Consider the following 104,892-nt stretch of genomic DNA (forward strand, 5'->3'; position numbering starts at 1 on the left):
GAACATTTCTAGAATAAATTCTTTGGGGGCAGTGCCACTCCTAGGAGCATAAGCCCCATTGAAAGTCAATAGGACTTGTGCTCATAAATCACTTGGAAACGTCTGAAAATCCCAGCCCTTGATTCTAGTCCTAGATCCACCACAGCATTGTATGACACATTGAACAACTCACTTCAGCTAAATTACAGCTCCTAGCCAGCCTAACTGAGCAGGAGCTGAGGGAAGGAAACTTTTCTGAGCACAGAGCAGCTTCAAAGCTATTTTTCACAACCTACTTCAGGTTAACAATTATGGGCCCTTCCCACCACCCACAAAAAGGGAAAGGAAGAAGAAAGGACATCTATGCACATGATCATCTGATCTGGACTTGAACAACCCCATCACATGCAAAATAGGGGCCTTTTGCATAACCAAATTCTATGTGTGTGCATGCACAAATTGCCACACGCAAACAAACCCCTTTTCCGCAGCAGAACGGCACTGATTCTGCTGCCAGCAGTCTCCATTCAGACTGGATTTTGGCTTTACTCATCAGTAAAATGGACTTATTTGCCTCTCTGCTAGAGGTGAAAATTGACAAGTTTTTAAAGCATATGGAGATATGCATAAAGATATTAGTAAACATATAAAATGTCATGCCTGTGTTTTCTTGAGACCTATTCTCATACTTTTAACAATTTCTCCATAATGTGTCTATACCAGTCTCCATGTGCAGGGCACCTGCTGGCTCAGACCATCCTTGTAGGAGCAAGAAAAGATTCCTGTCCTAGTGAATACTTCAGCACTTTAAATAAATTACCATAAATTGCAAATGCCCAGGAACAGCACTGTGTAATTTCTAACAGTTGCCTCACTGGGGTCTGTGAAGACTAGAGCTCTATATAATATTCTTATCTAAATCACTCCCTCCTACCTCCCATAAGACATGCCCTACCATCCCTGGCCTGGAAACAGAAATTGATACCCCAACTCAGATCAATGGTCCACCTCATCCACTATTTTGTCTCCCACGGTGGTCAGCTGCAAGTGTTTTAGAGGAAGGTATAAAGTCCCAATAATGGACAATTATGCAATAAAGCCAGCCAAAATGTCTTTCTAATCCAGGCTGTTTATTGACAAAGATTAATACTTCTTACCCTTCAATCCTCTTTAAAAGCATTTTGCTGCTGTTTTTGGATCACTGCCTTAGTTTGACTTATTTGTTCTTAATTTCGCCTATCAAACTGCCAAGCTGATACTGGGATAAGACAAGGGAGAAGATGGCGTGTGGTGATGCTTGGCCACTGCTGCCAAGTCTTGGTGTTATTTTGAAGCTATTTCGGTCCAATTATCTCATTGTCTCCTCTCTAGTACAGAGCTGCAAGATTCCATGGTTGAGGTGTTAGCAGTCCAAGTATATGCTATAGGACACTTTACCAAGTAGTACCAATGGAAATGAGATTGAGAAAGGAGGGGGTGGATTGTTAACCCAGAGCACAATAGCAGGCTAACCTTAGTCAAAAGTATATTCTCCATTTTAAACAAGGGCAATTGGCCAAAATATCCCAGTTCCACACACTATGCTTTATTTTGGAATATTACCATAAATTATCCTATCAAGTGAACTACATCTTGCTGCATTTACTGTGTCATTAGGTGGGTTAACTGTACACACAATGTACACAACAGTTCAGGGCTCCCATGCTCTGCCAGTACATGGCTCAGATGAGAGTGTTATTACAGAAATGGTAGATGTTTAGCAGCAGTTTAGAAACCGCTGGTGGTGGCAGGGTCCCTTCCCTCACTCCACCATTCCTTCTCCAAAAAGCAAAATCCATGCAAAATTGGTATTTGGCTCTTCAGCTACTACAAACCAGGCACTCTGCACCGAGGTCTCAGAACTGCTCATGGGAGAAGCAGCACAAACTAACCTGATTCCAAAAAAGAATCAAACCCACTTTTAAAATGATGTTCTGATGTAAACTATATCTGAGCCAAAGGCAGAAGGTCTAAGGACTTGTTTAGGAATGGTTTTGGATTAATTCAAAAATATATAGCTGATGCCTAACATACAACCCTCAGAGCCTGTCAGAGTTCCCTCCCCACTCTGAACTCTAGGGTACAGATGTGGGGACCCGCATGAAAGACCCCCTAAGCTTATTTCTAGCAGCTTAGGTTAAAAACTCCAAGGCACAAATTTTCCCTTGTACCTTGGATTAGGTAACACTGCCACAACCAAGTGAGTAGACAAAACTCAAGGAAAAGACCAGTTGGAGTTCCTACTTTCCCCTAATATTTCCCCCAAGCCCTACACCCCCTTTCCTGGGGAGGCTTGAGAATAAACAAGATGAACACAAATCACTAAAAAACAAACAAACAATCAGATTTAAAAAAAAAAACACACACACACAAAAACACAGAACTTTATTAGAAAGAAAAGTAAAAAGCAGCCCCTCTGTAAAATTAGAATGGAAGATAATCTCACAGAGCAGTCAGATTCAAAACACAGAGGATTTCCCTCTGGGCAAAACTTTAAAGTTACAAAAAGAAAACCAGGAATACATCTCCCTCTCAGCACAGAGAAAAAAATCACAAGCCAAAATAAAAGTAAACTAACGCATTCCCTTGCTCGTACTTACTAATCCTAATGGAGTTGGATTGCTTGCTTTCTTGATCTGTCTCTGGCAAGCACGCAGAACAAAGAAAAGACAAAACAAAGCTTTCCCCCACCACCACCCTGATTTGAAAGTATCTTGTCCCCTTATTGGTCCTTTTGGTCAGGTGCCAGCTAGGTTACCTGAGCTTCTTAACCCTTTACAGGGAAAAGGATTTTGTGCCTCTGGCCAGGATGGATTTTATAGTACTGTATACCGGAAGGTTGTTACCCTTCCCTTTATATTTATGACAGAGTCCATATTTATTTTAAAATATTTCCTTAATAGGTGATGCTCAACAGCTTAGGACCCCAATTACTGGACTATTTGGAATAAAATTATCAGTGGCCAGAAAGGTGCTATTGTCTCACTGTATTAAAAAACAAAACAAAATAAAAACACCCACTACACACACAAAAAACCCTGAAGACCTTAAAGCCTAAACACACACTTGATGTAAGGAAGAGCCAGCCTAAACACTGAGGGAGGATGGGGGGTGCAGGGAAAGACAGGGGATAACATAAGATTGTCTGCCAGTAGCTTTGAATAATCAATTAGCTGTTATGATAAACATAAAAAAAAACAAGTGACATGGAGCTGTTGACCAGATTCCATAGATGAGGTGAGTTTAAAAAGCATTCTCTTTGTTACATATGGAGAAGACCTCTTGCCCCAAGATTATGACGTCAGAATGACTTGCCCAAGATCAGACACCATGAAGTCACTGGAAGGAAGTGTCATGAATCTAAGTTCCCAGGCTTCTGCTCTAAGCCCTAGATCACATGTTCATCTAGCTTCCCAAAATAACCAATTTCCCCAACTTTCCTGCCAACTTTTGCTAGCTTCCCATTTTTGTAAGAGTCTGGTCACAAAAAAATATGAAGAGAGAATCTTATCTAAGCAGGAGTCAGCTGAGCAGCTTTAGCTGCGCCGAGCCATCTTTTCCTTGCATTTTCAGAACTGTTGGCTCAGCCCCCTGGGATTAAACAGTCACCCGAATCAGAGGTTCCATTTTATTTGTAATCAGCATGATTTTGAGGTAATCACACATTCAATTTCAGCACATTATTTAGGAAATAGCATTTATATTTAAAAAGCTTATGTAAACCTTTTATAAAATGAGTCATGTCCCACAGAAACTAAATATGAGGTATATACATATTCCCCCTCAGCTCCGCCCCACCCTGTGATCTGGTATTTAATAAGCTTCTGATTTATCAAAAGCTTTTAGTTTTGGACATTTTATATAACAAAACTGACAGACTGGGAAACAGTAAAAACAAGACAAATCGCAACATTTTATTGTAGGGCAACCAACACTGTGAAACGAAAGCAATGTGAATGCTCAGCATGCTTTTATACATAGCTTAATACTCCATAGCAATGTTTATAACATTTCAGAAACCAAACATTCAAGAAAGGACACTCTTGAATAAGAGTCTCTCAGAGCAAAAATACAATTAACCTCACTCCAGTTTGAGTCATCAGGTACATTTGCTGCAATGTTTTTTTTTTGTCTGCTCCTTTGGTTTTTGTAACTCTGGGTTGTGAAAAGTGGCCTCTTGACATGGCTCAACTTTTTACTCATGCGGAGGACCAAAATCCAAAACTCTCCACTGTATTTGAGGTCCTCTGTTAGGTGAAGGACTAGATAAAAAAAAAAAAAAAAAAAAAAGGATTCCTCCCACTACTAATCAGAAAATGACTGGCTTTCTGTAGTATCTTGACCTTGAGTGACAGCAGCCAATTTTTTAAACTCAAATTCTGCGCGCAGAACCTGGATGGAGCCACTGGGCAAGCAAGAAGGAATAGCTGACTTGAAGATAAGGCAGACCCATTCTCCTATTCAGGCCCATTCCCAGGACTCCAGTCTGATCACAAGCCATACCTGTAGTGAGAGAAGTCCACAATAACGTGCTACAGTACCGAGCTGCACTTTTGCCTGGTCTCTTCCAGTTCTGTGCTCTGAGAAAATGCAGTGCCTAATTGCTTGAGAAAAGGGTGTAAGAGGGGTCAGTGACCTGTACTGGCTGTACAGCAAAGATTAAGGAACTAATCCTCTTCCCCTCTGATGCATATGCATGTTTAAAGTTTCTCTATGATCCTAGCTAATAATGCTTCATCATCTAGGTGTTTAACATTAACAGGTGGGAATGATCCTTACACATCAGGTGGAACATTACACTGCTAATGAGCACTTATTTACACTGGACACTACTAACATGAAGGAATGGACTAAAAGAAAAGTTTAGATTGGTTAGCAGAAAAAAGAAAAAAGATACTTACTATAAAGATATGGCGCAATAATTACTACTTTAGGTAAATAGTTTTTATTTTAGATAAGGTGCTCGAGACAAGATTATACAATTTCATGGAAAGAGAAATGAGGGGTCTTAAGAGGTCTGACTAGTTAACGAAGAGGTATTAACCAATAAGTACTATCCAACCGTAGCGATGAAACCTATGACTGAATTACCCAGCAGTGCAAAACAGGTGCTTCAGAATTCTAAGGCAGAAGAGAACGCAAAGTGGAATTATTAAAAAAAAAAAAGTCTCTTTAGAAAGCTGAGGCATTGAAATCCTATAATGCCACTGGCAGTGGCTACCTTTCCAAGCTGTCCTGAGAGGTGGATCAGGGGAACAGAACTCACATACCTTAATTATGTATGACACACATTTGAGAAACTTTGCACTCTTGAAGTTTTCTAATCAAACTGGTTATACTCTTTAAAAGGCATTTCAGTGCAACAGTGCCTCTATTTCTTATCACCTCCTATTGCCTTAACTGATTTTTGTAATATTAATCTCTCTGCAATTCTTCAGACATGAATAGAACAATCATGTTTACGTCTCTGAACAGCTGACAGAGCTTCTGCTGTTATATATGTCCTGATATTGTGCAATGGATAAAAGAGGGCTCTGTCATAGAATTGTAAGCACCTTAGTTCTACATCAGCTAGTTCTTTTTATAATTAAAACTATAAGATCAACTGTCCTCAGTGTTTTGACTTCTCCCTCCCTGAAGCAGTAAGAAAAGTATTTTCATGACAACCTTAATAGAAAACTCAGTTTCCAATTTCTGAAGAAAAACTACAAACTATATAAACAGATTTCTTAAACAATCACGGACGGTAAAAATCCATGCACTATTTTTGTAGTAAAATCTTCACAAGTGTGGGGAGGTTTTGTTTGTTTTTTTAATTACTGAAGAAAAATCTTTTTCAAAGCTGTTACAGGATGCCTTTCTACAAACATTTTCTCATGTTTTAATCATAGTTTAGCTCCACAGTAGAGTTTGTAAACAAAATGTTGACCATGAAGTTTGTAAACAAAATGTTGCCCATATGCAGTACAGGCCAAATATGCATTTCCCTTTATTATGGTATTTAAAGATCATGATTTAAGTGTTTCTGTTTACTACAGTATGTCATTTATTTAATAAAAATTCAGTTTTTTTTTAAGAATGTAGTTATTTTACTTTTTAAAAAAGCAGATCAGTGGAGTTTATTTTAGATCTTAGTATACAAACCAAAGCACATGAAAGGTATAAAAATGTTAGTGTGTGCTATGTATCAAATATCTAGCCACTTATTTTAATGCTCTCCTCTGTAAATTAAAAAAAGCAAGGACCAGAATGGAAACAAACTTAGTTATTGTACACAGACAAACTAATACAGAGTAGAAACACTAGTTCTAAAACTTCACAATTTGACAGCATCATTTATTCTCTCCAAAATCAGTTGGGCTTCAAGTAGAAGTTAACACACCATAAGAATAAACCAACATTCTACAGTGGAAGCTTTACAAATGAATTAAAGAAAAATACCACCGGCAAAAATGGCTTAGTATAGCACTTTTATAATATAATAATTTTTTATTAATTTCAACTGGTTCGATAGGATTTTTGCTGTTCTGCTACCAAAGGTCTTTTTTTTTTAAAAAAACTGTTCTGTGAACTGCATGGCCACACTATAACCAGACAAAAGACAAGGTAGTAGCAGACCAGCTGCTTTCTATTTGGATACTTTTTTTTTTTTAAATAATGCTAATTCCCAATGCTGTTCTTCCTGTTGCAGAGGGAAATGGCTTATTTGGCACAGTATGGATAAAAATATTAAAAATTGAAACAAAAATTTACAAAGTTCCAGTTATAAGTTAGTAGTTACCAGGTAGAGAGCAGGAAAAGTAAATGTCATGTGAAAAATTTAAAAAAAAAACTGAGTATAAATTTTTGAACAGTCAATACAAGTGGACCTTATATCGCCAACAAAATACACAAATTAATGATTAGATTGCTAGAAGTCTTACCCCAGGTCTTATTGTGCTTTAACTTACATGCCCTGTGAGTAAATCCTGACTAAAAAGGCACGGAGGCCTTAATCAACACTTTTCACATTGTATAATTTTTCTTTTTCAATCAAATCTCAAGTTGCCAGTGCAGATATTTAAAGATCTGTGAAGTCCTGTAAACTCTGGCTGCATTCCCACAGTCTGTATCAACTGCTCATTGCAGACAGCACTTTCTCCTCACTTTTATACAGCAGTTCTTCAAACTGTAGTATCACCAAAGTCCTTGTTCCAGCGAATATATGCATCCAGGGTTTGAGGGCTCAAACTGCGCTTTATCTTCTTCAAAGATTCGGTGAAATCGGACAATCTGATATTCCTCATCTAGACAAAAAACAAAAGACATTTTAAGATCATGAATGTCTTTGTGTGTCATGTGCTTACTCAATAAGTGAAGACTTTGGGCTTGACTTTCAGAGCAATACAATATAAATGGTGCTAACATTTGGGTTTGTGTAGCCAAGAAAGTTAGATTACAAGGAGAAACACAGGTAATATACTATACAAAAATCTGACAATTCTAGATCACAAGAGACTTAAAATAAAGTGAAATGTTATTACTTTCTATTCCACTAGGTGGTGCTAGCCAATGCATGTGAGGGGCCTGCGTCCAATCAGACTAGTATGACCTTGTTCATGGTGTTGTCTTTTCACAGGTAACAAGATTAAAATGTCATATCATTCAGTGGGGTTTTGTGGTGTAATGCCCCTAGTCCACAGATGACATCCCCTTACATCCTAATATAATTTTGGAGAGTAACTTCAGAACATTGCTGTAAGGCAGAGGTGGGCAAACTATGGCCCGCGGGCCACATCCAGCCCGCGGGCCTGTCCTGTCTGGCCCCCGAGCTCCTGGCCTGGGAGGCTAGCCCCTGGCCCCTCCCCCACAGCCTCAACTCACTCACACTGCTGCCAGCACAATACTCTGGGCAGCGGGGCAGTGAGCTCCTGGGGCAGCGCAGCTGCAGAGCCCGGCCTGACCCGGTGCTCTGTGCTGCGTGGTGGCGGTGGCGTGGCCCGGCTCCAGCCGGGTGGCACGGTTGTAGTGCTGCCAGCCACCGGTGCTCCAGGCAGCGTGGTAAGGGGGCATGGAGCAGGGGAGGTTGGATAGAGGGCAGGGGAATTCAGGGTGGTGCTCAGGGGGTGGGGGCAGTCAGGAAGGAGGGGGGTTGGATGGGGTGGCAGGGGGCAGTCAGGGCACATCAGGAATGAGAGGAGGGATTGGATGGGACAGGGGTCCCAGAGGGGCCATCAGGGAACTGGAGGGGGGGGGGGGGGTTGGATGGGGCAGGAGTCCCGGAGGGGTGGGGTGAGGGGGAGGCAGATAGGAGGTGGGGGCCACAACCCCCTCCATACAATTTACGAAACCCGATGTGGCCCTCAGGCCAAAAAAAGTTTGTCCGCCCCTACTCTAAGGAATCAAAAGAACAGTCAGGCTATACAAAAATTATGTGCTAAGAACTGGGAGGCAGAGGTTTATTAAAGGAAGGGTAAAATAATGAAGGCAAAATTTCCAGATTGCCAAGCAAACAAAACAGTTTCTACATCTTTCACAGCTTGGGAGACTGAGACAGCTGTCCAAGTCTGTGAGACTAGTGACTAAGTCTTTGTTCTAAACTGCCCTGCAGTTTGGATTACACAAATTAAAAGGCTCCTAGTTGGTGATTTTTTTTTTTAAGAAACGAGGAGTGCGGTGGCACCTTAAAGACTAACAGATTTATTTGGGCATAAGATTTCTAGTCTTTAAGGTGCCACCGGACTCCTCGTTGTTTCTTAAAAAAAAAACCCCACCATCTGCACATGCTCCACCCAGAAAGAAAAAAAGTCATGTTATAGCAGCTTACCTCACTGGCAGACATATTCTTTACCTGTTCTGGTTTTAGTTCTGTTAAAAAAAAAAAAAAAATAAAAATAATAATAATAATAATAATAATAATAATAAGAGTAATGAGTTTCACAAGAAAAGCCATCAAAACATTTTATGTTCAATTCTAATCTGAAAAGTGATTAAAAATGGTACCTTGCAACTCAACATGCCTGCTCCTTGTATATTCTCAGTGAGATCTGCTTGCTTTAAGTGACTACAATGTGTATTGATTTTCACTCCTCTTAGCCTTGCACAGCAAACACAGCTGAGAGTGTGAAACGATTCCATTTCTCTTTGTGCATCAGAATTATTTTTTTAAGTTCAGGTCAGTTAAATGAGTTTGCATAAGTTTAAAAGCAATGATTCTACAGGGGTCTTCAAATAATGACCCCATTGACAACAGATTGCACAGTAGAGTATAACTGAGGGCATTCATTTGCCCTGCAGAAGTTTTACTTCCAGTAGGGTATGAGAAGAGTTGTAGTTTGTAGGGCTGGCATTTAAAAGGAACATTTTTTTCCCCCACTTCACATTTTAGATGGAAGCCAGAAAGGAGGAGGAGAGGGGAAAAGACATCAAACCCCATACTGCAGTTTTTATGGGCTCTTCTCAGAGAAGTACATTCTAAATAGGAAGAGTTTACATTGCAGACAAAAGGTACAGACATTTTGGTGCATCAATCAGTTGCAAGTGTAAGCACATAATGTTTCCAACTTACTGGAGGAATATAACTTATGATGGTTCTTATGAGACAGCCACTTTTAATACAATACTGTTCCCCCATTTTCATGCAGTGTAGTTGCTACCTGCGATTTCAAAGTCCAATCACACTGACTCATGACAGCCCATTAAAAGTAGCTACTGAAGGCAAAGTGGAGAGAAAGGAAAGTTACTTACCAGCAACTGGAGTTCAGAATATTTACAGATTCACACTCTAGAATTTGTGCACTGTGCCTCAAATCCATTAACCACTTCAAAACAGCTTACTATTGGGGGACTTGTGGCACCTCAACTCATGTCAAGTCAGATTACAGAATGACTATATCCTTCAGTTGCCCTCAGATCTTCTTTGCCTGCCTGAAGGACTCCAAAGTGGAGAGGAGGGTGGGAGAGTTTGACAGAGGCAATGTATTTGGAAACTCCAGTTACTGTTAAGTAGTAATCTCTTCTTCATAAAATTGTCTCTGCTGATCCCCCATGTAGAAGATTAGTTAACAGTACCAATACCTAGAAGGACTGAGTAGTTGAACAGTGACTGAAGGACTGCCTTTCTGACACAAGCATCCAATTTGGCTCCCACATTGAAAGTGAGTGAGCAGTGCTAAATAAAAGTGTTGTTTTAACTAAAAATTTCAAAGAGGAATGTCAAAGGCAGGACACTGAGGCAGCCACAACCCTACTTGATTGGGCTCATGTAATGTTCCATCATTCAACCTCAAATGGTCCTAACAGCTGAATGCCAGTTTTTCATACATTCAGGTAATCCCTGAAATCAAGACTAATTCCCCCATGGCATTTCTTCCTGAAGACAACCACCAACCAATATGATCTGAACAGCTTTTTTCCCCACAACCAATTTATGAAGCAGGTGAAGAATGTTCTCTAATACAGACAGCTGTAAGGGATATGGTCTAGTTAAGACAGAACTGACACTAACTTGGGAAGCACATCATTCCATGAGTTGAGGCATAACAAATTGAAATGTTTCTGTCACCTGTTAATATCAAATGGTTCCTTTTCATGACATTTTGAAATGCACCAAAAAGCAATGCTAGACAGTCTCCACCTTGCCATGCACAGCAACACAAGACTCAGGATGTCATGGATCTATTCTGATTAATTTTGAAGATTTGAGAGAGAGATGGACAAATGATTTGTAAGACAGAACAACAGTATCTTTAATTTCCTGAAGAGGTTAAAAAAAGGGGGGGAGGTACTACAGAAAAAGTCACATCACTTACCTCGAATAGGGCCCAGTGCTGCATCCTTTGCTAATGCAGTTAAGTCACTTCCTGAGTATCCATCTGTCATTCTTTGTAAAGGGGGAGAGGGGAGGGATAGAAAAACTATCAATGATCTGCATCTTTATACATGCAAAGCGGGAAATAGTACTTCTCTAAGATTAAATGACAAACTGCACAGCATAATTAGTAAATTATATAAATATGTTACTTCAAACATTTCTCAACTGAAAAAACACTATCCATTAAAGTTCAATATCAGTATTAAATGTAAGTAGCATTTTGGCAATCAAAGTCTAGCAACTGGGATCTATTGCTGAATGCCATTTTAACACACACACACACACACACACACACACACAAGTTTTTCTTTAAACAATCCGCTATATTGTCAGCACTTTCTACTCTCAAATACTTGCTAAGAACTGTTCAGATACAGCTGTTGTGACTTCTTCATATCACAATGACTAAATAAATACTTTATGCAGTGCTTCCAGCCCATGACCAGTTTCTTTGGTGATTCAGTCTACAGTAGAACCTCAGGAGTTACAAACACCAGAGTTACAAACTCACTGGTCAACCACACACCTCTTTTGGAACTGGAAGTACACAATCAGGCAGCAGCAGGCAAACACACAAAAAACAAAACAAGACATCCAAATACAGTAGTGTGTTAAATGTAAATTACTAAAATAATTAAGGGGAAGTTTAAAAAGATTTGACAAGGCAACTAAATAATTTAAATGAAACAAGCACAGAAACTAAGATTGTTAAAAGCAGCATTTTTCTTCTGCATAGTAAAGTTTCAAAGCTGTATTAAGTCAATGTTCAGTTGTAAAACTTTTGAAACAACCACCATAACATTTTGTTCAGAGTTACAAACATTTCAGAGTTATGAACCACCTCCATTCCTGAGGTGTTCATAAATGAGGTTCTACTGTACTTTGGGGACTGCTGCAGGAATCTCACCAAGACTAAACTTGAAAAACAATGAGGAGGACTGAAAGGAATCTTTGCATTTTTTAGAAAAAATGCAGAATTCCTATTTTGTGGCATGTTGTTGGTACACTTCACACATTGCAAGAAGTTTTCCCTTAAAACTTACAAACTTTTGTTTATACTGCAGCCAGATAATGAGTGAAAGTGTGTATATTATGGAAAAATCATAATTTTCCAACAAAGTTGCCAAATACTATCTGCCTATCTTGTTGTTTTATACCGCTGCCCATTATGGTAGTGTCTGAATGCCTTCTAGTAGACTTCATGGCATGTCTGAAATTCTTCCTTTTGAGGAGGGTTTTTGCTTTTTTGTTATTTATTTATTAATTTCCTTTTTTAGTTGGTAGGGGTGTCATGTAGAAAGAGGTGTCAGCATTGAATGCTTCATTCTTAGGGTGATGAAGCTTTTTCTGAGAGGAAGGTTTTGCAGCATTTTCTAAAAACAATCATACTCTGGGGTCGCCTGATCTCCTCTGGAAGTTTGTTCCACAGCTGGATCCTTTACACCAATAATGCTTTATCCCAAGCACTTACAGGCTTTGTAATCTTTTAATTGTGCCAGAGAAGTGCAGCTGTCACTGTCGTTTATAGATTGAAATTTGGTCTATAATATAGCTCGACACTGATCCATTAACTGCTTTGAAAATGAGGACCAAAGCTTTAAACTGGTATCACAAGCTAACTACGAAACAGTGGAGGGACTTCAGCTGAGGCTTCACATGCTCTAAGCAGCCCAAGCCACAAAGAAGGTGGGTAGTCCTATTCTGGACCAGCTGGAGCCTGTGGATTGTCTTCACAGTCAGCTTCATAATGAGTTACCATAATCCAGCCTGGAGGTGATAAATGCATGGATTACTGTGGGCTGGTCCTTTTCTGGGAGGAAGAAACATTTTCCCTAATAAGCTGGAGATGAAAAAAAAAAAAAAAAGATAGCAATGCCACCTAGGCATCCAAGCTTACAAACTTGAGGCTTTGCACCACTGAGATGAATGGGGGGTCATAGGCCTTCAAAGCACGATGGAGACAATGTTTAGAATAACTCTTCAAAAGCTTTTTCCCTTTTTGACCAGCATCATTCTGGTCTTGCCTGAGTTCAGCTTGAGCCAATTGCTCTTCATTCAAAAGAATATTTCTTGTCAGCGTTCTGACATCTTAGTAATGGAGATGAAAAGGAGATATACAGAGGAGTGTAATCTGAATACTGTTGGCAGCTGCGGCCATGGCAACTCAATCTCTCCCAGTGGTCTTACATAGATGCTGGAGAGAAGGAGGGAGAATATGGATACCTCTGTGACCCTGCACATGAGGGCCTTTGGAGAGGATAAGCAATTACCTAATCACCACTCCAAGTTCTGCTGGAGAGGAACAACTGAGCCACTGTAGTGCTGAGCCATCTATTCCTATTATGTATCACATGTCTAAGGCCTGGTCTACACTAGGCGTTTATGTCGAAGTTAGCGCCGTTACATCGAATTAACCCTGCACCCGTCCACACCGCGAAGGTATTTAGTTCGACATAGAGGTCTCTTTAATTCGACTTCTGTACTCCTCCCCGACGAGGGGAGTAGCGCTAAATTCGACATGGCCATGTCGAATTAGGCTAGGTGTGGATGGAAATCGACGCTAATAGCTCCGGGAGCTATCCCACAGTGCACCACTCTGTTGACGCTCTGGACAGCAGTACGAGCTCGGATGCTCTGAACTGCCACACAGGAAAAGCCCCGGGAAAATTTGAATTTGAATTCCTTTTCCTGTCTGGCCAGTTTGAATCTCATTTCCTGTCTGGACATCGTGGCGAGCTCAGCAGCACTGGCAACGATGCAGAGCTCTCCAGCAGTGATGGCCGTGCAATCTCAGAATAGAAAGAGGGCCCCAGCATGGACTGATCGGGAAGTCTTGGATCTCATCGCTGTGTGGGGCGATGAGTCCGTGCTTTCCGAGCTGCGATCCAAAAGACGGAATGCAAAGATCTACGAGAAGATCTCTAAAGACATGGCAGAGAGAGGATACAGCCGGGATGTAACGCAGTGCCGCGTGAAAATCAAGGAGCTGAGACAAGGCTACCAGAAGACCAAAGAGGCAAACGGACGCTCCGGATCCCATCCCCAGACATCCCGTTTCTACGAGGCACTGCATTCCATCCTCGGTGCGGCCGCCACCACTACCCCACCAGTGACCGTGGACTCTGAGGATGGGATAGTGTCCACGGCTGGATCCTCGGACATGTTAGCGGACGGGGAAGATGAGGAAGGAGATGAGGAGGACGAGGCAGTCGACAGCGCTCACAACGCTGATTTCCCCGACAGCCAGGATCTCTTCATCACCCTTACAGAGATCCCCTACCAACCCTCCCCAGCCGTTAGCCCGGACACAGAATCTGGGGAAGGATCAGCCAGTAAGTGTTGTAAAAATCTAAACATTTATTTGTAACAGAACAGGAATATTAACAATTTAAAAAATGGGTTTCTCATGATTAGTTTGATTAGCTTAACGGTTCAGTCATGGGCAGTGCAACTATTGGAAAAAAATCTAGCAATGTCCGGTTTTGCATGATTGTCCTGCCCAAGCCGCTCTACTGGTTAGTCACTGCTACAGCAGCTACAGTAAAATGCGGTCTATATGTCCGGGGATGGAGCAGAAATCCTCCTGTGACATCTCGAGGAAGCTCTCCTGGAGGTAATTGGAAATCCGCTGCATTAGGTTCTTGGGGAGAGCGGCCTTATTGGGTCCTCCGTAGTAGGACACGTTGCCACGCCACGAGACTATCAAGTACTCTGGAATCATTGCTCTGCACAGCATGGCGGCATACGGCCCTGGTCTTTGCAGGCTTTCCCGGAGCATTCTCTCTTTCTCGCTGTCAGAGATCCTCATGAGGGTGATGTCGCTCATGATGACCTGCTTTGAATGAGGTAGGGGAATGTTAGTGTTGGGACTGCTTTGCCGTTCCTTTACAGAACTGTAACCGCTGGTTTGCAGCCACGCGGTGGAGGCGGGAGAGGGGCAGCCGAAAGGGATCGTTCCCGGGGACAGCCGCGAGGGTGTGGGACAGCCGCAGACTTCCTGCTTGCCGAATTGCTGGCAGCAGGGACCGACATTGATTTCAATGTGAAATGAGGCCATTGCTAATATTAAAGTTTTAAGCTGCCACAAGTCTACGGCTTACCATGTCTGCCTGCAACAGAAATTCCGTTCTCCTGAGAGGCTTCTCAAATGTGCTGTAGAAGACCCCAGGCACTGAATGCGAAGGCCGAGAATTCGACCTTGTGCTGAGTGCGCATGTGATAGGTGCTGTGCATGGTCTTGTTAACAGAGAAAGACTATGTTCTTTGTTCACAACTACATTTATCTTTCTGAGGAATTCACTCCCTTTTTCCCATTCCCACAGCCCCATCTGCGACTGTCTCACAACCTAGCCTGTCATCACACTCCCAGAGGCTAGCGCGGATTAGGCATAAGAAGAAGAGGACACGGGAGGACATGTTCTCGGAGCTTATAGCCTGCTCCAGAGCCCAGGCAGCACAGCAGACTCAGTGGCGGGAAAACTTGACCCGAATGCACCAAGCCAACATGGATTGGGAGGAGAGGTGGCGTCAGGAAGACCGGCAGGCGACTCAAACCCTGCTTGGACTAATGAGGGAGCAAACGGACACGCTCCGGCGCCTTGTGGATGTTCTGCAGGAACGGAGGCAGGAGGACAGAGCCCCGCTGCAGTCCATCTCTAACCGCCCTCCCCCGCCACCAAGTCCCATACTCCCCTCACCCAAAGTGCACAGAAGGAGAGGCGGCAGAGTCCCTGCTAACTCTCACTCCACCCCTGCAGAGAGCTCGAGCAGCAGAAGGCTCTCATTCCCCAAAATTTGACAAGTTCTTTCCTTCCCGCCTGACACAAGCCCCCGTCCAAGTTTCACTTTCCCAGTTCCATGTTTGGTTGATAATAAAAAATAAGTTTCTGTTAACTACTGTTTCCATCATGTTCTTTTGGAGGAGGGGGGGATAGGGGGTTGGTAATTCGACAGGACAGTCACCTTTGGCAGGGTATATAGTCGGGGGCAGGCACAGCAGCAGGGCACATACATAGTGCAGTGATGCAGTGACTAGTTACCCTGGTTAGTCTGGGAGGTTGTTTTCATGTTATGTGGTGGGGGGTGGGTTGCTCTGTGACTTTGTGGCAGGGGAGGGCAGTTACAGATCTTAAGCGGCGGTCCTTAGGCAGGATCACAGAGCCACACAGCAGGGGATCTGTAACCGTCCTCCCCCTGCCACAAAGTCACATAGACCCCCCATACACACAGTCCCTATCAGGAGGGGTGACAGGCTCCGTTGAAACAACCATCCCACCGCAGCGGAGCCTGTCAATCCTTGAGTTTAGAAGCTGCATTCGCGCCACTACAGTACACCCGCTCCGCACCACAGTCTGCGTCCCAGTTTTAAAAAATTCCCGCGAATACAGTATTAAAGAAAACGGTGTGCTTTAACAAAGTAGAACTATTTTTATTTTGAAACGTGTGTTGGAAGTGGGGTGAAGGGGGTATGTAACTGGATAGGATAGTCAACATTAACTGGGCAAAGAAACGGGGGCAGGTTTAGCTTCTCAATACACAAACTTTAAAGTCACAGGTTACCCTGCTCACTCAGGAACTTTGCTTTCAAAGCCTTCCGGATGCACAGCGCTTCCCGCTGGTCTCTTCTAATCGCCCGGCTGTCTGGCTGTGAGTAATCAGCAGCCAGGCTATTTTCCTCAACCTCCCACCCCGCCATAAAGGTCTCCCCCTTGCTCTCACAGAGATTGTGGAGCACACAGCAAGCTGCAATAACAATGGGGATATTGGTTTCGCTGAGATCACAGCGAGTCAGTAAGCTTCTCCATCTCCCCTTGAGACGGCCAAAAGCACACTCCACCACCATTCTGCACTTGCTCAGCCGGTAGTTGAAGAGTTCTTTTTCAGTGTCCAGGGCGCCAGTATAGGGCTTCATGAGCCAGGGCATTAGCGGGTAGGCTGGGTCCCCGAGGATGACTATAGGCATCTCCACATCCCCAAGACTTATTTTGTGGTCCGGGAAGTAAATACCTTGCTGCAGCCGTCTAAACAGACCAGAGTTCCTGAAAACACGAGCGTCATGAACCTTGCCCGGCCATCCCACGTAGATGTTGGTAAAACGTCCCCTGTGGTCCACCAGTGCTTGCAGCACCATGGAAAAGTAGCCCTTTCTGTTAATGTACTGGCTGGCCTGGTGTTCCGGTGCCAGGATAGGGATGTGAGTTCCATCTATGGCCCCACCGCAGTTTGGGAATCCCATCGCTGCGAAGCCATCTATGATCGCCTCCACGTTTCCCAGGGTGACTACCTTTGGCAGCAGTACATCAACGATTGCCTTGGCTACTTGCATCACAACAACCCCCACGGTAGATTTGCCCACCCCAAACTGGTTCGCGACTGACCGGTAGCTGTCTGGCGTTGCAAGCTTCCACAGGGCTATGGCCACTCGCTTCTGGACAGTCAGGGCTGCTCGCATCCGGGTGTCATTGCGCTTCAGGGCAGGGGACAGCAACTCACAAAGTTCCAGGAAAGTTCCCTTCCGCATGCGAAAGTTTCGCAGCCACTGGGATTCATCCCAGACCTGCAGCACTATGCGGTCCCACCACTCAGTGCTTGTTTCCCGTGCCCAGAATCTCCTTTCGACGGCATCAACATGACCCATTGCCACCATGATGTTCTCGGCGCTGGGTCCCCTGCTTTCTGAGAGGTCTGTGCTACTCTCAGACTTCAGGCCATCACCGCGTTGACGTAGCCTCCTCGCCTGACTTTTCTGCATCTGCCTCAGGGAAAGGTGTATGATAAGTTGCGAGGCGTTGAGAGCGGCCACAACTGCAGTGATGGTTGCAGCAGGCTCCATGCTCGCAGTGCTGTGGCGTCCGCGCTGTCACTGACTAGAAAAGTGCGCGAACTGATTTCCCGCCGGCGCTTTCAGGGAGGGAGGGCGGGAGTGATGGACGGATGACGACAGTTACCCAAAAGCACCCTGGACACCTTTTTTTTTTTACCCAGAAGGCATTTGCGGCTCCACCCAGAATTCCAATGGGCAGCGGGGACTCCGGGAACTGTGGGATAGCTGCCCACAGTGCACAGCTTCCAATGTCGACGCTTTCCCCGTTAGTGTGGACTCACAAAGTCGAATTACTGTCCTTAGTGTGGACACACACGTTCGACTTTGCAATATCGATTCCAAAAATTCGATTTAAGTAAAATCGAACTACTCTCGTAGTGTAGACAAGGCCTAAATACTTTAGAAGTGAACTGCAAAGCAAGAGAAATCATGTCCTTTACTGCTCATTTAAGAAATATAAAGATGGCACAACAAAGTTTTTTTCCTCTCCTAAGAAGGTTGAAGTCAACATCCCCGTCAATCTCCAGTCAGGGCTGGAAGAGCTGTACTTCAGGCTTTAGCCTCATTCTCCAATTTAACCATTCAGGTGCTTCAAAAGATTTGCTTAAGTCATCAAAGAGAGGGAAACCAGAACTGGTATTTCCAATGTGAAAAACAAGCAGAAAAACACCACCAATATTATAGACTGAAAAGGAGCAATAAAAAATAGCAAAAAAATTTTTACTGTACCCCTCCCCCCACTTTCAAAAGCAGCCATTAGAAATTGTCAAGAGGCACACAAGTGGCCCATTAAAGGAGCTAGTTCATCCAATTTTCTGGAGGCCCTGCACCCAATTACATTTCTGTTTGTGGGAGAAAGAGGGTTTAGTAGAATTATTAAGGAATAAAGAGTAGGACAAATCCCAGTCTCTTGCCAACCAAGGAAATGTGGCATGTCAGTCAAGTGAACAAAGTCTATAGTAGGGAAGGGGTAGCACAAAGAATTTTTCAAAAGTTGTGCTTAGTGATGTTTGTATGTTTGCGCATAGAATCTACAGTCACAGCACTTAACTTGCAACCCCATTTTTTACTTCAATTAGATATTTGTGCATCTGACATGGCTGAAGAGTTTTCTGCAAGTGTGAATTAAGATGACAATAAATGCAACTTCATTGTGCTGCAAATTTATGTGCTGTTGCAGATACAAAATGGCTGATGCATACTAGCCCCGCTGAACATGTGTGCATGCACCCCTCATACACACACACAAAAATAAAAGACTCAAACGAAGTTACACTATTTAAATTCTTGATGCCTTGTACCTCACTCAGTTTTCCTCCTCCATGATCTATCAAGTAGATTCTTTAGTATCTCAGAAGTGTGACAGGAGAGAGGGTCTTTTCACAATGGAAAGCTCAAGTAACTTTTAGGTATTTTTCAATGCAAATTTAAAATCATCAAACCGCAAAAATATTGGAAAGGCCCTACACTTACAGAATCCTTGCTATTCCATGCTTAAAATTTCAGTATTGCCAACCCCAAAAATGCACAAGTCAGGAAAAAGCAAAACAAAAACCAATGAGATTTGTTTTCAACCTGAAATGCACACAAAATGTAGAGCAGGTGCTCTCTTTAGTCAGCTGGGAAAGATGGGGCTTGCCTAGAGGTTGGGTGGGAAGGAGCTTGCCTTCGTTTCCTGTCTCCCTGCCCCAGGCACAGTGCTGATCAGCATGTTTCAATAGCGGATCTAGGTAGCGAGAAAACAGTGTGAACAGTACTCTCGTACACAGACTGACCGGGGGGGGGGGGGGGGGGGGGAAGAAATGGTCTTTTTCATCTCTTCCAAAATGTGTGCAATTCATTCTCAATACGTTACACCTAGAAAGGGACATAAGAGGTTCTATAAATATATTGTGAACAAAAGAAAGATGAAGGAAAGTGTAGGTCCTCTATTTGGCAGGGAAGAAGAGCTAATAATGGACAAGGTTCAAAAAAGCTGAGGTGTTAAACACCAATTTTGCATCAGTCTTCACTAAAAAGGTAAATTGTGACCAGTTGTTTAATATCAGTTAATGTTACCAAAGGGGAAGAAACACAGGCCAAAATAAGGAGGTAACAGATTACAGAATATTTAGATAAGTTAGATGTACTGAAATCAGCAAGACCTGATGAAATTCACCTTACTTAAGGAACTAGTTTAACCAGTCTTGGAACTAACTGCTATTATCTCTGAGAACTCCTGGAGGATGGGTGGAGAAGGGCAAATGCAGTACTTATTTTCAAAAAGGGGAACGAAGATGATACAGGGAACTATCGACTAATCAGCCCAACTTGAATACCCAGAAAGATACTGGAACAAATTATATTTTTAAGTACCTAGAGGATACTAGGGTTTATAAACAGGCTTGGAAGGATTAGATTTTTATTGGTAAATGTTGGTGGGGTCCCATTGGGGGGGGGTCTGTTCTGGGTCCTTACTATTTAATATTTTCATCAATGACTTGGATAATGAGTGAAAAATATGCTTATAAAATTTGCAGATGATAGCAAGAGGGAAGGGGTTGCATGCAATTTGGAGGACAGGATTAGAATTCAAAATGACTGATAAATTGGAGAGTTGGTCTGAAATCAACAAGATAAAATTCAGTAGAGACAAGTGGAAAGTACTTCATTTAGGAAGGAAAATTAAATGCACAACTACAAAATGGGAAAAGACTGGCTAAGTGATAGTACTGCTGAAAAGGATCTCAGGGTTATAATGGAACAAATTGAATACAAGACAACAATGTGATGAAGTTGTGGAAAAGACTCATAATTCTGAAGTGTATTAACAGGAGCATTGAATACATAATACATGGGAGGTAATTGTCCTGCTCTACTCAGCACTGGTGAGGCCTCATCTGGAATACTGTGTCCAGTGATGCCACATTTTAAGAAAGAAAAGTGGATAAATTGGAGGGAGTGTCCAGAGGAATGCAACAAAAATGATCAAAGGTTTAGAAAACCCAACCTATGAGGCAAGGTTAAAAAACTGGCATGTACAGGCTTGAGAAAAGACTGAGGGGAGGAACAGAACAATCAGCAGAAATGTTAGAGCTATTATAAAGAGGATGGTGATCAACTGTTCTCCACATTCAAAAGTAGAACAAGAAATAATCTGCATAATATGTGGCAAGGGAGATTTACGTTAGATATTAGGAAAAATCTTTCTAAATATAAGGATAGCTAAGCATGGGAATAGGCTCCCAAGGGAAGTTGTGAAATCCTCATCATTGGAGGTTTTTAATAACAGGTTAGACAAACATGTCAGGGATGGTCTAGGTCTAGCTATACTTGGTCTTGCCTCAGCGCAGAGGAATGGACTAGATGATCATCTCTTGATGTCCCTTCCAGCCCTACATTTCTATGATTTTAAGTACAGGCAAGGTTACAATTTCAATATTCCTGATAACTAGCATTAGTTCTAAATGTAACTGACAGCAGTTGATATGACTGTTGTGGACCAGCAATATTGTTAGCAGAACTATCAAAGTACTTACCTGGCTAGTTGTGCCAGCTCTTTTTGGGTCAATGGACTTCCTTGCTTGCTTAAAAGATTTTTTAGTAAAATCAATCTTGTCTGAAAAGAAGCATTTATCAGTTGTAAGTTCACGTACAAAAAACTTATTTATTAGAAGATATAAAACAAAAATATATGGAATGTTTTTGTGAATTCAGAAGCCTATATGTATGACATTTGCAGTACTTTTGACTATGGTGGACATGTCAATACTTTCTTTTAAGGGGTCATATAGATTTAGTGATCATGAAATTGAGGGCCCCATTGGTTCCAGCCAGGCACTGTACAATCATGTCAACTAAACTACAGTCTTGATCAGAGACACTTCTGCTCCTGCTAAGATAGCGAACAGTGCTAATAGTTTTTTGTTTTAGTGTTGAAGAACTTCTAAAATTAGGCCACACAATTTTTTAATCCTTTGCATGAAATAATTTCATGTCAAACCAAACACACCTGCCGTTGCAGTATTCTAGGCATATCAAAACATGTCCTTGTCTGCTTAATCAGCACACTGCCTATACAACAGCAAGCTGCCCAGAAGGAGGGAGCGGCTACTAGCAGATTTGATTCTAGTAAGTACATCAGAATATAATAACTTAAATATTCACCTGAGTGGTATAAACTTACCATACTGGCTAAAGTGATTTAGTGGACAGTGGTAAGTCACAAAATTCAGTAATTTGCAATAAGTCTACCAATCATTAGGGCACATTAACAAGGTTCTACAATATATTTTCTTGTTTTTCCTATATAACAGGTTTTTAAGAACTCTCAGAAAGAAATGCACACATAAGCCACACACTTACCTCTTCATTTGGTAAAGATACATACACCCGTTTGGTGAATCGTCTGGGGGAGGGGGGAGGAAAAAAAAAAGTAGTAACATTTTAATATTTCAGAAGAACTAGTTAGTAAAAGCTGACATTTGATAAAAGTACACATTTTATGCCCATGCCATCAACACTAATTTTTTTTGCTACCTATGGTAATTAACTAAAGAAAACAGATAGGGAATAGCAAATTTGAAATCCTTGCCCTTGACTGAGGCAGTCCAGGATGTAGCTAGATAAGAAGCAAAAAGAAGGTCTGGCATCAGAGAAGGTATACAATTTAACTTGATATAGTTAGAATATTATTTTAGTGCCATGATTGTTTCTTTTATCTCCTCACAAGGGTAGATGCATTAAAGCAAGACCTACTTGGGTCTTGTGGCAGCTGTTCCCATGAGGATGGCACTTGGAGAATAAGGGGAGTTTTTGAGACACCTTCCACGATGTTTAATATGCAGATAGTTGTACTTGAGATTTGTAGGTTTTGCATTATGTTCTTTTTCTAAATAATGGAAACTTTACATACCCTGAACCCCACCACATTATTTAATACTCTATTTATCTAGAAGCTTATTCTGATACAGGAAGGTGCAGTTTGCACTATTCAGATTGAATTTTGCCCCCTGTATTTTACCACCAGCGAGAAATCTCTCCTTCAGTATGGTATATGCATATTCTCACTTGTGGGAGACTAACAAGAAGTACAACTGTTTAGGAAGGTGGGCTGAGGGCCAAATTGAGTGTGGGTGATACATAAGGTCTGAATGAAACTCCAGGTAGTAGCCCTGCAGAGTTTAAAGGTACAAACATTATGAGCATGCCATTGATGCTACCTTAGCCCTAATGAAACTCTTATGGGAGGAAAGAATGACTTGCTTGTAGCTCTTAACATGTTCATGGATAACAACTCCCTACAAGGATTCCAATGACTCTGCATAGTCAGATACTTCAGATCAAACCCTCCAACCCAAGCTGGTAATGTCTAGCCCTACAACCATCAGTGTCAGAATGAATAGAACATCCTTTTTAACATATTCTCATATTGTCCACTATTGCAGAATCTTTAGAGTCTTTGAAAATGTTGAGGAGTGTAATTCATGTTCAGAGTAATTTGTAGGGAGCCAGTGAAGTCAAATCTGTATTCCTCAGTCTAGCATAAGAGGTGTACGTGGGAGATGCCATGTTACAAAGCAGAGGTTCTCAAACTATTTATTTTGGTCCACAGACCACGAGTGATCTGCGAGCTCCATCCAGGTGGTCCGTGGATAGTTCCCTCTAAAGGTGCACGCCTGGGCAGCTGCACACAAGAGAATGAAGGGCCACCCACCTAATTAGTGGAGCAGTGCAGGCGTAGCTCCACTAATTAGGTGCCTGGACCCTGAAGAAGAGGCACGTGTAAGGTGAGGTGGTGGGTTTGGGGGGAGGGGGGAATGGGGGGTAGATGGAAGGGGGCAGTGGGGTGAGAAGAGGGGGTGGGAGGAATTTAGTTTGTGCAGGGATGCAGCGGCCAGAGAAGGAGGCGACTTTCCCCAGCTCCAGGGCTGTGGTGCGACACAGCCCTCCTTCCCAGCCTCAGTTTTGTGGCCTGGGAGAGACACCCAGTTCCTTCCCAGCCCCACCTTGGGGGAAGAGAGGGCACATCCATCGCATTAGAAAGTTAAGACTACTGATATTTTAATATGAGTTCTGTGCTTTTATTTGTGTTTTATCCAAAACCCTCTACAGTAGTTAGCTAATGGTACAAACAACATTTGGAAAGATCATTAAGTGGTCTACTGAGACCCTCAGCAATTTTCAAGTGGTCCGTGAAAAGAAAAGTTTGAGAACCACTGTAAAGGATTCTTAAGAATCTGAAACAAGGCCTCCAAGGTCCTATTGCTATTGAGAATACCATGCCTCCAATGTTCAAAAGAGAAATTCAGTGCTGCTTTTATGTAGAAGTGTCTATAAGAGAGACTTTCCCCTCAGTTTACCCTTAGACCCAAAGAATGGAACAGATGAGTGACATGAAAGGATCTGAGAGAGTACCTGTTTAAGACCATTCCAAGCTGATGGCACTAAAGGCACAAATAACTCAAAAGGGAATGCTAAGGCTCTTCTTTAAAATAAACATTGAGTATTTTGTTAATATTTACCACCCAACAACTCTAGCAAATTTCAGTCCAATACAATTTGAAGAGTGCAAGATACTTAACTGTGAAACTTGTATTTTATAATAGGAACTAATTTAAGCAGGGCTATCCCTAGCCATTTTGGTGCCCTATGCAGCCCCCCTGCGGGGGAGGAGGGGCTGTCCCCAGGCCCCAGCCTTGGGGGACGGGGGAGGGGAACCGCCCCCCAGCACTCACCAGCGGCGAGGCTGGGAGCCAGGGGAGTGGAGCAAGCTGGGGCCGGGTCACTCTACTTACTGTGCAGTGAGTGCAGCAGTCCTCGGGGCGAGAGGGAGACAGGGCGGGGGGGGGGGGGCGCAAAGCAGGGAGGGGGGGGCTTTGGGGAAGGATTGGGGCGGGGCTGGAGCAGAGGCAGGGCCATGGGGAAGAGGCGGAGCAGTGGCTGGAGTAGCACGCAGCTGCGCAGGGCACCAGGAAATATGGTGCCCCAAATTTCCTGGTGCCTTACGCAGCTGCGTACTTTGCATATGGGTAGGGACAGCCCTGAATTTAAGTGCAACTGGCCTTGAATACATCTTAAAAGGGGCATCATTTAGGTACCTGAGAACAGCATCATCCAGCTCCTGTGGCCTGTTAGTTGCCCCCATTACAAGTATTCTGTCCTCTCCAGAAGACTGTACCTATAATGTTGTAAAGCAAGAGTAATGCAAATTGAAAACTAAGAAACAATGCAATCAACTGTAAAAAGACCAAAGTGCACTGACTGGATGTTGATACTAAATGCTCGTTTTTGAGGGTATTGACTTTATGTTATCCACATTATTTTCTGCCTAGTTTGTGGTTTTAAAAAAAAAAAAAAAGTATATTTAAACTCCATCTCAATTTTCTATATCAGCATCTGGTGTCCAAAATAAGTGCCATGACTAGCAATTAGAACTTACGGTCTTGGAGAATTTTGATATTGTGAGTGCTCAAAATGAAAAAGTAAACCGGCTTACTTTACTATCTTTACTGTTTCAAACAAAGTCAAATTTTAATGCCACTAGGGCAGCAAAACTACACTGAAACCTATAGAGAGGAAAATTCAAATGTAGGTCTAAAACAACTCAGGGACTTCTATTATAGATCAATCTACTCTAGTCTCCTGACTGACAGTGGCCAGTGCCAAATATTTCAAAGGAAGATGCAAGAAAATTTAAGTAGATAATTATGCAATAGCCTTCCTCCTGCCCAAGAAATGAATTCCTTTCCTCATAGCGTCTCTGCGGTTACTCCCACCACTTACCCATCTTTTCTTCCCCAACCATGAAATACTACAGTCCACCCACAGGTCCTCCCCAGGTCTCTATCACCATCCTCCCTGCTCAGAGACTGAACTCTCCAATTCTTTGCTGGGCAAAAGGTAGAAGATGTTTGCTAAGAAATATTTTTATTGCTGTTCAAGGAAATAAAGGAGAGGATTTTTAATTGGTGGAGCTTAACCCCATTAGGGTATCATTAGCAGCTTTCATTGGCACCCATCATTGTATTAACTAATTTAAGTAACAACCAACAATACTGTAATACTGATACTTACCCCATCAAATTCTATTAAAAATTCTGTTTTTAGACGCCTACTAGCATCATGTTCACCTTCTCTTCTTTCGCATAAAAGGCTATCAACTTCATCTAAAAAGAAAAAAAAGAGTCTTAGTTTTAAAGTTTCAGCCAGTGAAATTGCTAAATATTAAGATTTTAATTCAACTATTATTTTGCTAGTGTGGGGTTCCAATACAAGAGGTCTTATCTTTACTCTTCAGGAGGCAGACAAACTTTGCCAAAGTTTAAAAAATGTCTGTATAGGTGTTAAAAGTGCAAGGCCCGGTGGCATTAGTAAAGGATCACCGATTTGACATCTGACAGGACAGGAATTTTGTATGCATTCTGTCATCTGTGGGTAATAAACCCCAAGTTCCCAAAGAGGATGAGAAAATAAATGCAAAACAATTTTCATAACTCTGTACTGCAGGTCACATATAAAAATGCACTAAAATAGAATCTTTGCACGCAAGGTTATCATAGGACAATTTTTTTTTGTTAGTTAAGCTTTTCCTAGATTACTGGATACTAGGGCTCAAGTGAAACATGCTCCCCAAATGAAATACCAATTAAGGAGTAAGTAATCACTGATACAGAGAGATCCCCTTATCTTGTTATGTCTTGCATTATTACTGAGACAAGTGAGCCTCAAATAGAGAGCACTTTAGTTTAAAAAGATTTTATTTTGCAAAATTATTAGAGAGAGAGAGTTCTTACTAGCCAAACATTAAGTTCTTACCTATAAAAATTATAGACGGCTGAAGTTCTCTGGCTACTGCAAAAAGAGCACGCACCAGTTTCTCTCCCTCACCTACCTAAACAGGTCAAGCATTTTTCAAAACAAATATTACAAAAAAAAGGTCAATAAGTGACTGTTCACAAACACAAGCTTTGCACGACCCATTCCCATACCACAGAAAAGCAAACCACTAATTCAGCAGTAAGTGGTGAAGCACCCTGCCTTTCCCCCTCCTCCAGAAAAATATGAAAACTTCTTTAATATTTCCAGCCAGAACCATTAGTGGAGTGTAAGGAGTTAGGTGCCTAAATCACAATGAAATTCAAAGCAAGTTAGGCTCTTAAAGAAATCACAGCCTTTATACTTAAATAAAAATATTTCCAAGGGAGTGCAAGAGTTTGCTCAATAATGAAGTGTCAGTTTTTGAAACTGTTATTTTGTATTTGTTAGTATCAAATACACTTTTCAGTACAATGCATTATCTAGTGTGCAGACACGTGGAGGGTTTTGGCTTAACAAGGTTAGTGGACTAAGGCAGCACCCACCCATGGCACAGGATGTCCCCCTCATCATAAATATCAATGTATTATCCCTACAAGTCTGTCAGATAGTCAAGATCCTAATGTATTAGCATTAAGAAACCAAAACCATTAGCAACTATTACTTACGTATTTTGAAGTTAGGCTTGCAGCACTTATGTTAAAGAAGGTTGCATTTGATTCTGCAGCAACTGCTTTGGCCTGAAAAACAGTAAATCCCTTCTTAATGGTAGGCAAGTTGAAGAGCTCCAATGCATTTTAGGATTTAGAATAAAACTTAACAAGACAATAAATATATTGTATGAAGAAAAATAGAATATGATGTAACAAAAAAACGGTTACTCACCTTTGTAACTGTTCTTAGAGATGTGTTGCTCATATCCATTCCAATTAGATGTGCGCGCGCCGCGTGCACAATCGTCGGAGAATTTTTACCCTAGTAACACCCAGTGGGTTGGCTGTGGAGCTCCCTGGAGTGGCGCCTTCATGGCGTTGGATACATACCCCAGCCAACCCAGTGCTCCCTCAGTTCCTTCTTGCTGGTTACTCTGACAGTGGGGAAGGAGGGTGGGTTTGGAAGGGATACGAGCAACACATCTCAAAGAACAACAGTTACAAAAGTGAGTAACCATTTTTCTTTGAGTGCTTGCTCATATTGATTCCAATTAGGTGACTCCCAAGCCTTACCTAGGCGGTGGGGTCGGAGTGAGACATCGCTGAGTGCAGAACCGCTGAGCCAAATGCTGCATCGTCTCTAAACTGCTGAACTAACGCGTAGTGAGTGGCAAAAGGTATGAACGGATGACCAAACTGCCGCTCTACAGATCTCATGGATTGAAACCTGTACCAGGAAAGCTGTCAAGGAGGCTTGAGCCCTCGTGGAGTGGGCGGTGAGGCGTGGCGTCGGGACACTGGCCAAGTCGTAGCAAGCACGAATACAGGACGTGATCCAAGAGGATACGTTGTGAGGAGACCAGTAGGCCTTTCATCTGGTCAGCCACTCCAACGAAAAGTTGAGTCGTCTTCCTAAACAGCTTCGTATGCTCAATATAGAATGCAAGGGCCCTGCGAACATCCAGAGTGCGCATATGTTGATCTTGCCACGTAGCGTGCAGCTTAGGATGGAAGACCGGGAGGAAGATATCCTGGTTCACATGAAAAGCTGATACCACCTTGGGGAGAAAGGCAGGGTGGGGGCGAAGCTGCACCTTGTCTTTATGGAAGACTATATTCGGAGGCTCCGATGTGAGGTCTCTGATTTCAGAAACATGCCTCACTGAAGTGATGGCTACAAGGAAAGTTGTCTTCCAAGATAGGCAAAGGAATGAGCAGGTAGCCATTGGCTCGAACGGGAGCTCCGTGAGCCTGGAGAGGACCTGGTTCAAGTCCCATGCTGGAACCGGTTGACACAGTTGTGGGTATAGGCGATCTAAGCCCTTTAGGAATCTAATGGCCATCGGGTTAGAGAAGACTGAAGAAGCATGTTCTCCTGGATGGAATGCCGAGATATCTGTCAGGGTGCATCCTGACAGATGATATCGCCAGGCCCTGCTGCTTTAGGCATAGGAGATAGTCTAGTATAAGTGGTATCGACGCCTGCAAGGGGGGCATGACAAGCTGCTCACACCAACAGGAGAAGCGCTTCCATTTGGCTAAGTAGGTGGCCCGTGTGGAGGGTTTCCTGCTGCCTAACAGAACCTGCTGCACGGATTGTGAGCAGAGTAACTCCACTCAAGTTAGCCATGCAGCATCCACGCAGTAAGGTGGAGCGATTGCAAGTCGGGGTGACAGAGTCATCTGTGGTCCTGGGAGATCAGGTCCGGCCACATTGGGAGCTTGATCGGAGGCTCTACCGACAACTCTAGGAGCGTGGTGTACCAGTGCTGCCTTGGCCATGCTGGAGCGACCAGAATCACGCGTGCCTTGTCCCTGCGCAGCTTGAGCAGGACCCTGTGGACCAGCGGGAATGGAGGGAAGGCGTAGAACAGCTGGTCTTTCCACGGCAGTAGGAAAGTGTCTGATAGGGAACCCTGAAAGTGCCCTTGGAGAGAACAGAACACTTGGCACTTCTGATTGATGCGCGAGGCGAATAGGTCGATCTGGGGAAACCCTCACCTCCGGAAGATGGAGTGGATGATATCTGGACTAATCGACCACTCGTGAGTTTGGAATGACCTGCTGAGGTGGTTTGCCAGAGTGTTCTGGATTCCTGGGAGAAACGACGCCATCAGATGTATCGAGTGGACTATGCAAAACTCCCACAGGCGAATGGCCTCCTGGCATTGGGGGGGGAGGGGGGGGAACGACTGGGCTCTCCCTTGCTTGTTGATGTAGAACATGGCCGTGGTGTTGTCTGTGAGGACTGCCACACAACGGCCATGTAGGAGACCGCCTGACACGCTAGGCGTACTGCCATCAGTTTTCAAACATTGATGTGCAGAGTTAGTTCGGATGCGGTCCAAAGGCCCTGCGTCTGGTGTTTCCTGAGGTGGGCGCCCCAACCCAGAGATGATGCGTCTGTGACAAGGTATAAGGAAGGTTGTGGGGAGTGAAATGGTACCCCTTCACACACCGACGTGTGGTTCAGCCACCAGCTGAGGGAGGTCAAGACCGATTCCGGAACAGTGACCACCATGTTCAGGTTGTCCTGACCTGGACGATACGCTGTTGATACCCAGGCCTGAAGCGGGCAGAGCCGAAGTCTGGCATGCATGGTTATGTAAGTGCACGACACCATGTGCCCCAGAAGGCCGAGGCATGTCCTCATCGTGGAAGTTGGGAAGCTTTGGAGGCTGCGGATGATGTTTGCCATAGCCTGAAAACGAGTGTCCGGCAGGAGAGCGCAGGCGAGTCTGGAATCTAAGACTGCCCTCATAAACTTTATTCTCTGGGTTGGTTCCAGAGTTGACTTTTCGCTGTTGAGTAGGATGCCCAGCTTGTGGAACGTGCCTAGGGTGAGCCGGACATGGGATTCCACTTCTTCCCTGGTGTGGCCCCGAATGAGCCAGTTGTCTAGATACGGAAACACCTGGATCCATTGTCGGCGAAGGTAGGCTGCCACGACGGCCATACATTTGGTGAACACTCTTGGAGCCATGGACAGCCCGAAGGGAAGGACAGCAAATTGGTAATGTTCGTGGTTCACCACAAAGTGAAGGAAGCGCCTGTGCGGAGGGTAAATCGTTATGTGAAAATACGCATCCTTCATGTCGAGGGCGGCGTACCAGTCTCCAGGATCCAGGGAAGGGATAATGGTCCCCAATGAGACCATGCGGAACTTCAACTTTACCATTAATTTGTTGAGTCCGCGCAGATCTAATATGGGTCGAAGTCCCCCTTTTGCCTTGGGGATTAGGAAATAGTGGGAGTAAAACCTCCTGCCCCTTAGCTCCGAAGGAACCTCCTTGATCGCTCCCATGGACAGGAGTGTAAAGACCTCCTGTATAAGGAGTTGCTCGCGAGAGGGGTCCCTGAAGAGGGACGGGGAGGGAGGGCGGAGAGAAAATTGGAGAGAATATCCCCTTTCCACCGTGCGAAGAACCCATTGGTCTGAAGTTATAAGGAACTACGCATGGTGGAAATGGGAGAGACGATCTCGAAATGGAGGGAAAGGATCCTGGGTGGTGACTAGTACGTCGTCCTCGGGCACACTTTCAAAAATTTTGCCTAGGCCCGGACGATGGGTTTAGGAGGGTCTTGATTCTGACCGGGTTGGTGGCCGGTGGATCTCTTTCTACCACCTCGTCCACATCTTCTGTAAAAGTCCTGCCTTGGACGAGGGGGAGGGTAGAACCTTTGAGGCTGTGGTCTAAAGGGCTTGCGCTGGGTAACCGGGACATGCATCCCCAGGGAGCACGATGGTCCTGGAGTCTTTTAGGCTCTGTAACCTAGAGTCCATTTTATCTGAGAACAGGCCCTGCCCATCAAATGGTAGATCCTGCACGGTCTGTTGCAGTTCTGGCGGTAAGCCAGACACCTGAAGCCAGGAGATGCGTCGCATAGCTATGCCTGACGCCTGGGTCCTAGCCGCAGGGTCCGCTACATCAAGAGAGGCCTGTAAGGAGGTTCTAGCCACTTTTTTGCCTTCTTCCACTAAAGCTCCAAACTCATCCCTGGGCTCTCGTGGAATCAACTCCTTAAATTTACCCATGGAGTTCCACAAGTTATAATCATAATGGCTCAAGAGTACCTGTTGGTTTGTGGCTCTGAGCTGAAGGCCCCCCCGCTGAGTAAATTTTTCATCCAAACAAATCGAAGTGCTTGGCGTCTTTAGATTTGGGCACTGCTGCCTGTTGACCATGCCGTTCCCTTGTGTTCACTGAGGACACCACCAGTGAACACAGCTAAGGGTGAGTATACAGGTAGTCATACTCCTTAGAGGGAACAAAGTATTTCCTCTCCACCCCTTTGGCCATAGGTGGGATAGAGGCAGGGGTTTGCCATATTGTCTTGGCGTTGGCCTGAATGGTGCGGATGATGGGCAACGCTACCCAGGATGGGGCGTCAGCTGAAAGGATGCTCACCACCGGGTCCTCCAACTCCACTATCTCCTCTGCTTGGAGGTCCATATTACATGCCACCCTACGTAAACGGTCTTGGTGAGCACATAGGTCTATCGGGGGGAGGGAGAAACCCGAGGTTGTTGTCCCTGCCACTGCCTCATCTGGAGAAGATGAGGAAGATGCTACAAGGGCTAATGGATCCTGTGGTGGATCCAATTGCGAGGGGTCCTGATGTCCAGAATCAGTTGTACCCGGGTCTGGGGCCTGCGTTGGGGTGGGTGCAGATGCCTCCATACCCCTCCGTGGGGGCGGGGGCAGCACAACTGATGGTAGCCCATTCAGAGCCCCGAGTACTGGAGGCCAAGCGGGAGGAACCCCTTGGGCTTGGTGGCATGTCCATAGGGTCCAGGAAGACCACTGTGCAGGCTCCCGGTCAGGGTCTTCGGCCTTGTCCTGCTAGTGACCCAGGCTGTCCGCTGCTTGGCCCGGTGCGGGATAGGCTGAGTGGGAGGTGCCGTACGACTGGGAAGTGTGTGAGGTGGAGCGCAAGGGCCAGGGCGGTGAGGAGCATGCCTGCGTTGACTCTGCTGGGAACGGTGCCGACCCACAGGAGAGCGGTACCGGGATCGAGAACAGTGCCGAAGGTCATGCCAGTACCAAGATCCCGACCTGGATTGAGATGAAGACCACCTGCAGGAGCTTATAATATATATTACACACACTCACTTATATAACAGTGCTAAATTATAGTCTTAAAAAATCTGAAACATCAGAAAATTCAGAAGTAAAGGTTCCACATTTGTTAGCTCAGCCATGTTGCATATGCAGGAAATGTAATAGTATACAGTTTATGTCGGACAAGAATACCCACCAAATACATTTCCCAGTCTCATTCACTGCATATCATTCAGCCCCTGCACTGAATGAGGTAGGTCATTCAGTACACAAATGCTCACTTTCTTCAGTGAAAGGAATTTCTTAGAAAGAAATTAGTAACTTGTAAACAGAAGCCATCTACTAAATAAAAATACAGAACTGTTACTAAATAGCACTGGATCACAACAGTACAATTTAGGAAGTCCCTGTGGAGGATGTCTCAATTTCACAGACAAGAAACAATTCCTGAAAATAGCTTATATGTAGAGTTCCACCAAAAAAGGCATAGTAATTTTCTCACCAACATAGTCTTCCCATTTCCTGGTGGGCCAAACAGCAATAATCCACGTGGAGGAGCTCTAAGTCCTGTAAATAACTGAGAGAGATACTGCATTAGAGTAAATGCCTTTGCAGGGTTACAAATATTGCAACTAAGCATGAGATTCTATTAAAAAATAATCAGTAGTTTTCTAGAATATAGCATTTTAGTTCCTTAAATACCAGAGTTCCCTATGGGTGGGTGACTTGGGCAACCACCCAGGGCGCTGTGGTCGGGGGGGGGGGGGGGGGGGGGGGAAGAGGGGCAACACCATGGTCACCCCTCCAACACACACACACACACACACACACAGCGCGCCAAGGCCCCTTTAACTCCTGAGTGCTAGACCTGGAACCAGGGAGGGGTAGGCCAGGGCTGGGGGCATCCTGGATGGGTGCTCCTGCCATGCACTGGACTCCAGCTGCTAGTCCTGGCCAGGATGGGGAGGGACGGGACTCTCTCTTCCCCTGCACAGGCTGCTTGTGAGGCCAGGCCACACCCACCTCAGGGAATCTCCCCTGACTGCAGGAAGCTCTGCGGCTGCTGGCTGGGAACCCAGCTCTGAAGGCAGTGCTGCTATCAGCAAGCAGTTCAGAAGTAAGGGTGGCAGTACCGGGACCCCCTAAAATAGCCTTGCAACCCTTTCCCGCCCCCCCCCCACCCTACATTTCCCTTCTAAAGTCAACAAAACATAGCACTAGACATCAGAAATCATAATGTTCAAAAACCAGTAGGAGAACACTTCAACCTCTCTGGCCACTCAGTAACAGATTTAAAGGTAGCAATTTTGCAACAGAAAAGCTTCAGAAACAGACTCCAACGAGAAACTGTTGAACTTGAATTAATATGCAAACTAGATACTATCAATTTAGGCTTAAATAGAGACTGGGAATGGCTGAGCCATTACACACACTGAATCTATTTCCCCATGTTAAGTATCCTCACATCTTCTTGTCAAACTGTCTTAAATGGGCTATCTTGATTATCACCACAAAAGTTTTTTTTCCTCCTGCTGATAGTAGCTCATCTTAATTAGCCTCTTAGAGTTGGTAGGGGAACTCCCACCTTTTCATGTTCTCTGTATGTGTGTATCTATCTAAAAAAATAATAGAAGTACTCGTAACAAATTTGAGCATAAGCTTTCGTGGGCTACAGCCCACTTCATCGGATGCATAGAATGGAACATATAGTGAGTAGATCTATCTACTCACTATATGTTCCATTCTCTAGCCCACGAAAGTTTATGCTCAAATAAATTTGTTAGGAGTACTTGTGGCACCTTAGAGACTGTTCTTTTTGCTGATACAAACTAACACGGCTGCTACTCTGAAATGTTCGTAACTCCGAACAAAATGTTATGGTTGTTCTTTCAAAAGTTTATAACGGAACATTGACTTAATACAGCTTTGAAACTTTACTATGCAGAAGAAAAATACTGCTTTTAACCATCTTAATTTAAATGAAACAAACGCAAAAAGAGTTTCCTTACCTTGTCAAATCTTTTTTTTTTTTTTTTTAAACTTTCCCTTTATTTTTTAAGTAGTTTATGTTTAACACAGTACTGTACTGTATTTGCTCTTTGTTGTCGTCTCTGCTGCTGCCTGATTGCATACTTCTGGTTCCAAACGAGGTGTGTGGTTCACCGTTCAGTCTGTAATTCTTGTATTCCTAACTGAGGTTTTAATGTACTTCATTCAAGTGCTGAGACTGGCCAGCCAACTAAGTATCCACCAGTAACGAACAGCAGCAGATGGAGGTGGCCCTCTTTTGAGACACTCTTCACTGCTACAAACCTGGCACTACACCACTGCTGCTTTGAATTTCTGGCATTGGTGTAGGCCTCTGCCTCCACCTCTCTCTGGGAGAGCCTAACAAACTCCTTACTGGGGCTATGACCTCAGCTCAAGCCTCACAGAAGACAGGACTGGCAGGCACAGAAAATATTAGGATGCTTCAATATGAACACAAAATGGAGGGAGATACAGTCTGTTAACAGCTAAGGTGACTGTGGCCTTAACCCCATTTTTCACTGATACCAGAACAAAATGTTTGATGGAGACATCTGAAAGTTTAGGGAAGCTGCAGCTACATGGCCAAAAGAGAGAGTTCTTGTCTCAGTTCTTGCTGGCTCCCATCATTAACAATTCACCTTTTAGAAGGACTGCAGATAATCTGTTCAATTTCTTATTAACATGCCAAAGAAAATCCTAAAGTCTATTCCAAGGCCTGCTAGCATGAAGAACCACCAATTAACCAACCTGGCCTTACTCTTACCCAATTCTTCACAAGATCTAATTTACCCTCCAAAGACACCTCTAGAAACTCATTTGTTTGAAATTGCTGCCTTTATAACAAAATGGCCTCAGATTGGAGCCTATCTTTTGAAAGACAAAATATGGGTGGGAGTAATGGAGAGTGCCAAACTGTAAATGCCTGGCTGACTCCTCAGCGAATACGGAACCTTACACTATCCCAATTCTGCTTTTTAGCCCAATGGCTGCTGCTAGAGAGGGAATGGCTTGAGCCCTCCTCTCCCTACAGCTCTTATAGTAAAGGTATGTCTTCAGTGCAGCGTTAACTCAGGAAATTGGCACTCAGGTTAGCCTGGCCCAGGTTTGAGCAGCTAAACTGCAATGCCATATCTGGAGTTGTTGTGTCTTCACTGGTACTAGACTTACTCAAGTGTGATGCCAAGACTTTTGGGAGCATACCCCATCATTGTTTGTGCTACAGTAAGCTCAACTGCTCTTTCACAGTGACATACTTGTAGAAAAACTTGTCTGTCCTTCTGGGCACAAAGGGGTAAACAACAGAACAACCAGCTCTCAAATGATTTATTCTGCATCCTCACAGCAAAACTGGTGAGTTACTATTCTGAGTAAAAGCAACACGCAAGCTCTAGTCTCTAACCTCAGTCAGGCCCACTAACCTGGATTTAAAGAACCAAACTTAAGTGAGAGGCTATTGTGTGTGAATAGGAGGGGATTGGGACTATGCCTAAATTAACTCTAGTGAAGACAGAGGATGTTGTAGCTGCAGCTTCATACCCAGGTTGGGTAAGGTAAGCAGAAGACCTAAGTTTTGAACCCCCATGTCCAAGTCATTTGAGGCTCTATGAAATTCTCCCCTCCATGCCCTCAAAATAGCCACAAGAATTAAAACACTGAACACACTCCACCTTTTCACCTCTGCCAGGGTATACAACCCCATTCACCCTTGAATACTATAGGGCACTGCTGGACTCCCCCAGGCCAGCTATCCACAAATCTGTACCATTTGGACTGATCCCCCTCCAGCTTAGATTTCTGTTTGTAGCTTTTGGGTTTTTTTTGCTGTCACAATGTTGAAGAAATTATTTAAAATGGATAACTTAATTATCTGTTACAACCTATTAATATGCTTTCCAAAAGCTATTAAATTCTTAGTCTTAGTTTGCTACATAATCTAGCACTTTGATACAAATAGGAATACAATCAAAATTGGAGAGGGGGAGGAGCTTTCTAACTCTACTTAATCTGCCAATTTAATGCCATCCTACAGCCTTAGAAAGTCTATTCCATCTCTGAAATGGTCCTCTGAACATACAATTCTTTCTCTACCATCCCTTTCCAAAGGAGTCTGTTTCACAAGAAATTTCAAACCATTTTTAATCCACATTATTTTTCTCTGCCTGGTCCCAGTCTTCAGTTAATCAGTAAAGAATATTCAGTTCTTTTGTCCTTCAAGTGTGATTAATCCATCATTTGCATTCTTAATTTGAGCTATTCATTGCTTTGATTTCCAACTGTGATTTTGGTTGAATTATGTATATTTCATCTGCAAAAATATGTGGCACCAATCTACCAAATGTATGGGCCAATTTTTTTTTTTTAAATGCTAGTCCTAATTTATACTCTAATGCATCAAGTCTGGCTTTAACAAGTGTGAATTCCTCCTTCAAAGATCAGAAACAATTCACTTAGTCTGTTCTCCTTTTCCATTACCTTTATATACTGACCTCCACTACCCACTGCAGCCTCTATTTCCTCTCAACTTTGATGACCACTCTGAATCATGTACCAGTATAGGAGACAGTGTTACCTACAACAAAACATTTTCACACACACTGAATTCAAGCTTTCCTAACTCTGTTCTTACAGCTCTTGTGCCCCTCCAGCTACCATTACAGCCTCATCTCCCTTATTTGCCTCTTCTCTCCACATTCCGCCCAATCACTCTTCAGCTCCTTCCTCTTGCTTTGCTTCCCACTCATGTCAGTGTTTTTTAACCATTTAATCCATCCACTATAAAACTACACCCCATCATACAGTATCAGATCAGTCAACTTTCCATTCCCCCCGCTCAGTGAACACAACTCTTGCAGCTATTCCTCCCCACACCAATCATTAGCATTCCATCTTTGCAGAGCAAATTTTATCTCATTAGTGGACCTCATACCCACTTATTTCATCTCACCTTGCCTCCCCATTCTAGTTTTCAATGTTACTTCTCTTAAACAGCTTTATACTTAGCAAAAATGACCCAATTCTGTTCACAGCCACCACTGGCAGGCAAACATACCCCCAACCCTTCCCCAGCACCCATTGTCAACTACAGCCCCGCTTCTAGTTTACCCCTCAGCAAAACAATGGAGAAAAACATTCATATCTTCAACCATTTCACTGTTCGCAGCATCTTTGATTTGTTTCTATCTGGCTTCTACCTGATCCATAGCAATGAAGTCCTCTTTAGGGTGATCAGTGAGTCCTGAATTCAAACCATGACTCCCTCATATTATTTATCCTCTAACTTCAATGCTGTATTTGATACGGTTGATGGCCTGATTCTCTTAGAATGCCTCAAGCCCCCATGCTGCACTGGTGTATCTGGCCACTGCTTGACTGTCACTGGTGTGTAGTCTGCCTTGGAAGCTAGACCACTTGTGTCCCACAAGATCCAACTCTTTGCACAGTTCAGATGTAACTACCACCAATTGTAATGATGTACAGTGCTTTTTAGTCTTTCATTAACACTTTCCTATTCATCCTGAACAGAATACTTTGTTCCAAAAAAATGCTATCAAGATATCAGTCATCTTACTTTGCAAGTAAAATACTCAATTGTGTATCTAGCTGATTCATCTTCATGCATCTTCACCTTTGCTCTTTCTTCGTAGAGATACTATCAGGCAGTTGAGGTCCAAAATTCATTTTTAAACCACATTTACTTTTACATTTATGAATGCTAACAATATTTTGCTTGAATTTAAACATTGCCCTGTAGTTTTCGCATCTCCAATATTGTAGTATCATGATGCTACAAGAGTAAGTTAAACCAGTGGTTCTCAATCAAGGGTATGCATACCCCTGGGGGTATCCAGAGGTCTTCCGGGGGTACATCAACTCATCTAGATATCTGTCTAGTTTTACGGCAGACTACATAAAAAGCACTAGAGAAGTTAGTACAAACTAAAATTTCATAGACACTGGCTTGTTTATACTGCTCTATATACACTGAAATGTAAGTACAATATTTATATTCCAATCAATGTATTTTATAATTATATGGTAAAATGAGAAAGTAAGCAATTTTTCAGTAATAGTGTGCTGTGACACTTCTAGTCTATTTTAGTTATCCAAGCTGAGTGAAATGCAAAAAATTCCAGCATAAGTGGCAAAAACTAGATCAGATTTAAATCAAAGTTTATATTTATAGAAGCTTGGATACCACCACTGATAGGCACCTGAGATTATTAGAACCAGTCATTTAAAATCTAAACTGCTAGCATACTTCTCGTAAAGCGTGTACAGATTAGTTATAAAACTTAAAATATACCAAACTGTGTATACTTAAATCGATCTTAATGCCAGCCTTGACTCCAAGCTTACCTATGCATGATTTCTTAAACACTAAACAAATCTAATTTCTATCTTTCCCAATATACAGACTGCATCTGCCCCAACTGATACAATACTGAACTGATCGCTTCACTCCTGGATAACTACATCTCCCTATAGCCTCCTAAGTCACTCGTATACATAAAACGGTCCGTTCAAAAAGCTTTCACAGTTTACCCGTGCATACAGTATTACTACACCACCGGGCTAAGATTTTCACTGACTCTTCATCAGTTCATGTCATGCCTTAAATTTACCTCTGATCTCATTTTCTCCTTCACTTACCTAATTCTGGCCTCCACCACTTATTACATCTGTACGCAGTTAGCCCTTTGCTATTGCCACATTGCATTAGTTCTGCAATAGCCTGCTCCCTCGCTAACTTCCTATCGTTTTTTCCAAACTACGACTATTTCTAGACTGGTGTTTATTATTACCAACTCTTTGTTCTTGCATTTTCAGGACATTTCATACCACTGCATTACCACTGGTTGTATAAACTGTGAAAGTGCTAGCACAGACAGCTACGGTGGTACTATTTATCACTCACCTCTCCTCACAGCACATTTAGACAGAGTCATAAAGCCTCTGAAGACCTGTGGAAGTGCTGTAAGAGATTCCACTGCATTAACTCTTCACCTCATTGTAGCATTTCATTAGAACTTCTCTATTGCAAAATGTGTATATACAGTTATATATAATTACTGGTGTCTGTACAACGACATCACTAACATATTTCTTGGATGCTGGAGGTAAGTGACAACAGGATAAAAATTACTCGATTGCTTACCTCAGGTCTAAGGGAGGGAAGGATAACAATTTCTTGCAGTGCTTGTTTAGCCAGCTCTTGCCCAGCGATATCGTCAAATTTGACAGCTGGTCCACTAACAAAGAAATGGAATATCAATTAGCCTAACAATGGGATACTTTTTTTTTTTTTAAAACCACACACTGCAGCTGACTGATTTCATGCATTTAACCATCTTTAAGGAACCAATTTGAAGCTAATTCATTCTACTGCGCATTTTGCTATCTGTAGGCACTTATTAATTCTTAAGACTAGTTAGCTCACTGTCAACATGAAAGTAAAATTTCAAAAGATAGTAGTTTTATCCAACTCAGGAAACTTACTAATGGGTTTTTATTCCTTCTCCAAGAAAAAATGTGACTAGTTTTTCATTCAAAATACAATCCCAAGAGAGTTACTTGACTTCTGAATACAAAGAAATTTGTGTGTCTGACTTACTTGTCAACAATTTCATTCAGAATTAGATTAGCAAGATTACTATCAACGTTTCTAAATATCTTCAAGTCTTTCTTTTTTCGAGCAGCAGTTGTAGGAGTAGAAGGCTTGTTTGTTCGGCTATTTTTTGAAGTAGTCTTAAGACAAGAGACAAAATCAGTTCACACTTCTCAAATACCGTTTTTAAAGGCACACGGTTAATAAAATTATTCATATATGTCACAATTTCAGTTGTAAAACTTAGCATATTAAAAGATGCCAGGCATTTTGATATAGGTGTCACGGGCCAGCCGAATGTATCCACTATGCTAAAGTATCTGAACTTGCAGCTGTAATTATTTTTTCTAAAATTAAAGTTAAATACTAATGTTTAGAAAATAGGGATTAGTAAATATTCTATATGGAGTCACTTTCCATAAGAATACGGACATTCTTCCCAGTGTGTATTCAAAAAAGACCATAATCAACCAATAGTTTGGAGAGTCCCAAACTTTTACTTAGCCAAGACCCACCCTTGTACTGCTTTGGCAATGGGTCCTCTTCCCTCATCCCCTCACACCATGCTAGCACACAAGTCACCATCAGATTTCTAATTCATTTTTCTGTCTCTTGTCCTTTTCTTCCTGTTCTCTAATCTTTGTTTTCCTTTCTAATTGTTTCATTGTGTCTTACTGGCATAGACCTTTTACTACTCTGTACTTCAAGTGAAGTCTATGTAATTGGCCTTCTTTAAGCATGATCACTAGGGCTAAGAAATGAGATATTTGTACATGCATGGTTTATGCGGAACAGGAAGAAAAAAGGAGGAGTCTAGGGCTCTTGAGTAAAATTATTTCCAGATATCTTTTAGCTCTAGTGGGTAATAAGTTTTAAAATACCATTTGAGTACAAAGAAACCCCTTTTAATTCAATTAAAAACATTCTTGGCTTAAAGATAAAGTATGATTTGGAGTTTGTGGGTTTTTTTTTTTTTTTTAAATTAGTTTTGGAATGAGACCAAGCCCAAAAAGTTTCAGACCAAAAATTTAGTTTTTAAAATATAAGCAACTGAACATGTGCGTTTAGTATTCTCATCCTAAACTGAAATATTGCTAATGTGAGGTTTGGCTACATTTAGTAAAACTAGAGCTTGGCATGGGTTTTGCGTTAAGTGCCCAACAACTGCTGGAGTTTTCATCTCTGGTATACCTTGTGTGTTGAAGTTGCAGGATTGGCTCCCTGTCTAGATACAGAGAAAGTTGATACCCCACTATAGCTAGGGGTTCTATGATGACCAGAAAGGCCTGTGGATCCAGGTTTTGCAACTGCAACAGTCTTTGAACGAGGAAGGGAGTTACTCGTGTGCGTTAATGGATCCTTCTTTTTTGGAACAGCTCCACATTCTACAAAGGAAAAAGGAAAGCCAATGTTGTCATGACAGCATATTAAACGCAGTATAGTGTTAATAAAACTGTTTATACATATCTCAATCTCAGTTATAAAATTTAGCATGTTAAAAAGTTAAAGTCTACCTGAAGTCAGAGTTATTCTAACTTGCTGACAAAGACCATTTCACTTTTTTTTTTTTTTAAAGTAGTAAAAGCCTAATCCTTTAGGATACCATAAAAACACTGTTGCTTTTTGCTTAAATTTAACCCTTAATTTTAAAAGGTTACTTTGAAATCTACGCTAGTTAGTTTGATAAACACTATTCCTCTTCCACTATCTCAAGGACTATTAAAGGGAGGATACTGATAAGGATTCAAACATTTCAGGAGTACAAAATTCCTGTAATAATCGAAAGTTGCCAAGTCTTAAATTGCCAGGTCCAAAGCTTCCCTCTCCCTAAGGAAAGTAATGCCCACAGCATTGTGCTTAAGAAGTTAACAGTAATTAGAAAACTACACTATATGTTGAATGTGCTTAGTAAATTAAGCACATTCAACATATAGTGTAGTTTTCTAATTCTATTATTTAGAAGGTCATATTTTCATTTCCCGCTAAAAATATTAAAGTAGTTGAGATTTATAAAAACTTCCAACCATAAACAAGTTGGAATCTCTGAAGGGCCAAGAGTGAAGAAATTCAGAGTTTAGTTTTCTCATACAATAAACATCCTTAAGGCAGCCTCCATGCCTACCATACACCTAATAGCGATACAGGTCCATCTTAAATTAGTGAATACAAATAATGCAATACATCTGATACTTGCTTGCTCTGGCTTTCCTCCATAAGTAAGTAAGAAGGTCTCAGTTTTGGTCACTGATACAGTCATCTACGGCCAGTACATACAGAGATGCTAAGAGGGGTATATGGCTTGTATCTGTAGGGTCAATAAAGTAAGTACACTGGGGTAGCCAGTCTGTACACGTATTGTACAGGGGGAAATGAGGTTCTCAGGCTCAGGATTGGTGGATGTTGGATGGCAAGATACAGCATCTATGATTCTGTAACAAGTAACTGGACTAGAGGAGGGTTGGATTTATGGTCAGTGCACAGCATTAGTTTCCACATCAGTATATACAGTGAAGGAAGGCAAAATTGGGTTTTGTAGCCTGTAATGGAAGTGCAGATGAGGCTACATGACACAGGATTACTAAAGAAAGACTGCTTGCTGTACAGGTAGAGAGGATAAGACATAAGAGTTGAGAAAGGTTGGTTGATGAACTTCAGCTACAAGTTTACCAATTTTCAAATATTTTTATTTGGTTTATTTTTAAACTTCAAGACTGTAATGTTTGGTTTAAACATACACATTTTCAACCTCAACAAGAAAGAATTTCCTGAAAGAAACTAAAAACGTCTGAAGTGTTTTTTAATTTCTTCCTAGAACATATTTGTTTTCTAGAGAAAGCACTTTCAGAATGTAAAAACATTGTATTTTCAAAAAGATATATAAAAATGTCAAGCAGGAATATTAGGTTTAATAGTGTCCATTATTCATCTTAAAAAAATTCAGTAGCTCTTCCAAAGTTATCACATTTATACATTCCTTATACAAATTTTATCTAGAAGTAAGCTCAAGTGAGGAACTTTGTGGCGCCTAGATGTTAGTGTGACAAACCTTACATGAACTATAGGTGTTGCCTAAACAGCCTTCCTGCACCAGAGATCCAACCTTTTACAAGTTACAGAAAGTCAGCAGTGGTTAGTGAAAATACAGCTAGGACACCTCACAAGAAACATCTAAGGACCTTGCTTTACCATAGTGGTTAGGCAAGTCTTTTGAACTGGAGATGTTTGGTCCGGGCATTTATAAGTTGGAGATGTGTTAAGCTTCCAAAAATGTTGGAACCAGAATTAAGTTGCTAAATGTGTGAACTATGGAAGGATATGCTTGCATAATTGGTAAGTTTCTTGAGCCAAAACTCTTTGGCTTAAAGGTTCACAAACTCTGTAGGCTATGGTTACAGTTATAAACTCGGAGCCTTAACTTTAAAAAGTATGAACTCCTGAATTGGCACTGAAGTCTGAGTATCCGTGAACTGATTATTTGTAGCAGGTTACTCCAAAGTTAGCGACCCAACATTCTAAAAAAAACACCACACAACACACACTATACACCTTTACCCCCATATAACACAAATTCGGATATAATGCGGTAAAGCAGTGCTCCGGGGGGACGGGGCTACGCAGTCCGGCGGATCAAAGCAAGTTTGATATAACACGGTTTCACCTATAACATGGTAAGATTTTTTGGCTCCCAAGGACAGCGTTATATCAGGGTAGAGGTGTACTATATTACAGTAAGGGAAAAAAACAAATCTGATTTGTTATTTAAGATAACTCATTTGAGGTAGATTAAAAAATAACCATTAGAAGACTTCTAAAAGTGAAGCCTATTTTCCTCTTTCACTCAAACACCTTACCCAATGACCAAACTTTCCAAACCTCTCACCAGCCAAAAGATCAGATTGTCACAATTTTAAGTAGAAATGGCAGATGAGGAGGATTGGGGCAGAGGGAATGGGGCATAAAATTGGAACCATCACTCAATCTACTTTTGTTTCCAGAAAACCACAAGCTCCTCAGGTTCACATTTTTTTATACAGAAACTTTCATTGCCACCATTCAGGACATTAAGAAGTCCAAAAGTAATTTTCTGCACCTATTAATTGCACATTTTTAACCCAGCATTAAAGGAGCTGTGACTAAGAAGAGCTGTGCAGTTGTAGCAGCCCAGGTTGCAGGATGCCAGGTATCTGCTTTAGTGGCTAGTCCATGCCACCAGTTTCACTCCTATTGTTATTCAATCTGACTTGATCAAAGTTGGCCTGCTGCGGACACGGCTCTGACTGCAGTGTAGATATTCCTGAAGTGTGAAAATATCACATTTTCAACACAAATTTGGGAGAAAGGGGTTGCCTAAAAATTCAAAGAGCATACAAAAAAAAGCAATTTGTTTAGATCTCATGATTTAAGCCAATTTCATTAATTTTTGATTCTTGGGGTTGGCAATACCGTGATATGCATCTTCTGCAGAACAGTACTTCAGTTTCTTGTGCTTACCTCTATAAAATATCACATCCTAAACAGATACATTTTGCTGTATACTTGTGAATATTCCTAAAAATCACAAGCAGTTTTTAAAAAAACTAATTAAGGCTGATTTTTGCTCTGTGGTCAAAAGTGATACTTTGCAACCCAAAAAGCTGCATGGATATACTATGTCACATCATCTTTTCAAGATGATAGACTTAAAGAAATCTCAACATCTAGAGTAGGGTTACCATATCTCATAAATAAAAAAAAAAAAAAAAAAAAAAAAAAGAGGACCCTCCACGGGCCCTGGCCCCGCCCATTTCCCCACCCCGAGCCCCGCCCCTTCCCCACCCTAACTCTGCCCCCTCCTCCCTTCCACTCCCAGCCAGGGGGAAAGGACTGCCCCAGTGCTACCGGCTTCAGGGTTTGCCGGGCAGCCCCCAGACCCTGCGCCCCCAGCCGGCGCTTCCCCAGTGCAGCTGGAGCCCGGGAGGGGAAGCGCTCGGGAGGGGAAGCGCCCAGCCGGGGGCGCAGGGTCTGGAGGCTGCCCAGCAAACCGTGAAGCCGGTAGCGCTCGGGCTTTGGGCAGCCCCTATGCCTCCGGAACCTGCATCCCCAGCCGGGCACTTCCCCTCCCGGGATCCGGCGGCGCAGGGTCCGGAGGCACGGGGGCTGCCCGAAGCCAGTAGCGCTCGGGCAGCCCGGCTCTTAAACAGAGCCGAAGAGGAGCAGAGCCTCCAGCCGCGGCGGCTCTGCGTAACTTACACTGTGTCAGTTACACAGAGCCGAAGAGGAGCAGAGCCACCGCGGCTGGAGACTCTGCTCCTCTTCGGCTCTGTTTAAGAGCCGGGCTGCCCGAGCGCTACCGGCTTCGGGCAGCCCCCGTGCCTCCGGACCCTGTGCCCCAGCCAGGCACTTCCCCTCCCGGGCTCCGGCGGCGCAGGGTCTGGAGGCACGGGGCTGCCCGAAGCTGGTAGCGCTCGGGCAGCCCGGCTCTTAAACAGAGCCGAAGAGTCGGGGAGGAGCAGAGCCGCCATTTTCCCGGACATGTTCGGCTTTTTGGCAATTCCCCCCGGACGGGGGTTTGACTGCCGAAAAGCCGGACATGTCCGGGAAAAAGAGGACGTATGGCAACCCTAATCTAGAGATGCCTTGGCAAGTTTGAATTGGTATATAAAGAACTAAGTTTTTATATCTAAATTTCAAGAATGAGACACCAGATAGCCTAGCTTCAATTTGGAACTTGAATTACATGTGTTCTATACTGGCCTGGTTAACCCAATTCAGTAATTATGCCAATGGTAAAGTCTCCTCTACTCTTTGTTTCTGTATATCTTGTGTTTTTGCTACTTGTCTGTTCCTCATACAGCCCTAACACTGAAAATTTAAGTTGTAACAATCAGGGTATAAAGGCCTCTTGCAGTCTAGGATATATATCCATCTAGCCCATCAACCCCCAGCCTGAATAAGCAGACAGCCAAATTCTGTCTGAGGATTGCCAAAGAAGCAGTTGCTTTCACCGCGATGAAATGGAGAACAAAGGTCCCAGATTCCAAACTACACTGTATGAGGAAGCAGTCTGAATAGGATATAAGCTTTTTACACACTCTGCCAATGAAACATGCAGTTGAATTACCAATCTTGACAATACTAAAAATTGGGGAACAAAAGTAGTATTGGATTAGGAAGACTGTTCCAATGTTCACTTTAAATGTGTTATTCTGCTTTCCTATTAAAAACAGTAATTCGCTCATTTCAAAAAAGAATAAACCAACTTTTGTGCTTTTGACGGTTAAGAGATAGTTCTTGGACAGCATGTTTCTGCTTGAAAAGTTTTTTACTAATGTCAAACCACAGGAAAAGGAGTTTTATTCAGATTTAAAATCAGTGAGTCAGCAATTCTAGTGCATCTCTGCTAACAAAATCATGACTATGCAATCTATTTCCATTTTAAAAGAGATTTTAAAAGATTGTTTACATTTACATTTTGATCCACCTATCACACTGGTATCTGGGCACCAAATACAAAACTATCAAATCATTCATAATTATTAGTCCCTTATTCACTTGGAAGAGCTTTCACTGAATAGTCAAGTTTATAATATTCCCATTCAGTAAATCCACGCTCAGATATTTCAGTAACGTCCATTCAAATTAAAAGAAATGTAGGAACTGCTTAATTCCCTGAACTTCTCTTTAAGTAAGTTAAAAATCTACTAAGACCTGGTCTAGATGCAAAAGTTTTGCCAGCATTGCTATGTCAGTGTGAATTCCCCCCCCCCACACACACCCCTGACTGAAGAAGCTATGCCAGCAAAAGCCCGAGTTTTGCCTATACTGCACCCCCGCTAAAAAAAACCCAAATAAATAAACAAACAAACAAACCAGAAAGTTTGTTTTTTTTTAAATCGCTTACTCTGTTTGGGGAACTAGTTTAAGCTATACCAGTAAAAGGTACGTCTCCAGTAGGTGGCTTGCCAATATATCTATCTGTATACCTATACTGACAAACATTTTCAAGTGTAAGCTAAAACCGAAACGCTGAATACCCAAACTAACACTGTATCAACATAGAGCTGTACAGTACTTTGTCCAATTGTTCTTGATGTTCACATTAAAGTGAATTTCAGCATAGTTTGAGATCCAGGAGTAAGGCAAAGTAAGTACATTAGGAGTACTGCAATATTCCAATTAATTGCTATTGAAGCATCTCTCACATAAGGATTAATATTAAAATAAAACTAGGAAGACTTGTTAAAGACTTGTGCCTGCCCTTGCTAGAAGTTACAAAGTCACCTCTACTGCCTCAATTTTTTATTACAAAGTGTATCTATCACTATGGAACAATTTGGGTAGGTTTGTTGGAATCTAGTCTAAAGACAACAACAACAGGTACATTAAGTAACATTCTCCAGAGAGATAAGTTTTGTCACAAGACTACTCACTTCTACATTCTAGAGAGCTCCACAGATGCATCTATAAATGACTAGCTCCACAAATAAGAGATGACATCAGTGTCACAATAGTAAAGAGTTTTATAAAAATTCAAGGGACCAAATTTTCAAAATGAAAAGTAGAGACATCCGAATATACATTGGGGGTATTTGGCCTGGGAGGTGAGGGTCAGAAAAGAGGTTCTGCCACAGAGTTTAAAGACTGACTCAATAATAATAATAATGCTTTCAAAGAAAAACCTTGATGATCCAGGCCTGCCAAAGAATAGTCATGAGAAATGCAGTCGGCTACTTAGACAGAAGAATGGGCCTTGGAAGGTGTTTGGCTTTGACCCATGTAATAGTGGCAACTGGAAAAAAAAGTCAAAGCACTTTTTAATTAACATTACACTTATCTTCTTGTTGTAATTGAAGGGTACGTGCAGGAAGGATGTTGGCAGGATGATTAACTGACTAACGCAGAACTAAAGACAGCATGTTTACAAAGAATGCAAGACAAGACTGTAAGCACTTTATCCTTACCAACAGAACTTGAAAAATTTACCAGACATCTAGACAGACAGATGCAAAGACAAGGGTGGCATCCCCTGCAGCAAGGTCAAGAAGCAACAACCTAATGAAAAGCCCAGATACCAGGAAAAAGCAGCACGTTTGGATACCTCTCTCTCAGTCTCATTCTATAACCTGTTTGGGAATTCTGTATTTCAGATCAACCTGTGAGTAGTAGAGGCCTGATAAATTTGAAGCTTCCCTCTTGCTATAGAGCAGGGGTCGGCAACGTTCGGCACGCGGCTCGCCAGGGTAAGCACCCTGGCGGGCCGGGCCAGTTTTATTTACCCGCTGACGCGTCAGATTCAGCCAGTCGCGGCCCCCACTGGCCACGGTTCGCCGTCCCGGGCCAATGGGGGCGGCGAGAAGCGGCGCGGGCGAGCGATGTGCTGGCCGCGGCTTCTCGCTGCCCCCATTGGCCCGGGACGGCGAACCGTGGCCAGTGGGGGCCGCGATTGGCTGAACCTGCCGCGTCAGCAGGTAAATAAAACTGGCGCGGCCCACCAGGGTGCTTACCCTGGCGAGCCGCGTGCTGAACGTTGCCGACCCCTGCTGTAGAGGGAGAAGTAACTAACTATCTTTGTCCCTTCCTACAGCCTCCTAGCGGCTGCCAGGAGTTGGAGGGGCCGGAGAGGAAGAAGAGAAAATGTCTCCATTACTTTACCCTACCTACCCTAGCCTGTTAGTCCAGGTCTTGTTACCTGGAGAGGCATTCCATTATCTACCTCTGCCATTGCTCATAGATAATGGAGCAAGTAATTAAGGAAATCATCTGCAAACACTTGGAAGGTGGTAAGGTGATAGGGAACAGCCAGCATGGATTTGTGAAGAACAAATCATGTCAAACCAATCTGATAGCTTTCTTTGATAGGATAACGAGCCTTGTGGATAAGGGTGAAGCGGTGGATGTGGTATACCTAGACTTTAGTAAGGCATTTGATACGGTCTCGCATGATATTCTTATCGATAAACTAGGCAAATACAATTTAGATGGGGCTACTATAAGGTGGGTGCATAACTGGCTGGATAACCGTACTCAGAGAGTTGTTGTTAATGGTTCCCAATCCTGCTGGAAAGGCGTAACGAGTGGGGTACCGCAGGGGTCTGTTTTGGGACCGGCTCTGTTCAATATCTTCATCAACGACTTAGATATTGGCATAGAAAGTACGCTTATTAAGTTTGCGGATGATACCAAACTGGGAGGGATTGCAACTACTTTGGAGGACAGGGTCATAATTCAAAATGATCTGGACAAATTGGAGAAATGGTCTGAGTTAAACAGGATGAAGTTTAACAAAGACAAATGCAAAGTGCTCCACTTAGGAAGGAAAAATCAATTTCACACATACAGAATGGGAAAAGACTGTCTAGGAAGGAGTACGGCAGAAAGGGATCTAGGGGTTATAGTGGACCACAAGCTAAATATGACTCAACAGTGTGATGCTGTTGCAAAAAAAAGCAAACATGATTCTGGGATGTATTAACAGGTGTGTTGTGAGCAAGACACGAGAAGTCATTCTTCCGCTCTACTCTGCTCTGGTTAGGCCTCAGCTGGAGTATTGTGTCCAGTTCTGGGCGCCGCATTTTAAAAAAGATGTGGAGAAATTGGAAAGGGTCCAAAGAAGAGCAACAAGAATGATTAAAGGTCTTGAGAACATGACCTATGAAGGAAGGCTGAAAGAATTGGGTTTGTTTAGTTTGGAAAAGAGAAGACTGAGAGGGGATATGATAGCAGTTTTCAGGTATCTAAAAGGGTGTCATAAGGAGGAGGGAGAGAACTTGTTCACCTTAGCCTCTAAGGATAGAACCAGAAACAATGGGTTTAAACTGCAGCAAGGGAAGTCTAGGTTGGACATTAGGAAAAAGTTCCTAACTGTCAGGGTGGTTAAACACTGGAACAAATTGCCTAGGGAGGTTGTGGAATCTCCGTCTCTGGAGATATTTAAGAGTAGGTTAGATAAATGTCTATCAGGGATGGTCTAGACAGTATTTGGTCCTGCCATGCGGGCAGGGGACTGGACTTGATGACCTCTCGAGGTCCCTTCCAGTCCTATAATCTATGAATCTATGAATCTATACAATGTTCTGAAACACAGAAGAGAGAGTGACTCAGTTACTCTTCACTACTTCAGGAATTTCTTTACAAAAGACTCTGAAGAAGTGGGGAGTGTGAATCTATATGAATAATCCACTGATCCCGAAATTTGGCAGTGTAACTTTCCCCTTGACAGTGATTTTTCTTTAAGTGTAAGTATCCAGCATACTTACATAATTTACCAGTTCAAATCTGTAGCAAAACATATCTCTGTTTTCAGCAGCCTTGGGTGGAAAAATATCCATGGATTTTAATTAAACCTTGTTGTTCACAGTATGAAAGTTATCTGAGTAGCTGGTGAACGTGAGAGAGATGTATATAACAGAAATAAGAGAAAGGAAGATCCAGTGGCTGGGGTACTATCCCAGGACTGGGGTGACCTGGGTTCAAGATCCTGTTCCACCACAGACTTCTTATGTGCCACCTTAGGTGAGTCGCATTCTCTGTGGCTCAGTTCCCATTTGTAAAATGGAGATATAGTACTTCCCTACCTCACAGGGATGTTGAGAGGATAACTACATTGAAGGTTGGGAGGCAATACTAGAGCAATGGAGATCATGTAAGTAGCTTAGATAATAGTTTCTGAAACTCAAAAAATGGAACAAACATTTATTCTAATAAGGCATTTTAATAGAAATGAAGAGTTTTTAGACTGTGGAACTGTTATTTTTCTTCATACAGCAGTGGTTCTCAAACTTTTGTACTGGTGACCCCTTTCACATAGCAAGCCTCTGAGTGCGACTCCCCACACACATAAATTAAACACTTTTTTGTATATTTAACACCATTATAATTGCGGCAGGCAAAGCGGAGTTTGGGGTGAAGGCTGACAGCTTACATGGGGGGCGGGGGGGGGGGGTTGCAACAACCTCACGACTCCAAGGGGTCCCAACCCCCAGTTTGAGAACCTGTCATACAGGCTTTAAGCCCAATGTGGGAAACCAGTGCAATTCTGCTGTCCTGCACAACTTTTAATTTATGGTAGTACCTATGATGAGAGAAAAATGTACTTGTTTTTAAAATAAGATCACCTTATTGCAGAAGAAGCAGACTCCTGTTTCGACTCCTGCCTTAAAGGACAGGAGATAATTTGTACTTATGTGGGGAACTTTTGAAAAGAAGCGAGTGCTAGAACTATTCCTTGCCAAAATTAAAGACTGCCTAGTTATTAAACCTTTTCCTGGGCTATTCACATTTGAAAACTAGTGTAGAGAACTGAGCAAAAAACCAAAAGTGGAGAACATGAAAGAGAAAGCAGCCTATGTTTTTTCAAAAGTTGGGTAGGGTGTATATATTTAAACTTGGAGTCATCTGGATGCAGACAACCAAAGTTTTATTAGGCCATTTCATACTATCAGCTTTTAAGCTTGATTTAGTTATGAAGTTTTGCTTAAATGTCAAAATAAAAATGCAGACTTTTAAAAAAACCCATCGTCATTCCAAACAAAACCAAAAACTAATCTAACAGAAAAATTCCAGAAGACAATGTATTTGTTCAGACACAAAATAATTAAAACATATGTAATTAGTTTAATTGTTTCCTTGTTTGTTTTTATGTCTAATGTTGCAAAAAGGCCAGTGGGTTTTTTTTTTTTTTTTTAAATCAATTGACTAGATTTCAAGTTGACAGTCACTTTAAGGACTGATTGCATACTAGTCTAAGATTGCTGTGCTCGGAGTTCTGTAGCTGAGTTTTGTTAATTGCATTGGTATTTAACCTTATTTTACTTAACATGATTAGTCTACACTGCATGTGTATGAGTAAATTGGGCTTATAGTTCTGATTACATCATATTGTTGGCTTTAAACATCCTTCTAATTCTTAACAGTTTATGAAATTCAGGAGACTTTTTGCTTCATGTGTGTAGCACTTGAACTGGAAATACACTTTTTGTGATAATTTAGTATTCTTGGTACCTTACCTTCACTTGGGAGAAAAGAGGAAAAAACCTTCTCTAACTGAAAACCTATGCATCCGAAGAAGTGGGCTGTAGCCCACGAAATCTTATGCTCAAATAAATTTGTTAGTCTCCAAGGTGCCACAAGTACTCCTGTTCTTTTTGAAAACCTATAGTTAAAAATGGCAAGTGTTGCTGTGGTTTTTTTTTTTTACTTTAAAGAGCAGAAAATATAAAATCTATTACAAGCACAAACTGACATTTAGTTAAAGCAACCTAATGTGAGTTTAGATCAATACCTGTCCTATATTAAAAACAAAACAACAAAAATCAAATAAAGGCTTTTTCCAAGAACATCTTATGCTGACTATCACTACAGTACAATAAATTACTTCTAATAGGAAATGCCAGAAATCAAGAGCTAACATTTAAACTTTAAAGTATGATCATGTTAACCTCCTTTAAATACATAGCCACAAGGAAAGTGTTTTTGGAAGCCTGTCTTTTGGGCTTGTCTACACCAATATTTAGTTTATGGCAAACTGGTGTGTGACTCTACCCTGCACTAGCCTGCTGTGGACTAACTGTCTGCGTGGATCCTGCTGACGTGCATGAACAGTTCATTAATGCACTTTGATCTAGTCCTCTTTGAAACGGAACTAGATCAAAGTACATTAAGGTAAACTCTTTTGGATCCTAACTTTTTGAAAACCCTGAAAAGGAGCAACAAAGAAGGAGAGCTGTTTTGAGAGACAACCAAGTACTGCAATGTAACAAACAGCATTAACAAAGAGCCTTATGAGGATGGAATGTATTTCTACAAAACCTTTAAAACAGAAACATACAAATTTTAACAAATTAATGTGGGGCCAGGAAATTCAGCATATTTTCCTTGCAACATACCAGAAACTGACAGACATCCCAGACATCCCCTGATTAATTCAGTGCTGGTGAAACCAAACCCACCTGACTGGAGATGTCCATTGCGGCATGCCAGGTTAGTACTGTCTTTATAGACCTCCATTTGCGGCTTGGGAATTTGCAAAACTGCCTGCAGCTTCTCTATGCAACAAACAGAGGGGGAAAAAGGACAAAATAAACAAATACAAAACAAAAAATGAACCAATGAAATTTATGTACGCTGATCACATAGAAATGACAACGTCAGCTTCCATATACTTGATGTAAAGGTCAAAGATAAAAGGGATATTTCTATTTATGCTAACTACTTTATGAACCTAAAAAAACAAAAATCTGTGTATATGAAGTACAAATCTACGAAAGCAGTTTTAAACTGGCAGTCAATCGTTGAATTAGTTAAAAGTAACCATTAAAAAAAAAAAATCACTAAGAGGATTTTTTTCCAAAGGCACTGCACAGGATTTATAATCTTGACTCCATCTGACATAAAGTGGGATTTGTATGACAATCCCGTTCCTGGAAGTCTTCCATTAGGAGCTTGGGCTGACCATTTGCAAGTACTCTTTCACCTAAGAAGTGGTTCACCAAAACAGGTATGTAAGCTAGTCCACATTTTACACTTAATGAGTCTGTAATAAACAAAACTTGTTTGACAGTTTCTAGTACTCAAATGAGGTAGGTGACTTCAGGATTTCAAAACGTGAATTGAAGTTTGTAGAGTTCTCACTTCTTAGGCAGCTGCATGTAATTTTTTAAAAATTCTGTAAAATACCCTTGTTTCTGATCAAGTCAAAAGTTTAATTTCTGTAACATCTGAATGGGTTTCATGAAAATAATTTAAGATTAAGGGGAAGAAACTTTGCCACAAAAAAATGTGCACAACATAACTAAGCTATTAGCAGTGAACAAATAAAACAAATAAGTCAATATATATATATATATTTTGACAGGAGCCTTCCCTCAACCCCACAAGTTTATATATATTCTTGATAATGCGTCACTTTAAGTCACTCCATGGTTCCCCTTACTTCACTACAATAGATACAAACTTTTGGTCCTAGCTGTTAAGGCCCTTCACAACTTTGCCCCTCCCTATTTATCTACTTTCCCAGTTCTCCTACTCTGCTGATATTGCCAGTCCCAATCACCCATGTTAGCTTTCCCCAGAAATACATTTGTGCTCAGTTACCATGGTGATGGGCAAATTATTAAAACCCAAATAAAATAGAAAAAGTATAATTTGACTCTATCTTTATACATGCAACACCTTCCCTGAACCAATCTGAAAAGCCACTAACCTTCATGTCTAAATAAAAAAAAGCCACCCCATCACAATGGCTAAAAGAAACCGTCGACGACAGTTAGGTGTAGTGCCAGAAGGGACTGGTAATTTTTAAACTTATTTCACCTATATAAATAATTCGTATTACCGTTTCCAACTCCTTCCAGTTGTTTGCTACCCACTTGTTCCATTTTGCCTGAAGTCCTGTCTATGATGGGAAAAAGCCGTGTGTCCGAACACACAATTAGAACTTTAGACACAACTTTTCCCTTTGTATGGACATGGGCATTCATTCTTAAAAGACATATTACTGACAGGGGATCCACTAATTTAAAATAAGTGAATGTATATATATTATCTATGTGTACACAGTATATACACATGGTCTGTAAGATTCCTCATTTAACACTCCATAATAGGATATAGCTCCCCTCCCCTCCCCTTTTTAGGGGGGCAAAGAGAAAGTAGCCACTTTCATTTGGGCTAATATTTAAGGTAAGGTTTAAGATCCCTCTTCTCCTATAGCCTCCTCATGCCAAGCCCTCTAAAATATTAGTTGATCTATACCAGCTGATCCCTAGACTCTACTTCCGGACAGAGGACCTGATCCTAAGCATTTTGTAGTAGCTTCCAGAATTTGAGACAAAGTGTTTTCATTTAGAGTTAACAAAAAGATTTCCCAACTGATAATTGAACAGAAAAGAAATTCACAGCACTAGAGAAAGTAAAAGTAAAGTATACTATTCTTTGCTTCTTAACAAGGTACATGAAATAACAGTGCAAGTACTGTACTGCAGTTCTTCTTTTCCTTTAGAGTCAGTGTAGTTATGGAATCCCTTAAAGACCATACGTTTCCACTAGATAAGTGAGAACTCTTCTCCTCCCCCCACCTAGAATTAATAACTTTCCTCCTGGGAGATTTCCCCTTTCCATTTAAGTATTCACTCCCAAACAAAGGAGTTAAAAAGCACTTGATTGAAGTCTCTCTCTCTCGATGTATTATTCTGATAAAGCTTCTTAAAATTCAACAAAAACTGCAGTCTACTTTTTCCTTGTGACCAGCTTTCATTGTACATCAAGTTTAAATTAATAAACTCTTTGCTCATCCTGTCAGATACAGTAAACGGCTTCTAATTTCTTCTCATTTGGTAACACTTAGCTCTGACTCTATGAAAGTAACATTTGTTCTCTACCCATGTATCAGCCACTCAGTTTCTTCAGTTTCATAATTCTTGAAGCTCTGTTCTTGTACATTTCTTATCTATGAACAAATATATTAAGCTTAAATAAAAAAGCTGTAAGAAGAAGCAAGTAGCCAATGCCATCACAAAACAGGGACACGTGTTTCACTCAGCAGGGAATGACTAAATCACTGAACTTTTGTGCCTGAACTTGGCCAGGGTCTCTGCTAAAGGGAGTGTTGGTGGGAAGACATGCAATCTTTCTGCAGTGAATGGAGACAACACCCATTGCCAGTGCAAGTATCTTCCTGATGTCACACACCACCACCATCTTGTTGGTCAGAGCTGGGATGAGTAGGATCCTACAGCATTTCCACCGGAGAAAGAGCTGATCCATCACCTCCTAATTCAGAGACAGTTCTTGCAGTCAAATAAGTCAGTCTCCAATTTTATCATTCCTCCAAGGTAGGGGACATCAAGCAATGTCCTTATGTGACACTGCCCAATTCCAAACCTACACAGTTTCCCAAAACAGGAAGATCTCTCCTGTGCCTCTGCTTATGCAGAATACAATGGTCTGATTGGGATGCCAGGTATATGAAGATCTTCAGAGCATTCATAAAGCCTCCTGAATAATTGTGCATTGGCTGCCATTCCTAGACAAAGTTCCTTGACTCCTTATCACATGTAAATTGCAGCCATGTATCCTAACCCAAAATACAATAATCTGTAAATTCAGCATCTAGCCTAACCAGATATCCTGGACTGCCATTACAGTGATAAACTCAGCTAAAGAGACAGTCTGCATTAGCTTCAGTTTCCAAATAGATTGAAAGTGCCACCTCTTAAATAGAGTGCCCAAAAGTAACCTAATCTCAAAACAAAGGCATGGATCACAGTGGCTCAGCCCACATCCAGAATAAATTATCTCAACCTCCTGGCCAAACATGTGGAAAAAAAGCTATAACACTCAATGCTTCTATATGATTGTTTAAACAGCAGATAGGGATGCAACAGTACCTAGAGAGACAAACTCAAACAACAAATATTAGACAAACTCTTAAAAGGGACAGATGTAATCTGTGTCATTATCTGGTTATTTTCCTTATCCAACATCACTTCCATCATATCTGAATTGAGTTTCAGCCAGGTAGCCCTCATCTGTGTCTCTATCTCTACTATAGACAGAAATAAGCATTTGGTAGCTCTCACTGGGTCAGACAAAAGATTTAAAAGTAGGTGTCATTATGAAGGGATTTTTTTTTTTTTTTTTTTTTTAAGGACTTGGGAAATTCTCAAAGACTACTATAGTACTATGGAAAAAACAACATTTAGTCCCTGATCTTGCAACTGGATCTCTGCAGGCAGGCCCTCAAGCAAGCACAGAGCTGCACTGACTTTAATGGGTCTCCTTATAGATGCAAGGGTCTGTCAGAACTGATCTAATTGCAGGAATGGGGGCCTAAGATCATAAAGTGAAGCCCTCATGACAGTTGCACATGCAACCTTATCTAAGACCCTTTGTGCATCTGCATTACAGTATACGCTTGAGTTACATTATCACATATCCTACAGTAATGTTGCCTTATTAAGTGTGCAGGATGAATGACAGAAGTGACAAAAGCAAAGGTGCAACAGACGTGAAGGATAATAAACAGTCTAACTGATGTCACCCAATGATATAATTGCTTCACATTAAAAGTTTTTAACTTATATAGACTTTAATTCTATCATTAGTTTTAAAATATTTTAGGCATGATTCTGATCTTCACCACTAAGGGACAGCTCCCCATCCAAATTTTGCCCTCAGTTACACTGGTAAAACTCTGGAGCAGGTGCTCAACCACAGTGATGGAGCAGACATAAGAACCTATATAGAATAAAGTAAAGCAATGACTTCAGTAGATTTGCACGGATATCACTTCAAAGACAATTTGAACTAGACTGAAACAAGGATTTACAAGACACCTGCCTCATTTGTTATTTACCTCTTCCACATTCAGCTTTCAGCCTACACCCAGAATGAGACAAAGAAAGTGTAATTAAAGATTACAATAAAACAAATAAAGTTGCAAAGTTTAAGATTTCGTGTACTCGCTTAATGTAATTTCCTGACTTTTGAGTGCTTAAGTTTTGCAACCTTCATCTTCTTTTAATATCTCCTTTTGCAGTAATACATTTAAGGGCACACATGGCCAATATTCAACTCAGTTTGCTAACATATGCAAACTACCATAACTGGGTCACATCAGGAGCAGGTAATGCACACATAAAACATATACCATCAACTAAGAAGAAACAGAAGTGATTTTTTTTTTAAAGCTTATTGTTACATCTAAGATGACTATAAATGAAAATATGTTTACTTTACACAGCTGAATGCACAGCATACATTTAGTTTCACTGCTCAACTACATCCCTGTAGGTGACAGCTCCTGTGTGAGCTTTCCCCTTGCCTCTTCAAGAGAGTATTTAATATTGATGAGCTGCTGCTGTTTTGAGCCAAGAATGTGCACCGATCCAAGCAGCAACAGGAAACAGGAGTGGATAGGGAGATAGCACAGATCCCTGCACAGAACCAGAGGTAATGGGAGGACAGGAAAAGAGACAGTCACTTTCTTCCCTGCTATAATCACTACATCAAGCCAGAGAGCAATGGGAGCCAAGAGAAGTGAGGAACATTCATGCCTCAGACTCTTCATCAGGCTCCAAGAAGAAATTAGGATGCTTGCCTCAAATTACAACCAGTGCTGAAGGTGAAAGTAAGGAGGCCTGGGCAGAGAATCAGGTGGGAGTGTGTCAGGCCCAAACACATTTCGTGATGCTGCTTTCCAGAATGGTCATCTTCCCCTACTGCAAAAACTCTCAGAAAAACAAGTCACCAGTAGAATAAAAAAGAGAAATCTTTTCAGACAGAATATTTAAGAGCACTTTCAGCACATGCTATTTAAAGCATGCTCTACCAGATTTTCATTCTCAAAATTATTACACAATAACATTTTACTGCCAATCACAGGTGTCAGTTGTATTGTTTTTGTAGAGTGTTCACATCCATTACAATGAGTTTCATAACATTTATAAGAGCTCAGACTTTACTATATGTTGCTCCTGAAATGAAATGGTCTTAACTTTAGCAATTAAAGCAGAAGAAGAAGATGATCAAATTAAAGTCAGAGGTTGAAGTTTTTAAATTGTTTAATCTTACTTATAAGACTGAATGACTTCAGTTATAGTACACACCGGGAATCAGATTGTTAATGTAATTACCATATTAATAATGTAGAACTGGTTTAAATGGTAGGGAGTGCTTCCTGCAGAACAAAGAGTACACCTACAAGTTTCATTGAGCAGAAATCCAGTATGTTAAGACAGTGTTTTTCAACCAGTGGGCTGTGATCCCCCGCAAGTCATGAAAGGCAATTGGAGGGTTGAAAGGTGTTGAAAAATTATATTATTTTTAAAGCAAAGAAAATAAAATGTCCAGGGTAACCAACTTCAGGGCGATCAAAACCTTCAAAGGCTGTGAAGTCAAATCTACTAGTTGTATTATATGGTATTTGTATAGTAATTGTAAGGAGCTCATGAATTTTTTTTAAAACTTCAAATAAGGGATCACCAACCTGAAAAGACTGAGAAACACCACACTACGCTACTATGAATTTATTTTAAAAAAGCGTACAATTACTTTAGCTCTTCATTTTAAATAATTAAATATATTAAGTTAATGCATTATCATTGTCATTATGTGTACCAACTTTTCAAATTTTGAATAGCAACTGGTACCTAGAAGCTGCAAACGATCCTTTGCCATAGCCAAATTCGTCATCATTTTAGACTGCAGACGTCGAGCTCGTTCACACTGATCACCTTAAGAAAAAATCAATATTAAAAACAGGAATATGTCAAGTTAATGTTTACAAGTGCTAAAATAATTCCTTCATTAAAACTGACATCTAATCTTTCCCTCTCCCCTCTGGTAAAAGAGGAGAGGGAAATAAAATGTAAACCTTAGTCAAAGATCTTAAGTTAAAGAAAACAATGCTGTACAAAATTGGCTCTGTTTGCTTCACGAAGCTGCATGTACAAAGCTGAAGACTCGAGTGTTGCAGTGCATGTCTACATATGAAGGTGCTTCCTAGCATCCTTGCCTGCAGTGGGCTGTGCCTGTGTGGGGTAAACTAGGGGCACTTCCCAACCACAGTACAGTATATAATGCCTTTTGTCTGCCCCAAAAATTTCCTTAGAACCTAAACCCCTGCGTTTACATTAAATCTTATGGGAAAATTGGATTTGTTTAACCTCGTTTCACTTAAAGTTGCATTTTTCAGGAACATAACTACAACGTTAAGTGAGGAGTTACTGTACATTTTTCAGGTAAAGCCATACGACCAAGAAAAACCTGCTTCAGTTCTCAAATATGGTGAATAAACATAACAGTCTAATGGGTCAGATCAATGGTCCATCTAGCTAAGGGATCAGCAACCTTTGGCACGCAGGCTGACAGGGTGCTTGGTTTGTTTACCTGCCGCGTCTGCAGGTTCGGCCGATTGCGGCTCCTACTGGCCGCAGTTCACCGCTCCAGGCCAATGGGGGTGGCGAAAAGCGGCAGCCAGCACATCCCTCAGCCTGCGCCGTTCCCAGAGCCCTCATTGGCCTGGGACGGTGAACCACGGCCAGTGGGAGCCACGATCGGCCGAATCTGCGGCTGCGGCAGGTAAACAAACCAACCTGGCCCAACAGGGTGCTTACCCTGGCGAGCCGTGTGCCAAAGGTTGCTGATCCCTGATCTAACTTAATATACTGTCTCTGACAGTGGCCATTGCCAAATGCTTCAGAGGGAATAAACAGAACAGGGTAATTTCAGGAGGTCCAATCCCATCCTTTAGCAATTGGAGGTTTAGGGACACTAGAGCATGGGGTTGTATCCCTGATCATTTTGGCTAATAGCCATTGAAGGATTTAAATTCATGGAGGTTATCTAATTCTGTTTTGAACCCAGTTACACTTTTGGCCTTCACGATATTCCATGGCAACAAATTTCACAGGTTGACTGTGCATTGTGTGAAGAATGTTTTGTTTGTTTTAAACCTGCTGCATTTTAATTTCATTGGTTGATCCCTAGTTCTTTTGTTGAAGTCATATAGGATAAATTGGTAAAAATATTTATTCAGATTGTATGTAATGTATCAAAGGTTATTAAGAGAGTTCCCACGCTTTTCTGCTCACTTAATCATTTTTTTAAAAAAACTTAAATTTGCCCATTCCTGCAGCAGCTATTTGAGAGAAACAACCTCAGAAGACATTTCCTATTTTATCATTTATAGTAAGCATATCCTGTATCTGTCCTGTAAAATAGTAAAACAGATTTCAGTTAACAATACAGTACTCCCCTTCACTATCAACAACCGGCAGAGCTGTGTTCTCTTTAAGAAGAGAGAGAAGCTTTTAAACTGTGAGCACTCTATTTTAAGGAAGTGGCCATAGTAATGTTTGTAAATCCATTACTGATGTTTTGAAATGTGAAGGGACACAATTAATTCAGTTTAAATTTGTTTTTGCCAAAGTGAAGTCACTTTAGAGGAGTAACCAAGAGGCAGGTATAATTTACATTTTTTTGATTCTTTACCTTGTTTCACTTTTGTCTCCCTCATTGTTGCATACAACCTTCACAAACTAAATGGTAGCATGCACCAACTTGGCTTGGGTGTCAAAGACCTGGCGTACACTGGGGTGGGAGGGGGATCAACCTAAGATACGCAACTTCAGCTACGAGAATAGTGTAGCTGAAGTGGATGTATCTTAGGTCGACTTACCTCATGGCGCGGGGTCGACTGTCACTGCTCCCCCGTCGACTCTGCTTCCGCCTCATGATGCAGTGGAGTACAGGAGTCGACAGCAGAGTGATCGGGGATTGATTTATCGTGTCTGCACTAGATGCGATAAATCGATCCTCAATAGATCCATGGCACCAACTTAGCTGGGGGATGCTCCAGGCCCACCTCTTCCTGTCCTCGCTCCACTCCAGGCCCACCTCTTCCTACCACCACTCCACCTCCTCTCCGGAGCAGCCACATCCCCGCTCCTTCCCTCACCCCCCCAAAGTCCAACAGCTGTTTGGCGGTGGGGGGAGCGCTGGGAGGGAGGGGGAGGAGGCAGAGAAGAGGAACTTGTGCAATTCTCCCTTGTAAAGACGCTGCTCTTCCACAGAATCTTACAAGAAGTGGACAGAGCAGGCAGCCAAACGACGTTATAAGGGAGCACTGCACAACTTTAAACGAGCATGTTCCCTAATTGAGCAGCGACGTAACTTAGAAACAACGTTAAGCAGGAGGACGTTAAGTGAGGAGTTTCTGTATTTTTAAGTCTCTCAAACATAATACCACCCACCCCTGTGAAAACTGTGTTGATTTATATTCAATGTAAAATTCTAGAGCAGTGAAAACACAAACAAATCCGCAGACCTCAACTTAAATGGATCAAGTTGAAATTTATGCTACAGGAATGCCCAAATATGCATTAACTTTAAGAATATTTTGGTATTAAGTTTTAGATGGACATTTTCATGAGCCAAAATTGCTTTGGCTTTTGAACAATCTTAATATATTTATTTCATCAAGCAGGACAAGAAAGATTAACATAGGAAAGGTTTGCAAATACAACAGTGTAAAACATTAAGGTATTAGAAAGCTAGAACAGAAATAATTGAGCAGTGGGTTAATCTTAAAATCCAAGTAGCAGTTTTTTTTTTTATATATATACATACATATACACATACATACACACACACACACACTTTTCCTATATGAAGAAAGTAAATGGAGATAATTACCTATCTATCTGTGTACCTACATTGGAGAGAATGTCTGCTGCATTAGGAAACATTCTGTATGTGCTTTTCCACTATACTGTTCAAACCAACCAGGTTTATTCCTTATCCACTTACTTGAAGAAGTAAATATGATGCTTAACTCTCCCACTTTCCTGAGAAAAATGCCAGGAATTGATATTCATCACTAAGGAATAAACTTTACACACACACAAAAATTGGCTTACCTTGACCAATAACTAAGACAGCTATTCCTTTCTCCAGTTCTTCAATTCCTTTCTTATACCATTCAACAGCTTGTTCCTTTTGTCCTGCTTAAAATGGAAATGGGCCCCTTACTTTCTGTAGTAAATTATAATTAAAGGACTGTTTCTACAAGATACGCAAGATGGGTAATGAGCAGAGTTTAATTACAAATGTGGGGGGAAACTACACATTTGAGCAAAGTACTATTGTATAAACATTTTTAAAGGGACACCTTCACATCTAGTCAATTTCAAAGACTGAGTTAACAATAGTTTTAGGTGCTACACCTGCCTCTTTAGCACTAGTCTCAATCACTTTTTCTTGTTTTCATACATTTTTCTCCTAATATTTGAAAGCTCCAGAAGGAGAAAATGGACTAACCACGCATATTCACAGGAGAAACAGTAGGACTGTGACACAAAATGCTGTCAAGTCACAAAGCAATCGCATTGGAAAACCCCTCTTTCCTAATCTTCCATTTACAGATAATGTTCATAAGATAACTACCATTAATAGGTATGAACATCCAGAAAGAAAAGTGACAAAATCACCACTCTACAGTGATAGGCAAAGCATAAATTAATACACCAGGCTTTCATTTCTAACAACCCAGGTTCAAGTCAAGAGAAAAATGAGTGCAACAACCAACCTCTTTGGTTACTCTGTCATACCATAAAACCACTGCCTACATCACAAATGTCAGCCTCTTCAAGAAGCACTAACCATTGGGATAATAACGGGACAGGAGGGGAGAAGAGAGGACTGCGGTGACTGAACATTGCCATTTAGGGAAGCTTACACAAGGCTATCAAAACATGCCTGGATTTAACATACGCTATCCAATACTGTTGGTGTAAAACTTACTGAAATACCAAAATATGCAGATTCATTTTAAAGCTCTACTAGCTAACTCTCTCCTCTTATATGTTTTCTGTATTCAAAGAGACATTCCATGACCTATTTAACCACATTATGAAAATTAGGACTATGTCTATTTAGCACAAGTTTTATTAAAAAAGCTTAACAATCAAGTATTAGTAACAAGTATTATTATCCTACACCTGCTGTCACAAACTGTAGTGCTATCTCCAGAAAAAAGTCAGGGTAAAGGGAGGAAAGATTTTGTGAAACCTTAAATTAAAGTAAGCAAAGTACCATAGATTTTTCCAAGTGCTCATTTCTAAACAGCAGTGAGGGTGTTGCACCAGAACCTTTTGTCCCACATCTGTTATCTAGCATTCAGTATGATCAGTCAATATAGCATCTAGGCATTGTCCCTAGGACCCAGTTGAAAGCTTTGTACTTCATTTGCTCTGGCTACTAAGTGTATATATTTTAAATCTCCCTTCCCACCATCTCTCTCCTTTTGAGTAATCAGAAATCTCACTCCCTCCCTCCATCTCCAACTTCCTGACTGTTAAGGGCAGCTGTGCTTCTCCAACAATGGGGGTCTCTATTACCTTACCCCTCCTTTAGCTTCCTTTTCTCAAGATAGCTCCAGTGTCTGTCTTTGCCACTGGTTATCGCTGTCCCAAAGGAAACTTGAGAAGATCTGTCAGCTTCACTGCTGCCCACAAGATTCTGAAGAGAAGTTGTGAAACTGCCCAGATATTTTGTTAATTTCACTCTGCTTCTGTCTGGGGAAGTTTTGGCATGGACACAAACAACTGAACTATCTGCTGGCCAACTAAGACGACACCACTACAGAGATCCAGATTCTGACTATCCCTGCGATTATAAAAAGTCATTTTATAAAAAAAAATATAAAACTCAGATTCTACAGAATTTGATGGCTCACCCGTCCCTGACTCCACACAATTCCCTAAGGGGAAATGGATTTTTCAAACCATTGCCACAGTAGTTGCAAGTTACAAGCCAAGCCAATTATAGTGTGTGTCTAAAAGTAAGAAGTGTAAAAAAATTAACATTAGGTAGTTATAATGATACCTACTTGAGTTCATATATTTCAAAACAAAATGGCCACAAATTCACAGGGGACAGTCTAGAAATCTTAACTGACCCACAAACTATGCATAACAAAAAATCACTTCACATATGAAGTTGTACAAAATGCACGCGAAAAAGAATAAAAACAGATTCAGCACACGTTAATAAGTAAATCCCTTTCTGTCCATAAGATTAATGGATGCTTCCCATGTAACTAATAGATCCAAATGTTAAAGTGTGGTTCCTTTTAGGGAAAATTGATGTAATAGTATCAACTTTGTATTTGACAGATCTGCTCCTATAAAGTCATATCTGCTTGTATTAGCTGTAGTTAAAATTACTTTTTATATAAGCACTACTATTCACCATGCACCAATAACTATAAAAATCTTAGAAGTGCAGGAGTAATATTTTAAAATGCAACCTCATGAAAAGAGCAAGACCTGAAGGCTTCATGCTGCTCAACACATTGCAATGACTCTGATATAGAGGTTTGAGAATCACAGTAGTAACTTGAGCAAAGTTATAAAGACTACCATTACTCCCTGGACACCAGAAACTGGGAAAGGCATCTAAAATTGAGATATAAAATGGCTATGATCATACTGGTGTACAGGAAGTTCTGAAAGATCTACTGATCCCACAAGTATTTGTATTGGTCTCCTGAAGTGATTCTTGTCTGCACAGGTTTTAAGTTACTTGTAAGTTACGGAACTCAGAGGAAGATGGCACTTACAATTAAAGATTTACTTTGGGTTTACTTAGTTAATATTTAAATAACAGCACAAATTCTGGAGAAAATGTAGTAAGTGGTTCTCTCTCCCAACATAATCTGAGTGACTGTTTGTGTAGTTCCATGCTGCTTAGGACAAACAAACTATACAACATGCCAATTAAACGAGGGGACTTCAGGGATGGGATAGGGAGGAAGGGGGGGGGGGGGGAAATCAAACTTAAGAAACAAGTTAATCCTTATATTTTTTTTCTCCTTAAGTATTAAGGCTATAATTGTAACAGGCTTCTGAAAAAAATAAGCACTAGTTTGTTATTATAAGCCATTACAGGTGCTTGACAGAACTGGAGATTTATCTACACTTAAATAGATTTTAACCACCACCTTTACTACCATTAAAATTTTGAACAAACTTGAGTTCTAAGTTTCCCCTCGTACCCTCACAAGTCCTATGTCACACCAACATCTTTTTATATTGATATGGCTGCATGCAGTCTCTTTCCGAGCCCACTACTGCCTTCCCAAGTTATTGCAGCAGACCAAAGTAAGTCTGTCCCTTTCATGGCATACTACGCATGCAGTCTGTATAAAGTCTCTATTTTGATTTTAAAGAGGGAAACAATTTTTACTTCCTGCTATGCAGAATCATAGTTTCATTAAGTCCTCACATTCTAAAATCATGCTGGATGTTTCCAGGGGAATTTAAAGCACAGCACGATACCCATGCCTCAGAGGGCTCCCCTTTGAACATTGGCAGGGTTGTACTGCTGCAAGTAGACAGATGGTCTAAGTCAAATACACTGACAAAGCTTTTCTTTGTTTTTGTTTTTAAATCTAAACCATACAATGATTTTCCTCAACCTTGTATTTTATTTTAAATTAGTTGTTTCCCAGAGTTCTATAAGTTATTGGCAAAAGTAAAATAATTATGTGACTCAGCAACAATTGTAGAGGAAAATGCAATTTAATAAGAGTTTAATTGCTAAGGTACAAATTATAAAGAAATTGTTCTGATATTTGGCAGCTTGTATATCAAACTTCAGTAGATATTTTCTTAAACATGTACACAATTTGCAAACTAAGAGTATGCTATAAAGATGGTGCCAGACCCTGAAATACATCATTGTTCCTGATAATCTAATTATGTAGGTATGAATAATGTGACAGTTTAGTTCTGAACATGAATACCCCATAAATTCCCCCCAATCTGTATCTATGAATTAAAATGAAAAGCAATTTTAAGACTGAATTTCAATTTTTTTTTTAAAAGGTAACTATTTGTGCCACATATATTAGAAACTAGACCACCTACTTCACCTGCCAACTGTTGTGGTGCTGAAAACAAAAAGTGGGGTAAAGGCTAAAATTCTGTATATTAAAGCTATTCTATATATTGACACCTCCTTAACATGAAGTTCAATCTCCTACAGAACACTGAATTTAAATGCACAGTATCTATATTTTAAAAAAACAATTACAATAGCTCTCTACCCTTGCTACATACCTAGCCTGAAATCTTGGTACGACTGAGCCAAGATTTCACCACTAAGCTTTAACTCTTTTGATATGTTTTTTGCCTGTTTCTACCTCATCCTTCTCATTGGAAATGCTCAGAAGGTGTCTGAAGTTTGCTGGCCACAAATTATTCCACATCTCTGCCACCAGGCTAGAAATTGTACTTGCCATTCTCCACAACTCAACCATTTCTGCAGCAGCCAAAACTGCAGAGGTATCTTCCCTCCACGCCAGCCCTCTCTGGTCTCTATCTATATCCTCAGTGCCACACCATCTGTCAGCAGCACCTTCCCGCGCCAGAGACGCCTCAGGGATGGTCAACTAATATGCAACACAGACAGGACACAGCTGGAGCCAAGGATGAGGGGGCGCATGACACCCCGATACGGGGGGAAAACAGAGGCCCCCTCATTCAAGGGACTCACCACCAGAGACCCCCCCCTGGATCCACTCAGGCCTCGCCACCTCCCTACCCCAGGATACCACCCGCCCCCCTCGAGGCTCGTCCCCACTCGCAGGCACCATCCTCGCCCCACCCCAGAGTCCCCTCGATCCCTCACCTCTCTCCTCCTCATCGATGCGCAGCGCCACGGAGATGCACTCGAAGGCTCGCTTGTGGCAGGCTCGCACCGTCTCGGGCGCCCCGCCGGGCTCGGGCGCGTCGCCGGCCCCGGCTCTGCCCTTGGCGGCCATGAGGGCGCCCCGGGAGAGGCGCTCGCAGAGCCAGGCGAAGAGCAGCCCGAGCTGGAAGGCGACGAAGCGGAGCAGCGCGAAGGCGGCGAAGAGCGGGTAGGAGAAGTAATAGAGGTTCCGCTTATGGGGAGACGCCGCGGCCGCCCCCACCGCCGCCTGCTGCTGCTGCAGGGGGGGAGCCGGCCCGGCCGGGGAGGAGGGGGAGGCTCCGGGGGCCTGGGACGGGGAGCTGGAGCCGGCTGAGCCCTTCTTCTTCCCTCTGCCGCCCGGAGAATTCATTCACCGCCGTCGCCATAACCCGCTGCCAGCGACTGACAACAACCGGCCATGGCGGCGGCTACGCCCCTTTTAGCCAGCCCCGGCTAGGAGGGCCGTGGGGAAAGTGCGCATAGGCCCTTGCTGAATACAGGGAAGCGTAGCCGCCGCCCCTAGCGTGCGGTTATTGTTGACGAGCGGCTTGGAGAGGCCGACAACGAAGCGACAATGGGAGGTGTGGTTGGCGCAGCGGCTGCGCATGGAGACTACATATCCCAACATGCAGCGAGGCACTGGTTGCGCAGCATGCCGGGTATTGTAGTCCGGATTGGTCGTTTTTTCGAGGGTTCAGGGAATCCGCTGCGGGCGCGTTGCATGTTGGGACATTTAGTCTTTTCGTTCCGCGTTGCATGTCGGGAGCGGCTGCAGCCCAAGACAGGTCAGAGGCCGGTCTCGCTGTGGAGTGTTGCACGCCGGGAAATGAGATGCCCCGCCCTGTGGCAGGCTGGGACTTGTAGCAGGCGCGGACTGCGTTGCTCTCTCTAGGAGCCACGTGCTGCACAAAGGGGGCGGTTGCCAACGGCTGGGTGGTGTCTGTCATGCAGCTCTCTTCTGGCAGTCCTCGCGCGTTGCAGCCGGAGCTTCCGGGTGAGCCACTGCTCCGAAGGGGCGATGTGATCCGCTGCAGAGCCCCCTCCGCCCTTAGCGGGTGCCCGCTGCAACCCACCCAGTCAGCGGGGAACTGCAAAATGCGGGTCATACGGTCTCGTGCCTACACCTGGGGCAGCACAAAAGGCAACAGGGAATGCACAGGACAGATGTTCCTGAACCAGAAGAGCCGCTCCCTGGCTTTGGTAACTCTCACACCCATATACAGACCCTTTATGTTGCGAATAAAGGACAAGTTGGAAATTATAGGAGAAAGTTTATTTTTAAGCGCACATCCCCAATGTTTTATTTATTTGTCACACACACTCGTATATAAGTAACACATTTTATTACAGTGTACAATCCCTTTGCATTATTATTGGTGTATACAAGACAATATTTATTGATTAATTTGACGTGTAATGTAAAACAGGTTCCAAATGAAGGACAAGTGGCCATGCTGTGCTGTGTGTGACATTCTAACATATTCCCTCTCAATCTGCTTTGGGACAAATCTGGGACACAGTACAGTGGAAAATCTTGAAATGAAGAAGACTAGAAAATCTATTGGTTAGCAGGATGGTAAAATAGGCAGGGGTCAGTTACTGCTGCAGGAATTACATTTTATGCAACCTCACCTTCTTAACTAAAGAGCTATAATTAATTCATAAAATAACATCAATGCAATATTAAAATTATATATTTAAACATGGAAATGTTAACGTTAAGACTCCCATAACATTAATTTGCCCACATTGCATATATTGTCTATTAAAGCATAAATTTAAACAATTTAACTAGTCATTAGGAATTCAGTACAGTGTGAGTGTAAAAAGAGAAATTGGCTACATTTGGATAGCAAGTGTTCAGATAACCAAAGAACTTTTCTGTGTTGTTAGCAGGCTTTGAGAGATCCAGTCTTGTTTCAGATGAAAAGAAGTATGGATAATCAAGGTTCATCTGCATTACATGTGTGCAACACAGCTGTCAATATGTACCTTAATATTTGTATTTTCTGGGGGGGGTTCTTTTTAAAAACTAGTAAATTTAATTTCGCATTAACCTATTTTTTGCAGTTAGTTTCCTGTTGTATTTTTTAAAGAAAAGTCCTTAATTTCCGTCACCCCACTGATGCCTATCAGTCGTCTCCCTTTGTCTCTTCTGGACACCTCCTTCCCAAACGGCACATTCTCTCTCCTGGGCCCAAACACATCCCCTTCTTGCTGAGCTGTTCCTCATATAAAAGGTCAAACAGCATGAAGAGAGGCTCCCTTTAGTTCTCTCTCCATACTAGGGTTCAAACAAGCTAAGGGGAAAGAGACTCAATATGATCTGAGGTGCTCAGATACTATTATGGTAATGAAGATGGTATCAGAACAGAATGGCCAGAGAGGCTGTAGTACTGCACTTTTCCCAGTGGAGACTTCATTAGTTCCTTCCTCCCAGTGATGAACATGGAACAGCATAACTTCCCCCCTCCCCGCCAATATACATTTCATTGTCAGATAGGGAAGGAGTCAGTCAGTGGCTGCAGCACTACTGGATAACATACCAGGACCATAGGTGCCAACTCCGTAACTGCGCTGCTTAGCACCCACCGACAGCCAAGCTGTCCCGCCAGTGCCTCCCACCCTCTGGCGACCCCGCTGATCAACTCCTCCCTTTCCCTCCCAGCACCTCCCGCATGCTGCGGAACTACATGCAGGAGGTGCTAGGAGGGACAGGGTGTGCTTGGGGGAAGGGGTGGGAAGAGGCAGGGCAGGGGTGGGGCCTTGAGGGAAGGGGTGGGGATGGGGGTGGAACAGGGGCAGGGTGGGGGCTTGGAGGAATGGGTGGAGTAGGGGCAGGCCTGGGGTTGAGGGGGGTTGAGGACCCCTCGGTAGAGAGGAAGTTGGCGCCCATGACCAGGACAGTTGAGTGAAGGCAAGAAAAATCAAGCTCCTGCAATAGTCTCTTTAGTCTCGCTCATTGCGAGTGAGTGGGATTCTTTTGGCATGCAATTAATTTTACAGTAGTGTTTAAAACCTGGTGAGGTGAAGGGTATTTTTAATGACACATTCCATTTCCCACATTCAAACTGTTACAGCTCCTGGCCTTCTCCTGTTTGGGCCTTGCAGTGAAAATGAGCAGTTCTCCCCATCCCCAAAGACATCATATAGCATGCAGGACTTTGTTAGGATCTTTTAAGATCTTATCATGGCATCTTAATAAATGATTTTTGCAATTCTTTAAACAGCTTCCCTCCCCTCCAAATTATCAAAAAGACTAAAGAGGTTTTACCAGCCTTAAACGTGGGTTTTGAACACTGTTCTAAAACATCTAGGGTCCAACTATCCTGCAAACAGGCTGCCAAACTGTGTTAGAAAACTATTCAGTGGGAGTCATATTTACATCATATTTTATTATGGGATATCAATTCAGTCCCTTTCTCCCTTATTACTAAGGAAATGGAGAAGTCTTCACCCACCCTTTTCACAATCTCCTCTATGCGTCTCCTCGACGTGCTGCTTTGCACATTTCAGGTGATTAAACACATTTCTTGGCACCTTATCCATGTATCAGAGATGCTTTAACTAATGTACCCATCTTTAAATGCACCAAAGGCCCAAGCCACCTCCAAATGATGTCAATATCAATGCAAAGCGACCTAGAGCAGGCCCTCAAGGTCCAGTTCTGCAAATGCTTACTAAAGAGCATAATGCTCACTACTGTGGGCACTCTCTTGGAATTCACAACACTTAGTACTACACTCAACAGTAAGTATTTGCAGGATCAGGCCTTAAGTTCCTTACAGTTTGAGAGTTATTTGGGGAAAATACAGGGATGTTTCAAAGCTACTGAAATGTAATAGACTTGAGATAATTTGAAATTAACCAAGTGGAAACATAATGAATAATTTGCTTAAAATTAGAACAGAGACAGCTGGAATCTTGCTAATTGAACTCTTTGTGACCCATAAAGCAATCAACATATAATGCCTATAAATCATATCACATTACATTAAAATCATGTTTAGATTATTTAGATTAGCAGGCTGTATAGAATTGCTACTTTTTTTCTTAAAATCACATAATTAGAAATGTATAATAGCTAGTAGGTTATCTAGTCCATTCTCCTGCCATTGTAGGATTGCGCTCTAAAGTATATTCTCAAGTGCTTTGTCTAATCAAATTTTAATTGACTCAAATAATGGAGCTTCTAACATTTCTCTTGGAAGATAACTTACACAATTTAATTCCTACATGTCAACTTTAAAGACAAAAAGTCAGTCGGATATGTAGCACCTATGTGAGGACGGTGTGTGTAGGGAACTAACCAGGACCATTTTCAGATTTTTTGCCATTTCTTCCTGTTACTAACCCCCTAGACCATCCACTCCCTCTTTTTAAAAATGTTACTGTTTTGTGGAGTAACAAAAATCATGGTAATTTAAAAATGAATAAAATATCATAAACTATTAATAAAAGATTTTAAATTTGGTCAATTCCCCCCACCCACACACTACTTGCTGGTAGTGGGACAACTGGGTTCTTTGCTACACCATAAGGTAGGTAGTAAGAAATCTTTACTCTTCTTCCCAGAAGGACAAATGAGACAAATATTGCTGAATGGGAGTTCTCATCATGGACATAAATATGGTGCTTCACTTGAAATTTCAATGCAAGCCAAGTGGTTTATCTTGCAGATGATTAAGACTTTCCACTAGTGCCACATTCCATTGGCTAGTGTCACCTGCAGAATGTAGGTGAGCTTACAGGCCTGTTATTACATGTCAGCTTTAGAAAAGTTTTCCTTATACTCCATTCGCAATTACCTTACGAAAGTATTGTTCCATCATCCCTTTAAATATTAGATAGTTGTTATACTTGCCTTTTATTATCATTTAGCCTAGCAACCATATTTATTTATAGTAATCTTCCCTATTGAGGTAGTCCCGCTATCATTTTTATTACTGTTTTCTAAATTTTCTCCAATTTGTTAGATATTGTGATCTAGAGGATAGAGCACAGGTCTGCCAGTCAGTATTCCTGAGTTCTGTTCCCAGCTTTCCCACTGGACTTTCTATGGTCTTAGGCAAGTCCCTTAATCAATATGTGTCTCAGTTTCCCCAATACAAATCTACTTTTGTAAAGTGCTCTGATCTTCAAATGAAAAGCACTATTGAAGTTCAAGTGTTGTTATTTATATACTATGATGTATTACCTTCCCACAACATCCCCAAACACAAGTTCAGCATATGTTATCCCTATTGTTTATTTTACAATAAAAGAATGTCTAAGTAAAATGACAGTTCCAAGCTAAAATCACTTCTGTCCACAAATGTTTCATCTATTGTTACAAGCAACACCTAAGATTGCTATTACAAAAATAAGAGAAACTTTTTTTTCAGTTTGCTTACTTTGTGCACAGCCAAATAGCCACTTGTACTGTTTCCCTTGTAAAGTCGATGTATTGTGTGGGTCCTTCATAAAGAATAGAGGAGTACATATAATTTTAAATATGAAAATATGACTTTAAAACTACAAAAACTGGAGGAAAGATCAGGATAATTCTAACCCCTGAAACTGTGTTTAAGTTATTTTGTGAAAAGGGACTATATTTCAAGTTAATTATGTTTATATGTATGTATGCCTTGTCTAATGGTAAGGGGCATCTTTTAGTACATTTGTAAAGATTTTGATGACAGAATAATTAAGTTTGAATAGCTGTTTTGGTGGGGCTGATTCTTTGTGTTTAATTAATGAGAGTATATTATTAGTCATTCTTTCACTGGAGCTATTTTTTACCTAATTTGTGCTATTTTTATTGTGAATTAGTTTTGTTTACACAATTGTAAAATCTTTTTCTTTTCTTTTCTTTTCTTTTCTTAAGTGTCTTGCTAGTTATGTGAGTTATGCACATTTTATTTAATGGCCTGTTTTGCATGTCTTTATTTGCTCTCTGTTTCATTTTACATGAGAGTCTTTTTAATAAAGGCCAGCCCTTGTTATTCTACTGTGTTAGCTCTGTCGTCTTAACTAAGTAAGTAAAAGAGAAGAAAAGCAGTTATAAAAATACATCATGGTTTAGGCTTACATCCTGCAGCTGGATTCATGCAGCTGGACCTCGCACTTGCATGCAGCTTGTTTACTTCAGTGGGATTCAGCACAAGCATAAGGGGCAGCCCAGGCACATCAGATTGGCACATCACGGTCTTATCTTGCAAATGTGAATTGATGAAGTTAAATATATCCAGATCATTTAAAGTCTTGCCACTTCAACCTACATAATATTTCTAAGATTTGGATTCTTCTCTCTGTCCTGCTTGAGAAGGTGGTTGTTCAGACCCTCATAATCTCACACCTCAACCTGACACCAACCACTGACACCCTTTAACTAAATTTGAAACACTGCCATAAGGATCATCTTACTGGCTCATCACACTGACCACATCCTCCTCCTCTTTGCATTCCTCCATGGGCTTCCCTTCTCCACCACATCCAACATAAACTCCTTGTCTTGGTCTTTAAGGTCATTTAGGTCCATCCGATATATAATACAGGGACAGTGCATATCTAACACACCGTTTTGACTCTAGCATTTGTTCTGTCAATGATCACAGTCTTGATGGCCCAACTAATTGCTTCCCCTTCAAGCACGCCATGCTTTCTCCCATTCTGAGTCTAGGTGCATAGTTGAAACTCATCAAAATTCATAAAGCCAACACATGATCTGCTTTTAAACCATCCTTAAAACCTACCTCTGCCATGATGGGTATAAATCATTCCTGGATGGCATTGGTTAGGCAAGGGGCAAACTGACACTTCTACTTTCCTGCTAAATCTATTCATTTTATTATTACCACATCCTTCAAACCACTCCCATCCTGTATATCCGTTTCATCCAGCTGTTGCATCCTGTCTGACACGAAGATTATGAGCTCTCTGGGGAACAGAATATCTTATTTATTACACCTCTACCTCGATATAACGCTGTCCTCGGGAGCCAAAAAATCTTACCGCGTTATAGGTGAAACTGCGTTATATCGAACTTGCTTTGATTCACCGGAGTGCGCAGTCCCGTCCCCCCCCGGAGCACTGCTTTACCGCGTTATAGCCGAATTAGTGTTATATCGGGGTAGAGGTGTATATGTATGTACAATAGCTAGTACTAATCCTTAATTTGGGTTCCTAGCTGATTCTGTAATATAAATATTAAAGAAATCACACACAAAAGAAATTTGAAACATTAAGATTGCAAAGTCAAGTCCTCAGAAGTTAGAAAATAACAGAATCAAGCTACAGAGTAGCAGCCGTGTTAGTTTGTATCTGCAAAAAGAACAGGAGTACTTCTGGCACCTTAGAGACTAACAAATTTATTTGCGCGTAAGCTTTTGTGGTTATGCAAGGCACTGCATTTAGCCGTATGGAGTGGAAATCCATCAACTTCATGAAAAAACTCGTACAGATACAGACAACATCATCTTCCTTTCCAAATGCAAACAGATGGACATCATACCGAAAGGACTAAAGGTAAAAAAATCCATTACAATCTACATATCACACAGACTATGCTGAGAGACTGTGTCACACACTCTCAAAGAAACTGCAAAACCACCTGATCAGCATCCTATATAGCAAACAGGGAAAGATTAAGAATGAGCTCTCAAAACTGGATACTCTCATAAAAAACCAACCTTCCACACAAACTTCCTCATGGATAGACTTTACAAAAACTAGACAAGCCACTTACAACACAAACTTTGCCTTTCTACAAAGGAAAAAAGACACTAAACTATCTAAACTGCTACATGCCACAAGGAGCAACTACAGTAGTTCCCTTAACCCACCCAACAATATTGTTAATCTTTCCAACTATACTCTTAGCCCAGCAGAAGAGTCTGTCCTATCTCCGGCCTCTCCTTTTGTCCCTCCAGGCCCACGAACATGATACAGTTCTGCGGTGACCTAGAATCCTACTTTCGACATCTCCGACTCAAAGAATATTTCCAACATACCTCTGAACAGCACACTAACCCACAGAATCCTCCCTACCAGCACAACAAAAAAAAAAGGATTCTGCGTGGACTCCTCCGGACGGTCGAAACAACAGACTGGACTTCTACATAAAGTGCTTCCGTCAACGTGCAAAGGCTGAAATTGTGGAAAAGCAACATCACTTGCCCCATAACCTCAGCCGTGCAGAACACAATGCCATCTACAGCCTCAGAAACAACTCTGACATACTCAAAAAGGCTGACAAAGGAGGTGCTGTCGTCATCATGAATAAATTGGAATATGACCAAGAGGCTGCTAGACAACTCCCTAACACCATATTCTACAAGCCATTATCCTCTGATCCCACTGAGGATTACCTAAAGAAACTACACCATCTGCTAAAAAAACTCCCTGACAAAGCACAGGAACAAATCTGTACAGACACATGCCTAGAACCCCGACCAGGGGTATTCTATTTGCTACCCAAGATCCATAAACCTGGAAATCCTGGATGCCCCATCATCTCAGGCATTGGCACCCTAACATTAGGATTGTCTGGCTATGTGGACTCTTTCCTCAGGCCCTACGCTACCAGCACTCCCAGCTATCTTCGAGACACCACTGACTTCCTGAGGAAACTACAATCCATCGGTGATCTTCCAGAAAACACCATCCTGGCCACTATGGATGTAGAAGCCCTCTACACCAATATTCCACACAAAGATGGACTACAAGCTATCAGGAACAGTATCCCCGATAATGTCACAGCTAACCTGGTGGCTGAACTTTGTGACTTTGTCCTCACCCACAACTATTTCACATTTGGGGACAATATATACCTTCAAGTCAGCGGCACTGCTATGGGTACCCGCATGGCCCCACAGTATGCCAACATTTTCATGGCTGACTTAGAAAAACGCTTCCTTAGCTCTCGTCCCCTAACGCCCCTACCCTACTTACGCTACATTGATGACATCTTCATCATCTGGACCCATGGAAAAGAAGCCCTTGAGGAATTCCACCATGATTTCAATAATTTCCATCCCACCATCAATCTCAGCCTAGATCAATCCACACAAGCGGTCCATTTCCTGGACTCTACTGTGCTAATAAGCGATGGTCACATAAATACCACCCTATACCGGAAACCTACTGACCGCTATACTTACCTACATGCCTCCAGCTTCCATCCAGCACACACCACATGATCCATTGTCTACAGCCAAGCTCTAAGATATAACCGCATATGTTCCAATCCCTCGGATAGAGACAAGCACCTACAAGATCTCTATCAAGCATTCTTAAAACTATAATACCCACCTGCTGAAATGAAAAAACAGATTGACAGAGCCAGATGAGTACCCAGAAGTCACTTCCTACAAGACGGGCCCAACAAAGAAAATAACAGAACACCACTAGCTGTCACCTTCAGCCCTCAACTAAAACCTCTCCAGCGCATCATCAAAGATCTACAACCTATCCTGGAAGATGATCCCTCACTCTCACAAGTCTTGGGAGACAGATCTGTCCTCGCTTACAGACAACCCCCCACAACCTGAAGCAAATACTCACCAGCAACCACACATCACTGAACAAAAACACTGACCCAGGAACCTATCCTTGGAACAAAGCCCGATGCCAACTCTGCCCACATATCTATTCAAGTGACATCATCATAGGACCTAATCACATCAGCCATGCCATCAGGGGCTCATTCCCCTGCACATCTACCAATGTGATATATGCCATCAGGTGCCAGCAATGCCCCTCTGCCATGTACATTGACCAAACCGGACAGTCTCTACGCAAAATAATTAATGGACACAAATCGGACATCAGGAATCATAATATTCAAAAACCAGTAGGAGAACACTTTAACCTGTCTGGTCATTCAATGACAGACCTGCGGGTGGCAATTTTGCAACAAAAAAGCTTCAAAAACAGACTCCAATGAGAAACTGCTGAGCTTGAATTGATATGCAAATTAGATACGATCAATTTAGGCTTAAATAGAGACTGGGAATGGCTGAGCCATTACAAACATTGAATCTATCTCCCCTTGTAAGTACTCTCACACTTATTAAACTCTCTGTACTGGGCTATCTTGATTATCACTTCAAAAGTTTTTTATTCTCTTACTTAATTGGCCACTCAGAGTTGGTAAGACAACTCCCACTTTTTCATGCTCTCTGTATGTGTGTATATATATCTCCCTAATTTATGTTCCATTCTATGCATCCGAAGAAGTGGGCTGTAGCCCACGAAAGCTTATGCTCAAATAAATGTGTTAGTCTCTAAAGAATCAAGCTAGTATGTGCAACCTTACTTTGGCCCCCATATGCATGTCTTGAATTACATAATCACATATTTTTCCCACTATACCCCTGCTTCATTCAGTGTACATTTTGTTTTATCATTTTTAATATGTGACCCATGTCTTATTTATTGACCACCATTCAAATCCTGCTTTGAATGATCAGGAATTACAAATTTCCCCATGGCTTTTCTATGGCACTCATTGCTATAGTATCCAAGTGATTCATATAGGTGAATTAGTTTATTTTCACAACATCCCTGTGAGGTGAGGGATTATTATTGTTCCCATTTTACAAACTGAGGTCAAAATTGTCCACTAATTTTGGGAGGGTGATGCGGTATACAACCCCGCACGGGGCCCAAAGAAGTTAAAAGGCAATACTGTGCCCAGGTAGCATTGCCTTTATAGGCCTGCACCAGCTGTAGGAGCAAATCAAAAGGAATTCAGAAGGCTTGGTAAGGGCAGGTGAACAGGCTCCAGGAAAGAAGACTCCTTCTTTAAGGAAACCAGGTAGATGGTGGAACCTGAATGGGGACCCACAGTGTGGGTAAGGCCCTTGGCAGGGCCTTCCACAACCACCCCCCACTTCAAGCAGCAGCCGATCTTGCAGGGCCCTGCTCATTTGGGACTTTGTGAAGCTACTGACTGTTTAGACTACAGAAGCCACACCCCAGACTGAAGAGGCAAATAGGTAGCAAGTAGGGGTGGCAGATTTTGGCTCTGTATAGGGAGGAACCTGCCAGTTGTACTTTCCACTGGACCGGGAACTGGGGGAAGAGGGCCTGGGTCCCTCTACTCTGCCCCACTTAACTGCAAATGCCCCAGATGCAGTCGGGGTCCCAAACACTCCTGGGTTGAAGGCAGGGATCGGGCACCACTATGCCCCCTCAACAACAAGATAAGGGGTTGGAGACCAGGTGCATTAACCACTAGGCTACCTGGCCCTCTGAGCCACACATCACAGGAGGCCCAACTTAAGAAGCCTAGTGGTTGATTTGTTTTTTCAGAATACTTAGACTTTTATAGTACTACATGTGTTCAATGCACAGCTCTCTTTGATGTCAGTTGCTGTGGTGATAGTCTGTAGATCTGACCCCAGTGTCTCATGTTGGGCACACAGAAAATGAGTCCAAGAAGTACACTGGTAAGAATCCCATCAACTGGGGGACTGGGTGGAATCCTGGCTAATAGGCAGCAGGATTTGTTTTTTTTCCAAGTAGCTCTAAGTGGAGGGGGGTTACTTAAAAATAACTCTAACAAAATAATTTTGGCTGCAATACCAGAATGAGAGCCTCACAAGTCAAGCCCTGTTGGCTGCAGTGGGGTTTTATTCAGAACTCATAGCAAGATTGGGGGACAGATATTATCTGCATTTTTGCTAATTAATAAATTCCACCCATTTTATTTCACAAGCAAAACTAAACAATACAGAGCACAGATCTTAAAATTAGCAAAACAGTATTCAACTAAATAGATTGAAGTAACAGCAAGAGAATTACTTACTCAAGTGTTTGTACCTACAGGGCACTATCACCATCAACTTTGAATTGGTAACATGGAGTTCTATATGCCTTGACTATTACAGATTTGAGTTTTACTCAAAAATATTGAAGTATGTTTGATTCCTAATTATCAACCCTGTGAACTCATTATGGGCTCTGACAGCAAAGCTGAGTTCTTTCCATCTCAGCTGTCACCACCCATAATAAAGGTTCTAGGCAAGATAGTTGAGAACCACAACCACCTGTGCAACTTTTAGCCTTAGGTGACTCTCTGCAGTTGTCATTGAGGGTGACATTTACCTGCAATTGCAATGCCTTTTATTAATGATGATGCACCAAACCAAGGAAGGGAAACCAACTGTTAAAGCGGTGAGGTAAGTTTGTGCAACAGGAAGTCAGACAAGACATCATTTTACCTGCCCACTGGAGTTGCGTGAAATGCACTAATAGGGACTCCACACTTTTACTACATCAGGGGGTAGCCGTGTTAGTCTGTATCTACAAAAACAACAAGGAGTCTGGTGGCACCTTAAAGACTAACAGATTTATTTGGGCATAGGCTTTCGTGGGTAAAAACCTCACTTCTTCAGATGCATCCGAAGAAGTGAGGTTTTTACCCACGAAAGCTTATGCCCAAATAAATCTGTTAGTCTTTAAGGTGCCACCAGACTCCTTGTTACTTTTACTATATGTATGCTATAATTCTAGCTCCCTCCTCGGTTATATTACCAACTAACCTGACTGCAGGTGCGTCTACACTACATGCTGCTGCCTGCGAGGCTAACTCCATTGCTAAGCCGCGCCTCTTCCCTATGCCGCTCCATCCTCCCCTTGACTCCAGAGCAGCGGTGCAGGGCCATGCCTGCAGACCCGCGCGCCGCCTGGCCCGAAGCTACGCGGACGGCGGCTCCAGCAAGCAGACCTCAATGGGTGGGGCTATAGCCACTGACGGTCACGTGTCTGATGATGCTCGAGGACCCCAAGCCCGGACTTTTTCCATTGCCCTGTCTGATGGGGGCGGGGCTTCTCTTCGCGCATGCGCATTTGGGTGGTCGCAGCAGCGCCACTTCCTTCACTTACGGCAAAACAATTTACGACATCCCCCCAAGCGTGCTGTTGTTAGTGGCTGACGCTGCCGAGAGACTTCTGTAGCCTCGCAACGATTCTTCCCTCCCCCCCGCTGCGGTGCGACTCGCCGCCGCGCCCCCTCCGTGGAGCTGCTGTCCCGAGAGGTGAGAGCGGCCGGGGAGCACGGGCAGCGCTGGGTCCCTCACTGCCCTGCCCGGCCCCGCCCCGCCCCGCTGGGCGAGTGTGAGGCTGGAGGGGGCAGAGCGGGCGGGGCTGCGATGGAGAAGGGCTAGTCCGGTCCGGGTCAGCGTCGGTGTCGCGTGCCCGCTCCCCGGCGCGGGAAGCCTCGGCTGTGGCCCCCGGCGGGGCGCGGACACCGGCACTCGGCCGCACAGGGAGCCCCTCGCTACCCCCAATCGCTGCAGGAGCCGCCGCAGCCCGGGCCGAGCTAGCGGGTTCCTGCGGTACCAGCTGCGCCGTGCCGGTGGGGGGTGGAGGGAACCGAGCAGGAACGTGGGGTTGCCCCAGGCTGGCATGTAACCTCTTGCTGGGGGGGCACTTCGTAAGACAGGAGCGATTTTTTTTTCTTGTCCTCTGAGCTGTAATGTTGGCCCGGACTGCTGGTATCGGAGGTGGCCGTGACAGGGAGTGGGTTGGGGTTCGCTCGGTGGGATTTATTTCTCTTGAAATGGGAGCTCTCCCGTATGCCGAAGCGATGCTCCTTCGCCTGTTTTAAGAATGATTAAAAACGAGAAGCCGTTGTAAGCCAGCTCTCAACGCCTGCTTCTCTCCCCTCGTCTCCTTCTTTGCTGGAGGAGCTCTTGGACGTCTCTGAATATACATTTCCTGTACTCTAGCACCTTAGTGGAGGGAGTGGGATTGTTTGAGTCCTCTAGGAGATATTGTAATACAAATACATAATAGATATCCCTTCTCTGAAATGTTCATTAACTGCTGGAGTTAAATGAGTGTTAATTGTTGAAACACTCTCTTCCCCACTCACTGGATTGGCTTTCTTTCACTTGACTCTTGAGGATGTCAGTTTCACTAGTTCTTTATTTACTATAGAGCAGCAGTTCTAAGATTGTATGGTGGGCTTCCCAAGGGAGGTGAGGGAATGTGTCAGTGCAGGCAAGAGCTGTGTGGGGTTTTTGTTTTTGTTTTTTTAAGAGCTCTGGCTATCAGCCTTGGCTGGCTGGGATTTGTGCACCAGGGCCAGGCACACTCAGTAGGCGGAGATAAAAGGGACAGCCGGAGCCCCATCACCTGAGCTTTGGCTCTCCTCCCCGCCATCCCTCACCTGGGCTCGGGCATTCAGCCATGTGGTGGCAGCAGTAGCATAGAAGTAAGAGTGACAATGGGGTGCTAAGTCTGTTGTGAAAAGTGATTTCACGTTGCCACCCTTACTTTTGTGCTGCTGCGGGCACAGTGCTGCCTTCAGAGCTGCTGCTCTCCACTCTGCCTTCAGAGCTAGGTGGTGGTATATGTACTTGGCAGGGGATGGCATAAATGACTAAAGACACAAAGAAGGGGGGCCCAATCAAAGAAGTTTGAGAATGACGGCTATAGAGTCATATAGGGTAGAAAAGACAAAACAAGCAGAATAGATTTTTTTTAAACAAATGTCTCAGGCCTTTAAATGTTATAGAGATTTGAAAAAAAGGAACAAGTCTTGTTTAAAAAACCGATGCTGGTCTCCTTTAACACTAACTTGTGCAGTCAGTTCTAGATGTCTCTGGACCACATATGCACATTTGGTAATTCTGACTGAACTAACCTTGTCTGAAACTTTTCTTTTAAGTTACTTTGCCTGAGTTTATTTCACATGTTCTTTTGAAAAACTTCAGATTTTTTTTATACAAGAAAAATATGGTTCACAGAGCTGAGGGGGAGGGAAAAGACCCAAACCTAACTGGTGGTAACTCTTTGCATGATGGTAACCAAAATTGTCAACCATATTTTAATTGTCAACTAACTTATTTTTTTATTGATTTTAATGTTCTGACAAATTGTTTCATTTTGTTTTGTTTGTTACTTCCCAAGATTGTAGCACATTTGGTGACTTCCAAGTTTTAAATCATGGATACAGAACAGATCATGGAGGGGCAGGCACAGGTATAGTAAGAAACTTTTTACATTGATTTTTCTATTAGCAAATACATAAAGTGCATTTTGGTTTTGCTGACTAGCATGTTGTTTTACAGGTTCCAGAAAATCCTCATGCTGAATATGGCCTTACAGAAAATGTAGAGGTAACTAAGATTTAATTGTTCTCAAATGCAATTGAAGTAGTATTTCTGATTTGGGAAAAATATGGGTTTAATTTAGCTAAAATGATTGCAGAAATAAGACCCAAAATACAAGGAACTGAGTTCTTTTGAAAGCAATAGGAGATGAAGGGTGTTTAGCATGACTCGGTAAGTGCTAGTACTGTGCACAATTGACTTCTTAATAGTATATCAATATTGCTGGTTGGGCTGCTAGCATTCTGTTTCTAGTCCAGCAGAAATAATGACCCCTTTTGTGTGGTGGGTTTGTCTTTCTTTCTTTCTTTCTTTATTTTTAAGTGCTATATACAACTTACCTCCACTACCTCTTCCATTGGTGTGTTGTCAGAAGAACCTGTTGTAACACTTCTTGGGGTCACCCAAAGCCTCTTGTATGAATCACTACCACCTGCTTACAGCATGAGAGAGCAGTGTCTTTGCCAACTGAGGGGAAAATGCCTCCCCATTCTGACAGCCACTGGCAGCACAAGCACTCTGCTCCGGGCCCCACAACCCCGGCTTTTTCTGTCTGCATGCTAAAAATTTACATGCACCCTGTGGTTACACTTGAGTGCCCAGTACTGTGCCTTCTGAATTCCTGTGGTGTACACTGATCCACTGCCTCCATGGAAGCAGTGCACCCTGATTTACCAGCCTTACCTCAGTTCAACACTGTCCTTAACACAATAACTCCTCACTTAACGTCCTCCTGGTTAACGTTGTTAGGTTGCGGATTTATTAGAGAACACGCTCGTTTAAAGTTGCGCAATGCTCCCTTATAATGTTGTTTGGCAGCCGCCTGCTTTGTCTACTGCTTGCAGGAAGAGCAGCCCTTTGGAGCTAGCTGGTGGGGGCTTGGAACCAGGGTGGGCTGGCAGTCCCCCTATCAGCTCCCCCAAGTTCCCTGTGCGGCAGCTGCCCACCAGGCTGTCAGTTGCTAGGCAGTTCAGGTGTCCGTCCCTCCCCCCCACTGCCGTGTGCTGCTCCTGCCCTCTGCCTTGGAGCTGCTTCCAGGAGCCTCCTGCTTGCTGTGCGAGGGCGGGGAGAGGAAAGAGGGGTGCTGATGTCAGAGTGTTGCCCTCCCCCTACTCCTGTGCCCTGCTCCTGTACCCCATCCCCACAGAGCAGGGGGGACTCAGAACAGAGGGAGCTTGCTGGCAGCAGCTGCTGTCTCAACTTCCTGATCTGTTTAAAAAGGCAGAGTGTGGTCAGCATACTTAAAGGGGCAATATGCGTCTGTCTCTCTCTCTGTTTCACACACACATGCACCACCCGGCACTTTGGAAAGTGGAGGGAGTTGTGCACTCCATTGGGATAGCGTGGGTTCATCATCACATTCAGTTTCCATAGGAAATGTTTGCAGCCACTGCCATGCATCTATTGTGTCTCCTCCCTCCATTTGTGCTGCCTTGTAGAGTGTGAGGCTGCATTAACAATAATGTGTTAACCCTTGAGGGCTCAGCCGAGTGCTAGTTCATCATTTAGCAACAAGGCATTCCCTGAGAAATATCCCACCCTCTTCTACCCTCTGACTTCACCACCTCAGCCAGGCTTCACAATCATCATTGCTGAGTACAGCATTAAATTGTTTGTTTAAAACTTACACTGTGTGTATATATTTATTTATTTCCCTTGGACCTAACTCCCCCCCCCCCCCCATTAATTCTTATGGGGAAATTGGATTCGCTTAACATCGGTTCGCTTAAAGTCACATTTTTCAGGAACATAACTACAACGTTAAGTGAGGAGTTACTGTACAAGGGACTTAGATGTGTCGATAATAAAACAAAATTGAAGACTATTAACAGAGCTTGAGATAGAGATTCAAAATAAAAAGATTTGGAAATGTAAGGGTACAGGTAAAAGTGAACCATAAAATGCAATCTATAGCCTATACTTTGACAAATTACTTTCTTGTCTCTAATACGATATTTCTCACCCAGTGGGTAGACCTTGAACCGCATGTCCAGCCCAAAGAGCTTTTCATGAGACACTCCTGCTGGCAGAATGTCGCCTCTGCAAAGGATAACATCTTGTTCCCTTTCCCTTTCTCTTACACAGTTATAGACTGTTATCTCTTAGCCTAGGGAGTCATCTAAACAGAGATTTCTCTTGGGTTTTGTTTGTCTTTGTAAACACTCAAGCCTGCATTTGGTCGAGACAGTGAACACAGGGCTGCCTCCACAGATGTTGATTGCCAGCTCCTAGACTCCCTGGCCTTCAGTGACAAGTTTCACTTCCAACAGTTCTGGAACAAAATATACTATATGTTATATATAGACTGATTCTTGCCTGCATATTTATACCTGCTTCTTGAAATTTCCATTACATGCGTCTGACTAAGTGGGCATTCACCCACGAAAGCTTATGGTCCAATACATCTGTTAGTCCTTAAGATGCCACGGGACTCTTTGTTGCCTTTTACAGATCCGGACTAACACGGCTACCCCTCTGATATGTTATATAACTCTCATACAAACATCTCACAATAACCATGACAATCAGCTTGATTTTAGCTTTCAGTAAGACTACACATGATCCCCTTTGGTGAAATATTGAGAAGGTGGTCAGAAATAGGAGTGATGACTACCTGGGGATGTTGGCATCACACCTTCTTGGCAACTTTTTATTTATTTGTTTATTTGTTGAGGCGCTGATGGTATATTTGGAAGGGAGGGGAAGCTTTCCATGTTTTCATGCCTTGGAAATGTGCCAAAATAGTCAACTTTTTTCTTCCCCCTCTTAATTATTTAAGAGTGCAGTTTTGACACAAACTCTTTTTGTTGAAAAAAGGTTAGGTTTGGGGAATGACTACTCCTATTGTTATGCATATGTTTGCTAGTTATCAAAAGACAGGTGCCTTCAATTAAATCCCTCTAACTTTTCTTCTAGTCTAGGCTAATGAATAATAGCATTTAGTCACTTTGTGCTGTTCAAAAGTCCTGTCTTGCTGTTCTCCATCTTGGTCATACTTGTTTGTACTCTTTTCAATCTCCACTGTAGCTATTTTAATGTGATACGACCCAAATTGGTCACTAATCATTGCGCATTTTGTGTATATAATGTTTTTTCTAGGGCTGTCAAGCGATTAAAAAAATTAATCGTGATTAATCGTACTGTTAAACAATAATAGAATAGCATTTATTTAAATATTTTTGGTTGTTTACTACATTTTCAAATATATTGGTTTCACAGAATACAAAGTGGTGTACAGTGCTCACTTTGTTTATTTTTGATTTCAAATAGTTGCACTGTAAAAAACAAAAGAAATAGTATTTCAATTCACCTAATACAAGTACTGTAGTGCAATCTCTTTATCATGAAAGTTGAACTTACAAATGTAGAATTATGTACCAAAAACCCCTGCATTCAAAAAACAAAAAATGTAAAACTTTAGAGCCTACAAGTCCACTCAGTCCTACTTTTTATTCAGCCAATCGCTACAAGAAACAAGTTTGTTTACATTTACGGAAGATAATGCTGCCCACGCCTTAATTAGAATGTTACCTGAAAGTGAGAGCAGGCATTTGCATGGCAGTGTTGTAACTGGAGTCACAAGATATTTACGTGCCAGATGTGCTAAAGATTCATATGCCTCTTCATGCTTCGGCCACCGTTCCAGACGACATGCTTCCATGCTGATGACACTTGTTAAAAATAAATGCATTAAATTATTGACTGAACTCCTTGGGGGAGAATTGTACGTCTTCTGCTGTTTTACCTGCATCCTGCCATATATTTCATGTTATAGTAGTCTCAGGTGATGACCCAGCACATGTTCATTTTAAGAACACGTTCACTGCAGATTTAACAAAACACAAAGAAGATACCAATGTGAAATTTCTAAAGATAGCTACAGAACTCAATCCATGATCTGAAGAGCCTTCTAAAATCTGAGAGGGATGAGGTGTGGAGCATGCTTTCACAAGTCTTAAAAGACCAACACTCCGATGCAGAAACTACAGATCCTGAACCACCAAAAAACAAAAACAAAAAAATCAAATCAACCTTCTGCTGATGGCATCTTACTCAGATGATGAAAAGGAACATGCGTCGGTCCGCACTGCTTTGGGTTGTTATCGAGCAGAACCCGTCATGAGCATGGACGCATATCCTCTGGAATGGTGGTTGAAGCATCAAGAGACATATGAATCTTTAACGCATCTGCCATGTAAATATCGTGACACGCCGGCTATAACAGTGCCATGCAAACTCCTGCTCTCACTTTCAGGTAACATTTTAATTAAAAAGTGGGCAGCATTATCTCCCATAAATGTAAACAAATTTGTTTCTTGTAGCGATTGGCTGAATAAAAAGTAGAGCCTACAAGTCCACTCAGTCCTAAAGTTTTACATTGTTTCGTTTTTGAGTTATGTAACCAAAAAAAACCCCCTACATTTGTAAGTTGCACTTTCATGATAGAGATTGCACTACAGTACTTGTATGAGGTGAATTGAAATACTATTTTTGTTTTTTACAGTGTATATATTTGTAATAAATAAATATAAAGTGAGCACTGCACACTTTGTATTCTGTGGTGTAATGGAAATTGATATATTTGAAAATGTAGAAAAACATCAACAATATTAAAGTTCAAGTGGTATTTTATTGTTTAACAGTGCAATTAATTGTGATGAATTTTTTTTATTAATTGCATGAGTTAACTGCGATTGACAGCCCTAGTTTTTTCTTGCTTTTATGATGCCAGGGTGTGTTCTGTGAGGGGGTTGGTTTGGTTTATTTTGTATTTACAGCTACCATGGGCAGACCTCTTCAAGGAATCATCATGGCTAGTTCAATGATCTTACCCCAAATGTTCTTTGCACGTTTAGAATAAATTATAGACTAACTTTCTGTAGTGCTGATTTAAAAAAAAAAAAAAAAATTCAGTGTGGCAAAATTGACAGTTTTGGAGGAGGTTATGTACATTATATTGTGTGTGTAACAATCCATTTGACAATAGTATAAGACAATTCATTTACTATTTTCTGACCAAGAGGTTACAATATCCATTAATATAGTGGAGCCAAAAAAGTGGAGAAAATATATCTATTGTGTGTGTAAGCATTTCAGCTTATTAAAAAGATTAATAACTTACTGTATTGGAGCCTGATTACACACAGGGATTTGCATGAGTGGATCAAGTACTATGTACCATGGTCTGTTCCAAGTACCATTGCTGGCAGGGGAACTCTTGGTAAATGCAAGTGGCCTATCCTGCAAATCCTTCTTGCAGGATTTGGTCCTACTTTTTGAAGCCTGATACTACAAGTGCTTACAAGAGTAACTTAATGAGGACTGCTTACATAAATAAAATCATTCTAATCTATATCAGTTGGCAGGGAAGAGCCATGAATATAAAAGAGCTGATGAAAATGGTAGTGTAGGGGCTGCCTCCAGTTTCAAGAAACTTACTGTAGATTACATGGCAGCATGCTGTTAGAATCTAACATAAGGCTTTCTATATTTAACTTAAGAAAACTGACTTGAGATTCTCAACCAAATTAAAAATATGGAGGATATTTAAAAATATTAAATTTGAGGATAATTTTACTAATCTTCTAATACACTTATCTGATTGCTCTTGCTGAATTTCTGCTTTTAAGTAGACGCTTTATGTACTAATATCAATACTTTTATTCACATGATGCCTTGAATTCATCAGAGGATAGTAGAAAATGAGAAGATTAACGCAGAGAAAACATCAAAGCAGAAGGTGGATCTTCAGTCATTACCTACACGTGCCTACTTGGATCAGACAGTTGTGCCTATCTTACTACAGGGGCTTGCTGTACTTGCAAAGGAGAGGTAAAGAACTTAATGTAGCATTTGTCTCAAAATAAAGGAAGCTCAGATGTGCCCAGGGCCTTTCCAATTAGGGGCTTGCAAAACCACTTTGTCTCCAGCAAAAGCTCATGTACGAAACGTGGGGTGGATGTAATAGCATGTCTATTCTCTTGAGAAGCCAAGATATGTTCTGTAACTAGCTGCATGCGATGTGAGCTGTATAAGAGAATATCAGTAATCTTATTGTCACAAGGAAATGTAGTGTTAGTGCAAGATTTTCACAGGATAAGAAGAATGCAGTCTGAATAAATAAGTTCTTTAAGTACATCTGTTGTATGGCTCCTCGGGGTGAGAGCCTGGACAGACATTTCACCAGCGTTCTTAACCTGGCTCAGGGTTCTTGAATGAACCCTGCTCCCTCAGTAAGTAGGTACTCCTCGTGCTGTCTCTTACTTTGTTGAACAAGGTAGTTCCAGTAAATCCAGCTGGCAATAGCATATAAATTCTTCCTCAGCACTGAGGCCAAATTTTGGCGTTCACACACTGAGAGATTGTGCTGTAGCAGCATACTAATGATACTGTTCCCTTTGTTTAAAGACTTTTTGCCAAGAGACTTCATATATACATTGAACAACAGGGGAAGGATGTTCCTCAGTAGTAACACCCAATTGTCCTTCCTCTCCAGTTGATTCCTCTCATGTAGGTATAACTGGAACCACTTAAGTGTCATACTGCACATGCTAATAATATCCCTTTGTTGCCGAAGGAACAACCTTTGGTCAATCTTATCAAAAACTGCGAAGGACCACAATGGACCAAGTTAAAATCATGAGAACCTTCATACCTCTCCCAGCAGTGTCTTAACCCCAAAAGAACATTTGAGTTTAAACTAGAACCCACCTACATCAATAACTACAAATTTAGCTATATATAGAGAGAGAGACAATATTCTGCTGGTAACTGTGTACAGATCTTCTATTGACTTCTTTGGGGGTTCTGCTTTGGATGGAGAGTACTATGTAGTCCTAAATTGATATATCCCAGACCACAGTTCAAACTTTTGACATTTCCTTGGAATGAGTGTGATAACCTAATATGTGGGGCGAGACAAATTGGATTACCAGGATTTATGCGCTACTTTTCTAAGGCTGAAGAAAAACAAATCTACTTACCTAGCAAGGCTGTGGTGAGGCTTAATTGTAAAGCAGTTTTCGTGTTAGTGTTTTTTCTTCCAATAATTTCAACTGTTATCACTAGTGTTGGTTAGAAAAAAATATTTGGCAGAAGCAACAAATATCTTTGAGGCAGACTGTTCTAATGGAGGCCCTAAACTGTTGCTATTTGAAGTAAATCAAATAACAAGACAAGAACATATCGGACAAGGGAGCTGGCTACTTTAAATCTTTATCTTACCTGGCAGGAGTTGGTGAAATAGGCAAATGCATTGGAAATTACATTAAATTCAGTATGTAAACTTGGGTAATTCACTTGACTCTTTAAGATGGATGTGGGTTGGAGGGGGAGAGGAGGCGCCAGCCTTTCTAAACTGACTTTTCAGTTTGTCTAGTCAGTGTCACTTCCCTTGTCTCTTCTTCCCCTTAGATCTACTCTTCCTTCCCTCTTTCCCATGCAGTCTCCTGTGCTAAGTATACACCCTCCTGAAGCTGGTGTGCATTTACTTGGCACAGCTTAGCCATGCCTCTGCTGCTATTTATACTCTCACTAGCTTGGTGAGAACTAATATGAGTGTGCACATGAGCAGAAGAAGCACACCACTAGATCATATTGTAGATGTAGCCTAATAATGAAGGTTGTGTAGTGGCTAATCGAGGGCCAGGAAGTGTTGCAAGGGGGAGCTTAATAAATTGAGGAAATTCCTGGTTAGGGAGTTCTCTAGTTGCTGCTGAAGCATGACACTTTGTGTTTGTTGTCATACCACAAAACTGAAAATTTCTAATTTGTCCTGTGCTTTTACAAGTAAGTCTCTGTTTTCAGTGAAGATGAAGAGCTCGCCAGCTCACTTAAATGTATGTGACAAATAGTAATTACTCTTGATTTTTTTTTTTTATCTCTACAGACCGCCAAATCCCATTGAATTCCTAGCAGCGTATCTTTTAAAAAACAAGTCACAGTTTGAGGACCGAAATTAATTCCATGGGAAGAGGAGGACAGTTTGGCTGCTAAACTTACATGCTAATTTGCCATGATTCATTCTTTGCTGTAAAAATCATACAGAACCACCAATGTCTTTCATAACTGCACAATTTCCCTTATCTTTTGAGTTATTTAATAAAGTACATTTTTATTCTCACTAGTCTTAAACTACGTGTTAAGTGTCCTTCAGAATAAAGTATTGAAAGTTCACAGCTAGATGAAAGCTTGAATAATTCCAGTTGAATATTTCACCTCAGTACATGAAACAAATGTAATGATCTTACTGGTAAGAAATTACTAAAATCAGACTTGGTTTTATGTAGCTCCTTTCCTGTTAGATATCCTAAACTCTTAAAGCCATAAATTCGGTGCTAGTAGTGTAGAATTCAATATTCGCTGCTCCAGCAATGGTAGAAGCCAAGCAGTCATCAAAAGCATGTGAATATCCTTGGACACTAGAACTTTATTTAGTGAGATGGAATGCTTATTAAGAAAGACACCTCACTTCAGAGTCCTGTAGGATCCTTAATTTCCACTTAGACAAGAAGTGGACACAAGGTACCATAGGTGAACATGTCATCTGAACGACAACATCCAATACTGTTGATACATTCATGCTACAGCAGTGTGAGAGAGAGCATTATTTATTGGTAACTTCCTTAGTAATACATTTTATGGAATAATAACGGAATGGTCCATTTTTTGTATCTACAAATGTTCTTACCATGATCTTGTCCTGCCATTAGTAAAGTTGAATGGAAAAAAAGCATGAAGCATTGTTTGCCATATACCTAACAGCTTTCTTCTAATTCTGGAACATCAGTAGCATTACCGATTTAAAAGGGACACCGCTTGAATGGTGTGAAATTGACTTATTTAAAATAAAATTCCAGTGTCTAATAATAGAGCATCTTTTAAACAGTATACCCCTTAAATTTTATAAATACTTAAAATAACTATATAGATTTTTCTGTTTCCTTGCTGATGTTCAACATGCAATCCTTTTTTTATTAATTTTCATTTACAGTAATCTTATGTTTTATTGGTAACTGCAATAGGTAAGTAACTTCCAAAATTTTCTTAATACAAGCAGAAGTAGTCAATCTTCTGCAGCCAAATGATCTCTTGAGTATGGTCTCATGTTTCGCAACATGCATCATCATTATACTCTGTATCCATGCTCCCTATTTCTGCTGTGGGTTTTACCTCTGTGCACCTGAAGAGGAAAGATCAAACCTGTCATCCAGACTAGAGGGCTTCCCATCCAGTTCTAACTTCTGTTTGATGGCAGCAGTGTCAGGCTGTTTCTAGATCTTTCCTTTGGTGTATAGGAAATTCTTTATAAATATTCTAAATTATCTGCACATTTGTTCCTTTCCTTGTCCATAGGTAGGAATCATTCTGTGTTTCTCTTTAAGCAGTAGCTGCACCTCCCTTAGAAACAAAATCTATGATCCTTATGTGCATTTGCTCCACAGCCTTTGGTGCTGCTCCAGTTTGCATCCTCAGCCACTGGCCCCTACTATGGGTATGGTAGGAGTGGTTCCCTGGAGTTTGGAACTTGAACTCAATGAAATAGTGCCAATCATGGAGAGGAGCTGTCTCCATTCCGGCCTCCCAACCTGATGTCACAGAAGCTAACAGCTTCCAGTGGCACTTCTGTGTGGTTCCAAGCTCTACCTCAGCAGAGGATGCATTTGGGTCTGCAGAGTCTAGCCCCAGGAAAGTCCCATCCCCTCTGAAATAGGGCTGCACCTCTGTAAACCTCAGAGTGATACCACAGGACCTTGTGACAACTAAGTGAGCATATCTACTGTTCTCTGGTCACCACAAGCCAGCTTCATGAACCACCAACACTCTCATCAGCTGGAGGTAGGTGCTTTTTCCTAAATGATATGGTGTCCCTCTTTAGACTGTTCTAATAACATGCCCATCCTTCCTCCTCGAGCAATGCCCCCACTTCAAATTTTTGCAAGTTTTACAAGTTTTAGCAACTTTAATAGTTGCTATTTAACATCTTCCCTAGTTGCTGATGGCATAACAAGTACTTTCATTATAACTGTAACATATGAGTACATCATCCTGCTTCTTACCAAATACAGAAGACATTTATTGAATACATCTGCCTCTTATGCATCATGATTGATAGTTTTACCATGGTTGTCTAGAAGTGGATCTATAGTATTGCTAGGATTTCATGTGTTCCTGATGTATTTGAAATATTCCTTCTCACTATCCTTAGCCCTACTGGCTGTAGAGTTTTCACTGATTTCTTTATCAATTTGCTGCATTTCCTAACTGCTGATTTGTACTCATTACTCTCAGCCTCTCCTTTTTTCATCTGTTTATATATAGTAACTTCTTTCACGCCCTTCTTAACCAGGAAGGGTTTTTTTAACCAAAGCAGTCTTTTTTCATGATTGCTAATTTGGTGTTTTAGTAAGCTACTAACACCAATAATTAATTATACACAGCAATCATAATTTACTAGAATCACAGAAAAGGAAAGGTTTATGGAGAGTAACAGACTTCAATTGAAGAATTATGTATCAATTCCTTAATTAAAGATGCATTAGCAGAAAAAAGACCTCGTAATTATGAAAAACATTTTTATAAAACTTTGAGGATTATTTTGTTACTCATATTTTCTTTGCACTGAACTTTTTCATCCAATGTTTTCTTGGTATCTGTCTCAGAATAAATACTTAATGTTATGTAATACTACATAACAGAATATAAAGCATTGTGATCATAGTGCCTGCATGCATAACCTTTTGCTTAACAGGCTCTAAACTTTTTCCTTTTCAACTAGGTAATGTCAGAGAGTGGGATGGCACTTTAAGGGAGTCAGGGTTTAGCCCTCATCTCTGACTATGGAGTGTAATCCTTTAAGGACTAGAGAAGCTTACCTTAACTCCTATGTAAATGTAGCCCTATATGGAGCAGGGTAGGAAAAAGCAGGATTGCTGCAGGGAATAAATAAGCTCCTGCAAAAGACCTTGGCTCAGGAGAAAGGATGTGATTTGAGATATTGAACTTCTGTTTAACAATTTTGTTTGAAGTAAGAAAACCAAGGCTGTGAAGAAGAGAGACTGAAATCCTGTAGCTGGAGAGCATTCTTTAGCGTATGGACTGGTGACTTAGCCCACTGGCTTGCAGGTAACCCGAGCAAAGTATGGAAATGTGTGGAAGCAACCCTTGAGAGATACCAATTCTCTGTTTTCTCCAAAACTTGCAAGAATGAGTGACCATTGCTGTAGGATATTGGAATACAGACTGGCAACTCCTTGCAATAGTAAGGCTAAAAGCTTGGTTAATAGTAACAGAAATGATCTAATTAGATTTGACTGTCATCACTTCTTAAATAAGAGCACCAATAGATATTTTCTGTTTACAATACGTTATTTGATTCCCTAATATTCCCATTTTTCACTCTTTCCATATTTCCAATTTAATGAGAATATCCTAGCAAGTTGTCAAGACCTCAGCAGATAATTCCCTTCTTATCTAATTGTGTCCAACTCTTAAAAAGCTAAATAGGCTTAGGCCAAGTTAGTGTTTGGAAGAGTGATTTACCTGAACTAATAATTTCATAACAAAAACTAATTTAAGTTAAAGGAACTTTAAGGTTGCAAAGTTAAATACTCCAAGTTAGGAAATGACCGAATTAAGGCTGCCTACAGCAACTTTAATCCTGTTTCCCTGTGTGTATTATGTGATCACACTATTTCTATTGACTCTGCCTGGTTCATTTCACAGGAAGGATTTCAAGTAAAACACGCGTAAGTATTTGCAGGATTAAGAACTAAGGGTGAAGTCACTTCTGCTTATTTCTCCTCCAACCCCAGATGTGGAACCTACCTTTAGGGTGTTTCATGCACCAGATACATAGGATCCATTCAGCTTTGGTGAGGCATATACATCTTTTCTGTTCTAATTAGAGAGTCTGCACAAACCATGTTTGAAGTTTTCCTGGAGTACCTGAGCACAAATCTCCAGCAAGGAAGTGAGAGGATCAGTAGATTCATTGGTATGACTTCAGGCTGTATTCCCTTTTTGTTTGCTAAAATACAAATATTTACAGATATTCCTACCACACACATAAGAGTAATCCTCTCCCCTCATGTGTTCATCTTTCCCTATGGCAGATGCTATTGTAGGGAGTTAATGTTTCAATGCAAATGTGAAAGGGTGGGTTGCATCACCAAAAGCTCTAAAGTGCTGGCAGAGGAGTAGTCAGATGAGGGACAATATTGAGAGTGAAGAAGAAAACGCCTGTATTGCCCAAGAATTCAAAGGGAGGAGATTTGGTTGCTGGATCTAATAGTATGGCTTTCTCAACACAGCCTCTGAGTATTTTGGAAGTCATTAAAAATTGGAAGGAAACTTGATTCCAGTAGTCCATGTGTAATAGCAGTAGAGGGCAGAGTGACTTATGAAGAAAAGCAATGTTAAGTCTATTTTGGATAACATGCAAGGGGTTATAGAATGAGACTGTTTGTTCTAAACTTCTGACAGGTGTCCTGATTAATGACAATATAATTTTTCTTCAAAAACTGGGGGAGGAGGGGTGTCAAAGAATTGTAACTTGAGTGTTTTGACTTATGAAAAGGGTGATGTTAAAAATCTACACCCACTCCCTTCCCCTTTCTTGATTTAACTTCAGATGAAAAATGACCCTCCTTTGTGTATCACTAAAACTCTTCTTGTTTCCTTCAACTTCTCTGGCGCTTAAAATGCAATTAAAGTGTTCTACCCACGTCACCTCCATCCTTCCCCAAATGCTTACAATTTAATTGTGCCACTTTGACATTTAGTACTAAGTATTATCACTATTTTAGAGACAATTTGTTAGAAATGAAGCACTACTTTCCTTCTAGGAGAAGCGGTTATCGCCCAGATGCCAGCTTGGGGGTAATAGAAATTAGTGTGGAATTTTTCACTGAGGATAATGCATCTGAAGAACTTAGTCTTTGTTTCAGTATGCAAATTGTCTGTGAAAAGTGTGTGGTGTGATTTCTTTACCTACCCACCCCTTTTTTGGGCAGTTATTGATAATTCTCTGAGACCATTTCCCAGCATGTTTGGAGTCAGGGGCAGGGATGGAATGGAGAGAAACTCCTGCTGAGGCCAATAGGGAGGCTTCGGCCGGGGGGGAATGGACAAACCACTTTCTGGGCTAATAGTGAACTAGGGCTGTGCTGCCCCCTGAGTGGGAGGGGACAGCTTGACTCAGACCAAGACAAGCTTTCAGTTTTTTGTCTTTTGAGCTTGGCAACTGAGAGACAGAACAGCGGGGGGGGGGGGGTCCGATTAACTCCCCCTCCCCACAAAGGGGGTCTTTGAACTGCTGTGGAAAAGTTGCACGGATCAGGCAGTTCCAGTGCTGGAGAAACCTGTATCCACAGTGGCAGCTGGAGATCTGCCTGGTGTTGGCTACCCGGAGCCAGCTGAAGCCTCCCCAGGACTCCAGATCAGGGAGCCTGGTAGGAGCCAGGGTGGGATCCACAAAAGGACTTTAGGCGTTGCAATGCTGAGTGATGATGACTAACTTTTAGGTACCTAAAAAATCACATGAACAGTGCCACAATCCACAAAGCCAAGCTGGATGCCAAGGCTCACCATACAGTGAATGGGAGAGAGAAGCACCTCAGAACATGAGCCACAAAAACAAGCATGGTAGGTGGGGAGCCACTTAAACTAGCTGACAGGTTTCAGAAACTAGCTGAGGGAAGATGCTACCCGGAGGGGGTATGATAAGCTCTGCCCCTCTCATGGAGATAAGCATCTCCCTGTAGCTCTGACTTTGGCGCCTATCTCTGCTTAGTATCAGAGGGGTAGCTGTGTTCGTCTGAATCTGTAAAAAGCAACGGAGGGTCCTGTGGCACCTTTAAGACTAACAAGTATTGGGAGCATAAGCTTTCTGAAGAAGTGAGGTTCTTACCCACGAAAGCTTATGCTCCCAATATTTCTGTTCGTCTCAAAGGTGCCACAGGACCCTCCATTGCTTATCTCCGCTTAGTGATGCGCAAACGGAACCTGTCTCCTGGAGGTGCCTTGGGCACCCAAGCTGTTTCTTGTGGAAATGAGCTAGGGGCCTGCCTCTCTCCACACACACAGACTGACAGAGGTGGTTCCTTGTAACTCTCAGTCCAGTTACAACTGAGCAGTGACAGTCTCCTGTGGTGTAGGAAACCTGGGTTCAAGTCCTATTTCTCAGGAGGGTGCTTTAAGCTAGGGGATAGCCTGATGTGGGGCTTCCTAATCTCTTCTGTTGAAACTTTCCACTATAAATAAATGAATGATTGGAGCAGGGGAATTGGACCCAGGATCTCCAGCCTCCCAGATGGACATCCTAACTGCTGGACTACAGAGTCATTCTCTCTTTCTGGACCAGTGACTATTTAAGTATTTATCCACAGTGGATCTCTCTCACTCTCACACACACCCCACTCTTTCTCGCCTCCATCAGGTGACCTCTGAGCCCATCTACCAGATTGGGCCCTACACAGGAATTAGGCAGCTGTGCCCCTATATTCCCCAGTTTATGAATTGTTCTGGGGCTTAGGGCAAAGATAGATGTCTGGATGCCTAGAGGGAGGAAGCAATATAAATGCCCAGAGGTGGGAACTTTTACCCTGAAAACTTACTTAGCTAGTGAGTTTAGGCACTTACAGGGTTCAGCAGGAGTTCCGTGTATTGCAGAGGAGCCAAAACTGGGACTTGGGAGCCTACTGTGATGAAATGGAGAATCTGTAATATTTTTATGAATCCTTTGTGTGCCCCAGTTTCATATGGCTACCCGGTGGTGAGGGGAAAAGGACTGTTTGCTCCTAGGGCAGGCTAAGAGGCATAAGTATGAATATTGCTTATCTGTCTGAGGCTGACTGGATCATGTAAAAAAGGACCAGCCAGGGCTGACTCCATATCAATGGAGCAGTGTTTCTCAACCTTTTTGTTCTGGTGATCCCCTTTGGACTTAAAAAACTACCCTTAGGAAAAAATTGCAACCCTCTTACTTCAAGCGTGGGGCTTCGGGCTTCAGCCCCGCTCAGAGTGTGAGGATAAAACATGTATATTAGCTTTGCAGGGCCCCCTGTGGCATGGTGCCCGTGGCAATTGCCCTGCTTTCTACCCCCTAATGCTGGCCCTGCTTTTGACCCTCCCTGTCCCACCCCTACTCTGACCACCTCCTGGGGGTCACAACCCCTGGGTTGAGAAACACTGCAATGGAGAATCTGAGAAAACAATGGAAAACCTAATCACCAGAAAGTTGACACCTAGCAGCCAAGGAGGTGGAGGAAGATGGATTTCCCTGCTTCTTGGCAGGGAAGCTGAACAAGGCCCCTAACTGGAGAACAAAGGACTGGGAAGCGTAAGGTGGGGGGACAAGAATTGGTTGCTGAAAGGAGACGGGTCTTACCAGGAAACTGTCCAAGGAAGTGAGACAAAGCCTGAACATGGAGTTTGCTACACCTTGATTGGGTTCTGGGCTAACCAGATGGACTTGGACTATGGCCTTCTATGCTGTGGCCCAGTTGACTAATAAACCCTTTTGTTTTGACGATGCTATTTGAGTGGCACTGCAAATACTGGCTGAGGTGCACTAATCTCCAAAGAGTATACGAGTCTCTATCCGTTAAATTCACTGAACAGAGATCACTGTATGAAGCAGGAGTGTTGGAGCCCCAGAGACTCAGTCTTGGGAGGCTGTGAGGCCAGGTGGTCTATCCTGAAGGAAGAGCAAGTCCCCTTGGGGTTCTGGCACACTGAAGGGGTTCTGCCCAGGGCTGAAGATGCAGTAAGGGTTCTTCTGTGTTGAAGCTGGCCAATGTTCACAGCCCTGCAGTACTCCTCTCTAGACTCAACCTCAGCATGCCATCTGCCTAGAAAGATGCCCAGCAGGGAGCTGGGGTTAGGAGGCAGGGAACTGATTGATTTGTTAAATGTTTAGTAGATACTTACTAATTAAACCCTAACCCTTTCCTTCCCCAGATTGTATTTTCCCTGCTCCCAGTAAAGTTCTCCTTTATTATACAGTTGATTTTGAGTGTTATTTCTTTGCTGGGGTTTGTGTTGAAGTACTTTATTCGTTTTGGGGTATCAGGTTTTGATACTCCTTGTGCACTGGTAGCAATATTCATTTTCCCAAGGGACAGCACCTCTTGTATCTGAGGCTAGGTCTACACTATGGGGGCGGGGGGGTTCGACCTAAGATATGCAACTTCAGCTATGTGAATAGCATAGCTGAAGTTGCGTATTTTTAGGTCGACTTACCTAGCTGTGAAGACGGCGGCGAGTCGACCGCTGCCGCGTCGCCTCCGCCTCTTGCCGCAGTGGATTTCTGGAGTCGACGGCAGAGCGATCAGGGATCGATTTTTATCATGTCTAGTGAAGACGCGATAAGTCAATCCCCAATAGATCGATTGCTACCTGCCAATCCGGCGGGTCCGTGCCCTTAGGCACAGTGAAATTGCGAAAGGTTGAGGAACCTGCCATCAGAAAAAGAACCCGGGACCCAACCCATGCAAAGATGGGGGAGAAGCCACTCCAAATACCAAGTACCAGAGAGGAGGCTTGATCTGCACCTCAGGGGAGGGGCTACAAGACTCTTTCTTAACCTGTTGCCATACCTGGTACAGATCACAGTTGAGAGGGCCAATCTTGGGTCAGATTGTCAAAAAAATGGGCAGACACCTCCACACTGGTGATATATTCTATAATTAGATTTAGCCAAACCAGCAACAAATGTGTGCTCCTGGATCACTATACTAGCTTAACATGGAGCCACAGACAGTCCCCATAGACACTCCAGCCTATATCACCACCCAGACAAACTGATGATGGGGGTGGGGGTCAGTCACTTACCCAGGTCAATGGATGCTCAGGACCTTACACCAAAGACAATGCTGTAGCCAATCCTTCAGTTAACTAAAGATGTATTAACTAAGGAAAAGAAATGAGTTACTAAAAGGTTAAAGCAAATAAAATACATTACAGTTAGATCAATGTATGTATATGAAAGCGATAGCAGGGATGTTCAATCTGCTAGTTTTCTATAAGTCTCTCTGAAATGCCCAACTTGTTCATAGGGACCTCACTCCTTTTCTTCAAAATTTCCTGTCAGAATTCATCCATCCAGAGCTGAGGTAGGAAAGAAGTGGCCAATGGCCTTTGTTCTCCCCTTTTATATCTTGACCCTTTTTGCTGGCAAAATCCTTGCTGTGCTTTGTCATCAGTCCTTCATATGACTTGCAAATCTTTGCTTGCACCTTCTGCATATGTGCTGCTTGAGGTGTCTTTGGGGATGACATGCAGAAGCTCTTGGTTACAGCGCCTTTGTTATTCCGGAAGAGCTAATCTGTGAGCATTTCTCAGATCCACAACATGTTTGAATTACAAACATATAGCAAAATTTCATAATTCCACACCCAATGTCGATAGACACATCATAACAAGATAATACTCAGATTACAACTATTCCAATGATACCTCACAAGGCATACTTTATACAAGATTTATCACAAGTCTGTAAAAGTGGTGACCATATTAGTGTAGATGGTCATCTTCCCCTTTAGAAAGCATCACATAGCTCTTTAAAATGGGTGAGTTAATTCGGTTGAAACCCTGAATACAAATAGCAACAGGAGCCAAATTAGTTCATTCATCTTAACTGCTATTCTGTTTTTGGCCCCCTTTTCCCCTTCCCCCCTGTGCAATCAGGTGGGAAAATGAAGGGGTGTAGGGGAGACAGCAACTGGAATACAAGGAGCTTTGCAAAAACAAAAGGGCAGCAGTGGAAACTAGTGTGTTTGTTGCTTCTCAAAGAGAAGTGGAGTAACTGAGCAAAAGGACACGCTGCTATTTACTGGTATTGTGATGTTTAAAAACAATGAGGAGTACTTGTGGCACCTTAGAGACTAACATATTTATTAGTCTCTAAGGTGCCACAAGTACTCCTTTGTGTTTTTGCTGATACAGACTAACACGGCTGCTACTCTGAAACATGTGACATTCAAGGAGTTCAACTGTAGGTGGCAGTATCTAAAGTGTTTGAACTTCTAAAGACCAAAAATTCCACAGTGATCTCAATTGACAGTACAAGTTTCCAATACAAAATTATGTGAAGCAAGACTTCATCTCAGTCTTGATTGGACAAAACAAATTTCCTCCAAGAGGTGTGGTTCTATGCAAGTTCAAATTTTAATTTAAAAAAAGGAGGACCCTCCACAGGGCCCCAGCCCCGCCCTGCCCCAATTCCGCCCCTTCCCCACCCCACCCTTCCCCAAAGTCCCCGCCCCAACTCTGCCCCCTCCCCTGATCGCTCTGCCCCCCTGCTCCTCTCCCTCCCCTGCTTCCCGCTAATCAAATGTTCACGGGAAGCCTGAAACAGGGAGGCAGCAGGTAAGCTGGGACTGGGGCTGGGGCGGGGCGCAGCGTGGCCTAGTTCGGCCCCCCCGGCAAGAGGCTCTGGCCCTGACGTCTCCCGCCCAGCTCAGCTCGGGCCCTGGGGCGTCGGCCCTGGTTCCAGCCGAGCGGCTCCGGGCCGCCCTGGCCCCGACGGCTCCGGCCCAGCTCGGCTCAGGCCCCGGTTCTGGCCGAGGCCCCCGGCCGAGCACCGCCGGGCCCAGAGGCCCCAGCCCCTGGCCCCCGGCCAAGCACTGCCGGCCCCAGCGGCTCCGGCCCCTGGCCGAGCACCATGACCCCTCCCTCCCTATTTTCCAGGACATGTCCGGCTTTTTGGGATTTCCTCCCGGACGGGGATTTGAGGCCCAAAAAGCCGGACTTGTCCGGGAAAATCCGGACGTATGGTAACCCTAGTTCAAAGTAAAATGAATTTCATGGCTTCTCCCTTCACTCTCCAAAATAGCTTTTGGTAAAGAGTTTAGCTTGCTATTGTAGGTCAGCCTGGAATTTCCAAGCTCAGAGCATCTATGCTAGTCTCCAGTTCAGCTGTCACTTGCCATCAGAATTCCAATCAGTCAGCTGTACTCATAAATGCTGATGTCAATGTCACCTGCTAACTGTGCTTCCATCTAGGCTATATTGAGAGAAACAAAAAGTTATTCTTTGCAAGGGAATGTTGTTGAAGCATGACTATTAGGAAGGTCTCTTCAGGGAGGCTTTATACAAGAGAACAATTAAGAACTTGAACCTAAGAGCAATAAAACAATTTATAATTTTTTTAAAAGGCTTTGTAGAATTGATATCTTGGATATGTATTTAAAAAACTGCATTCCTTTAAGCCTTTATTTGTTAATTTTGTGTCACTTGATAGTCATGCAGCACTTCCTCATACAGCCTGGGTTAGAAAAAGTAGCTAGTTACTATTTTAATATTCATATCAGGTGAATGCAGTGTCCAAAGTAGAGTTCAGGTGCTGGGGTAGGAAGTAATGGTTTACTCCAATTTCATGAAGGATTTCTCTTTAAACTCCTCCAACTGGTATCAGTGAGAAGTCTAGCTGTATTTTACAGTACCAACCTATAATTAAGCCAAAACAATGTTAACATTTTTTCTTAGGAAACGCTTGTTGTGTCAGGGCTCTAAAATGAAATGTGTATTTGTTTTGTTTTTTAAATGTATAGTAAACCTTAATCAATGGATTTTACGAATAAGTGTGAAAAACAGACACCACTCCAGGAAACATACACTAAAAAAAAAAAAAAAAAAAAATCAAAGGAGCTACAAGTTAGAAAAATCATTAACAGAGAGAAACCAGAGGATTGGTCAAATTTTTTAAAAAAGCAGAAGAAGCGTTCCAGCCCACATCTACATAGCCTGAAGACATATCTCTGTTGACTCTTGACTAATCCATCCTGTTATCAGAATGTTTTATTAACCTAAAATCACAACTTGAAATACGGCAAACAAAACAAGTGAACCACCCCAGCTACGGTATGCTACAGTATCCAATAACATTGAAAGAATTGGAAACAATGCATGGTGCCTGGAGGTCTGTAGTACTTGAGATGGGCCTGGGCCTAGCAGTAATTGCTTCCCTGAAGACCATTCTCTTCTTTTGCTTCTAAAGTGACAGTGGAAAGAGGATTTCCTAAAAGCAATTCCTAAAAGCCATATCAGACCCCTCTACTTTGATTGCAGTTAACATCAACTCTACCAGGGCCACTTTAAGAATAGTCCAGACTAGAGTTGATTGAGTAAGTGTGAGGGTTTTGTTGTTGTTCAGCCACTGAACCAAAACATTTTTTTTGTTTTGATCCCAAGTGGAATTTTGTTTTCTCACAGAAAAAAAAATGTTAATCTAGTGAAACATTTTGAATGTTGACAGAATGGTTAATTTTGACACTTGTTTTTGTGTTTGTTTTTTGTTTGCCCAAAACTATTTGCCAAATTCTACCTACAGGGTGGCCGGATCGGCAAACAAATACACACACACAAAAAAGCGGCCGTGCCGCCCTAGGATTGGGCAGAATGCCACCCCCTAGCATCTGCCGCCCCAAGCATGAGCTTGCTCGGCTGGTGCTTGGAGCCAGCCCTGAGTCCTAAAAGACAGGACAGTGTGGCAAGTCAATTGCTGCACTAACAGGTTACAGAAATGAGAGAGGAAGTCAGCAGAGCCTCTGCTAATCTTCACTGCAGAATGAAGGCTGCCTTTAACTGGGGTTCAAATGTACCCAGGGTCCCATAAACAGAAGAATCAAGTTTCCAGCAGTTCTGAATCAACAGTGGCTAGGAGTCAAAGAATACATTTATCCAGATACTTATGAGGGTGTCTTGCATCCCTTTTCCTGCTGGGATTTTCTCTCTACTTTAGGACATTCTGTGGCTGCTTGGCAATTCGCCTTAATAAACCAGTAAGAGTTTCCTGAGAGGAGTGTTAACAAGCCTAATAACTGGCAGCAGTTGGGCTTAAAAGACAAAGATTATAATAAGCCTTTAGCTAGTCAGACTGTGTGGGGTTTATTTTGCCAATCATGTGTAGGCTGAAGTGTTGCAGGCATCATCCTCTATGACCCCCCCTCCCTGCGTACTACTAAGGTACATATGAAGTGATAGTCTTTTCCACTATGTTATGCTTTAGACAGCAATGAATGGGTGTGGTGGGTGACTTTCTTTTAACAGCAGAAGGGATGTACTATTAGGGCTGGGCCACCCTAACCCCGCACTTCGAACTAAGATACGCAACTTCAGCTACGTGAATAACGTAGCTGAAGTCGAAGTATCTTAGTTCGAACTTACCGCGGGTCCACATGTGGCAGGCAGGCTCCCCCGTTGACTCCGCGTACTCCTCTTGCGGAGCAGGAGTACCGGCGTCGACGGCGAGCACTTCCGGGATCGATCCCAGAAGATCGATTGCTTACCGCCGGACCCGGAGGTAAGTATAGATGTACCCTTAGAAACGGCAGATTCTCTGTAGACTGAGAATGGCAGTTTGAAATAGATGGCTGCAAAGGGGAGAGAGAACTGAGACAACAACCACAGCAGTGAGCTGCTCCCTGAGGAGGGGAGAGAGTGGGAGCAGGCAGTGATGGAAGGGTGACAGAAAACAGGGTAATGTGTGAGAAGAGCCGTGTCAGAGAAGAGGAAAATGAGAAAAATATGAGGAAGCAGGGCCGGCTCCAGGCACCAGCTTCTCAAGCAGGTGCTTGGGGCGGCCGTTCCGGACAGGGGCGGCAGTTCCAGGTATTCGGCGGCAATTCGGCGGACGGTCCCTCACTCCGCCTGGGAGTGAAGGACCTCCCGCCGAATTGCCACCGCAGATCGCGATCGCGGCTTTTTTTTGGGGGGGGTTTTGGCTGCTTGGGGCGGCCAAAACCCTGGAGCCAGCCCTGTGAGGAAGTAAAGGAAAAAGCAGTAGAACGAGAGAGTGTGGTTGCAAAAAAAAAGATAGAAATCCACCTGGCCGGACAAGTTTTTCTTTGTATCTTTCTTTGTATTCATGATGGATCAGGTCAGGGCTGTTGCTACAGGGAGACAGTAGGGGTTGCTTCACAGCCTCCTTGGATGTCTGGGCCAAGTGCTCAGCACAGGGCAGGATGATCCTGTGCCTCTGTATTACTAGCACTGGGTGGGCCTGTGTTATTGTGTTTTCTATGAAGAACAACTGCCTACTTCTTTGGTTCTGCCCCAAGGGTCTTATTTCACTGCAACACTAGTGGGGGGAACCAGTTACCTGCTCTGGCTTAAACTATCTAGGGAGCTAATGGGATGAGTCTTTGTAAAGGCAGAGACCCCCTGAAGAGAAGCATAGGGTGGTAAAATACCTCCTGCAATGGTAAGTGAAAAATTCCTAGAAAGAGAAGGAAAGGAGGGGGAGACCCCATTGGTAAGGAGAGAGGGGAAATGGTTGGTGAGACATTGCTAGAGTGAGGGAAGAAAGGCAAGGAGAGGTGAGAAGCTCACTCAGAAAGGGTTGAGGGAAAGTTTAGCAGGGACAAGGTGCACTGCCTTTTATACAAGCTAAGCTGCTTAAGAGCTTTGACCTGCTAAAATAGAGATAAAAGTGTTCTTGTGCTGGGTTTAGCTAGCTCATGTTAGCTAAACCTGACCTAAAATTCCCCATTTTTCCTAGTTTAGACAAAGCCAGAGAGGTGGGAAAAGGAAAGACCGAAGGAGAGAAGGGGCTTTTATAGAAGGGGAAGGAAAGGAAAGAGATGAAGCATGAGGAATAGCACAAAAGAGCTTAAGCAGGGTTCAAGTAAAATGGAAAGACTGAAGAAAAAAAGACAAGCAGACAGAGGGAAAGCAACCCTTGAGTTCAGAAAGGAAACAAAAGAGATTAGAGAAGGGAAAGTATAGTTTACCCTT

The 104,892-nt window shown here is 42.3% G+C and overlaps 2 protein-coding genes across 8 annotated transcripts; one reads left to right on the forward strand and one right to left on the reverse strand.

Annotated features, from left to right (window-relative positions):
• Nucleotides 1–3,911: 3,911 nt before the first annotated feature.
• SPAST (spastin) lies at nucleotides 3,912–67,819 on the reverse strand. 5 transcript variants are annotated; one of them, XM_054022051.1, is made up of 17 exons: nucleotides 67,013–67,813; nucleotides 62,239–62,322; nucleotides 58,969–59,052; nucleotides 52,768–52,863; nucleotides 41,033–41,226; nucleotides 39,848–39,981; nucleotides 39,392–39,485; nucleotides 32,708–32,782; nucleotides 27,158–27,229; nucleotides 26,490–26,565; nucleotides 25,749–25,840; nucleotides 24,773–24,852; nucleotides 22,038–22,080; nucleotides 21,212–21,291; nucleotides 10,809–10,879; nucleotides 8,825–8,865; nucleotides 3,912–7,304 (listed from the first exon to the last, which is right to left on the reverse strand). In XM_054022051.1, exons 1-17 carry the CDS (start codon nucleotides 67,422–67,424, stop codon nucleotides 7,182–7,184), a joined length of 1,851 nt encoding a protein of 616 aa, XP_053878026.1. In that variant the 5' UTR covers nucleotides 67,425–67,813; the 3' UTR covers nucleotides 3,912–7,181. The 5 variants fall into 5 exon arrangements, with proteins under 5 accessions (XP_053878026.1, XP_053878025.1, XP_053878028.1 ...); XM_054022050.1 differs by having other exon boundaries at nucleotides 62,239–62,325; XM_054022053.1 differs by lacking the exon at nucleotides 52,768–52,863 and having other exon boundaries at nucleotides 67,013–67,814.
• On the forward strand, nucleotides 67,168–90,288 carry DPY30 (dpy-30 histone methyltransferase complex regulatory subunit). 3 transcript variants are annotated; one of them, XM_054022058.1, is made up of 5 exons: nucleotides 67,168–67,241; nucleotides 81,956–82,027; nucleotides 82,117–82,164; nucleotides 87,845–87,987; nucleotides 90,044–90,288. In XM_054022058.1, the coding sequence occupies exons 2-5, from the start codon at nucleotides 81,992–81,994 to the stop codon at nucleotides 90,114–90,116; spliced, it is 300 nt and encodes a 99-aa protein (XP_053878033.1). In that variant the 5' UTR covers nucleotides 67,168–67,241; nucleotides 81,956–81,991; the 3' UTR covers nucleotides 90,117–90,288. The 3 variants fall into 3 exon arrangements, with proteins under 3 accessions (XP_053878033.1, XP_053878030.1, XP_053878031.1); XM_054022055.1 differs by lacking the exon at nucleotides 67,168–67,241 and adding an exon at nucleotides 79,923–80,076; XM_054022056.1 differs by lacking the exon at nucleotides 67,168–67,241 and adding an exon at nucleotides 80,203–80,376.
• The last annotated feature ends 14,604 nt before the right edge of the window (nucleotides 90,289–104,892 follow it).

This window comes from Malaclemys terrapin, chromosome 3 (assembly GCF_027887155.1).
Source record: "Malaclemys terrapin pileata isolate rMalTer1 chromosome 3, rMalTer1.hap1, whole genome shotgun sequence".
Classification (NCBI taxonomy): Eukaryota; Metazoa; Chordata; order Testudines; family Emydidae; genus Malaclemys; species Malaclemys terrapin.

Excerpts from the sequence above, each read along its gene's own strand:
- SPAST (XM_054022050.1), bottom strand. The coding sequence starts at position 67,424 with ATGAATTCTCCGGGCGGCAGAGGGAAGAAGAAGGGCTCAGCCGGCTCC. Across the intron at positions 59,053-62,238 it reads TGTCTTAGTTATTGGTCAAG|GTGATCAGTGTGAACGAGCT; the intron begins GTAAGCCAATTT and ends TTTTTTCTTAAG. Across the intron at positions 8,866-10,808 it reads AGCACTGGGCCCTATTCGAG|AACTAAAACCAGAACAGGTA; the intron begins GTAAGTGATGTG and ends TTTTTTTAACAG.
- DPY30 (XM_054022058.1), top strand. The coding sequence starts at position 81,992 with ATGGATACAGAACAGATCATGGAGGGGCAGGCACAG. Across the intron at positions 82,165-87,844 it reads GCCTTACAGAAAATGTAGAG|AGGATAGTAGAAAATGAGAA; the intron begins GTAACTAAGATT and ends TGAATTCATCAG. Across the intron at positions 87,988-90,043 it reads GCTGTACTTGCAAAGGAGAG|ACCGCCAAATCCCATTGAAT; the intron begins GTAAAGAACTTA and ends TTATCTCTACAG.